General features: G+C 45.6%; 4 protein-coding genes across 4 annotated transcripts; 2 read left to right on the top strand and 2 right to left on the bottom strand.

The window, feature by feature from the left end:
- Positions 1 to 6125: 6125 nt before the first annotated feature.
- Positions 6126 to 9645, bottom strand: LOC122921001 (protein kinase C theta type-like). The gene is made up of 6 exons (XM_044270866.1): positions 8970 to 9645; positions 8589 to 8842; positions 8015 to 8077; positions 7327 to 7881; positions 7197 to 7240; positions 6126 to 7039 (listed from the first exon to the last, which is right to left on the bottom strand). Exons 1-5 carry the CDS (start codon positions 9216 to 9218, stop codon positions 7216 to 7218), a joined length of 1146 nt encoding a protein of 381 aa, XP_044126801.1. The 5' UTR covers positions 9219 to 9645; the 3' UTR covers positions 6126 to 7039; positions 7197 to 7215.
- Positions 9646 to 36467: 26822 nt separating this feature from the next.
- TALDO1 (transaldolase 1) lies at positions 36468 to 63358 on the top strand. Its single transcript, XM_044270413.1, has 8 exons — positions 36468 to 36646; positions 44786 to 44909; positions 50014 to 50121; positions 52279 to 52410; positions 52495 to 52670; positions 57840 to 58037; positions 61188 to 61333; positions 63175 to 63358. Exons 1-8 carry the CDS (start codon positions 36547 to 36549, stop codon positions 63190 to 63192), a joined length of 1002 nt encoding a protein of 333 aa, XP_044126348.1. The 5' UTR covers positions 36468 to 36546; the 3' UTR covers positions 63193 to 63358.
- Positions 63359 to 74575: 11217 nt separating this feature from the next.
- Positions 74576 to 85356, top strand: LOC122920503. The gene is made up of 5 exons (XM_044270042.1): positions 74576 to 74972; positions 76217 to 76566; positions 80851 to 80953; positions 82906 to 83077; positions 85229 to 85356. Exons 1-5 carry the CDS (start codon positions 74883 to 74885, stop codon positions 85354 to 85356), a joined length of 843 nt encoding a protein of 280 aa, XP_044125977.1. The 5' UTR covers positions 74576 to 74882.
- A 51-nt stretch (positions 85357 to 85407) lies between these two features.
- Positions 85408 to 105532, bottom strand: GATD1 (glutamine amidotransferase class 1 domain containing 1). Its single transcript, XM_044270043.1, has 8 exons — positions 105333 to 105532; positions 100749 to 100825; positions 99092 to 99197; positions 94319 to 94426; positions 91955 to 92049; positions 90110 to 90203; positions 88273 to 88384; positions 85408 to 85833 (listed from the first exon to the last, which is right to left on the bottom strand). The coding sequence occupies exons 1-8, from the start codon at positions 105421 to 105423 to the stop codon at positions 85827 to 85829; spliced, it is 690 nt and encodes a 229-aa protein (XP_044125978.1). The 5' UTR covers positions 105424 to 105532; the 3' UTR covers positions 85408 to 85826.
- Positions 105533 to 105797: the final 265 nt, after the last annotated feature.

Below are 105797 nucleotides of genomic sequence, written 5' to 3'. Positions count from 1 at the left end.
GGAGGACAGACAATACAGACTCAACATATAATCCCAGGTGGGCGACAACAGGAGACAACAAAAAGCCCAACAGGGATCCGGAGGGTAGCACTCTGGAACTACAACCAGGATTCACAGCTCCAGTGGGTCAGTATAGAAGTCCAGGCAGGAAGCTCTATAACTGGCAACTAGAGAAGTGTGAGAGGAGAATATAAGGAGGTTGGGAGTGGCAGACAAGAAACAGCTGAGGAGGAGAAGCTACGGATCCCTGAGTGAGACAAAAAGGATTGCAAGGCAAACACAGAAAACAATCACTAAGAAACAACGTGATCTTTAGACATAGAGCGCGCAGCCACCCACTGCAACTTCCTGACCCCGGGTATAACGGAGTCAGACGTGGCTCTTGACACCCTCGTGACAGGAGTACACTGTGATTAAGTTGTTTCACAGAACCATTAGAACTGGCCGTTTTAAGGCTGTGAACTTTCACCAGTGTCATATAATGCCCTCCTTTTGCCAAAGTTCCATCTCCCTTGACATCTAGAGTCTTTATCCCAAATTCCAGGTCTGCAGATTTGAAGTTGGGCAACTCCACAAAGTGAATCCTCTCCAGGAATCCGCTGATTGCCATGGGTCTAGCTGCTGAAACTCATGGCGATTAGTTGATATTTTGGCTGAAATTGTGTGCGCTGCAGAGAATTGTGTCGCCGCTCAGAGTCTTTTCCGCAGCTCTTGATCCTGGCTATGGTTTTCTGGGTCATTGATATTGATGTCCTGTGCTTAGGACTAACCATGGATATTACTTTGGTCTGCATCTGACTCCCAGATCCCTACGCATCGCCGTCCTGCCCCATTTACTATAATGGGGACCGGTGGCGATTCTGACGCAACTTTGCGGTCAAGCGGTCGACAGATACCTTTATGTGCAGCGGTATTTATACGGACACTTCTTGGCATGTTTGCCTGTTTGTGGGCAGATCGCCACTGGTCGCCATTATAGTGAATGGGGTCGACGGGTGTCCAGTAGCTTCTGGCTGTGCTGGAACAGCTTGCCGGAAATGATAAATGTGAAAGAATCCTTAAGTGTCAGATTCAGGTTCTACCTCAGGAACCCAATCCTATCTCTAGAACTGAGCCCCTGACGTGAAGTGAGAGAAGTCACATGTGCACAGCCATCTTCCATTCAACGCTACTGGAATTCTGAAAATAGGCGACTGCTCTCTATATAGCCGCTATCTCTGGCAATTCCATAGTGGTGAATGGAGAGATGGACGAATTTACGTAGATCCTCTAGGACCCCTTATCTCTCATGTATGGCACATATTAGCAATATTTCAAAAATGGCGAGATTTAATCGATACCTTTCTCACCATTTACATCTGTATTTTTGTCCTGTGAAGGGTAAGGGCACACGGGAAATATTCTCCATAGTGTTATTTGCTAAATGAGAATTTGCTGAGGATTTCACCCTATGAATTGCAGAGTAAAATCCCTGGTGGGAATCTGCAGCATATATTGACATGATCTGGTTCAAAAGGGTTGGCCCATCTTGGCGTCAGGCGCCCTGTGTCACCCATAGCCAGTCTCCTGCCCCCCTTAATCATACCCTGTCACCTTTACCGAGTCCCCTGCCCTTCTTAATCATACTCAGTGTCACCCTTACCCAGTCCCCTGCCCCCTCAATTAGACCCTGCCCCCCTTAAATTAAGGGTGACAGACACTGGGTATGATTAAGGGGGCAGGGGACTGGATAAGGGTGACACTGGGTATGATTACGGGGCAGGGGACTGGCTCTGGTTGACACTGGGTATGATTAAGGGGGGCAGGGTATGGGTTGGGTAAAGGTGACAGGGCTGGGTAAAGGTGACAGGGTATGATTAAGGGGGGCAGGGGACTGGCTCTGGGTGACACTGAGTATGATAAAGGGGGGCAGGGGACTGGCTATGGGTGACACTGGGTATGATTAAGGGCCTTTTAATGTGCCAGTAAAAAGGGACCCCCATAATGCCCCCAATAATGTGCCAGCAAGTGTCCCCATAGATGCCCCCCCATCATGTGCCAGTATCAACTGCCTCTGTCCTCCCCCCACATGTCCCAGTATCATAGTGCCATCTTGCCCCAAAGTGCCAGTATCATAGTGCTATCTCTCCCGCAAATGTGCCAGTATCATAGTGCCTCTTTCCTTCCCGCCCCCATGTGCCAGTATCATAGTGCTATCTCTCCCCCCAATGTGCCAGTATCATAGTGCCTCTTTCCTTCCCGCCCCCATGTGCCAGTATCATAGTGCCGCCAAACCCCCCCATGTGCCAGTATCAACTGCCTCTCTCACCCCTCATGTCCCAGTATCATAGTGCCATCTCGCCCCCCCCAAAAGTGCCAGTATCAAGTTCTTCTCTCCTTCCCACTCTCCATGTGCCAGTATCATAGTGCCAACCCCCCATGTGCCAGTATCAAGTGCCAAACCCCCCATGTGCCAGTATCAAGTGCCTCTCTCCTCCCCCTCATGTCGCAGTATCATAGTGCCACCCCCCCCCCCCGCCCCAAAAATAGTGCCAGTATCAAGTGCCTCTCTCTCCCCACGTCCCAGTATCAAGTGCCACCCATGTGCCAGTATCATAGTGCCATCTCCCCCCCAATGTGCCGGTATCAAGTGCCTCTTTCCTTCCCACCTATCCCCCCATGTGCCAGTATAATAGTGCCATCTCCCCCCAATGTGCCAGTATTAAGTTCCTCTCTCCTTCCCACCCACCCCCATATGTGCCAGTATCATAGTGCCATCTCCCCCCTCCCAATGTGCCAGCATCAAGTGCCTCTCTCCTTCCCACCCATCCCCATGTGCCAATATCATAGTGCCAACCCCCCCCCATGTGCCAGTATCAGGTGCCAACCCCCCTCCCCCATGTGCCAGTATCAAGTGCCTCCCGCTCCCCCATGTGGCAGTATTAGTCGAGTATTTAAAAAAAAAAAAAAACACTTATACTTACCTCCATGTCAGCGATGCGATGCAGGCCTCTTCCGGCCTGTATGTCCATATATGGAGTCAGTGCTTGTGTATTCAAATTTAGCCTGTATTTCAGAAAAGTTTCTGCTGGGACTCAAATCTTGACCATGACCTTCTGTATCAGAGGCAAGGCGCTTAACCACACAGCTATAAGAGCTGCATAGCCACTGACTGAAAAAATATGAGACTTCTACTGTAGACTCGTTTATAGCTTTGATAGCTAGTATACATCCATACACATGACAGCTGCTCCAGCGCACTCAGCTCTGCTATATCTCTATATATGATTGCTGCCCCATCCATACACATGACAGATGCTCCAGCGCACTCAGCTCTGCTATATCTCTATATATGATAGGTGCCCCAGCACACCCAGCTCTGCTACATCTATACACATGACAGCTGCCCCAGCACACTCAGCTCTACTATATCTCTATATATCTATCTACTGTATAGTAATACTTAGAGATAAATAGATATAGCAGAGCTGAGTGTGCAGGGGCAGTTGTCATGTGTATAGATGTAGTAGAGCTGGGTGTGCTGGGGTAGCTGTCATAAATAGAGATATAGTAGAGCTGAGTGTGCAGGGGCAGCTGTCATCTGTATTAGATGTAGCAGAGCTGGGTGTGCTGGGGCAGCTATCATATATAGAGATATAGCAGAGCTGATTGTGCTGGGAAAGCTGTCATATAGAGATATAGCAGTGCTGGGTGTGTTGGGGCAGCTGTCATGTGTATAGATGTACACTGGCTATAACAGCTATAACAGAGTCTACAGTAGAAGTCTCATATTTTTTCAGTCAGTGGCTATGCAGCTCTTATAGCTGTGTGGGTATTTGCTTTGCCTCTGATACAGAAGGTTGTGGGTTTGAATCCCAGCAGACACATCTATTCCTCTCCTGAGGATGGCAATACAGATGACTATGCCTATGAATCTTGTAAATGAGAAGCAAGCAAGTTGTGACACAGGCAGGGTGTCTATAAAGTAGTAAGGGGGCTGCCAGGAGGTGAGAGAAGGCTGCTGCCGTTCTGCATGTTGTTACAGTGTGTGATGTTCTGAGGTGCCCTGTACAGCTCACACACCCCAAAGGCCAGCCCTGCTTGGATATGCCTCCAGACAGAGATCAACATCCGAAGTCAATTTGCATAAAACTTTGTTTGAATGCTGTACAGTATTAGAATGTATTGACTCCTATGAGCTGAAGTCTTGCGAGACTTCAGATAATAACTTAATAAATTGATTTCTACTGTAAAAAAAACATTTGCCGAACTCAGGTTCGCTGCATAAAAAAAAATCTACATTGGAAATTGACCTATGGTGCAGACTTTATATCTGCGGCATGTTAGGTTATGCTGTGGATTTCACCCTTTTTAATACACAATCCGCCCCATCTAGCTGTACCATTAAAATCCGTACAACAGGTGAATTTCCACTGCTGATTTTCTCCTGTAACATATGGATGTGATTTGGTAAAATCTCATCCACTTTGCTAGTACAGTAATATACTGTGGATTTTCCACCTAGGAACTGCATGCAGAAAATCTACAGCATATTACAGAACTAGCAAAGTGGATGGGATTTTAGCCGGTCTCATCCACGTGTTACAGAAGAAAATCTGCAGTGTAAATTCACCTGCGGTGCGGATGTCGATGTTATCCACCACAGATGAATATACGTTCACACATTGGGTGACATTTATTAAGCCTCCGGAGCCGAATTGTGCAACCCTTTACCCTTCTCTGCCATGTTCACCTCTTTTGCTAAAGGTGGGTGGGGGCATGGGCAGGAGGGTTGAGGCTTAGCGATCCGATACATCCCAACACATACGGCGCTTTTCTGGTGCAAAGAATGTCCGAAACCTATGCCGGGTCCCAGCTGGTGTCGCTTTCAGATTCTAGAAAACATAGCGGCCAAGATGCACCAAAATTTTTAAGAGCCATGAGCCTCTTAAATATTTTAGGGGCATCTCAACCATCACAAACTCCACTCTCTATGAATCTCCTCCGAGTTTTTTTTTTTTGTGTGGTGTTTAAAAAAATATAAATTATTTTTTACAAGCCAAAATAAGAAATTTAAAAGCATTTACTACATGGATATCTAATAGGAATAAAGACAAGTACAACGGTATAGGGGGTAAGAAGCCAATTTTATTTAGGTAAATGGGGGCTCATTCTAGTATTGGGAAATGTATTAAAACAGCGTTGAAGGGCTTCTGTCATCAGACACATGCTTAGTAACCTGGCTGACGTTAGACACGTGCTGATCTCAGCTGAAGATAACAGTGTTAGGCCCCATGCACACGGCCGTGTTTCACAGCAGTGTGTGGGCCGTGGAACTGCGGCCTGGATCCCTCCTGAGAGCAGGAGCGCATGGCGTCACTGGTTGCTATGACACCGTGCGCTCCCTGCTGCCGCCGCCGCAATACAGTAATACACTGGTATGATCTATACCAGTGTATTACTGTACTGTGCCGGCAGCAGGGAGCGCACGGCGTCATAGCAACCAGTGACACCATGCGCTCCTGCTCTCAGGAGGGATCCAGGCCGCAGTTCCACGGCCCACACACTGCTGTGAAACACGGCCGTGTGCATGGGGCCTAACACTGTTATCTTCAGCTGAGATCAGCACGTGTCTAACGTCAGCCAGGTTACTAAGCATGTGTCTGATGACAGAAGCCTCTAAGACTATTACTGGGTATGTGCCAATTGTTTATTTGTCGTATTAAATCCTATTTATGGGCCATGTTGATCCAGAAGGAAGGAGAAACCTCCCCTGAGGAATGGAGAATCCACCTAACAGGGGGGAATATTCCTTCCTGACCACAAATATGGCGATCAGAATAAGGGTGCATGGACACGACCGTGCTATGTTTTGCGGTCCGCAAATTGCAGATCCGCAAAACACTTATACCGGCTGTGTGCATGCTTCAGAACGCACAGGGCCGGCACTATATAGAAGATGGTGGACATGAATAGGACATGCTCTATATTTGTTGTGGGGCCACTGAACAGAACAGCAGACAGTGTGCTGTCCTCATCTTTTGCAGCCCCATTGAAATGAACGGGTCCGCACACGTTCCGCAAAATTGCGGAATGGATGCGGACCCATTCATTTGGTCGTGTGAATGAGCCAGAAATCACAGGATCAAACGTTGATTCCTGACCTGCGGGATATGGGGATAAATGTAAGAAGTGTATTATACTCAATTCAGAGACTTCTGCTAATTTTATGTTTAGTTTATTAAATATTAAGTGTTTTTTAAACAATTTTTTCTACATTTATGTTTTGTACATTTATATTACTATACTAATGTGTGGACTAATGTTCATACTAAACCTATTTAAGGCCGTGTAGATCCCGAGGAAGGCGAAAACCCCTGTGAGGAATAGGTCAATTGTCCTCAACTAGGGGGAAAATTCCTTCCCGACCCCAAATATGGCGATCAGAATAAATCCCAGGATCAAAGCCGATATCTCTGTCTGCTATGTGTGGGTGTCTATGCCTGTCCTGTAGTGTTCCTATACCTGTCCTGTAGTGTTCCTATACCTGTCCTGTAGTGTTCCTATACCTGTCCTGTAGTGTTCCTATACCTGTCCTGTAGTGTTCCTATACCTGTCCTGTAGTGTTCCTATACCTGTCCTGTAGTGTTCCTATACCTGTCCTGTAGTGTTCCTATACCTATCATGTAGTGTTAGTGATGTGCGGTGTATGTATTACTTACCCGGCCTGTGCTGCGGGGAGTTCAGGGGTAATAGCCGCTTAGCAGCCCCAGGACTACAACATGCGGCTATTGTCCCTGAACTCACCAGATGGAAACTAAGCACAGGCCGCTCCTGGGGTCCTAGAGCATCTTCAGGCTGGAGTGATGTCAGATGCCAGCCCGGGGATCGGAGGATGTCAGGTCAAGGACAGGGGCAGCCACACGATGACAGTGATGAGGCATCAGGATGGTATGGAGAGAGATGAGATTTCATGGCAGCCGAGGTGACAGAACAGCAAACACATGAGGCATTGGTCAGGAGGAGGCACAAAGTTCTGGGAAGTTGGCAGGATTTCATCCTGGAAGACATTACAGGAAGACATCTCAAACAAATCTATCTACTGTAGATTCTGTTATCTTAAGGAATGGTCATATAATAAAGCATTTAGCCATGTAACATCAAATATAATGTTGTGATTTAATGTTAGGTGTCCTGTTTATATAGTGATCTCTCACCAGATGGTCGTGGACTCCTTCACAGCCCAGATCTTCTCATCCACCTAAGAAGAAGCAGAGACATAGTCATTGGCATAGGGAGAAGGACAGTGATGACCACAACTGATGAGTTATTCTCAGAGGATCTTACCGGGCCCAGCTAGGTGACATGTAGCTAAATTCGGCCACGGGGTGATGGGCTTTCTTATCCTTCGGCCAACACAGATGTTGCTTCTCCAGAACCCGCTGAAATGGTGTGAATGGCGGCCGTGCCCTCCTCTCCTCCAGTTCCTTCCAGCCGATGGTGGAAAACAGTGGATGCATCCGTATATTGCCACGCACACCGAGACGCTTCTTAGGTTTCTTGCACAGCAGTTTTGCAACAAGATGTTGCACATCAGCATGAAGCCAAGATGGAATGTTTGGCTCATGGGTGGTAATGGCTGTGCGAGCCGTCTTTCGGAAGGGGCCATAGTGAAATGGGTGGTGTCCTGATGCCATCCTGGACACCACAATCCCCAGACTCCACCAGTCAACTGCTGTGCAGTAACTTTTCCTAAGAAGTATCTCGGGGGCCATGTAATAAAGGCTTCCCGTCACTCCACGGATCTTATTGGAGGTGGTGACACCATCTTGGGCCAGCCCGAGGTCGATTATACGGATGTGTCCATCTGCATCCAACATGATGTTAAGCGGCTTCAGATCTCTGTAGTGAAATAATACAAGAAAATTACAAATCTGCAAGACCGTGCAAATAGAAATTCAGGACTCTAGTAAAGCTGGATGCATGATCTCCAGCCTGTAAAGGGGACAGAGAGAAGGGGGAAAGTTCTGCTCACCGGTGGACGATGTTGTGTCCATGGAGGAACTGGAGGCCACATACCAGCTCTGCTGTGTAGAATCTGATGGGGAGAACAGAGAATAGTCTAATGCAGGGGTCAGCAACCTCTGGCACTCCAGGTGTTGTGAAACTACATCTCCCATCATGCAAACTTGCTTGGCTGTTTTCTGAACTCCCATAGAAGTGAAAGGAGCATGCTGGGAGTTGTAGTTTCACAACAGCTGGAGTGCCGAAGGTTTGTGATCCCTGGTCTTATATAATCAAATCCTTCCCTAGAATTTCCCTAATATCATGTTATGAAGGATCCTGGGAGGTCACTAGCAGAGAAGAAGTGCTGTTTTATGGCAGCCTGTATTCTTTCTATTCACTAGTTTGTTTATCCACCTGACCGACCACTACAGAGTAGTAGATACTACTACCACTACATTCAGTTTGGTGCCATAGATCTGCATGTAAATACCCTGAACAAGAAGTTACCAAGAATTACACCGCCACCTTGCACCTTGGGACAAGCCCTCCATCCCTCTCCTAACTGTACCTCTGACCTCATTTTTTACTCCCCATTCTCTTACCTTACGCTGTCTGTATTCAGGTAGCCGCACATATTGATCAAAGCCTCCAGGCTGCCACCGGACAGATACTCCGTGATGAAATATGCCCGCTCCTGAGACTGATGTGCGGCATACAGGTGGCATAGGAACGGGCAGGCTCTGGTGGCCAGGAGTATCCGCCGCTCTCTCGTGATGGTATCTGCATTGTCCCACTTTTTGTCGATAATTTTGACGGCCGTGTAGATGTTTCGGCCAGGGACTGATGCCAGGACCACCTGAGGAAAAGAAATGGAGAATACTCATCTACCCAGACATAAAATGGCTGATAACAGAAAGCAATAGATGGGGATAAAATGGAAATATTGTATTAAAAATGAATAAAAAATAAATACTAAAACTTACTTTGCCAAAGCTGCCCCTGCCCAAGACCTGGTGGATGGTGAAGCGGCTGATGGTAAGCCTGGCATAGGGGCTGGACGTGTCAGAGTCTTGGCTGCTGTCTGATGTCAGCCCCTCATCCTCCGATCCGCTCTCCTCGGTTGCTCTCCTCTTCCTTGAGGCGCTGGATCCAGTGATGCTCTCCTCTTCCCTCTTCCTCTTATCTTCCCTCTTCTCCTCCTCGCTGTCTTCTGTCTGTCCAGTGGACGCCATTGTCGAAAAAATCTTCCAATCTGTAGACCGCCTCTGCTCGCTGCCGTCGACAGTTGAATCTGAACGGCAGTTGGTCGTGTGCAGGGGTCAGAGTTCACGATGGAATCCTCAGGTGGCATCTCCTGGCAGTGGACCATGGACATGCTCTGCCATGTTTGCTGTGAGGTGGGCATCTTGAGTGGCAGTCCAGTGTCCAGAGGAATGAGAGAGAACTACATGGCGGCATCTTCTGGTGCCATGTTATTAGTGGATGGGGGCAGGTGATGTGACTGGTGTATGAGGGGTGGCAGTGGTGCCCATAGTTCATCACCCATCATACTGGCATGTTGTAATAAGATCAGTTGTGTGGAAATTCATTATATGTAATGCACAAAGCAGCACTTCCAGGAAAAATAGTATACAGGGCTACAGCGAGCAGGGCCTGGATCCACAGCCCTCAGATGTACACCAGTGAAGAAGTCGCAGCGCTCCCAAAAAGTCCAATCAAAGAGGATTTATTCTTCCACGTACAGACAGCGACATTTCTGTCCTGTCCGAGAAAAGTCCTGTGATAGGACAGAAATGTCGCTGTACAGGGAAGAATAAATCGCCTTTTTTTATTGGACTTATTTGGGAGTTCTGTAAATTGATTTATTGGCGTGTATATATATATTCATATATACTGTATTTGGCTTTGTAAGACTTGAAGTGGGGGAAAATGTCAGTGCGTCTTATAAAGCGAGTACTAATGAGCGCCTCCATTATGAAAGCGCTCAGTAGTGTGCAGGAGGCGCCATGGGCGGTGACTGTGCTGTGTCCTGACTGCGTAACGTCCGGATGTGGAGCACGTACTGTAGGTGCGCACTATGACCCGACGCTGTGCGATGTCTGGTCACAGTGCGGCGCAGGCAGAAGACCAGGAAGCAGTGAGTGCAGGCAGAGCGCTCCGTCCAGAGCAGGAGAGGTACTTCTGTCATTTATTTTAATGTCTCATTTAGGGTTGGACAATTTAAAAAATATTCCCATGGTAAATAATCTGATATTAAGAAATGTATCGCAATAACGATGGATATTGTAATAAATACCCATTTATCCCATAGTATGGGGGCTACAAGGAGACATTAGTGTGTGGGGGCAACAAGGAGACATTATACAGTATGGAGGCTACAGCATTGTCTCCTTGTTGCACCCATGGTAATTTTACGGTGGGCACTAGAGAACACACTGTCGATGTACAATATATCACAGTGGCCTCTATAACACTTCCTGGTAATGTGCAGTGTATCAGTGTCCTCTGTAACACTCCCTGGTAATATTACAGTGGGCATCAGAGCACATGCAGGTGATGTCCAGCTTCTAAACACATGCCCCGATCACCTGGCACCCCAGTCTCCACCACCACCCCGAGTCCACACATTTGACCTCCTGCAGCGAGTCCTGACCTGCACCCCAGTGTAGTGCTGGAAGAAGAAGAGCACCATGCTCTGGTAGATGTTGTAGAACTGCTGATCGCATCCCCCGATGGTATAAGTTTTCAGGCAGCACAGTGCCTTCCAGCAGCCCCATGCCAGCAGGTAGGTTGGCGCAGTGCCCAGCAGGACTGTGGCGGGAACCATGTAGCGCAGGGAGTAGGTTAGCAGCACAGAGGAGAGCAGCATGGTTTTGGTTCTACTTCAAGAAGGTTACACCAGCATTATTATTTTCTAACCAGTCATTCGTCAGATGTCCAATTACACACACAGATCTTTAGTTATACACACCTGCTATTGGATTGGACAGATATTGGTCAGATAATCTGCTGGTGTAAATGCCCCTTATATCCCACACTGTATCTTCTGACACCCAGCAACACGTGAGGGAGAGAAGCTGGGGTGGAGACCTTGTGCTGCTGACTGACTAAAGAGGAACTGCATTTCCCAGACAGACGGAGGCGTACGTGTGTCCTGGACCCATCAGTACGCGCCGGGCATGTTTTGGAAGCAGCCAAAGCTGTCAATATACATCTATATACATATCTATGTCGCCATATCACCATTTCTGCGGTATACCATACATACTGATATATCGCCCAAGCTTAGTCTGATGGGAGGTGTGATGAAGATTGGGGCTCCAGTCTGAGGTCTGATGAAAAATACTTTAATATTTGTATTATATATATTTTATAATATCATAGTATTTGAATATGGAGGCAGCACTCCAGATAAGTGATAAGTGTGGTGGACCCGCTTTATTCACCCGTGCCACGTTTCAGCACAATGAGGCATTTGTCGAGCTTGTTTTGCACGTCTTTCTCCTGAGATTCCAGAGGGATTGCACCGCCTCTTACTGTGACGGTGCTGCTGTTTTAGGCTACTTTCAGATCTGCGTTGCGCTGTCCAGTTTTGAGATGTGGAACAGGCTCTCAAAACTGAACAAACCGGAATGAAGTGCACCAGAATGCATTCCGTTCTGGTTTGTTGGGTTCCCATGCAAGCAGCTGTTATTGTGTGTGGCAAAGGGAAACTGAAATGAACAAGTGGGATCTGGCCCCAAAAACAATGTCCATGGTGCCGGATTCGGTTTCTTCATTTTCAATTATAATGGAATTGGATCCGTTCTGAACGGATGCAGCCGGTTGTATTATTACAACGGAAGGGTTTTGCTGTTGTTTTGAGATCCCATGCCAGATTTCAAAACCATACAGCAGTATCTCTGATGTGAACATAGCCTTATCTATCTATCTCATTATAAATAGTGGAGTTCTTCTGATAATGTGAATGGAAATATTTAGGTAATACATGTTCCTGGGTTTTGACATGTCTGTAAATTATGTCTACTCGGCACATGCAGATGTCAGAATGCACTGATGTTTGTAGACCCCAAACAGTGTCTATTCATCGCCGCTAATCTCTGAATATATAGGAGCAGATTGGATTATAAAGTGGCCCCTGAAAACACATCTACAAGTGGTCATATGTGGTAGGCGGGGTAAGCAAGTAGCCACGTTGGTGGTAGGTGGGACCAATAATGCTGTGGTAGGCAGAGCTTCTACAGTAGGTAGGTACAGTAGGTACCAGTCTGTGCACAAGCAAGAGAGGCACGTCACTGGTAGATGAGACCAACGCTGCTAAACAGTAAAGCCTGTATTACACCTGCTAATGTTTCGGCAGATGATTGCTAACGAGTGTTCGTATGACCACTCATTAGCGATCATCATGCTGTGTAATACTGACGCCGATTGTCCGATGAACAAGCAAACGCTCATTCATCGGGCAATTCAAATCTTTTGCCTCCTGCAAACCACTACACAGCATGGGGTAGAGCGGTGGTATAGCGATGTAATAGCAGTGGCCTCCACCGCTAGTGAGCAGGCCATTGCCAGGAGGACTGTGTAATACAGCCTTAACACTTTCATGCAAATATCTCAAAATTCTTACCAACGGGTCTGACTTTTAACACAATTAGCATTGTCTTTCGCATTAGAAGCTGCTCGAAAAGTTACCATTCACTTCCTCATGTGTCTAGGAACAGTGGTATTAAATAAACATCCAGTGCCCTCCGAGCAGACCCGTCATGTTTACTCTGCCCTCTCTTGGTAGACCCGGTGGCTGGATCCAAATGGCTGTTCCTCCCTACACTCTGCAGCCTGCCTCTTGCCAGCAAAGTCTCTCTTCTTTAGCCGTAGGGCATGTGCTCCTTCCAGTTCTTGGAAGAGCCAGTGCATGCACCCTAATTCACACTAGCCAATGGCTGGTCATCTTGGGTTGCCTAATGTAACTTCTCCGGTGCCCAAGCAATCGTTGTCTAGTTGCAAATTCACTGCAAAGGTGCCATAGATTTGTTTCTCGCCTGTTACCAACCTCTGTCTGTTTTCTGTATTTTACCCTTCTCTTTCCGATCTCCATATTGACCCTGAGCTGCCCATCCTGACCTCAGTCTGTTTTATCGGATTACACACCCTGTGCCTGCCTTGACCTTGGCCTGTCTCTATATACAGTCTTGCCTGATCCCTCTGTGCATTGCCTTGGTGTCTCTTGACACCCGTGGGTCAGCAGTTATCCAAACAGAGATTACTCTAGGAGGTAGCGGCCTGGTGATTCCCCTGCAGAGAAGTTTAGATATATGTATAGGATTTAAAGGGTGAAAACCAGGGGACTGCTAGGATAACACCCTTAGGATTAGCCCCAAGTCAAATCTGTACGATTGACACAGTGGTTCCTCACCCACTGCTGTAACAAGTAGGCAGGACGGCAGCAGTTGACAGCACACAGGGCATTACTAGGACCTGAGCTCTGTGGCTCGTGACTTAGTTGTGGGTATAATCAGAGAACATCTTAGAGAATTTGTGCTCCCCGTTCTCTTCCATTTGCATACACACTGGGATAAGTGTCCCATATGCAGCCCACTATTATTTAGCCTGGGAAAGTTGTTGCTGCTTGTCCCTCTTGCTGCCCATACCTGTTGATATATCCCTCCAGTCACAGGTCTGGAAGACATGCCTCCTCCTCTTTGGTCCTGGAGATGTCACTGTTCCTGCTGCTTCTTTTTGTTACTTCAACAGCAGCTGCCATAATGCAGGCCTGGACATCTGGAGCTTTCCCATTGTTGGATGTGGAGCAGGCTTTGGCCACTAATTGGCTTGGATCTCCCCCTCCAACATAAAGGTATATGCTATTTCTACTGCAGTCTCCCTGCGGATGTTGAGCAATCTATTTAAAATTTAGCTCAACACCAATATAGACATCAACACGTCAGTATGTATGGAAAAATAACATGAACTCCTATAAACAGTCAGGTCAATAAATATTGGGACATCAACACAAATTTTTGGCTCTATACACCACCACAATGGATTTGAAATGAAACAAACAAGACGTGCTTTACCTGCAGTCAGTCAGCTTTTATTTGAGGGTATTTACATCCAAATCAGGTGAACGGTGCAGGAATTACAACAGTTTGCATATGTACCTCCCACTTGTTAAGGGACCAAAAGTAATGGGGCAGTTGGCTTCTCAGCTGTTCCATGGCCAGGTGTGTGTTATTCCCTCAATATCCCAATTACAATGAGCAGATAAAACGTCCAGAGTTCACTTCAAGTGTGCTATTTGCATTTAGGAATCTGTTGCTGTTATTTCTCAAGATGAGATCCAAAGAGCTGTCACTATCAGTGAAGCAAGCCATCATTAGGCTGAAAAAACTGTTTGGGACATTCTTAAAAAGAAGGAACGAAACGGTGAGCTCAGCAATACCAAAAGACCCGGAAGACCACAGAAAAAAAAGCTGTGGTGGATCAGCAATACCAAAAGACCCGGAAGACCACAGAAAAAAAAGCTGTGGTGGATGACCAAAGAATTATTTCCCTGGTGAAGAAAACACCCTTCACAATAGTTGGCCCGATCAAGAACACTCTCCAGGAGGTAAATGTATGTGTGTCAAAGTCAACAATCAAGAGAAGACTTCACCAGAGAGAATACAGAGAGTTCACTACAAGATGTAAACCATTGGTGAGCCTCAAAATCAGGAAGGCCAGATTAGAGTTTGCAAAATGACATCTAAAAAAGCCTTCACAGTTCTGGAACAACATCCTATGGTCAGATGGAGTGATGGGAAGAGAAGAGTATGAAGAAGGAAAGGAACTGCTCATGATTAGAGTTGAGCGGACTCCTGAATGTTCGGGGTCGACGGGTTCGGCCGAACTTCACAAAAATTTTCGAGTTCAGTACCCGAACTTAAACACCGAACCCGAACTCCATTGAAGTCAATGGGGACCCGAATTTTTTTAGCACTAAAATGGCTGTAAAAATGTAATGGAAAGGGCTAGAGGGCTGCAAATGGCATTAAAATGTGGTTAAGAGCATGACAAGTGCTCTGCAAACAAATGTGGATAGGGAAATGACTTTAAATAACATAAAATACGTAAAAAATTAAAAAAATAATCTTGATCTAGGAGGACAAGGTCCATATTGAGTAAGAGGTTGAGGAGGCGGTGGATGTGGCGGTGTAGGTGGAAGCGGCGGTGGAGGAGGTAGCCTACACTGCTTTTTGGTTTTAAATTTATTAGATTTTTTTTTAAATTAGGGTACACCCCAAAACATTGGGAAATATAACCTGTGATAACCCCCTCCAGTCGTGCTAAACATACGTTCAGACAATACATTAGCTGCAGGGCAGACCAGCACCTCCAAGGCGTAAAGGGCAAGATCAGGCCATGTGCCCAATTTGGAGACCCATCAGTCAGTTCGTGTAGGCGTGTGCACACATACTGCTCCACCATGTCGCACGTCAGCGTGACGTCCACGATCCAATTGGATATCTTCTCTATCAACTTTCAATGTTCTTTTCTGAGCCTACTAAGTTGATCACAGTTATCGGCGAATCAGGGTTCCACTCCGAAGAGGGAGCGTGAGAAAGAGAGACCACACCCAAGGGAGATCAATGGATGAAATTGAACTGTGATCGAGCGGAAATATGGGAAAAGTTATTATAGCAGAAGAATCGAAGGAAAGGAGGGGGCGCGCGGCAATTACCCAATCCCGACTTGGGGAGGTAGTGACGATAAATAACAATACAGGACTCTTAAAATGCCCTGTTATTGGAATGATTAATAAAAAATTATAGGGAATGTCACTGGGGTATTTAGGATTGGAAACGTTAGACAGGAGAGACCCTGCTGCCGCTTTGTTGACTCTAGATAACTTCTGCCTGATCGCACGTCACAGTCCACAATCCATTCGGATATCTTCTCTATCAACTTTCGATGTTCTTTTCTAAGCCTATCAAGTTGATCACGGTTATCGGCGAATCAGGGTTCCACGCCGGAGATGGAGCGGGAGAAAGAGAGACCTCATCCAAGGGAGGTTACTTTTTAAAAATTAAATATGATCGAGTGGAAAAGTGGGACAAATTATTGAAGCGCAAATGTGGGACAAGTTATTAAAGTTTAAGCATTGAATAAAAGGAGGGGGCACATATCAATTAAAGAAGAATTTTTGAAATTTAATTCCCTGTCACCTATGCAGAGCAGGGGTTATGTATACGGCAAAATTGGTAAAATGTCACCTTGTAACAGATGATTTTTAGAAATTTAGGTCCTTATCACCTATGCAGAGCAGGGGTTTAATCACGGCAAAAATTGTCAAATGTCACCCAAGAATGTAACAGACAAATTAGTGATTATTTTTTTTTACCTGTCTACTAGGTATAGCAGTGGTATATCACACCCAAAAATTGGTGAATTTCACCCGAATATGTAACAGACAAATTAGTAAAATGTTACCTGTCTACTATGTAGAGCAGGGGTATATCACACCCAAAAATTAGTGAATTTCAACCGAATATGTAACAGACAAATTAATGACATTTTTTTACCTGTCTACTAGGTATAGCAGTGGTATATCACACCCAAAAATTGGTGAATTTCACCCGAAAATGTAACAGACAAATTATTAGATTTTTTTTTACCTGTCTACTAGGTAGAGCAGTGGTATATCACACCCAAAAATTGGTGAATTTCACCCAAAAATGTAACAGACAAATTAGTGAAAGGACATAAAATAAAATACGTACAAAAAACAAAACAAAAAAACTTGATTTATGAGGTTGAGGTCCATATGGAGTAGGAGTTTGAGGAGGCGGTGGATGTAGCGGTGTAGATGGAAGCGGCGGTGGAGGAGGACGAGGTAGCCAACACTAGTTTTTGGTTTTAATTATATATGTATTTTTTTATTAGGGTACACTCCATAAGAGTGTGAAATCTCCAAAATACAAGAATGAGCATATGCGCTGCAGTATAACAATGGCTGGTTAGTGCCGGTATACATGTCTATTCTGCACAAGGTACGGACAAGTCCTGCGGGATCCATTCCTGGTTCATTTTAATGAATGTGAGCTTGTCCAGATTGGCTGTGGACAGGCGGCTGCGCTTGTCTGTGATGACGCCCCCTGCCGTGCTAAACACACATTCAGATAATACACTGGCTGCAGGGCAGGCCAGCACCTCCAAGGCGTTAAAGGGCAAGCTCAGGCTATGTGCCCAATTTGGAGACCCAGAAGTTGAAGGGAGCAGACCCGTCATTCAGTACGTGTAAGTGTGTGCACACATACTGCTCCACCATGTTGCTGACTCCTGCTAAGACGTTCCATATAAGCTGGTGGTGCTGGTTATTGTGGCGTGTTGACAAAGCTTTTCCACATTTCGGCCATGCTAACACTGCCTTCCGAGGTGCTGGCGGTGCCCCAGCTGCGTTGGTGACCTCTTCCTCCTCCTCTGCCTTCGCCTTGTGCTTCCACTGTGCCCCCGCTGTCAGATGGGAATGCGCGTCTACCAGCGTGCGCTTGTACTCGCGCATCTTACGATCACGCTCCATTGAGGGAATTAAGGATGGTACGTTGTCCTTATAACAGGGATCCAGCAGCGTGGCCACCCAGTAATCAGCACAAGTTAGAATGTGGGCAACTCTGCGGTCATTGCGGAGACACTGCAGCATGTAATCGCTCATGTGTGCCAGGCTGCCCAGAGGCAACGTAAAACTGTCCTCTGTGGGAGGTGTATCGTCTGTGTCCTCTGTATCCCCCCAGTCACGCACCATTGATGGCCATGAGCTGGTCTGGGTGCCACCCTGCTGTGAACATGGTTGCTCCTCCTTCATCTCCTCCTCCTAATCCTCTACCTCGTCATCCTCCAGAACTGTGCCCTGGCTGGACAATTGTGTACCTGGCGTTCATGAGTGCAGGAACCCACCCTCTGAGACACTTGTGAATGACTGGCTGGAAACCCTATGAAATGATCCCTCTTCCTCCTGTGCCACATCCTCTTCCATCAGCGTTTTTTCAAGGAGGCATAGAAGTGGCATAGTAACGATGAGAACGGCGTTATCGGCACTGGCCACGTGGGTGGAGTACTCGAAACAGCGCAACAAGGAACACAGGTCTCGCATGGAGGCCCAGTCATTGGTGGTGAAGTGGTGCTGTTCCACAGAGCGACTTACCCGTACGTGCTGCAGCTGAAACTCCACTATCGCCTGCTGCTGCTCGCACAGTCTGGCCAGCATGTGCAAGGTGGAGTTCCAACTTGTGGGCACGTCGCATATGAGGTGGTGAGCGGGAAGGCCAAAATTACGCTGCAGCGCTGACAGGCGAGCAGTAGCAGGATAAGAACCCTGAAAGTGCCCACAGACGGCCCGCAGTTTATGCAGCAGCTCTGACATATCAGGGTAATTTTTAAGGAATCTCTACACCACCAAATTCAGCACATGCGCCAGGCAAAGGATGTGCGTCAAACCGGCTAGTCCCAGTGCTGCTACGAGATTTCACCCATTATCGCACACCACCAGGCCGGGCTTGAGGCTCACTGGCACCAACCACTCATCAGTCTGTTGTTCAAGGCCCGTCCACAGCTCCTGCGTGGTGTGGGGTTTGTCCTCCAAACAGATACATTTTAAAAATGCCTGCTGTCGTTTACCCCTGGCTGTGCTGAAGTTGGTGGTGAAGGTGTTACACTGACCGGATGAGGAGCCAGTCGAGGTTGAGGAAGCGGAGTTGGAGGAGGAGGCAACAGGAGGCAAACTGAAGCGCCCTGCAATCCTCGGTGGTGGAAGGACATGCGCCAAGCTGCTATCCGCCTCAGTTAACTCAGTTAGCACTTAAAAAATTACTAGCAGACCCCAATTATTTTCCCACAGGGGGTTAAAGGGGAAAATGCACCCCAGTATGTGTTCCCCATATTCTCCCCATTCAGGAAACACCCCATATGTGCTTGTAGCCTGCTTTATGGGCGAATAGCAGGCAAACAGCTAAATGTGAATTCGGCAGACATGGATTTTAGGTGCCATGTCGCATTAAAAAATTTGATGAGGTCCCCAGAAATTAAAGACCCCGAGAATTGACCCCATTTTGGAAGAGAACCCCCGTACGAACATTTTAAGTAGTAGAAAGGGTACTTTTTTTGCAAACAGGTGTCTCACAAAAGGCAGAAACGCTTCTTAAAGGATTTCAAAGCACACATTTGTAGGGGGGGGGGGATAGCAAACCCCAATTTTTCACTTTCACAAGGGGTCAAAGGAGAAAATGCATCCCAGTACGTGTTCCCCATTTTATCCCCATTCAAGAAACACCCCATATGTGCTTGTAGCCTGCTGTATGAGCGCACAGCAGGGCTCTAATGGCAAAGTGCAAAATATGTTTTTTGCAGGCTTGAATAAACAGACATGGATTTTAGGTTCCATGACTCATAAAAAAAAATCCTGAGGTCCCCAGTAATTAAAAACCCCAAGAAGTGACCCCATTTTGGAAAGAGCACCCCTATACGAACATTTTAAGTGGTAGAAAGAGTACTTTCCAGCACACATTTGCAGGGGGAAAAAATAGCAGACCCCAATGTTTCACTTTCACAAGGGGTCAAAGGAGAAAATGCACCCCAGTATGTGTTCCCCATTTTCTCCCCATTCAAGAAACACTCGATATGTGCTTGTAGCCTGCTGTATGAGCGCACAGCAGGGCTCTAGAAGCAAAGTGCAAAATATGTTTTTTGCATGCCTGAATTGGCAGACATGGATTTTAGGTGCCATGTCTCATTAAAACATTTCCTGATGACCCCAGATATTAAAAACCCCAAGAAGTGACCCCATTTTGGGAAGAGCACCCCGTACAAACATTTTACGTGGTAGAGGGGGTACTTTTCAGCGAACAGGTGTTTCATAGAAGGCAGAAACACTTGTTAAAAGATTTCATAGCACACATTTCAGAAAATAATAAATTATTATCAGACCCCAATTTTTCACTTTCACAAGAGGTTGAAGGAGAAAATGCACCCCAGTATGTGTTCCCCATTTTATCCCTATTCAGGAAACACCCCATATGCGCTTGTAGCCTGCTGTATGGGAGCAGAGCAGGCAAACAGCTAACTATGAATTTAGCTGGCCTGAATTTGCAGACAGGGATTTCAGGTGCCATGTTGCATTAAAACATTTGCTGAGGTCCCCAGAAATTAAAAACCCAAGAAGTGACCCAATTTTGGAAAGAGAACCCCCATACAAACATTTTAAGTGGTAGAAAGTGTACTTTTCAGCAAACAGGTGTCTGACATAAGGCAGAAACACTTGTTAAAGGATTTCAAAGGACACAATTGTGAAAAAAAAAATATTCCAAGCAGCCCCCAATTTTTTTTTCCACAAAGGGTTAAAGGAGAAAATGCATCCCAGTATGTGTTCCCCATTTTCTCCCCATTCAAGAAACACTCTATATGTGCTTGTAGCCTGCTGTATGGGCGCACAGCAGGTCTCTAGAGGCAAAGTGCAAAATATGTTTTTTGCAGACTTGAATAAACAGACATGGATTTTAGGTGCCATGTTACATTAAACCATTCCTGAGGTCCCAAGAAATTAAAAAACTCCAAGAAGTGACCCTATTCTGGAAAGAGCACGCCTGTACGAACATTTAAAGTGGTAGAAAGGGTACTTTTCACCAAACAGGTTTCTCACAGAAGGCAGAAACACTTGTTAAAGGATTTTATAGCACACGTTTCTGAAATTAAAAAAAACTAGCAGACCCCAATTTTTCACTTTCACAAGGGGTTAAAGGAGAAAATTCACCCCAGTATGTATTTCCTATTTTATCCCCATTCAGGAAACACCCTATATGTGCTTGTAGCCTGCTGTATGGGCGCACAGCAGGGCTCTAGAGGCAAAGTGCAAAATATGTTTTTTGCATGCCTGAATTGGCAGACATGGATTTTAGGTTCTATGTCTCATTAAAAAAATTCCTGAGGTCCCCAGAAATTGAAACCCCCCAAGAAGTGACCCCATTTTGGAAAGAGCAGCCCCGTACAAACATTTTAAGTGGCAGAAAGGGTACCTTAAGCAAACAGGTGTCTCACAGAAGGCAGAGACACTTGTTAAAAGATTTCAAAACACACATTTCTAAAAATTAAAAAAAATTACTAGCAGACCCCAATTTTTCACTTTCACAAGGGGTTAACGGAGAAAATGCACCCCAGTATATGCTCCCAATTTTCTCCCCATTCAGGAAACACCCCATATGTGCTTGTAGCCTGCTGTATGGGCGCACAGCAGGACTCTAGAGGCAAAGTGCAAAATATGTTTTTTGCAGGCCTGAATTGGCAGACATGGATTTTAGGTTCCATGTCCTCATTTAAAAAAATTGCTGAGGTCCCCAAAAATTTTAAACCCCAAGAAGTGACCACATTTTGGAAAGAGCACCCCTGTGCGACCATTTTAAGGGGTGGAAAGGGCACTTTTGGACTAACAGTTGTCTCACATTAAAGAATATGTAGTGATTGTTGGAAAGTGGATCTGTAAGCTATGCAGACTAAATCAGAGATAAAAAGTGGAAATATTACAGGGAGCATAAAGGATGAAATTAAATTAATACTCTATGGATGTGTGGAAGATTTTAAAACACTCCTGCATGCACAGGGCAGGTTTTTCAGGGCATGTTTCGAAATGGTAAATGGTGTCTTTCCTTATCCCCTTTTGGAACACACCCTGCATCTTTTTGGGTCCTTCCCTTCCTTGCTGTCTGGGGGACTTGACATGGAAAATGTTGCCCTGTTACGACACAGGCACCATGACTTCGAGAAGTACTGGGACCCTCTCCGGCCTGGGTTTGAAAAATTAGGGCCTTGATAACCACATCGTGGAACTGAAGGAAAGTTCCTGTGTGGCCTGCAGACTGAAATAGCACGTACGCATTGCACATTGCCATCTGTACAATGTGTACGGCCAGCTTTTTGAACCACACTTGAGTTTTTCATGTGGCACTGTAGGGCTTCAGAAGTTGATCTGAAAGATCCACCCCTCCCACGTGCCTGTTGTAGTCCAGGATACAAACTGGTTTGGGGGTAGTGGTTGTGGTACCACGTACGGGGGCAGGGGAGCTGTCGTTAGTGTAAATCGTGGTCAGTGCAAGGACGTCCCTCTTGTCCTTGTACTTAACCACCAGCATGTTCTCACGGAGGAGAGTCCTGCTTTCACCTATTCTCAGTGGTTGCCCTACCAGGGATCTAGGGAGGCCTCTCTGATTTCTGCGCACTGTGCCACAAGCCACAGTACCTCTGTCAGTTAGGAACGTGAATAGTGGTATGCCGGTATAATAGTTATCCACATAGAAGTTGGGGGGCATTCTGTGGATTCTATCCGGGATCCTTTCCCTTTCGTAAATGCAGAACTTGTGGGTGTACCCGGAGCTACTCTCACAAAGTTTGTAAGTCTTTATGCCATACCTGGCAAGCGCCCGACTTCTAGGGAGGGTGCTTAGGGACTGGTGGTCCCCCCCTTCCCCTTCCTAGCCGTGGGTCATATGTAGCACCTTGCCGGTTTCTTTTAGGTGCCTGAGGGGTTAATGGAGTTATGGTGGCACGTCACTAGGGGACGAGCAGGAGATGTCTCCTCCCTCTAGCAGGGTATATAACCCCCTCCCCTGCTGCTGCACTTCCTCTTTGCAGCGGAAGCCGAGTTGCCCACCCTCCCGCCCTTGAATGGGTATTTCAGTGGGGAGTTTTCTTTGGTCTCTGTTTTAAAAAAATAAAATAAAAAATGGATAAAATAAAGGAAAGTTAAAGGCATGACGATGATATAAGAAATGGTTAAAAGAAGGTGTTGGACCTTTTACCGTTGTTTTAAGTTATTTACATTGTCTTCTTCTTTTAAGAAGGGCGGTATGGTTTGAGATACGAAGTCACAGCTGGCGGCAATTGATACAGCGGAGTGTCGGAGATGGCTGATGGCGTACTTGCCCGCCGGGAGTCCGGCGGTTGGCATACCGCTCCAAGATGTTCTTTGGTTTTGCCGTATAAAATAAATAAGCTGTGGCTGATCATCACCCAGCTAAAAGGTTACCTGTTTGTTATATGGATCAGTTTTAAGTAAGGGGAGCTACAGGTAGGCAGAGGTGCCGGCCCGGTTCTTAGCTCTCCTTTGCCCTATCCTAAATACCAGCAGTCTTGCCCGTTTGCTAGGAGGCAGGTACTGGCGGAATCTAATCCTCCCTTTGAAGAGTAATAGGGACTCATCTACACTGACATTTTTATCTGGGTTGTACACCAGTGGTGTTAAAGTGGTCAATGACAGGCCTAACTTTGAACAGACGGTCAAATGTTGGGTCGTATTGGGGTGGGCACTGTGAATTGTCGTTGTAGTGTATGAATTTCCTAATTGACTCAAATCTGTTCCGGGTCATGATGTTACTGTAAATTGGAGTCTGATAGAAAATATCCGAACTCCAATATTGCCTAACGTTTAGTTTTTTTTACTACGCCCATATGCAGCACGAGTCCCCCAAACTTCATCATCTCTGCTGCACTTACTGAGGTACAACCTAGGGGTCTAGCGTATGGCGATGTAGGGTTCTGAGCAATGAATTGTTCGGCGTATAAATTGGTTTGAGCCACCAATACATTTACAAAATCTTCAAAGAAGACTTTGAAAAAATCAGTTTCTGTGAAGCCCTCACAATCTATCTGAATTCCTGAGTTGCCCATAAACTCAAAAATTTGGGGCTGATAATCGTCAGGGGGTGGGGTCCATAAGGGTTCACTCTGGGGGGGCTGCCTCCACTGCTGGGGCGCCTTCTAGAGGGTCCCTCATCAGCGGATGATGATGATGATGGGGTAGAGGAGTAGAGGAAAGTGGCATCCTCTTCTCCCTCACTGGCAGACTCAGTATCTGAGGCAAGCATGGCGTATGTCTCTTCAGCTGAGTATACTCGTTGGGATGAATTGGACAATTTTTTTTTTATTGGGGTGTGATACGTGTAAACCTTTATTTAGTGTGAGGGGTGTGTATGTTGTGTTTTCACACGTGAAGGGGCTTGCAATAAATGTGAAATTAAATTTTGAAGAAAAAAAAAAAGTATTCTGCACAAAGAAGTCTTTTCTGCACAAAAAAAAAACTTGCAGTGCAAACTGAGCAAACGCAATCAGTAATGGACACTACTGGTCGGTGCTCAGTGGAAATGCACGTACACAGATGGTGCATTGGTGCAAAATTCTAAACTGACACTAACTGAAATGTATATCTATATATCTAACTACCACTAACGGCAGGTCTTTTTTCACAAAGAAAAAATGCAAAAAAAAAAATCTAAAATGTGCAAATGCAAATGAGCGCACTACTGATCGGTGCTCTGCAGCACGTACGCACACAGATTGTGCGTGCTAAAACTGTAGTATAAAAATTCACTACAGTGCTCTGCAAAATGCAGATGGTGCGTTCGTGCAAAAATCAAAACTGACACTAACTGAAATTTTTTATAACTACCACTAAATACAGTTCTTTTTTCAGACAAAGGAAAAAAAAAAAAAAATCAAATGTGCAGATGTAAATGAGCACACTACTGATCGGTGCTCTGCAGATTGTGCGTGCAAAAACTGTAGTATAAAAATTCACTACAGTGTTAAAATAGTGAACACTGGCTAAAAATGTACTTAAATCTACATAAATATAGATCCCTGACGAAGATTAGCGAACTAATCGAAACGCGTTGGAGAAAACTTTGGTCCTCCTGGTCCACCGTAGCCACTGTCGTGACGTCACGCAGCGCTCCAAGCGAGCGCGAACAAGCGGCTCCTTTTAAATCACGAGCTGTGCCACCGGCCGGGGCAAGCTCAAGAAACAGTTTCACTAAAAACAGACGTTACTATTAGGGCTCAGCTCCCCAAACCCTTCCTCATCCCGAACGGCACCAAAAATAAAAGAAAAAAGAAAAAATAAGAAAAGAAGAGAACTGGAAAGACGCAGAAGAACAGCGCTCACAGAGGAACATCTAGGACTAAGACATCACAACCAAACCGTAAGTCCCTGTTATAACCACTGCGTATCTTCATGGTGCCATTCTGACTGAGAAAGTAATAGGGAGTACAAGTCGCGCAGTACCTACATATATATTGCACACATCATTTATTTGATATCCAACGGTGGCGATACCGTTGCGGTACCGCTGCGTCAGTTAAACTCAGTGCTAGCGCCGGTGTATCACTACTGTTTTACATAAATATAGAACTCTACATATATTTATTTAATGCCCTAACTACAATTTCTTCTTTTTGAACCAAAAAAAAGGAAAAATTTACAAAAATAAATCAACACAGAAGTGAAAAAAAAAAAAGCAAAAAGAATAATCCCCAGGTGCTGATCAGGCAGGTACGCACTGAACAGCACTTGGCGGTCACAGCTCACACTGAGAAAAAAAGGATGGGGGTGACGGGGGAGGGAAGGGACAGGGACGGAGGTTTAGGGACCTGGAACAGCTGCAAATGAAAAAAATAAAGTCAGTGCAGCTATTCCAGGTGTTCTTTTTTTTTCTTCTTTCAGTAGCAAAGGGTTAAAAGCGCACCACAAGTCCCAGCAAGCCACAACCTCTCTGCATGCAGTCACCAGCTAGAATGGCTGCCTGCAGACAGGTTCAGCCCTTTCCCAGTCCTGCGATAGCACTGCCATTGGCTAGAGCGTTGTTCTATCCAATCGCAGCGCTGGTAGGGGACCCCAAACACCGGTGTCCCCTGCCTCACCTTGGAGGAGACCAGTGCTCACCAGTTCAGCGCCGGTCACCTCCCCCCGAAGCTTCTTCCAGCGCTGCAATGTGCCGTTGTAGTGTCCCACTAGGTAGGAGTGGGCACTGCACAAGGGTCAATTGGGTAACGTGTTACTTCTGCTTACAAGGGACAGTGATGTTATATTTATCCATGCATTGTAATGTATTTTCTATGTGTTTTTACATTTGTTGGTTTCCCTGTTATATGCTCAGCAGACCTATTGGGATGTAGTTAGACATCCCAGACACTAGAGGGAGATAGGGAGCCCCTAGTATAAATGTCCAGGTCCAGACAGGGAGGGGTGAGGTCATAGTCAGGAGTCTGTGGAGACAGAAGTGAGAAGGCACCAGCCAGAGATATGCTGAGAGCCTCCTCCTGACATGCAGCTAGATAGTCCAGGTTTCTAGCTGCACCAGGAGGCTAGAAGGAGTACAGCCTGCCTGGAGACCAGTAATCCAGCCAACAAATACAGATGAGATACCCCAGTAGTAGGACAGCACCTCCTGGGAGGAGTAATTAAAAACCCCAAGAAGTGACCCTATTTTGGAAAGAGCACCCCTATACAAACATTTTAAGTGGTAGAAAGAGTACTTTTCAGCAAACAGGTGTCTGACATAAGGCAGAAACACTTGTTAAAGGATTTCAAAGGACACAATTGTGAGAAAAAAATTATTCCAAGCAGCCCCCAATTTTTTTTTTCACAAGGGGTTAAAGGAGAAAACGCACCCAGGTATGTGTTCCCCATTTTCTCCCCATTCAAGAAACACTCTATATGTGCTTGTAGCCTGCTGTATGGGCGCACAGCAGGGCTCTAGAGGCAAAGTGCAAAATATGTTTTTTGCAGACTTGAATAAACAGACATGGATTTTAGGTGCCATGTCACATTAAAATATTTCCTGATGACCCCAGATATTATAAACCCCAAGAAGTGACCCCATTTTGGAAAGAGCATCCCGTACAAACATTTTACGTGGTAGAGGGGGTACTTTTCAGCGAACAGGTGTCTCATAGAAGGCAGAAACACTTGTTAAAAGATTTCATAGCACACATTTCTGAAAATGGAAAATTACGAGCAGACCACAATTTTTCACTTTCACAAGGAGTTAAAGGAGAAAATGCACCCCAGTATGTGTTCCCTATTTTATCCCCATTCAGGAAACACCCCATATGTGCTTGTAGCTTGCTGTATGGGCGCACAGCAGGGCTCTAGAGGCAAAGTGCAAAATATGTTTTTTGCATGCCTGAATTGGCAGACATGGATTTTAGGTGCCATGTCACATTTAAAAAAATCCCTGAGGTCCCAAGGAATTAAAAACCCCAAGAAGTGACCCAATTTTGGAAAGAGCACCCCTGTGCGACTATTGCAAGTGGTAGAGAGGGTACTTTTCAGCAAACAGGTTTCTCACAGAAGGCAGAAACACTTGCTAAAGGATTTCATAGCACACATTTCAGAAAATAATAAATTACTAGCAGACCTTAATTTTTCACTTTCACAAGGGGTTGAAGGAGAAAATGCACCCCAGTATGTGTTCCCCATTTTATCCCTATTCAGGAAACACCCCATATGTGCTTGTAGCCTGCTGTATGGGAGCAAAGCAGGCAAACAGCTAACTATGAATTTAGCTGGCCTGAATTTGCAGACAGGGATTTTAGGTGTCATGTCGCATTAAAACATTCGCTGAGGTCCCCAGAAATTAAAAACCCAAGTAGTGACCCAATTTTGGAAAGAGAACCCCCATACGAACATTTTAAGTGGTAGAAAGTGTACTTTTCAGCAAGCAGGTGTCTGACATAAGGCAGAAACACTTGTTAAAGGATTTCAAAGGACACAATTGTGAGAAAAAAAATATTCCAAGCAGCCTCCAATTTTTTTTTCACAAGGGGTTAAAGGAGAAAATGCACCCCAGTATGTGTTCCCTATTTTCTCCCCATTCAAGAAACACCCCATATGTGCTTGTAGCCTGCTGTATGGGCGCACAGCAGGGCTCTAGAGGCAAAGTGCAAAATATGTTTTTTGCAGGCCTGAATTGGCAGACATGGATTTTAGGTTCCATGTCTCATTTAACCTCTTCAGGACACATGACGTACCGGTACGTCATGATGCCCTGGTACTTAAGGACACATGACGTACCGGTACGTCATGTGTTGTTTCGATCACTGCCGCCCGGCTGGCAGTGATCGGAACAAGGTGCCTGCACAAATCATTGAGCAGGCACCTAGGCTAAATGCGCGGGGGGGTCCCGTGACCCCCCCATGTCGGCGATCGCAACAAACCGCAGGTCAATTCAGACCTGCGGTTTGATGCGCTTTTTGCCGTTTCTGATCCCCGCGGTCCCTGACCGCGGGGATCAGAAACTTTACAATGCCCAGAATATATATGTTATTCCTCCCCCTGCACCCCTGAATGATATTATGTGGGCGGGTGGTGCAGGGGGAGGGTTGCGGGCGGTGCGGGAGGCGGGCGGTGCGGCAGGCGGGATCGCGATCCCCCGCCCGCCTCCCATTGCGTAATCGTTGGTTTCTAGTGGGTATACCAGGGTGCCAGCACATTGCTGGCACCCTGGTATAAACGGCTGACATCGTTGATGCGATGTCAGCCGTTTAACCCTTTCCATACAGCGGTCCGTACGGACCGCTGTATGGAAAAGGTTAACAGCACAGGGAGCTCCCTCCCTCTCCGATCGGGGGGCTGCTGTGCCTTTGCAGCCCCCCGATGGGAGAGGGAGAGAGCCCCCAGACAGCCCCCCGACACCCCAGTCCTTACCCTTCCCCGTCTGCGAAGTTGTGGCAGACGGGGAAGGTTCCCATGGCAACAGGACGCCTGCTCAGGCGTCCTGCTGTCCATGGTGCTGAACAGATCTGTGCTGAAAGCATAGATCTGTTCAGTGTAAGTAAAATACAGTGCAGTACCCTATATAGAGTACAGTACTGTATTATATAGACATCAGACCCACTGGATCTTCAAGAACCAAGTGGGTCTGGGTAAAAAAAAAAGTTTAAAAAAGTGAAAAAAAAGTAAAAATCAAAAAACACATTTATCACTGATTAAAAATGAAAAAAATTAAATTCCCTACACATGTTTGGTATCGCCGCGTCCGTAACGACCTGATCTATAAAACGGTAATGTTACTTTACCCGAATGGTGAACGCCATAAAAATAAAAAATTAAAAACTATGATAAAATAGAAATTTTGCCCACCTTACTTCCCAAAAAAAGGTAATAAAAGTGATCAAAAAAGTCGCATGTACGCCAAAATTGTAACAATCAAACCGTCATCTCATCCCGCAAAAAATGAGACCCTACTTAAGATAATCGCCCAAAAACTGAAAAAACTATGGCTCTTAGACTATGAAAACACTAAAACATCATTTTTTTTGTTTCAAAAATGAAATCATTGTGTAAAACTTACATAAATAAAAAAAAGTATACATATTGGGTATTGCCGCGTCCGTATGGACCAGCTCTATAAAAATATCACATGACCTAACCCCTCAGGTGACCACCGTAAAAAAATAAAAATAAAAACGGTGTAAAAAAAGCAATTTTTTGTCATCTTACATCACAAAAAGTGCAATAGCAAGCGATCAAAAAATCATATGCACCCCCAAAATAGTGCCAATCAAACCGTCATCTCATCCCGCAAAAAATGAGACCCTACTCAAGATAATCGCCCAAAAACTGAAACAACTATGGCTCTTAGACTATGTAGACACTAAAACTTTTTTTGTTTTAAAAATGAAATCATTGTGTAAAACTTACATAAATAAAAAAAATTGTATACATATTATGTATCGCCGCGTCCGTGACAACCTGCTCTATAAAATTACCACATGATCTACCCTGTCAGATGAATGTTGTAAATAACAAAAAAAAAAACTGTGCCAAAAAGGTATTTCTTGTTACCTTGCCGCACAAAAAGTGTAATATAGAGCAACCAAAAATCATATGTACCCTAAACTAGTACCAACAAAACTGCCACCCTATCCCGTAGTTTCTAAAATGGGGTCACTTTTTTGAGTTTCTACTCTAGGGGTGCATCAGGGGGGCTTCAAATGGGACATGGTGTCAAAAAACCAGTCCAGCAAAATCTGCCTTCCAAAAACCGTATGGCATTCCTTTCCTTCTGCGCCCTGCCGTGTGCCCGTACAGTGGTTTACGACCACATATGGGGTGTTTCTGTAAACTACAGAATTAGGGCCATGAATAATGAGTTTTGTTTGGCTGTTAACCCTTTCTTTGTAACTGGAAAAAAAATATTAAAATGGAAAATCTGCCAAAAAAGTGAAATTTGGAAATTGTATCTCTATTTTCCATTAAATCTTGTGCAACACCTAAAGGGTTAAAAATGTATGTAAAATCAGTTTTGAATACCTTGAGGGGTGTAGTTTCTTAGATGGGGTCACTTTTATGGAGTTTCTACTCTAGGGGTGCATCAGGGGGCTTCAAATGGGACATGGTGTCAAAAAACCAGTCCAGCAAAATCTGACTTCCAAAAACCAAACGGCGCACCTTTCACTCTACTCCCCGCTGTGTGGCCGTACAGTAGTTTACGGCCACATATGGGGTGTTTATGTAAACGGCAGAGTCAGGGCAATAAAGATACAGTCTTGTTTGGCTGTTAACCCTTGCTTTGTTAGTGGAAAAAATGGGTTAAAATGGAAAATAAGGCAAAAAAATGAAATTTTCATATTTCATCCCCATTTGCCAATAACTCTTGTGCAACACCTAAAGGGTTAACGACGTATGTAAAATCAGTTTTTAATACCTTGAGGGGTGTAGTTTCTTAGATGGGGTCACTTTTATGGAGTTTCTACTCTAGGGGTGCATCAGGGGGCTTCAAATGGGACATGGTGTAAATAAACCAGTCCATAAAAATCAGCCTTTCAAAAACCAAACGGCGCACCTTTCACTGTACGCCCCGCTGTGTGGCCATACAGTAGTTTACGGCCACATATTGGGTGTTTCTGTAAACGGCAGAGTCAGGGCAATAAAGATACAGTCTTGTTTGGCTGTTAACCCTTGCTTTGTTAGTGGAAAAAATGGGTGAAAATGGAAAAATAGACAAAAAAATGAAATTCTCAAATTTCATCCCCATTTGCCAATAACTCTTGTGCAACACCTAAAGGGTTAACGACGTATGTAAAATCAGTTTTGAATACCTTGAGGGGTGTAGTTTCTTAGATGGGGTGATTTTTGGGAGTTTTCTATTATCTAAGCCTCACAATATGACTTCAAACCTGAACTGGTCCATAAAAAGTGGGATTTTGACGATTTCTGAAAATTTTCAAAATTTGCTTCTAAACTTCTAAGCCTTGTAACATCCCCAAAAAATAAAATATCATTCCCAAAATGCTACAAACATGAAGTAGACATATGGGGAATGTAAAATCATCACAATTTTTGGGGGTATTACTATGTATTACAGAACTAGAGAAACTGAAACTTTGAAATTTGCAAATTTTTGAGATTTTTGGGTAAATTTGGTATTATTTTGTGCAAAAAAAATAATTTTTTTGACTTCATTTTACCAGTGTCATGAAGTACAATATGTGACGAAAAAACAATCTCAGAACGGCCTGGATAAGTCAAAGCGTTTTAAAGTTATCAGCACTTAAAGTGACACCGGTCAGATTTGCAAAAAATGGCCTGGTCCTAAGGTGTAAAAAGGCTGTGTCCCTAAGGGGTTAAAAAATTGCTGAGGTCCCCAAAAATTTTAAACCCCAAGAAGTGACCACATTTTGGAAAGAGCACCCCTGTGCGACCATTTTAAGGGGTGGAAAGGGCACTTTTGAACTAACAGTTGTCTCACGTTAAAGAATATGTAGTGATTGTTGGAAAGTGGATCTGTAAGCTATGCAAAGTGGATCTGTAAGTGTGAATGGTGGTCAGTACAAGGACGTCCCTCTTGTCCTTGTACTTAACCACCAGCATGTTCTCACGGAGGAGAGTCCTGCTTTCACCTATTCTCAGAGGTTGCCCTACCAGGGATCTAGGGAGGCCTCTTATTGCGCACTGTGCCACAAGCCACAGTACCTCTGGCAGTTAGGAACGTGAATAGTGGTATGCCGGTATAATAGTTATCCACATAGCAGTTGGGGGCCATTCTGTGGATTCTATCCGGGAATCTTTCCCTTTGTAAATGCAGAACTTGTGGGTGTACCCGGAGCTACTCTCACAAAGTTTGTAAGTCTTTATGCCATACCTTGCCTGTTTGCTAGGAGGCAGGTACTGGCGGAATCTAATCCTCACTTTGAAGAGTAATAGGGACTCATCTACACTGACATTTTTATCTGGGTTGTACACCAGTGATGTTAAAGTGGTCAATGACAGGCCTAACTGAACAGACGGTCAAATGTTGGGTCGTTTTGGGGTGGGCACTGTGAATTGTCGTTGTAGTGTAGGAATTTTCTTAATTGACTCAAATCTGTTCCCGGGTCATGATGTTACTGTAAATTGGAGTGTGATAGAAAATGTCCGAACTACAATATTGCCTAATGTTTTTAGTTTTTTTTACAACGCCCATATGCAGCACGAGTCCCCAAAACTTCATCATCTCTGCTGCATCTACTGGGGTCCAACCTAGGGGTCTAGCGTATGGCGATGTAGGGTTCTGAGCAATGAATTGTTCGACGTATAAATTGAGGCACCAATACATTTACAAAATCTTCAGAAAAGAGTTTGAAAAAATCAGTTTCTGTGAAGCCCTCACAATCTATCTAAATTCCTGAGTTACCCACAAACTCAAAAATTTGGGGCTGATAATCGTCAGGGGGTGGGGTCCATAAGGGTTCACTCTAGGGGGCTGCCTCCACTGCTGGGGCACCTTCTAGAGGGTCCCTCATCAGCGGATGATGATGATGAGGGGGTAGAGGAGTAGAGGAAAGTGGCATCCTCTTCTCCCTCACTGGCAGACTCCGCATCTGAGGCAAGCATGGCGTATGCCTCTTCAGCTGAGTATACTCGTTGGGATGAATTGGACATTTTTTTTTTATTGGGGTGTAATGTGTGAAACGTGTAAACCTTTATTTAGTGTGAGGGGTGTGTATGTTGTGTTTTCACACGTGAAGGGGTTTGCAATAAATTTAAAATTAAATTTAGAAGAAAAAAAAAAGTATTCTGCACAAAGAAGTCTTTTCTGCACCAAAAAAAATCATGCAGTGCAAACTGAGCAGACGCAATCAGTAATGGACACTACTGGTCGGTGCTCAGTGGAAATGCACGTACACAGATGGTGCATTGGTGCAAAATTCTAAACTGACACTAACTGACATGTATATCTATATATCTAACTACCGACTAACGGCAGGTCTTTTTTCACACAAAAAAAAGTTTAAAAAACAAACTAAAAAATGTGCAAATGCAAATGAGCGCACTACTGATCGGTGCTCTGCAGCACGTACGCACACAGATTGTGCATGCAAAAACTGTAGTATAAAAATTCACTACAGTGTTAAAATAGTGAACACTGGCTAAAAATTTACTTATATCTACATATATATAGAAATATAGAACTCTACATATATTTTTTAACGTCCTAACTACAATTTCTTCTTTTTGAACCAAAAAAAGAAAAAATTGGCCCAAAAAAATTAACACAGATGTGAAAAAAAAAAAGTGAAAAGAATAATCCCCAGGTGCTGATCAGGCAGGTACGCACTGAACAGCACTTGGCGGTCACAGCTCACACTGAGAAAAAGTGGTGCAGAGTGGGAAAATTGTAAAAACAAATAAAAAAAAAGCACACGGACCAAATGGCATCCGTAAAAAAAGGATGGGGTGACTGTGGGAGGGAAGGGACAGGGACGGAGGTTTAGGCATCTGGAACAGCTGCAAATAAAAAAAAATAATCAGTGCAGCTATTCCAGGTGTTCTTTTTTACTTCCTTCAGTAGCAAAGGGTTAAAAGTGCACCACAAGTCCCAGCAAGCCACAACCTCTCTGCATGCAGTCAGCAGCTAGAATGGCTGCCTGCAGACAGGTTCAGCCCTTTCCAGTGCTGCTATAGCACTGCCATTGGCTGCAGTGTTGTTCCATCCAATTGCAGCGCTGGTAGGGGACCCCAAACACCGGTGTCCCCTGCTTCACCTCGGAGGAGACCAGTGCTGACCAGTTCAGCGCCGGTCACCTCCCCCCGAAGCTTCTTACAGCTTCCGGCGCTGCAATGTGCCGGTCTTCATTGACCGGCCAATCGCAGCGCTTGGAGCAGGGAGCCAGACGGTAAGAGCAGTCATGGTGCCACAATTCCCCCTGATTGTTCCCCAGAGCCATGTATGCCGCTGGACTTTAAGTTACGCCCAGTGGGGCCTTAAAGTCCTCAAGGGGTTAAAGATAATACAACTGGATCCGTTCATAACGAATACAGATGGTTGCATTATCAGTAACAGAAGCGTTTTTGCTGATCCCTGCCGGATCCAGTAAAAGCGCTAGTGTGAAAGTAGCCTTATACATTTTCCCTGCTGCATGGTTGCACTATACTTGAACCTCTTATACAGTATGCAGCAGTGAATTTCCAATCTATGACTTCTACCTCTGGATACACCCTGGCATAGCAAATACATCGCTGCACAAAGCATGTAGAAACAGGTTATCTGGAGGATCTGTGTTGGCAAGCTGTGAGACTGGCTGCCTTCTCCTCAGCACTCCTTCTGCCTGGCATTCAGGACGCTGTCAGTCATCCATGGTAAACAAATGGTATGCCGTGTCATGCTGAGACCTTATAATAAACTGTAATTATTCCATTAGACATATACCACGTATACAATGTAAAGTGCAACAGTAAACATATAAAATGGCACATTTGCACAGGGCATGGATATTGTTCAGTAGACAATATTTTATAAATTGCCGCCCGATAGAAACCAATTAAACAGCTCCAGGGCATCTAGGAGCAGCCTGGCGGTTGTGCAGCCCCTGTCAGAGTCTCGTGCTGGCGACCCTGATAATAGAAGCAGCTAGCAGCTGTATCGGGAGCGCGCCTGTACAGGTAAGCAATGTGATGACATCAACGGTACGCCGCTTGCCTGTGCTATCAGTCAAATTGTTGGTAACCCCCCCCCCCAACCCCGAAGATTCAGGAAGCAGGGTGCTGTGGCGGAGACAGGTTAGTGAACAGCGCAGATGGGACAACCTCTTTAAGGCCTCATGCACACGACCGTTGTTTCATTCCGTGCCCGTTGTTCCGTTTTTCGTGATTTTCTGCGGACCCTTTGACTTTCAATGGGTCAGTTGAAAACTCGGCTAATGCACCGTTTGTCATCCGCATCTGTGATCCGTGGTTCCAGTCCATCAAAAAAATAGAGAACCTGTTCTATTTTTTTCACGGAAAACGGTTCGCGGACCCATTTAATTCAATGGGTCCGTAAAAAAAACGCAGAGGCACACAAGATTGTCATCCGTGTCTGCACGTCCGTTTGTTTCCTATCATTTGCATGGCAAACTTGACTTAGATTTTTTTTTACTTTCCTTCATGTCTGGAGATCCTCCAAAAATAAAGGAGGACACACGGAAACAAAAACGGACACGGATCACGGAACCCCTTTTTGCGGACTGCAAAAAAATACTGTTGTGTGCATGAGGCCTAAGTCTGACCGCTAGTGGTCATTTTCTTGTAAGGGGTTGTTCACACGACCGTTGCCCCTCTGTTGCCGTATTGCGGCCCGCATACGGCGGGTCCACAATACGCGGGGCACCAGCCGTGTGCATTCCGCATCATGGATGCGGACCCATTCACTTGAATGGATCTGCAAATCTGGAGGTGCGGAAAGGAATCCCATGGAAGCGCTACGGAGTGCTTCCTGGGGTTCTGTTCCCTGCCTCCGCACCGTAAAAGGATACAACTTGCTCTATCTTTTTGCGGAACAGGACGGATCGCGGACCCATTCAAGTGAATGGGTCCACGATCCGCACGCGGCTGGCCCACGGCAATTTGAGGTCCACAGCACGGGCACGGAGGGGCAACGGTCATGTGAACGAGCCCTTAGACGGATTCATATTCACTAAGACTGGTCTAATTAGTACGTCCATGAAAATATGGCGCAAATGAGCTGACTTTTGGCGCACATCTCCATTAAAGTAGGCAAAACGTGGCGCAACGCACCACTCAAAACAGAAACAGAAAAGTACGACAGCCCTGGAGTGGAGTAAAAATTAAGCAAATTTTTGGAACTTCAGAATTTGTCTTAAAACTCAAAATAGGAAAACCAGGCACAAAAAAAAATGGTAAATGAGCCTTAAAAATAATACTTTCATAAACAGGCTTTTTACTCTTAAAACTAGGAGCCGACACTATAGTAAATAAGCCCTGAGAAGGTCCTTTCTACCTCTCCTATCTCCACTCTTATACCAGGCTAAAAAACGTGTCAAAAACCGCATGTATGAACCTGTAGGCATAGCTATAAACCGCCACATTATCGCACATGCTCCATTTTGTCACAAGTAGCCCTTCAATTTTACTTTTATATATATTTTTTGCCCCTTCTATATGACTTTTTGATCTATAAGACGCGCACGCCTTTCAGACTGCTCTGACTGACTGCGAGTAGAAGAACGTGCAGACGTCACGTCACGCTGCCGTCTGTCCTCTCATTGGTCCACCAGCCTGTCACTCTCGCCATCCTTACGACCCACCCCCGCCTCGGCAGGTGAGGGGGCGGGCCCGGAGCACGTGGTCCTCAGCGCGCTCTGTCATTGGTGGGCGGTGCCCCTGTCGCTCGCTCCAGTGGTGGCTCCTCCTTCGCCCCTCCGCTCCCATTGGCTGAGTCCCTCGTGCCCATTCCCCGGACGCAGCTATATATACATCCCCTCCGTGCTGTTTGAGCCCCTGTGATGTCCAACTGCACAGTGAAGAAGCAGAAGATGGAGGTGTCAGCGCTGGAACAACTGAAGAAGTACACGGTGGTCGTGGCCGACACTGGGGACTTCAATGGTGAGCTCTGCTTGTAGGGATGGTGGGCCCTATCCTCCAGTGCGGGGGCTGCTGGAGGACCACCAATCCATGCGGCTGTCACCTGGTTACCTGCCCTAGTGCACGTGCTGCCCCTGCCAGGCATATCTACAGCGCACTCCCCAGTGCTGACTAGTTGGAGATGTGTCCTTTGGAGGAAGTGCAGTCTTTCTTGGAGGGTACAGTCCCATACCGAGCCCAGACATTGTACCAGTGTGGTGGCACTTGATAGCCCCATATGCCTCCAGGTTACCTTCCAGTTGGTGCCAGTCTCCAGGGATCAAGAAGGTGGGGCAGGTGCCCCCGAAATACGCCCTATAGGCCTCTAAGACCAGGTGCAGTGTAGGTGACAGGTCAGTGTTATGGCTGTGTGAGCGACGGCTAATAAACACTTTATAACATTTATGCCAATAATTTATTTAATGATCTGTTTGCTGTCAGTGAATAAGAACCTTCTTGTCCAGAGGCTCCAGCCTCTGACATCTGACAGGTAGATGGAGTGAGATCTGTAGGCGCTGCTGTCAGGATAGTCTGGAGCTGCTGGCCGATGTGCTCTGTAGGTAGATGCCATTAGGTTTTATACGATCAGATAATTAAAGGGGTCCTCTTACTTCAGCGAATGGCACTTATCACGTAGAGAAAGGTACTACAAGGCACTTACTAATGTATTGTGATTGTCCATATTGCCTCCTTTGCTGATTCATTTTTCCATCACATTATACACTGCTCATTTCCATGGTTACGACCACCAGCAGCCGGGGCCCTGCTTGCACACTTTGGGGAAACAGTGGCGGTGCTGCCCTCTGGTGGCTGAGACCATGGGAATGCCTGTAGGCATGCGGCTCCTGTCCCGGCCACCTCGTATCTGGGCCGTAAACCCAGCAAACAAGCAGTGTATATTATGATGGAAAAACGAATCCAGCCAGCAAAGGAGGTAATATGGACAATCACAATACATTAGTAAGTGCCTTGTATTAACTTTCTCTACACGATAAATGCCATTCTCTGTGGTGCTGGTCTAGTCGTCGTCCTGCTGGTTTACAAACTGCATCAGACACTGGTGTACAGCACATGACTTCCTAACAAGTATGCGCTGTATGGCCATTTCAGAACTTATCCGCTGAAGTGGACAACCCCTCTAAAATCTGCAGCACAAGTCTCGTAGCGCTACTGTACAGGGCTGAGGATGCGCTGCAGTGTGTGCCACGTGGGAACATATACCCTGAGGGACTCGGAGTGGATTACAGCCTAATTAAACGGTTAAAGCTAATTTTATTTATGAAGGACAGACGCCGGGAGCTGCTAAAATTACAGCTGTTGGGCTCACCTCCTCGGCACTGCCATTCCATCTTCTTCCCCAGGCTTCAGCCAGTGACCTATCGCTTTGGCTGCAGCAGTGATGTCCAGTATACCACTGCAGCCAGTCGCTGGCCTCAGTGGTGTATGTTGGTGGCTGCAGCCAGAGAAGGTGGGGGCAGCAGCGCTGGATTTTAGAAACCCCTTTAAGCTTAGTTACCATGAAACCTTTTTAAAGGGGACCTGTCACTTGGTTTGGGGCCACTGTATAACCAGCAAGTAGGGTATGGACCAGGGGGGTTTACCATTCCAAACCTGCCCATATCAAAATCGTGGATAAAGTTAACATAATTTTGTGGGCTCCCCTTCTGGGGGAATTGTGCAGAGGACATTGCACCCCACTTCACGGTGTCCCCACTTTATCCAGTGATTTTTGCCACAATGAAGGCTGTGTGGCCCCAGCATTGGTAATGTGGCATTACATGGTACCCAATTCAGATGGGCACTCCAGAGCAGAAGCTGCTGTTTGCTGTGACTCCGCTCTAATACAGCAGGGTCCCAAGTGCCCCCCACGGTGTGCCAGTGAACAGTACAGACCTTTGGACAGGGCTGATTTAGGGGACACCTACTGCTGCAGGTGGTGGGCTATTCGTGGTTAGACATTCTACGAAGATCCAGAGTTTACCATAGTCTTCATCCTGGTGGATGCAATGCTGGAACATGGCAGAAATACTGAACATGTTGCAGGAAGTGATGCCTCATCTGTACCTGCCACTGGGGGAGCATTTTATGTATATGACCGTAATCCAGCATCTTATCCTAAAGTGCCAAACCTTTCACATTAGGACAAGTGGGGACTTAAATATGGCGTCCAGACTGAAGATTGGTGGAGCAGATGGCAGAATCCTGATGCATTACTCAAAATGCTGGTTATGTTCTTCTTGCCTTTTTAATCTAAGGTGCCTATTGGGGCAGCGGTGCGGTGGAGGATGGGAGGCGCTGTGCCCAGCTCACCAGACGTGCCCTGGTAAGAAAGGAGCGGTACCACTCCTAGAAAATAAGTGCTGACCCTGCCCAGGCTTATAATGCTAAACTATGTGAAAGCTGTGCTGGCATGACCTCGGCAAATGCCATGCCCAAGAAGAGTTTTCAGTACATGCTACCTGCAGAGTCATGGAGTATATTCCTGGACATGCCAATCTGCATATAGGCGTGAATTTGGCTGCACCATTACCATGATGTGGCCAAAATGCAACAGCCCAGCCTTATGCATCATCTGAAATGATGAGTAAGTTTAGTATTAAAGGTGTTACCCCTCATTATTGATGACCTGTCACGATAGGTCATCTGGATCAGATCAGCGGGGGTCCCACTCCTGGCAACAGAGCCCATCAGCCGTCTGAGCCATGACGGAGCACTGCAGCCTCTTCTGTCACCTCCGTTGGTCACACAGCCTCTCTGCAGCCATCAGATTGCGCAGTAGTAGCATGCACAGCCGCCATACAATGTACGGATCTCTGCTTGACGTTCTATAAAGGGAATGGGAGTCTGATCCCTACTGATCTAATGATCATGACCTATACTGAGGGTTCTTTATCAGTATTTAACTCTAGGAAAAGGCCTTTAATACCTGGCTATATGCTGCATTCTCCAACAAATGGCTCCCAGCTATTGCCGAACCACAACTCCCAGCATGCCCTGGCAGCACTAGATTATGGAGTTGTATGGAGTGAACAAGGGCAGTAGTCTTGGTGTGGTCTTCAGTCCTGGGAGGGGGCACAATGAGCCATACTGCACATGTATGTGTAAATATGTTCTCATTTATACTAATTTCTGGCATAAGTGGTGCAGATGAGACTTGTGGTACATACGGTATATACCATGAGCCAGTTTGTATTGTAATCTACCTTGTACCCCATTGCAGACTGTGTTCAGCTTAGCACTGCTAGGGTCCGTATACGCACAGCGGGTACATTATAGATATAGCCAGCATCTCCATGTTCTATGCATGTTGTTCCCATACCACGCTGCTGAGGGCACTTGCGGCCACTTACACCTCCGTGTCCAGCTTGGCTGGTGCCCCCCTTCTATACTGGTTTTCAGCGTTACATTACTGGAGAAGAATAACCTCAAATTCTTGGTCACTTTTTCATCACAGTTGCTCAAGTTCCCTGTTATATGGAAAGCGTAATATCCAGTTACCAAACTGGTTTGCAGCACCGCCTTATGGCGCAATGTCTTGCATGGGCCATTTGGAAACACTTGTATGTAAATCGGGTGTCTTTTCTGCAGGTCTCTTCCGGGCCAGGATGGGATTTTTGGGGAATTAGTGTCAAACATTAGCGCTGGTCAGTGCATGCCAGTGTCTAAAACAGCAGACTGGGCCGCTGTATTCTGCCAGTAATGAATGTGCCAGCTCAGCAGTTCAGTCCTAGGGGGCACAGTCGCCCACAGCTGCAGCCGCCCCACATCACTGACCATTGTAGACTTAGATAGGGTATGTAAAAAAACATGCGTGAGACAAGTGACATACGTGTGGTGCATGTACGCGATAGTGATCGGCTAATAACCAGCAGACGGCGGCTGCCTCATGTTCAGTGTGGTAAGTGGGCCATTCAGATAGTCAGATGATCCCTATGAAATGCATCAGTCTTACAATAAGATCATCCCCAGTAGTCACTGACTTGCAACCCCCTAAGGGTACGTTCACACAGGGAATTTTGAAATCCACTTTTCTTCGTTTGGGTTTTCAACACTAACTATTTTACTTCCGTACAAGACTGCATTTTCGCTTTGTTTTTTTTTGGCGCAGAAAGCCCGCAGCCACGTATGGCTTTTTTTTTTTCGCTTCGCATTAAAGGGGTTGTATAGCGCCACCTGCTGTTTGTTCTATTTCTCAGTTCTTTGTCCTGCTCACTGTGATGGCCGCACATGCTCAGTTTCATCCTTCAACTGCCTCCTGAGCTGTGATAGGGAGAGCTGAGACACGCCCCCTTAGCTGCAGCAGAAAAGACGCTCCTCCTCAGCTCTGATAGGGAGAGCATGGACATGCCCCTGAGCTGCAGCAGAAGGGACACTCCCCTTGAGCTGTCAGCTTGATATAAATCTAGCAGAGCAATGAATGGGGAGATCTCTGGATCCATGTGAGGTGCAGGGCTGGTTCTAGCTTTGTGAGACTGTCATTTTCTATATGATTTTAATTTTTTACATTACTCATGGGATAACCCCTTTAATTTCCTGAGAAGTGGTGCAGATTTCGTGCCAAGATAGACCATGCTTTGTTTTTTCCACATGAAAAAAATAGCGACTGCTGCCCACCATCGAAATGAGGCTGCTTAGGGCTCTTTCACACCTGCGTTCTTTTCTTCCGGCATAGAGTTCCGTCGTCGGGGCTCTATGCCGGAAGAATCCTGATCAGTTTTATCCTAATGCATTCTGAATGGAGTGAAATCCGTTCAGGATGCATCAGGATGTCTTCAGTTCAGGACCGGAATGTTTTTTGGCCGGAGAAAATACCGCAGCATGCTGCGCTTTTTGCTCCGGCCAAAAATCCTGAACACTTGCCGCAAGGCTGGATCCGGAATTAATGCTAAACGTCGTTTCGGCGCATTGCCGGATCCGACGTTTAGCTTTTTCTGAATGGTTACCATGGCTGCCGGGACGCTAAAGTCCTGTTCGCCATGGTAAAGTGTAGCGGGGAGCGGGGGGAGCAGTATACTTAACGTCCGCGCGGCTCCCGGAGCGCTCCAGAGTGACGTCAGGGCCAGGCGCATGGATGATGTGATCGCATGGCACGTCATCCATGCGCATGGGGCGCTCTGATGTCATTCTGGAGCGCCCCGGGAGCCGCAGACCTATCGTGTCTTATGGTACTACATCAAGATTAGAGGGCTTAATTTACCTGAATTATGTTGGGCTAAGTGCCACCCTGTTTGCAAAAAGTGGTGGCACTATTGTAACTGTAGGCATTGCCTCTGAGAGCAAATAGTTCCTCAGACACGGCACAGGGGTTGTACCTTCAGGTCCATAGAATCTATGGCTGCCATGGAGGTGCTGCCCACATGCCACGATTCTTCTGTCGGATTCATACGATGTGACACGGGGAAGCAGCCCTGTATGAAATCTGAACTATATGGCGGCACAGTGTAGCCGGGGTTAGTAATGGATCAGTGTCACATAATTGAAGCAGAGCATTGCAGAGTAGAAGCAGGTTTATGAAATCATCGTGGTTTCCTACATTTCTTAATTGAGAGAACTCCTTCCTCCTTTGGCAGCCGTGCCCGCTCTTATTGCCTAGTCACTGTGAGTAAGACTTCATATTGTCTGAACACACCTGTTCTCTATTCTACATCAAGCGATCTAGCCGGATAAACTCCACCATTAGAAATTCATCAGGAATACAAGTCATTAGTCCAATATTGTCGCACCCAAATTTTTTTAATCTTGCATAAGATTAGAATCTACCTCTGAATTTCCAGACCTTTGCACCGATGAGTCCATGTAATTCACTTAATTCATGCGGTTTTGTTGCCTCCTACATGTAGAGGAGAAAGTGTTTGGCTCCGTCCATCCATGTGGTCGTATTCATCGCTGTGGGCAGAGTTCAGTGTCCACCTCCTTTAAGGAAATCTCCCCCCTCCCCTCCCATGGACACATCGCTGTGGTTTACCTGATTAAAACGCTGCTTTTGTTTTGTTGATCCGCAGCTCTGTTCCAAAGTTATACTTTTTACCAAGTGCAAATTATGCCTTTGGTGCAATGAGGGTGTAACCATTGCTCTTGTTGCACACAAGTTCCACTCTTTTGTGGTCAGCCCTTTCATGGCTGCTTTACCACGGCCTGGCCTTGTCAATCAAAGCAGACAGGGATGGACAGGCCACAGGAATAAGCGGAGATTGGGTGCAACAAGAGCATCAGCTACGCCCTCATTGCACCAAAGACCCAATGTTCGTATTAAGAAAGTATCATAACTCTGAAATGGAGTTTCACACCAACAAAAAAAAATAGCATTTAAAGAGGACTTTTCACTAGAATAAAACTTCTAAACTAACTATACAGACATGTAGAGCGGCGCCCAGGGATCCCCCTGCACTTACTGTTATACCTGGGCGCCGCTCCGTTCTCCCGGTATAGCCTCTGGTATCTTCATAGTTAGGCTCCACCCAGGGGAACCTGCCGGCGTCTCCTTCTCCCATGCTCTAGCGCTGGCCAATCGCAGTGCTCAGCTCATAGCCTGAGAGGCTTTTTTCTCTCTCAGGCTATGAGCTGAGCGCTGCAATTGGCCAGCACTACAGCCTGGGAGAATGAGACGCCAGCAGGTTCCCCTGGGTGCAGCCTAACTATGAAGATACCGGAGGCTATACCGGGAGAACGGAGCGGCGCCCAGGTATAACAGTAAGTGCAGGGGGGTCCCTGGGCGCCGCTCTACATGTCTGTATAGTTTAGAAGTTTTATTCTAGTGAAAGGTCCTCTTTAAATCAGGTGGACCCTACCTATGTGTCTGAGGGAGGTCGCAGACCACATTCCTTTTAATGGCTTAGATAGTGGCCGTTGTCTGTGCACTGATGTGGATACGACTTTAGGTGAACACAGTGGGCCAGTTTCTAAAATGCTTTGAAAAATCTGGTGTTTGACAGAAAAGAGCTTTTCTAAGGCTACTTTCACATCAGCGTTATTGCTGTACAGTTTAGAGATCCGGCGGGCATCTCAATATTACAGCAAAACTCTTCTGTCCTAATACAACCGGCTGCATCCGTTCAGAATGGATCCGGTTGTATTATATTGAAAATTAAGGAACCGGATTCAAGACTGAAGCGTTGTGCTGCTGTTTTGACAGCCTGTCCCAGATCTCTAAACCGGACAGCGCAACGCTGATGCGAAAGTAGCCTATTTGCATGTGCTAGGAAAACTGGGTGTCTGAAAGGGGTAGTGCCACAATCAAATATTTTAATACTAATTACTTTTTTAATTTACTTTCTTTAAAAGTTCCAGTTGTGAGATATTCCCTATACTTCATTATAATACCCCTAGTGTTTAATCTGTATACTAATGTGCAAGTCCACCTACTGAGGGGGACGCACATGCTCAGATCCATCCTTCAACTGCTACCAGCCAACAATCTACTGTTAGAAGCTGTGACAGTAAAGCAAGGGCTACATGGCGATACTGGTTGTGCGATACCAGGATCGCAGCCAGGATCTGAGTAGTGGTGATTCTATAGAAATGAATGGGATTACTGTAGCAGTGGCAAGAAATCAAACACGGCTAGATTTCTTGCGACTGCCTTGGCGATTCCATTAATTTCCATGGGATCACCGATACTCTGAGATCCTAGCCGCGACTAGTGTAGCCTGTGCCTTACAGGAAGAGAGCTGCAGCAGAAAGGGCGCGCCCCTGAGCTGCAGCAGAGCGCAATTTGTTAATTTCCACTCAGAAATGGTGGGAAGCAATGGTGCAAATGCCAGAACGCTCTGCCGTGTTGTATGGCACATGCTGCACAAAGGACAGATGCTGCACTACAGGTGCCCGCACAGCGGTGGACTTTACCACCATGTGAATCAAGCATGTCGCCTATCTGTGGACTGGATATGTGGTAAATGACAATCGAGTGACTGTCCCTTTAAGGGTCACTGTCAGTAGGATTTTCTTACTTAGAAATGCTGAGTGTGGATTCCTGGTGCTGTAGCGTAGAAATCACAGCTGCCTGCTGTGCTTTTAGGATAAAGGATTAAATCCTGATTTCATGGATTCCTGAACCTTTTAATCACTGGATGTTCAGTTTGGTTTTGCTTTTTCGGTTGTCACTAATCTGTTGATCTCCCACAGCTATTGATGAATACAAGCCACAAGATGCCACCACTAACCCATCACTCATCTTGGCGGCAGCACAGATGCCAGAATACCAGCAGCTAGTCAGTGATGCCATCCAGTATGGCAAAAAGCTTGGCGGGTGAGTACATGTTGCATGACAGTTTGGTATCCGAGGATGATGGGGTTGATAGAAATAGTCCTGCAAAGCGTGAGCTTTCCACTGCACATTGTATTAGGCTTGGGAAGGCCCCTAGTCCAGCGTAGGTGGAGGCTGCCCCTAGTCCAGCACAATCCATTCCAGTGCGTCAGTAGACCCAGGTAAATGGGCAAGTCCATCTTTTAGTGATTTTAGGTGTTTCCAGCTCCTGGCCTTCAGTGAAGACCACATCTCCACAGGTTCCATCTGGAGCATAGTTGGGGCTGCAGGAGAGCAGGAGCTGTAAGGTCCTAACTTCAGGGCTGCAGCAGAAGGTGACGAGGCAGAAGCGGAGCTGATGAGAGGCCTCCTCAGCAATGGGCAGTGAACCACTGTAGAACAAGGTGAGCCACCTACTATGAAACACCAGCATACTCGGGGCACAGCTGAGGGTTTTTGAATGTGTAGGGCAAGACTGTATTAGCAGTCGGCCCAAATTCCACTTTTTAGGATCTGTTTTCAGAATCAGAATTGGCTTTATTCGCCAAACACGACAGTCGATCGTGCTCGGAATTGGGTTAGGCACAGGTACAGGCATAGTATTAGGGGGTGGAAGGGGGGGGGGTTATGCAATGGGCACATTAGGGGCGGGAGATGGGGCGTGATAAATTCAGCAGTCTGACGGCCGTTAGGAAGAAAGTGTTCAGCCTCCTCGATGTCCTTGCAGGGATGGCCTGATACCTGCGGCTGGACTTTAGACGTCTGAAGAGATGATGGCCCGGATGGGAGTGGTCATTGAATATTTTCAGAGCCCTGGAGCGCAGTCTGTTGGAGAAGATAGTCAAAGGGTGGTAGTGGCAGTCGAGTAGTTCTCTCCGCCGAGCTGATGACCCTTTGTAGTTTGCGCTTGTCACTGGCTGATGAGCCGGCATACCACACCAGAAGGGACAAGCACAATACCGACTCGATGGTACAGGAGTAGAAGGACTTCAGTAGGTCCTGAGCCATGCTGAACTTCCTCAGTTGTCGAAGGAAATAAAGCCGCTGGTGAGCCTTCTTTATGATGGACGAGATGTTGGGACGCCAGGATAGGTCCTCAGATTGTTGTGCCTAGGAGGCAGGCACTGGGTACCCTTGCGACTTCAGATCCGTCAATATACAGACGTGGACAAAATTGTTGGTACCCTTTGGTCAATGAAAGAAAAAGTCACAATGGTCACAGAAATAACTTTAATCTGACAAAAGTAATAATAAATTAAAATTCTATAAATGTTAACCAATGAAAGTCAGACATTGTTTTTCAACCATGCTTCAACAGAATTATGTAAAAAAATAAACTCATGAAACAGGCATGGACAAAAATGATGGTACCCCTAGAAAACACAGAACATAATGTGACCAAAGGGACATGTTAATTCAAGGTGTGTCCACTAATTAGCATCACAGGTGTCTACAACCTTGTAATCAGCCATTGGGCCTATATATATGGCTCCAGGTAATCACTGTGTTGTTTGGTGATATGGTGTGTACCACACTCGACATGGACCAGAGGAAGCAAAGGAAAGAGCTGTCTCAAGAGATCAGAAAGAAAATTATAGACAAGCATGTTAAAGGTAAAGGCTATAAGACCATCTCCAAGCAACTAGATGTTCCTGTGAGTACAGTTGCACATATTATTCATAAGTTTAAGATCCATGGGACTGTAGCCAACCTCCCTGGACGTGGCCGCAGGAGGAAAATTGATGACAAATCTAAGAGACGGATAATCCGAATGGTAACAAAAGAGCCTAGAAAGACTTCTAAAGAGATTCAAGGTGAACTTCATGCTCAAGGAACATCAGTGTCAGATCGCACCATCCGTCGTTGTTTGAGCCAAAGTGGACTACATGGGAGACGACCAAGGAGGACACCATTGTTGAAAACGAATCATAAAAAAGCAAGACTGGAATATGCCAAACTACATGTTGACAAGCCACAAAGCTTCTGGGAGAATGTCCTGTGGACAGATGAGACAAAAATCGAAGTTTTTGCCAAGGCACATCAGCTGTATGTTCACAGACGAAAAAATGAAGCATATCAAGAAAAGAACACTGTCCCTACTGTGAAACATGGAGGAGGCTCTGTTATGTTCTGGGGCTGCTTTGCTGCGTCTGGCACAGGGTGTCTTGAATCTGTGCAGGGTACAATGAAATCTCAAGACTATCAAGGAATTCTAGAGAGAAATGTACTAGCCAGTGTCAGAAAGCTTGGTCTCAGTCGCAGGTCATGGGTCTTGCAACAGGACAATGACCCAAAACACACCGCTAAAAACACCCAAGAATGGCTAAGAGGAAAAAATTGGACTATTCTAAAGTGGCCTTCTATGAGCCCTGACCTCAATCCTATTGAGCATCTTTGGAAGGAGCTGAAACATGCAGTCTGGAAAAGGCACCCTTCAAACCGGACACAACTGGAGCAGTTTGCTCATGAGGAGTGGGCCAAAATACCTGCTGAGAGGTGCAGATGTCTCATTGACAGTTACAGGAAGCGTTTGATTGCAGTGATTGCCTCAAAAGGTTGCGCAACAAAATATTAAGTTAGGGGTACCATCATTTTTGTCCATGCCTGTTTCATGAGTTTATTTTTTTACATAATTCTGTTGAAGCATGGTTGAAAAACAATGTCTGACTTTCATTGGTTAACATTTATAGAATTTTAATTTATTATTACTTTTGTCAGATTAAAGTTATTTCTGTGACCATTGTGACTTTTTCTTTCATTGACCAAAGGGTACCAACAATTTTGTCCACGTCTGTAGGTCGGGGGGGGGGGGATGGGACGCATGCGGAACACCAAAACGGACGTGTGAATGGACCCTTAAACTGAGGCCTCCTCCGATCTGCACTCGTTCGTGTACTGAGAGAACAGGAACGGCGATAGTACACATCCCTGAGGGGCGCCAGTGTTGGTGACCCTCGGTTTGGAGGTCAGATTGCCTAATCTGACGACCTGGGACCTGTTAGTGAGAAAGAATTATGAAGAATTTTTAAGGCAAATTAAGTATCTAATAAATGAGGTCCGTTCATAGTGTGTGGGCTTCATTGATTTTGGGTCGGATCCTAATACTAAGAGTGTATTCAGTCGAGGAAACGCTCAAGAAGCCATATTACAGATGTCTTAAGGACTCAACAGAAAGTTCATATTAACTGAAGATGGAACTGAACACATACCTGGTGCTATTCACCTTTCTAGCTACAGCTCTGCTGAATGTCAGTCTTTCTGTCCTCCACACTGCATTTAGCAGACCAATATACTTCAAAACGCACACGTCGTCACTTCAGGAAAGTTAACATTGGCGACCACTGGTGTCGGCAATGGAGCGGTGGCTATTTAAAGAGGTCTAGCCAAGTTTTTGAAGTTTTCCTCTATCCAAAGGATAGGGGATAACTAACTGATCGGTGTAGTCTGACCTCTGGGGCCCCACCAATTCCAAGAATAGGGGTCCAGTTTACATGATCTGATCAAGTGGCAGGTTGAGCTGCCGCTTCAGTCATTCTCTATGGGACTCCCAAAGAGGGCAAAGTGCAGCTCTTCACTTCCTGTGGCTCCATAGAGAATGAATGGGGAGCCACTCAACCGGCCACACCATCAGATCTGGGGAACAGGGCTCCCATTCTCGGGCATGGTGGAGGCTCCAGTCGCCAGACTTCCACTGATCGGTTAACCCTTTAATGGCGAAGTAATATTTCCTGCAGATTCTGTAATTCTTTCAGCTTCCAGATAACCCCTTTAATTTAGCACCAGAGTCTTTGACCAATAAGCTTTGCTGTAATGGACATTTATTTCAAGAGGTTATCTAACCCTGTATAATGCCCCCAAAATGCCCAGGCACCTCACTGGTTATATTTACTACGCTCCCTGGCACCCACATGGCTCCTGATACCCGCACAGCCGCTGCTGCATATCCCTGTCACATGGATCAAAACATCCAATGGAGCAGCCTCCTAAAGCAGACCAAGACGGGGACGAGCCTTCCTAGCATCGTGTGACGCTGGCAAGGTTTGACCCCGTCACGCCTTGCTATTGGCTAACCCCATACCCGCCCCCCTTCCTTTGCCAGATTTTTTTGATCCGCAACAGGGAGATGCAGCGGTGGCCGTGTGGGCATCAGGAGCGACGCTGATGCCAGGGAGCGTGGCCAGTATAACCAGTATGAGGTGCCCGGGCATTATAGGGGTTGGATAACCCCTTTAATGTTGAATCTGCCTTAGAGAGGAATAAATTGATTGTAGAAAGTCAATTTCTCATCAGCAGGAGCTCCTTACCTCTGGGGATGTCCCACCTGCAATTTGACAAGGTTGGACAACTAGCCCGACTTGTCGCCCTGTGGCGCAAGTGTAGTGGCGCTTGTTTTGAGTCACTATTTATGTCCAGCAGCACTGCCTCTCTGGAGAGAAGCTGGATAAGCAGTGCACATCAGGAAGCTGAACCCTCTGCTCCTACATGGCAATGATTCTCCCCCCTCAGGGCAGGATCCACATTTTCCCTTGTGGCAGTGGCCTGCTGCATCGGTGGGAAGGGAGGGACACTCCTTTCTACTCCATATGTGGCCTGTGGGGGAAGCTCTGGTAGGCAGGTGGTAGGGATGCAATGAGACAGGACACAAGTCCAAAAATAAAACCTAACCAGCCTTAACGAAGGGGGGAGGGGGGGGGCGGGCAGGGCACCCCCTCACAAGTAAAGATCTCCTGCCAGTGAGATGAATGGTTTCACTCGTCTTTAATCTGCATAATTATATAAAACTAGCAAACTCCTCTTCTCCACAAACTGTACACTACCGATCACAAGGATTTGGAGGAGTCTGAAAATACACTGGCAGCTCCATCAGTGGTGTATTGTGCAGCCGTGAAGCGGCTCTGATTGCCTCTATTGATTTTGGACTAGCGGGGAGACTGCGCTCCTTTGTAGGGCGGAGAAGTGAAATCTAATTTTGGAAATCTTTTATTGGGACAGGATCTGAATGTAATGTCAATTATCAGCTATTGACTAAAGTTGGGAAGTAGATTTCATTTGTAAAGTCGGAGTCAGTCTTTATATATTCATTGTGTTAATGGACTTTATTTTTTAGGTCTGAGGAACAGCAGATGAATAATATCATGGACAAACTGTTCGTCTTGTTTGGATTTGAAATCCTCAAGAAAATTCCAGGACGTGTTTCCACAGAAGTGGACGCCAGGTGAATGTCTTTCTATTTAGGTTCCCCAGATTCTGTCCTTAGATGGTTGATAACTTTGCCATATAGGTTATGAAGCCAGTGGTATTGGATGTTTCTCATAATCCATTCAGCACGGAGATCTGCAGCAACATTTCTATAGAAGAAAGGTTTAAATCATTGCCTTTTTGCCCTTTCCTGAAAGAAGCACTATGTTGGCTTTGGTGTCTTTTAGTGCGGTTTATACCTCTTGTCTCCCTAATACTAACATCATGCAGCTTTTACATAGGCCACTGGGCCTAAAATTTGAAGGCTTCCTGTTTTGGTTTTTGAGCACCTACCTGGGCCATAGACAGTGGACAGGAGGGGGGACCTCATTGACTTTGTGAGATTTTCCTAGGTGTGACCTGTGCAGAGATCAGGAGGGATTAGATGAGCTGCGAAGTCACCTATTGTGAATAGTAGATCCTGTTATCTATACATAGGTGATAGTTGTCATTGTAAACCTGCCTATGATAATAAACGGATAACTGCAGTAAATTACTGTTCACACCAAGAAGTGGCGCTCACACATCGAATAGCTGTCAACCAACAATCATTTAGCCAACTCTCCCAACTTCACTACAACTACATGTGTATTCAATGGAGAGAGCTGCTGCCGGACACTTCCAGCTGTGGCTCATCTCCGGGAGAATAAAAAAATTAGGTGAAAATATTAATTTGACCCGACTTCTTTTCCCCCCAACATCAGTCTGCAGCTCCCCATACATGTTGGAGTGTCAGCCGAAACCACAGTTCTCGGTGGGTTCAGCTGCCAAAAGACTGTATGGGGCTTTATTTAGGCTTAGTGGCCGGTGCAAAAACTTCTTGATTCTTTTTTTTTTTTTTTATATATTGAGATAAAAAATTAAATATTAAGTTATTTACAAATGTTTAACAAAAACACGACCTAAAGGCCATGTACACCTTTGGGGACAATTTTTATTGTTGCGTTGTACTCATTTTGAGCTAAAAATATTTTCTCAGTTGGTTTTTATTAAACATGGAGCCCTTTTTTCTGTACAGAGGTGAGGTCCCCTAGTAGCAGCCTATGGATTTTGTCACTTGGGGAGCTGATGGGCTCCTTATCTCTGCTGACATTATAAACACTCATTATAGCTCTGGTATCTTACTGATAAGAATGTGGCTTAAATAAGTGATTATGACCTCTTAGTGGCACAAAGTGAAAGTACCAGTCACCCAGCTAGAAACAGTTAACCCTTTTTGACAGAACGGCTCAATATTTATAATAAAGGCCAATTAGAAAAAAAATTGCCAAAAATAAGTAAACCATGCAATCATGAACAAAAATTGCATCTGAAGGTGTACATAACCCTTAATAGGTAATTACCTGATACTTTCCCCTTAGGTTATTTTCCTGTTTAATGCTGTGCTCCCTTTAACCCTACTAAGGGAGGGTTTGGATTTTAAACGTGTACCCCATATTAAAGGGGTTCTCCAGGAATTAAAAAAAATGAAAATGCTTAAAAAAATTTAAAAAATATATTCTCAAATACATTCCCTAGTTATAATGGCTCGTTTTGTCTGGGAAGCAGTCATTAGGAGAAATAAAATAACCACTGTCCTATCAATGCATACAAAACCTGTCCTAATCACACAGGAGGACAAGTTACTTCACCACAATGAGCCATAGAGCTGCCTCATCCTCCACTCTGCTTGTCAGGGATTATGATCCTGAATACAGGTGAATCTCTGTGGGAATGGAGATGAGGAGACATGACAGGAGGGTGTGGTGTGGATAATGAGCAGCAGCTCTTGTATACAGTCTCCATTACCACAGTCTGTCCTGTCCGTCCTCTCTGTACTTCACGTCTCCTCATGAACTAAATTCCCCAGAGATTCAGCTAAAGATCTTCTTTGTATTCAGGATCATAATCCCTGACAAAGAGAATGAGGCCGCTCTTTACCTCAGTGCTGTAAAGTAACTTGTCCTCCTGTGTGATCAGGACAGGTTTTGTGTGAACTAATGGGACAGCAGCCATTTTGTTTCCCCTGATTACCCCCCAGACAAAACAAGCCATTACAACTAATGAAAGGTATTTGAGAATATATAATAAAGTTCCCGGAGAACCCCATAACATTTTTGTCTTCTGATATGTCGTGTAATATCTTCTTCCTCAGACTGTCCTATGATAAGGATGGGATGATAGAACGTGCACGGCGTCTTATTGCCCTTTACAAGGAGGCTGGTATAGACAAGGAGAGGATCTTGATCAAGCTGTCATCGACTTGGGAGGGAATACAAGCTGGAAAGTAAGGATCTACTTTGTGGTATGTTCTGACTGCAACAATCAGGTGACCTGGGTACTAAAAAATGTCTGCTTGATCTCTATACAGGGTACTGGAAGAGAAGTATGGCATACACTGCAATATGACTCTGCTGTTCTCCTTTGCCCAAGCCGTGGCCTGTGCTGAGGCTGGTGTGACACTCATCTCCCCATTTGTTGGGAGAATATTGGACTGGCATGTTGCAAACTCGGGCAAGAAGAGTTTTGAACCATCCGAGGATCCAGGTAAGACCCAAAGACATGAGCTTACGAGGCAACCGAAGTGCTGATCAGTGTGAACGCCCCATTACAGAGCACTTTTAGCCGGTTCGTGCTGTAGTTGCTGCACTGAAGATTGTGCCACACAATATACTAAAGTAAAGCTTAGAGTAACTAAACTTTCAAATAACCTTTTGGAAAAATGTCCCTAATGCCATAACTTTGTAATTTATTTTAATGCATTTAGAATTTTTAATGTAGATATCTTCCCCCTTCCCCTGCCAAAGCACACACCGCTGTACACTTTATGAACGGGGCTACAGTACGGGCTGGAGCACACGCTGCTGCTACCTGTGACCCCCCCCTAGAGGTTTACTAAATGCTGGCATAGCAGATGGGTACCCTGCAACCTTGTGTTATGCCAGGATTAGCGGAGCGGGCTCCTGCTTCGCTAAGAGTCCTGCATCTAAGGTCTTAGCTTAGTGAAGCAGGCTCAGGCAGAAGCCACTCAGCTAATCGTGGCATAGCACAAGGTTACAGGGTACCCATGTGCTATGCCAGCATTTGGTAAACCTCTGGGGGGGACACGGGTAGGAGCAGAAATGTACAATCCTGCCCATACTCCATGCACTGCAGCCCCATTGAGAAACTGTAAACTCCATACTCCGTACACCGTAAGAAGTCAGCGATGTACAGAGAAGTGAATTTAAAACGTGCACAGGCAAAGGTGTGCTTTTTTGAGGGGGGGTGAGATCTTAATGTATTTCAAATTTTTAATAAATGCATTACAAAAAATATGGCATTAGGGACATTTTTCCCAAAAGTTCATTAAGTTTAGTAATTCTTTAATGGGGCAGTCAAAGACTAGAAAAGGGGTCTTTTGGCAGCAATATTGCCACTTCGTCCCAGAGTAAAGGGCCACGTATGGACTGAGCTGGGGCTGCAAATGGGAGAGGGTTAAAATTGAAAGTAGCAACAAAACACTTTTAAAATAAAGTTCAATAGGTAATGATTGTACTTCCACAAAAATGCCCCAATATGACAAAGAAAATGTAGGCAACGATATTTGTTTGCTGACAAAAGCAGAAATCTTGAAAGATGAGAAATAGAAACCATGTTTGAAAGTTGCATCAAATACATTCGCTCCTAATTTGTGTGGATGCTTATTCCCAGGTATACATACATTTGGGTTGCATTGCCCTTTAACCACCTCCCGACCGCTGTACGCGTATATGCGTCCGGGAGGTGGTTGCTTTATTCCTCCTGGACGCATATAAGCGTCTTCTCGCGAGACGCGAGATTTCCTGTGAATGCGCGCACACAGGCGCGTGCGCTCACAGGAACGGAAGGTAAGCGAGTGGATCTCCAGCATGCCAGCGGCGATCGTTCGCTGGCAGGCTGGAGATCCGAATTTTTTAACCCCTAACAGGTATATTAGACGCTGTTTTCATAACAGCGTCTAATATACCTCCTACCTGGTCCTCTGGTGGTCCCTTTTGTTAGGATCGACCACCAGAGGACTCAGGTAGGTCAGTACAGTCCCACCAAACACTACACTACACTACACACACCCCCCCCCCCCCCCCCCCCCCCCGTCACTTATTAACCCCTTATAAACCCCTGATCACCCATGATCACCCCATATAAACTCCCTGATCACCCCCGTGTCATTGATCACCGCCCTGTCATTGATCACCCCCCTGTCAGGCTCCGTTCAGACGTCCGTATGATTTTTACGGATCCACGGATACATGGATCGGATCCGCAAAAAGCATACGGATGTCTGAATGGAGCCTTACAGGGGGGGTGATCAGTGACAGGGGGGTGATCACCCTGATTACCCTGATCACCCCCTGTCATTGATAACCCCCCTGTAAGGCTCCATTCAGACGTCCGCATGCGTTCTGTGGATCCGATCCATGGATCCGTAAAAAATCATGCGTTTGTCTGAATGGAGCCTTACAGGGGGGGTGATCAGTGACAGGGGGGTGATCACCCTGATTACTCTGATCACCCCCTGTCATTGATAACCCCTTTGTAAGGCTCCATTCAGACGTCCGCATGCGTTTTGTGGATCCGATCCATGGATCCGTAAAAAATCATGCGGATGTCTGAATGGAGCCTTACAGGGGGGGTGATCAGTGACAGGGGGGTGATCACCCTGATCATCCCCTGTCATTGATAACCCCCCTGTAAGGCTCCATTCAGACGTCCGCATGCGTTCTGTGGATCCGATCCATGTATCCATGGATCCGTAAAAAATCATGCGGACGTCTGAATGGAGCCGTACAGGGGGGGTGATCAATGACAGGGGGGTGATCAGGGAGTCTATATGGGTGATCACCCCACTGTCATTGATCACCCCCCGGTAAGGCTCCATTCAGACATTTTTTTTTGGCACAAGTTAGCGGAAATTTTTTGTTTTTTGTTTGTTTTTTCTTACTAAGTCTCATATTCCACTAACTTGTGTCAAAAAATAAAATCTCACATGGACGCACCATACCCCCTCACGGAATCCAAATGCGTAAACATTTTTAGACATTTATATTCCAGACTTCTTCTCACGCTTTAGGGCCCCTAAAAAGCCAGGGCAGTATAAATACCCCACATGTGACCCCATTTCGGAAAGAAGACACCCCAAGGTATTCCGTGAGGGGCATATTGAGTCCATGAAAGATTGAAATTTTTGTCCTAAGTTAGCGGAAAGTGAGACTTTGTGAGAAAAAAACAAAAAAAAATCAATATCCGCTAACTTATGCAAAAAAAAAAAAAATTCTAGGAACTCGCCATGCCCCTCATTGAATACCTTGGGGTGTCTTCTTTCCAAAGTGGGGTCACATGTGGGGTATTTATACTGCCCTGGCTTTTTAGGGGCCCGAAAGTGTGAGAAGAAGTCTGGGATCCAAATGTCTAAAAATGCCCTCCTAAAAGGAATTTGGGCCCCTTTGCGCATCTAGGCTGCAAAAAAGTGTGACACATCTGGTATCGCCGTACTCAGGAGAAGTTGGGGAATGTGTTTTGGGGTGTCATTTTACATATACCCATGCTGGGTGAGAAAAATATCTTGGTCAAATGCCAACTTTGTATAAAAAATGGGAAAAGTTGTCTTTTGCCAAGATATTTCTCTCACCCAGCATGGGTATATGTAAAATGACACCCTAAAGCACATTCCCCAACTTCTCCTGAGTACGGCGATACCAGATGTGTGACACTTTTTTGATGCCAAGGTGGGCAAAGGGGCACATATTCCAAAGTGCACCTTTCGGATTTTGCAGGGCATTTTTTACACATTTTGATTGCAAAGTTCTTCTCACACATTTGGGCCCCTAAATTGCCAGGGCAGTATAACTACGCCACAAGTGACCCCATTTTGGAAAGAAGACACCCCAAGGTATTCCGTGAGGGGCACGGCGAGTTCCTAGAATTTATTTTTTGTCGCAAGTTAGTGGAATATGAGACTTTGTAAGGAAAAAAGAGAAAAAAAAACCACCATTTTCCGCTAACTTGTGACATAAAATAAAAAATTCTAGGAACTCGCAGTGCCCCTCACGGAATACCTTGGGGTGTCTTCTTTCCAAAATGGGGTCACTTGTGGCGTAGTTATACTGCCCTGGCAATTTAGGGGCCCAAATGTGTGAGAAGTACCTTGCAATCAAAATGTGTAAAAAATGGCCTGCAAAATCTGAAAGGTGCACTTTGGAATATGTGCCCCTTTGCCCACCTTGGCTGCAAAAAAGTGTGACACATCTGGTATCGCCGTACTCAGGAGAAGTTGGGGAATGTGTTTTGGGGTGTCATTTTACATATACCCATGCTGGATGAGAGAAATATCTTGGCAAAAGACAACTTTTCCCATTTTTTTATACAAAGTTGGCATTTGACCAAGATATTTTTCTCACCCAGCATGGGTATATGTAAAATGACACCCCAAAACACATTCCCCAACTTCTCCTGAGTACGGCGATACCAGATGTGTCACACTTTTTTGCTGCCAAGGTGGGCAAAGGGGCGCATATTCCAAAGTGCACCTTTTGGATTTCACCGGTCATTTTTTACACATTTTGATTGCAAAGTTCTTCTCACACATTTGGGCCCCTAAATTGCCAGGGCAGTATAACTACGCCACAAGTGACCCCATTTTGGAAAGAAGACACCCCAAGGTATTCTGTGAGGGGCATGGCGAGTTCCTAGAATTTTTTATTTTTTGTCGCAAGTTAGTGGAATATGAGACTTTGTAAGAAAAAATAAAAAAAATAAAATCATCATCATTTTCCGCTAACTTGTGACAAAAAATAAAAAGTTCTATGAACTCACTATGCCCATCAGCGAATACCTTAGGGTGTCTACTTTCCGAAATGGGGTCATTTGTGGGGGTTTTCTACTGTTTGGGCATTGTAGAACCTCAGGAAACATGACAGGTGCTCAGAAAGTCAGAGCTGTTTCAAAAAGCGGAAATTCACATTTTTGTACCATAGTTTGTAAATGCTATAACTTTTACCCAAACCATTTTTTTTTTGCCCAAACATTTTTTTTTTATCAAAGACATGTAGAACAATAAATTTGGCGAAAAATTTATATATGGATGTCGTTTTTTTTGCAAAATTTTACAGCTGAAAGTGAAAAATGTCATTTTTTTGCAAAAAAATCGTTACATTTCGATTAATAACAAAAAAAGTAAAAATGTCAGCAGCAATGAAATACCACCAAATGAAAGCTCTATTAGTGAGAAGAAAAGGAGGTAAAATTCATTTGGGTGGTAAGTTGCATGACCGAGCGATAAACGGTGAAAGTAGTGTAGTGCCGAAGTGTAAAGTGCTCTGGTCATGAAGGGGGTTTCACCTAGCGGGGCTGAAGTGGTTAAAGGGAACTAGTCACCATGAAAATGGAGTCCATTCTGTCAGCAGCGTGTTGTAGAGCAGAAGGAGCTGATTTATGGAGAAGACTAATTTATATTCCTGCTCTTTGTATGCGTAGGAGTCCGGTGGGCGGTCTTATTGGTGATTGTCAGCTCTGTGTGCACAGGCGTAGAATGAAGGCTCAGTCACGGACTGACTGCCCAATGGGCTCCTAAGCACAGGGAGAGCAGATTTAATTCTCCTCGTCGTTACTCCCTTACCTCGATATTGGTGCGTAGCTTTTTTCTATTGTCCTGCACATTAACGTCAAGCCTTTTATTTATTTTTTTCTCTCCTGTAGGTGTGAAGAGTGTTACCCAGATTTACAACTACTACAAGAAGTTTGGCTACTCCACCATAGTCATGGGGGCATCATTCCGGAACACAGGGGAGATCAAGGCGCTCGCTGGCTGCGATTATCTGACCATTTCTCCCAAGCTGCTTGGAGAGCTCAGCAAGGACTTCTGTAAGCTCAGCCCAGCGCTGAATGTGAAAGCAGGTAAAGTGGCCTGAACCCCTGTTCCTTCATGTCCAGCATTCTTAGTGTGGGGTGAAGATGACGTACAAGGCTTTCCCATGGGAATCATCATAGTAAGCAGTCCTTTAGTGAGGATTATGGCAGTGGGAGTAACATGGTGCAGCCATCTGAGACTTCAAGGTGTATAGGACTTGAACGGACTGGGAATATTACTCCTGGATCTACTTCATATTAATCTGGAGTCTTAAAGTGGTTGTTTGGTTTTGGAATGAAACCATACAACCCTCTGGTTCAAGCTTCAATGAAGACCAGGTAAGTACTTGCCAGCTCCTGCACCAGTTCTTCTGACTAGGCTGTATTTACTTGGCTGCAGCTGTGATGTCACACCCACCACACGACTTCTGCAGCCAATCACTGCTGAGGCCAGTGATTGGCTATAGCGGTTGTGTATTGACATGGCATCACCGCGGCAGCTGGGTAAATAGAGCCTAGTCAGGAGAACTGGATTGGCAGTGTGGGATCTGGCAGGTAATTACTTGCCATACTTCATTGCACTTTCATCCTGAAACAGGCAACCTCATTAAAGAAATTTTTCCATCTTATAAAGTGGTGCTATCACTGATTGTGGAGGTCAAACGCAGGTGTGGTGCCCACTCTTAATGCTGCTTATACCTTCGGCCGAGCTGTTGCGAGCGCGCATTGCTACCTGGAGATGCGCCCTAGCTCCTGGCCACAAAGCAAGTGAAATGAAGGAGGGAGAGCGGTGCACTCGGCTATTTCCGTCGGCTCTATATAAAATAGGGAGTGCACTCCCCATTCTTATGGATCACCAGCGCTCCCTCAGTCATCCTTCTATAGTTCTTCAGCTTGGATGCAGTGCCGGCAGCCGATGCTGTAATGACGCCTGCAGCGCTGGTCACAGCCGTGAAGGGCAGAGCTTCACACTGTGCAGGGCTATCAGTCTAGCGCTGCAGGTGTGACTACAGCATCGTGTCTTCCCTGCCAGGGCTGAATTAAGCTCTTTAACAACCCCTTTAAATGCCACTGAAAGATCCTTAAAGGGGCTGTCTCACTTCAGCAAATGGCATTGATCAGGTTGACAAAGTTAATACATTAATGTGTTATCCATATTGCTTTGCTGGCTTGATTCATTTTTCCATCTCATTATACACTGTTCCTATCGAGGGGTTACGACCTCCCTGCAATCAATCAGTGGTGGCCGTGCTTGCTCACTATAGGAGAAGGCACTGGCCAAGGTGCACTCCCATGGTCCTGACTACTAGCACCTTGTTGGATTTCAGGGTGGTCGTAACCCCTGGGTGTGAACCATGTATGTGATGGAAAAGAAGCAATCTGGACAATTGCAATACATTAGTAAGTGCCTTGTATCAACGTTCTCTACATGATGAATGCCAATTGCTGTAGTGAGAGGACCCCTTTAATTGTACATTCAGACTGAGTATATATGAGTCACGTTGCACCTCCTGCCAGTTGTTTGCAGAGCAGATGGACAAACACTTGCAGGCAGTGACTTGCATCACTACACTGACAATGTTGTTGCTGTAGTAGACTCTCGTTTTTCCCTGGGTAACCCCTTTAGTGTGTATTATCTGTACAGACACCAGAGCAGGGCTATATGGATCTGAGCCCCTCTGACCCCAGACCTTTCAGTATAATTGCGCCGTTAGGGTCTGCCTTCTACTTTCTAAATAAAGCTGTAATCTGACTTTGCTCTTCATAAAATGGTCACTATGCAATAGATTTCAAAGTAATCCACCTTGGCCGGTCACTAGATCTAGAAATTAAGGAGAAAAGTGGGCACTAAAGGGAGTCTGGGATTTGCCATTGCTTGGCTAAAGTGGCTGATTGGTGTAGCCTTGGCTTTGGTTTTTACCTGTTTCGGACAGGGTTGCGAACCAGATTCTTTTCTATACAATTTATCCCAAAACAATAAAAAGCCAACATAGGTTAAAAAACCTTAATGAAAGATAATTAATATCGGTATAGAGCTATAGATGTGTAAGGACTCATTACCAGCATTTACCGTGAGCTGTAAAATTACCGCCAAAATACAGTAATCTAGTAAAATGCAACCAGCCTAAAAAAAATCAGACCTATTTTTTCAGAGGGAAAAAAGTTTTCTATTTTTATGGACTGTCTAGAAATTTTGGGATGGTTGACAATCCTGGTTTTGGACAGCAGCAGTTTCACTAGGAGATGGCAACCTGTATAGGTCTAGAAAATGGTCCAATAATGTGCTGGCGCAGCGCCATCTTGTGGCCATTTACCTCCTGGATGTTGCCCAGACTGGAAGTTTGATTTGTGTCTTTTTTAAATAAGCGGGGGTCGTTTACCAACCGTTTTATGCTTTTGTGGTTTAAAATTGTCCAATGTCCCTTTTTGCGACTTTTTCACTCCTCGTGACACTTGTTTTTATACCACGTTCGACACAAAGGAGTGTGAAGGGAGCCAGGACTCTGTCCCAAGGAAATGTACCAATTTTACACCAGGAAAAAGGTGTAAAGGTTTCTTAAACTATGCCATTCAGGGGCCAGTATAGATTTTCCAGCAGGTGCCAGGACTAATTTATGACTAGGTGCATGCAGCATCCTAAACTAAGCGCATCTTCCTGCAGCAACACAGACGCAAAATGTACAGACTGCTAAACAATGATGGCCTTAATAAATGACCCCCAAATAGTTATAGAAATGTAGGTGCACAAATGCAAAAAGAGGCACCCAAAACTGTTCTGCACATCTCCAGACGAGCAAGAGATCAATATGTAAAATGATAGTGACGTGAAATGTAGTGCAAGGCTCCCTGCACACGTCCAGGATTCATGTGCGGAGAGTCCGCCCCGAAATCCGCAGGTGTTCACAGGTGAATCTGTGCGGTCAATCCGCATCAATTGGTGTGGATTTTCCGCATGCGGATTTTACTAAGCGAATGAAGAAAATCCGGTCAGGAAAAATAAAATAAATTGACATGATGCGTATTTTAAAATCCGCATAGTGTGCATTAACAATTTCAAATTCACGTAGAATACAATGTACATGACCTACGGTGCGGATTTTCCACACGCAATCCTGATCGTGTGCATTTAGCCTAAAAGGGAGGACGGTAGAAATGGCAACGTTCTTTTCAGTGATTTGCTAATGTTTTGTCACACAGCCCAGGCCAGCGATCTAGAGAAGGTCCACATGGATGAGAAAACTTTCCGCTGGGAACACAATGAAGACCAGATGGCGGTGGAGAAACTATCTGACGGGATCAGGAAGTTTGCTGCCGATGCAATCAAGCTAGAAGACATGTTAAAGGTAATGTCTGCAAGCATTGATCTGGTTTACGACCTTCCCAGTAGAGAAGTGGCTAGCAGAGATTACCACGGTTTTAGGTGATTTTCAGACATTCATCATTTTGGTCAAGTCCCATTTTGTGACCAGAAAACTGTCATAAAGGAGCATATGGGTATAGTCTAAGGTAGAAGTGTTGCTGAATTTCCTGCATCTGGCCCATACATCTAAATGGGGCATGGAGAAAAGAGGTGTAAACAGCCCCACTCGGGTTCATGACACTTATTTGCAGTCTTGTGTGACTGTACCTGATCTGTAGCTCATTGATGTCTATGCCCGAGTCTCAGGAATTTGCAGGTGCCAGGGTGGTTATAAATGGGCTTTAAAGGCTGTGGACACCTTCAGGGCAATTTTTTATTGCATGTTACACATTTGGACAAAATATTTTTCAATTGGTCTTTAATAGAAATGCTCAACTGTTTTTAGGATGCTCTGCAAACAGACTTTTTAACCCCATTATCACTTTAGTCTTGACCTCACAAAACTAATTTAAAGGTGTTATCTGAAAGTATAAAATTCCCCCTATATGCCCTGGCCCCCCACACTAAATATATACTGGTCCCTGCACCACAACTGCTGCTTCTCCCTGTGCAGATGAAAACATCCAGTGTTGGGGAGAGTCAGCCAATGGCAGACGGGGATGAGCCTCCCTAGCGTCACCTGAGATGCTAGGGAGGCTTGCCCCTGCCTGCCATTGGCAGCTCACCACCACCCCCCAAAAAAAGAGATGTTTTCATCCACACACAGGGAGAAGCGATGGCGTGGGGTAACTACGGGATATTCAGTGTGGGGGTCCCGGGCATATAGGGGGAATTTTATACTCGGACAACCCCTGTAAGGGCTGTATTACACTGGCCGACAGTCAGCCAGATCATCGAGGAACGCTAGTTAGCAATGATCTGTCAGTGTAATACTGCCACCAATTACTTGATGAATGCGCAAACACTTGTTCATCGGGCAGTAAAAAATTTTTTAAGCAGCCTTAAGTCATTTTACCAGCAACCTATCGTGCTGTCTAATCATGATCTGCTGCCGCCAAACAATGATTCTGTATGGGGACGAGCGATGGCATTAGAGACCACTCATCCCCATACTGTGGAGATGATCGCTGAATGTAATAGCAGCGGTTTCCTCCTCCTAGAGAGATGGCAATTGCTGGGAAGGAACACTTCCCTCCTGACAGTCGCCTGGCTGATCGCCCTAAACTGTATTTATCACTTTGGTAAGAGCTATAATGAGTGTTTGAGGTCAGGAGATCGGAGAAGGCTTCCCATTAGCAGATGGGACTGAGACGTGATGCTCTGCAAACAGACTGGTTTTTAACTCGTGTATCTCAAAAACAGTTAAACATTTTTAATAAAGATCAACTGTAGCCCAAAATGATGAAAATGCAATCATAAAACATTGCCCTGGAGGTGTCCATGGCCTTTAAAGGTGGTGTCAGTATTTTTATTTGTGCAAATGGCAGGAAACCTGTTAAAATAAGTTATTCTCACTATTCTGAGCCCTCTCCATTCCAGTGCCAGCACTGTGACCCCCCCCCCCCCCCCCATATATACACACACCACTGTAGCCATGATGTATACTGCACATGAACACTGCAGCTCATTGCCTGCCCCAGCGGTATATGGGAACCTAACAACCTGTTTAAGTCTGGCTTTAGAATTCATCTTGAATAACCCTTTGGAGGTCACTGGACTTTGCTTTGAACCTTTATGTGCTCCCATGCTAGGACTTGCTGGTTGGTGTATGAATGTGTATGGATATTGCTGCATATGACTTCTGTTTTGTTTTTCTGCCCACAGGAGCGCCTCAAGAAATGATAATGGTTCCTTTTTCCAGCCTGTGATGTCGAGATCATTCCTCGCCTATAATCGGCCCCGGCAATCCTCCTCCTGTTTTTATGAGCATTGTAACATTACCATTTTACATTTTCAGTTTTGTACAAGATTCTTCTAATGCACTGATTAAACCCATTACTTATCCCAAGTCTTCTCTCGTATTTAATTGCATCGAACGTTTCTGCACTTAGTAAATGAGGTCCTCTAGATATTATTCTGTGTTGCAAGTGAAGTCATTTTCCAATAGACCAAGAGCTCTGCTTGCTGTCACTTAATGCTATCCTTCAAGCTTGATTTGTAGCAAATACAAATCTGTCCTGGTCATGGACATATAAAGGCATTTTTTAAATGGGCCAATGCCCCGGTAATTGGGAACAAAATGAATGTTCCCATTAATTGCCTGACCATGAGCAGAGGTGATGGCTACCATGCAGCAATCGGCTCTACTGAATGGGACTTTTGGATCCCTGCTGCAATCGCTTGTCCCCCTACAGATTAACAAGACAATGCTGCAAGCAAAAGATGACTATGTACCAAGTTTGCTAGTTCATCGGGTGATCAGTGGCACATTTACACGTGGCAATTATTGGGTACATTCATTTAAGTGCTCATCCTATATAGCTTCCCCCTAATCCTTGGCCTTCAGACAGCATGGTGATAACTGTACTGTGATCAGTCCTGCATCCGGGTCAATCACACAACCAGGGCAAATTTAGATCCCTGGGAGTAAAAGGTGAAGGTTGCTATTAAATGACAGCAGAGATCTCCATGGTTACTGAAGTGTATTGGAACATGGTTTCATTTATTTTACAGCTAGTTATATTATATATAATCCATCTTCAGCCTGAAAGCCATTAGGGGGACAGCCACAGCAATTGGGTTTTGCTGGGAAATGGCCTTCACAATGAGGGGACTTGCTGTACTCCGCTTTAACTTGTGGAAGGGTGTTTTCTGATGAAATGTGAAATGGACTCTGGGCCAACCTTAAAGTGGTTGTCAAAGTTATATTTATTGATGACCTATCCTCAGGATAGGTAATCAGTATCAGATGGCAGGGGTCCAACACCCCCGCTGATCAGCTGTTTGAAGAGGAGGCGCGTGCTGTGCCAGCGCTGCCTCTTCACTGTTTACCTTCTCGCTGTTGCATCTGCAGTGGTGAGCAGGTGTAATTACACCTGCTCACCACTGCAGATGCAACGGCCAGAAGGTAAGTGGTGAAGAGGAGGCAGTGCTGGCACATGCTGCCTCTTAAAACAGCTGATCGGTGGGGGTGCTTGGTGTCGGACCCTCGCCTATCTGTTATGGATTACCTATCCTAAGAATAAGTCATCAATAAATATAACTCGAACAACCCCTTTAAAGGGTAACGGTCATATTTTTATTTGCTAGTTTATTACAGCTAGGCATGTATACCTGAGTTAGTCTGTCGATGGTTGCCAAAAGATCTGTAATTACCTTATAATAGCTTTCAATAATGTCATCTGTCTTTCGACTGCTCCCTTAAAAGACTGTTGCTGGGGCTCATCTGTCTTCCTTCTAGTATAAACAGAAGACAGAGGGGCGGTCCTTTACACTGCATGCCTGCATTAGGTGCCAGAGTGAGGAGGCGTCTCTCAGTAATCCAATCTGATTGGCTGACAGGGAGCTGCTGGCTACAGCAAGTGTGTATGGGCATGCAGTGTTTTCCTTTTGAGACTTTTTTCAGTCTAAATAAAACTGCTGCCAAATGTGCATAACTGATGCACAGGATCCGTTTTTATTTTTCTGTTCTGATGGATCAGAAGAATGAGAGGTCATGTGAACTCTCCCTTACATGGTTAACCATTCTTATTTCCACCTACTTGTCAACCATAAGTGGGATAAAAAGGCAAGATACATAAAATATTTACAAGTGACCTCCAAAAGTGGCAAAAGCCCTATTTTTACTCTTTTTGAAGATAATTCTGTAGTGCAGGGTGTGATATTCTTCCCATTGCCACCTTCAAACATGAAGACATCAGGTGGCACAGCGCCTTGTAATGGTGTCTAACTAGGTCAGTAGAGAATTGAAGTTGGTGCTCTGCAGGTCAGAGTATCAGTAAGGCTGAATGCACACGGCCGAGAGCAGTCCGTGGTATCCTGGGCTGGATTCCTGTTCAGAGCAGGAGTGCACGGCGTCATTGGTTGCTATGACGCTGTGCACTACAGTAATACTCATAGTGTATTACTGTAGTGCAGCGGCAGCATGAAGCGCATGGCGTCATAGCAACCAATGACGCCGTGCGCTCCTGCTCTGAACAGGAATCCAGGCCGTGTTACCATGGACCGCTCTTGGCCGCGGAACATGGCCGTGTGCATTCGGCCTAACTTTGACAAACAATATAGCAGCAATTTCCACAGACTGTCAACATACCCACTGATTGTAATGGGTGTATTCACATGTTAGTGGAAAAATCAGACATGCGCTTCTGTGGTCTGTGATTTGGACCAACCACAACCATTAAAGTCTATGGGTCCATGAAAAACCACTGATGCAACACGGATGGCACCTGTGTTTGCTCTGCTTTTCGCAGACCAAAGGTAGGAGATGCTCTGGGAATTTTCAGCTGCGCAGGGTCTGTGGAATATGGATGACAGGTGGACCAAATGTGGATTCTTCACGGATGGATTTTCCACAGATGTTAAACATAAAAATATAAACCAGGCCTATTTGTCCAGTGGTTAGCACTGGTGCCTTGCAGCGCGTGGGTCCTAGGTTCAAATACAGCCAAGGACAACATCTGCATGGAGTTTGTGTGTTCTCCCTGTGTTTGGGTGGGTGTTCTCCCTGTGTTTGGGTGGGTGTTCTCCCTGTGTTTGGGTGGGTGTTCTCCCTGTGTTTGGGTGGGTGTTCTCCCTGTGTTTGGGTGGGTGTTCTCCCTGTGTTTGGGTGGGTGTTCTCCCAGTGTTTGGGTGGGTGTTCTCCCAGAAATAATAGTACAGAATATACAGTGAGCAATACAGTTTGTGAAGTGCTGCCGAATGTTGGCGCTATAAGTAAAATAAAAAAAACCTGTCCATTACAGCGAAGCGGCAGGTGCTAGCAGATGGTGACAGCCGTTTCACATGACCATCTCTTTGAGCGAAATTGTGGCATGTGCCAAAATGTGCTACTTTTTTCTCACAAGGTTTCTGGCACGAAGGTAATGATAAACTTCCCCCACCCCAATGAGCACCAAGAATATGACCTCAGCCTTTCTGCATGTCCTGGGAACATGAATGTCCTTGGACTGTTGTCTTTCACCATCGAAGAGTGGTCTCATGACCCCTTTAAATAGTATAGACATTTGGAAAGGAGACAGGTGATATTTAAAAATAAAATAAATGGGTTTCTATGTTCTGGTTTGTTAATGTAGCATTTCAAGTCAAAACTGCATCATAAGTGGGGTATGTATAAATATATCTGTACCTCCCAACTGTGGCACATTTTTCAACACTAGGTGCCCAGCTTCACTTTGTGCCCCCAAACATAGTAAGAATGTTCCCTAAGTGCCCCTCAGACTATAATGATGTCTCTTTAGAGCTCACCATGCAGTATGATGCCCCTATGGCTTACATACTCCCCTATCCCACGACAGATGTGCTGTTCTCCCGCCTGCGCTGAGCCTCTGGCATCAGTGGAATGGTGGAGCAGGGAGCTGACTGCTTCTACTTTACAATTGTATTCAGCTGTGTTTGCGTCCTGAGGGCACACATACCGTTAAAGTCGGAATAAGTGGCAGCCGTCCTGGTGCTGCAGGACAGAGGCCGAAACTTGGGATTGTTCCGCTGGATCGGAGACGTCTGGGAGGCATGGGAAGACAGAGTTGTCTTTCTATTACACAACTTGCTTTGGCTTCACAAACTGCATAAAAAAAAACTTAAATGTGTAAAGTCTGCCTAAGGGCCCTTTCACACTTGAGTTGTCCGGATTCGGCGTGTACTCCACTTGCCGGAATTACACGCCGGATCCGGAAAAACGCAAGTGTACTGAAAGCATTTGAAGACTGGATCAGTCTTCAAAATGCGTTCAGTGTTACTATGGCAGCCAGGACGCTATTAAAGTCCTGGTTGCCATAGTAGGAACGGTATACTTACAGTCCGTGCGGCTCTCGGGGCGCTCCAGAATGATGTCAGAGCGCCCCATGCGCATGGATGATGTGTTCCATGTGATCACATGATCCATGCGCTTGGGGCGCCCTGACGTCACTCTGGAGCGCCCGGGGAGCCGCACGGACGGTAAGTATTCTGCTCCCCACTACACTTTACCATGGCTGCCAGGACTTTAGCGTCCCGGCAGCCATGGTAACCACTCTAAAAAAGCTAAACGTCGGATCTGGCAATGCGCCAAAACGACGTTTAGCGTAAGGCCTTTTCTCGGGCCAAAAAATGCTCCGTTCCGGAACTGAAGACATCCTGAATGGATTTCTCTCCATTCAGAATGCATTAGGATAAAACTGATCAGGATTCTTCCGGCATAGAGCCCCAACGACGGAACTCTATGCCGGATCCGGACAACGCAAGTGTGAAAGGGCCCTTAGGCTAGCGCCACACGGCAACATGTGTTGTGCAACATTTTTCATAATGAGAGCTAGTCTATGGTGTCGCATTGCGACATACTGTGACACGACAGTCGTGAATCCAAGATGGATTTTTATGTGACTGTCGTGTTGCAGTGTGACACTATAGATGGTGATGAGTGAATTGAAGTCTACATAGTGGACTTTGATCTGAATTTCAGGATGAATTCGATATTGCTGCAGAGCTGAATGTCCTCATACTTAACCTGAAATAGTGTAAAAAAAATATATACAGGTTCTTCTCAAAAAAATAGCATATTGTGATAAAGTTCATTGTTTTCTGTAATGTACTGATAAACAGTAGACTTTCATATATTTTAGATTCATTACACACCAACTGAAGTAGTTCAAGCCTTTTATTGTTTTAATATTGATGATTTTGGCATACAGCTCATGAAAACCCAAAATTCCTATCTAAAAAAATTTGCATATCATGAAAAGGTTCTCTAAACAAGCTATTAACCTAATCATCTGAATCAACTAATTAACTCTAAACACCTGCAAAAAATTCCTGAGGCTTTTAAAAACTCCCAGCCTGGTTCATTACTCAAAACCGCAATCATGGGTAAGACTGCCGACCTGACTGCTGTCCAGAAGGCCATCATTGACACCCTCAAGCAAGAGGGTAAGACACAAAGAAATTTCTGAACGAATAGGCTGTTCCCAGAGTGCTGTATCAAGGCACCTCTGTGGGAAGGAAAAAGTGTGGCAGAAAACACTGCACAACGAGAAGAGGTGACCGGACCCTGAGGAAGATTGTGGAGAAGGACCGATTCCAGACCTTGGGGGACCTGCGGAAGCAGTGGACTGAGCCACCGTGTACAGGCGTGTGCAGGAAATGGGCTACAGGTGCCGCATTCCCCAGGTCAAGCCACTTTTGAACCAGAAACAGCGGCAGAAGCGCCTGACCTGGGCTACAGAGAAGCAGCACTGGACTGTTGCTCAGTGGTCCAAAGTACTTTTTTCGGATGAAAGCAAATTTTGCATGTCATTCGGAAATCAAGGTGCCAGAGTCTGGAGGAAGACTGGAGAGGGAAATGCCAAAATGCCTGAAGCCCAGTGTCAAGTACCCACAGTCAGTGATGGTCTGGGGTGCCATGTCAGCTGCTGGTGTTGGTCCACTGTGTTTTATCAAGGGCAGGGTCAATGCAGCTAGCTATCAGGAGATTTTGGAGCACTTCATGCTTCCATCTGCTGAAAAGCTTTATGGAGATGAAGATGTCATTTTTCAGCACGACCTGGCACCTGCTCACAGCGCCAAAACCACTGGTAAATGGTTTACTGACCATGGTATTACTGTGCTCCATTGGGCTGCCAACTCTCCTGACCTGAACCCCATAGAGAATCTGTGGGATATTGGGAAGGGAAAGTTGAGAGACTCAAGACCCAACACTCTGGATGAGCTTAAGGCCGCTATCGAAGCATCCTGGGCCTCCATAACACCTCAGCAGTGCCACAGGCTGATTGCCTCCATGCCACGCCGCATTGAAGCAGTCATTTCTGCAAAAGGATTCCCGACCAAGTATTGAGTGCAGAACTGAACATCATTATTTGAAGGTTGACTTTTTTTTGTATTAAAAACACTTTTCTTTTATTGGTCAGATGAAATATGCTAATTTTTTTAGATAGCAATTTTAGGTTTTCATGAGCTGTATGCCAAAATCATCAATATTAAAACAATAAAAGGCTTGAACTACTTCAGTTGTGTGTAATGAATCTAAAATATATGAAAGTCTAATGTTTATCAGTACATTACAGAAAATAATGAACTTTATCACAATATGCTAATTTTTGAAGGACCTGTACCTGATCCATTTGCTCGTGTTGGGCATCTTTTTTTTATTGGGAAGATCTCTACTGAAATTCTATGAGTGGTGATGTATGACTTCACCATGCTGTGTGAGATTTCATGCCATATCTTCAGGAAAGATGGTGGTGCCTGTCATGAGCAAATGAATCAGGTAATTTATTAATTTTTTTATATATTTTTTTAAATTTAACACCGGATTATTGCTATCAGATACTGCGATCATGTATGAACAAAGTATCTGAGGGGTACGAAGACGGGTACTCTGTCATTGCACCCACTACTTACTTAGTCACGAAGAGCATTTCTTTGTAAAATTCGTTCGATGCAGCCAAATCAATTTTTACCGAAGTTCGCTCATCTGTAACCTTAGACCATCATTGTAAAAAATAAATAAAAAAAAAAATGTTGCATGACACTTGTTGCAATGTAGCTGTACCCTACATGTCACGTAGCCCTAGCCTAAAGGGATTGTCCTACTGCCATGTGAGTCTATAGAGGTCACCCGCTCAGGAACCTTCTATTAACCAGTTTGAGTGGCCACATCTTACATGGTTGCCTTTTGATTTGGTCACCAAGTGATGCCACACTTCTGCGGCCTGCAGGTTTGTCACCAACCCATGGAAATTGTCATTAATATCCCCTTCAATTTTTCACATTACTGATGTTGAGGTTTAATCTCGCCTTTACCAATGAAGTGATGTGGAGCTGGTCACATCATCCCTCTGACCGATCAGTCAAGATGGATGCACTGCGTACAGTAGACATTACCCCTGGATTGTGATTTCGGGGGGAACCATTCACCAGGTTGTGATATACACCCAGCTTGGTATGACCACGGTCTCGGATATTTGCGTCGTCTCTGACATAGTCCCTCAGAAGAGTGCCCTGGATGTAAAGCTCCATCTATACAGCGAAACGTGTACAAATACAATACACAGAATGGGAACATGGCAGCTTTATAAACACAGCCGCAGACAGAGTCATAAAAGGTGATCGAAATCCAAGTGGATAAAGGCCTGCTCCGAAAATAGCCCTGAGTCTTAACCCCTATTTGTCCATATGATACTTGTGTCTGGAAAAAACAGGTTCACTGAAACGAAGAAATATTGCAGAATTTATATAATGACCATAGAAAGTTCCGTGCGGCCTCCGGCCTACACAGCGTATTTGGTGTTTGACTCTCCAACCCAATTCATTCTTTGCGTTGCTATATAATCTACCGAGCCGCTGTTTAACATTTGCTGTAGAACGTGTTACATGACAGGACGCCGGCTTTGATTGTATGCCATATGAAGTGGTTATATATTAACGCACCTGGGTTTTGTCTGAGGACGAGGGCCTGTTTATGATGCTTGCTATGAGCCTGGATAATGTCTACTTGCTGCTAATGAAGCTTCTCATCGTTAACCTGTAGCACAGAAAATCAGACAGTTCCCACATTTTGAAAATGATGGCCCAAAAGAAATCAGGATTTGACACCTGCTTGTCATAAGCAGGAGGCGGCAGACTGGACAAAACGTCCCATTTCATGGATGAATTAATCTAGGACATAAGGCAACTCTTGAAAACAATGTAGGTCACCTTCCGGGAAGACTTTGGAACGACTATTAGGACTGCCGTTACAGTTCCCGTCAGAGCAGTGGACATATTACCTCATAAGGCCTCATTCAGATGACCGTAACACCCAAACTTCCCACAGTACCATCGGGTCTATGATGATCTAAGGTTCAGCCGAGGGTGGTCCAGTTGTTGCGTCCATATTTCAGCTGTCTGAGTGAGGACTAATGGCCATCTAGGTGCCCGGGAATTGCTTGTCACACTGCAAATTATTGTGTACATACATATGATAAATGGAAAATAATGTAAAATACATTGGGGCATATTCACACTGCAAATATTTTTGTACATAGAAAGATCTGCTTCTTGTACGTAACCTTCTCTAAATTATCTCACTTAAAGGGGTTTTGCCACTTCAGCAAATAGCATTTATTATGCAGAGAAAGTTTCCATGGTTACGACCACCCTGCAATCCAGCAGCGGTGGTCATGCTTGTACACTATAGGAAAAAGCACCGTCATACGTGAGCTCCCACGGTCTCGGCCACCAGAGAGGCTGACATTTTTTATGATGGATTGCAGGGTGGTTGTAACTAAGTGCCTTGTATTAACTTTCTCTACATGATAAATGGATGTGGACAGCACACATATAACATTCGTGTGCTTTCCACCTTTTTTTTTTTTTTTGCGGCCCTATAGAAATGAATGGGTCCGCGTTTGATTCGTAAAAAATGCAAACCGAAAATACGTCCGTGTGCATACATATGTACATGGCTCTCAGTCACTGATAGTTAATGGGGTTGTCACTTCAGCAAGTGGCATTTATCATGTAGAGAAAGTTAATACAAGTCACTGATGTATTGTGATTGTCTATATTGCTTCCTTTGCTGGCTGGATTCATTTTTCCATCACATTATACGCTGCTCGTTTCCATGGTTACAACAACCCTGCAATCCTTCAGTGGTGCTGGTACTTGCACACTATAAGAAAAAGTGCTGGTGTCCGGGACCGTGGGAGAGCACGAAAGCTGGTACTTTTTTCTATAGTGTACAAGCACGGCCATGCTGCAGGGTGGTCGTAACCATGGAAACTTTCTCTGCATAATAAATGCTATTTGCTGAAGTGGCAAAACCCCTTTAACGGTCAGATTTCTCCAGCTGGCAGAACAAAGGATAGGGCATATTAAGGTCCAGCATGCCACAGTTTTGTCGCTTAGCACACCCCCAAAAACTATATGCCAGACCAGAATATACGAGAGTGTGCAATACACAGACCCGGGCTGGCCAAATAACCAGTTATAATCTACAGGTCAACCAACAGATCACAATGACAAACCTTTAATTCAAGGACTTCCTTAAAGGGGTTGTCCCAACATTAAATATGATATTCAAGTACAAATCATATAACATAGCATTTGTCATGTACATGCTGTTAAAGGGGTTCAGTACCGTTATCTTACAGATGATCTATCCTTTGGATAGATCATCAGCATCTGATCAGCGGGCGTCAAAGACCCGGGACCCCCACGATCAGTTGTTTGAGAAGGCAGTAACACCTGACCTTCTCGCTGTCTCCCACAGGCCAGTGCCATCATGACTATGGACATGGCCTGGGTGCGGCTCAGCCCTATTGAAGTGAATGGCCAGGTGTGAGACCCCCGCCGATCAGATGCTGATGATCTATCCAAAGGATCTGTAAGATAAGGGTATTGAACCCCTTTAGCAGCATGTACATGACAAATGCTATTTTGTGTAGAACCCCTTTAAAAAAACGAATACAGTGCTTTACCTACATAGCATGGCACCACCTAATGACATTAGGGTGCTGCTGGTCAGGCATGTTTGGTCACCCTCCTCACAGCCGGTTATCTGCATAGTGATCAACTCTCTACTGCAGAGCGGCAAATAGAAATAGTTTTCTGTCCTACAGGAGAGGTGAAAAGGGTTTATATTGTCAGCTGCCAGAGGGGAAAGGAGACTGAATTTGTTCAGAACAGCACCACCAAGGACACATGGAAGCAAAAGTGATGGAAAGAGTATTTTATAGTAGAAAAAAATGAATTTTTTTTAATACAGCTATTATGCACACAATCGTATTTTAGTTCCGCGTCCGATACGCATTTTTGCAGGTCGCACATGGACCCATTCATTTCTATTGGTCCGCAAAAAAAGGGGCAGCACACAGATTTCATCCGTGTACTGTTTGCATCCGTATGTCCGTCCCGCAAAATACAGAACATGTCTTCAAAACGGACAAGAATAGCCATTTCTATAAATGGGACTGAGAATAATCCAGATTGCACATGGAAGGTATCTGTATTTTGCGGATCCGTTGTTTGTGGACCGCAAAACGGATACAGTTGCGCACAGGAGGCCTAATCTTTCAGACTTTATGAAAGTGATTCAAGGGATAACCCTGTTAATAATGGTTACATAAAAGTCAGGGTGCATGGGGCTGCATCAATAAGTTAGAATGTCATAGGCCTGGCATCTATAGGGCACTCCACCAACAATTGTGGGTCCTCATGTGTGACAGGCATCTATGGCACCTTTGTGGATAAAGCGCTCCTTAGAGGCAGAAATATTTTTTAGATGGATATGCTGACAATATGTACAACGGTATCATTATCCCATCTAGGGATGAGCGAATTTCATATTTTGAAGTTTGTGTTGTGGAATTTACTGAATTGCGTTATGGATTCCGTTACCACGGACCATAACGCAATTCCATGACGGAATGCCTTTAGAAGCATTCCGTTATTAATTCCGTCATAATAGAAGTCTATGGCCTGCATAACTGATCCGTCCCGTTTACGTTATGTTGGAGTCCTCTCCTGCATAACTTAAACCGGACGGATCCGTTATGCAGGCCATAGACTTCTATTATGACGGAATAAATAACGGAATGCTTCTAAAGGCATTCCATCATGGAATTGCGTTATGCTCCGTGGTAACGGAATCCATAACGCAATTGAGTATATACCACAACACGAACCCGCACACGAACTTCAAAATATGAAATTCGCTCATCCCTAATCCTATCCATAGATGATGAGTATTGACATGGACAATCCTTGGGTCATCTGGAAATTCTGTGCATCTCTAGCAGGTGGTTTCCCCACTCTAACAAATCCGCAGCATAAAAAACTGCAATTTAAAAAAATGGAGTAAAAAAAATGTACAAATTTTCACGACTGTTTAATATCAACATTCACTAATGCCCTTAGAACAAGCAGTTCCCTGAACCTGCATATCCCACCACACACAAATGAGAGAAAAAAACATCTCCTGGCTGCACAGGATGAGCCGGAAGCCTGGAAGATATCTTCTGTTATAATTATCTGACATCTGCTTACACATTGCCCTGTTCTTATTCCTCTCAACCACTAACTCCATTCTGAAGACCAGAAAACAACACTTGTTTGTGGTTGTGAAAGCATTTTCCATCATGTGCGGATGTCCAGACCTTACCTAGAGGAGATGAGATCTAAAAAAAAAAACGTATCTACACTTTAATGAGTAAACATTCAGATTCCTTACTTGGCAGCTAAAAGGTTAAGAGTCTCCACCCTCTGTTCCGCAGACAGTCCATTACTAGACACATTTCATCCTAAGCAGCACTAAAGGTATAGCCATAACCTCCATAAAGAGCTTGGAAAAGCATTAGAAGCTTCTGCACTACTGCCCAGGGAGCCCTTTTACCAGGCGTCTATGGACCGTTGTCTTTGAAATGGGGCTACAGAACTTCATCGTACCATGGATTTTCTATTTAACATGTGAAGTGACCAGCGCTGGTACAGAAAACCTTAGTCGTATGCAGGTAAGGTCCACATTTTCTATAATGTTACAGTCCAGCCTTCAAGAAGCCAATAACTACATCTGAAAAGGGACTGAGAAAAATGTGCTGAATTTTTGAGGAAATATCTGACATGACTTTGCATTTTTGGTTGTTAATAATAGCCGTATAATAATGGTTGTTGTATAATAATTTGGTTGTTAATAATGCACGTGCATTGAGCAGTATGATGATTTGTGGATGAAACGTTTTGGTCCACAATGATGGAGGAAATATTGGATCACTACTTGACCGACTATGATGACATTTACGATTCAGCCCACCCACACAGTGTTGGATCCATGTTTCATAGATGATATTGGAGCACTTCACACATCATTTAGGAGGTCCAGTCTCAACAGCTGGATGTTCATACATTTTCATATTGACCTTCAGGGTCTTCCGGTGGTACACCCTCCAGAAATTGTAGACTTTACAGAAGTAGAAGCTGATGTCTTGGTAGCACAAACCTCACACATATAACTTTGCTGTGATGAGCATTCCTCTCAAGTGGTTGAAGCTGTCAGCCTGGCCCGGAGAGCGAGACCGGTGGCATCTGGCCCATTATACAATGATAAATGTATACATTAGCACTCTATTATAGGAAGGTATGCAGTGTCTATGTTCCCTTCCGGAGAGGACTATTTTCTATCCCTGTGATGAAATATACTTTATGACCAGTTGTATCAGTGAGTGAAGCTCTGTATATCGTTACACGGCCATGCCCAAGAATTGCAGCAATACTGGGCTCCGAACTATAGGACAGTAGCTAAAACTATGGCTGATGAGGAGAAAATAGGATGCAAACATGAAATACGCATACGGCGGCTCCGCAATACATGGGCACCGGCCGTGTGCATCCCGCATCACGGACCCATTCACTTCAATATGTCCGTAATCCGGGAGATACGGAACGGAAGCACTACGGAGTGCTTCCGTGGCCTTTCTGTCCGTGCCTCCGCACCGCAAAAAAGTAGTGCATACACGGACAGATCTGTCTGCGGCCGTCGCACGGATGTTGCCGTGCATGCGGTCCCTAATGCACGGAATGGCCAGCACACGGTCATGTGCATGAGCCCTTAGAAAGAGGTTGTCATGTACTATATGATGACTGATTTCATTTTTTACATTAGTCATGGGAGATCCCCTTTAAAATGCTTCTGCTAACGTGGTTGTGGACACTATGGGGTATCATAACTTTTTGAGTTTTTTGTTTTTTTTCATTAAAGGAGCATAACCTGGAATATACCATGAGCACCACCATAAGTAATGCCACTGATCCTTCCGATGCACTGGTTGTCAAAACACATATTCCGAATTTCCAGGACAGCAACCTTGTATGGACGGATTTCATGACAGACGGACAGTTTGGTCAGTTCCGTTTTGGCATTGGACTAAGCCCAGACCTCAGCTCAAACGTGACTGAGGCTACATCATCTCTCCTGCATATCAGGGCTTCCGAGAAGCTTTTTGTGACTGTGACCGCAGAGACCAACAGGAGTGATGTCCGGCTGGTCATTACATCATGCAAGCTTGTGAGCAAGAAGAACAAGACAAAGTCCTACTTCATCCAGGACGGGTAAGAAACTGACTTTCCTTCTCCGTCCCAAGAGGTATCCGCATCTGTATGTCCATTCAACGGCCCTGCAAAAAAGATAGAATATGTCCTATTTTCTTGTCCATTTTGCGGACAACGGTTGGACATTTCTACAGTAGACTGAAAAAATGGTGGCATGCACACGGCGGGGATCCGTGTTTAGCGGATAGCAAAACGCATAGGGTCATTTGCACGAGGCCTCAAATGGATCGTCCATTTTTTATAATCCCCTTTTGTTAGACGAGGCTCTCAAAATAAGTTAAAGGGGTCTTCCCATAAATAATATTTTACACTTTTCAAACCAGCACCTGGATCTGAATACTTTGGTAATGGCATGTAATTTAACATTTTTAAGATTCAATAAACTCTATCTGTATAGCGCCACCTGCTGTTTGCTCCATCTTTCAACTGCCACCAGCTGCAGCAGAAAGGACACACTCCTAAGAAGATACATGCTCCCTGAGCTGCCAGCATAAATCTAGCAGACCAATGAATGGGGAGATATCTGGATCCACGTGAGGTACAGGGCTGGTTGTAGCTTTTTTTATTTTTTATTTAGGTTTTTTTAATTTTCCATTTATCTAAATCATAACAAGCCATGAGGCAAATATCGGACATAGCCCAATAAATGAAGCAAAGATGTAATAAATGACATTTGGCTAGGTAATTAAGCACAGCGCCCAAAGGGGGCACCCAACAATTATATGTAGAGCAATTAAAAAAACTGAACTCCAAATAGATATCGTAGAGAGATGAAAGAGAGGAGAGGGATAAAAAAAAAAAAAAAAAAGGAGGCGGGGAGAGAGGGAGGTTTTTTTTTTTTTTTTGTATATAGTCCTCATTGGATAACCCCTTTAAACACAGTCTGTCCCACAACTAGGACTCCAAACAGTCACCTGTAATTTGCAGGGGATCCTGTGCCTAAAATCTCCGCCGAAAACGCATTCCCTATTGACTTCAATGGGGAATCCGCATGTTAAAGGGCATCTATCAGCAGGTTTGTCCCTATGACACTGGCTGACCTGTTACATGTGCACTTGGCAGCTGAAGACATCTGTGTTGGTCCCATGTTCATATGAGAAAAATGAAGTTTTAAGATATGCAAATGAGCCTCTAGGAGCAACAGGGGCGTTACTATTAAACACCTGGAGGCTCTGCTCTCTCTGCAACTGACGCACCCTCTGCACTTTGATTGGCAGGACCAGGCAGTGTAAATGTGATCATGCCTGGTCTTGTCAATCCAAAGTGCAGAGAGTGCGGAAGTTGCAGAGAGAGCAGAGCCTCTAGGTGTAATGACAACGCCCCCGTAGCTCCTAGAGACCCATTTGCATATATTAAACATCATTTTTCTCCGCAATGCAGACACATATGAACAGGGCCTTTTCTGGCGAGAATCTCACCTCAGGCGGCAGTTTTCAGTATGTTTTAGGGGGTGGCATCCACACGGCAGTTAACCACTGCTGGATGCCGCCAGTGTTCCCTTTAAGCTGTGCAACAGGTGCCCACTCTCAGGGGGGTGCCAGAAGCAATGAGTGCTTCCATCAATACAGATGAAAGCGGTCATTGCTTGAGCGTTGGGAGCTGTAGTCCTGTCACTCACTGCTCAGCTCCCCGCGCTCCTCACCTCCTTTAGGCCAGAGGTGCACAGAATGGTGAAGTAGGAAGACTTCTCCCTGCTCCACCATTCAGCCTTCAGGCACAGATCGCGCTGCCAGCCTGTGTGGGAGGAGCTTTCATTCTGAGAATCTGCCTAAGCTCCTCCCACACAGGACTGCAGAGCGACCTGTGTCTGCAGGGGAGAGAGGGATGTGAGCATCAGGAACGGGACAAGGTGAATAGGTACTGTGTTTTTTTTTTTAAAAAGACACAGAGGGCATTACTACTACTACTGTGTTTTAAATAAGACACAGAGAGGGCATTACTACTACAAAGGGGGCACAGTGGACACTACTACTACAAAGGGGGCACAGTGGACATTACTACTACAAAGGGTGCACAGTGGGCATTACTACTACAAAGGGTGCACAGTGGGTATTAATACTACAAAGGGGGCACAGAGGGCATTGCTACTATAAAGGGGGCACAGAGGACATTGCTACTATAAAGGGGACACAGAGGGCATTGCTACTATAAAGGGGGCACAGAGGGCTTTACTACAATGAAGGAGGCACAATAGGCATTATTACTATGAAGGGGGCACAAAGGGCATTACTACTGTGAAGGGGGCCCAGAGTGCATTACTGATGTGAAGGGGGCACAAAGAGCATAACTACTGTGATGGGGCATATCTATTATGGGGGCACAGAGTGGGCATTACTACTGTGAAGAGGGCACAATGGGCATTACTACTTTGAAGGGGGCACAGATGTGTCTGTCCCTCTGTGTGTGTGTTCCCATCACCATGCCCACAGTGTTCCTATGTCTTGACGCAGCTGCATCAAGACGTTCTGTGTGGGGCATGAAGAAGAGGAGGAGGCAGCGCCACCAGCATGGAGTCCCGTGGGCGAGGCACTGGGAGGCATATTAAGAACGTAGGTAACACTACCACATGATCTACACTAGTGTTATCTGTGATTTTACATAGGACTGCAGGTAACACTAGCACATATCCAGCACTAGTGTTTTCTGTGGTCTTACATAGGACTGCAGGTAACATTACCACATTATCAGCTCCAGTGCTATCTGTACTTTTACATAGGACTGGAGGTAACATTACCACATTATCAGGACCAGTGCTATCTGTGCTTTTACATAGGACTGGAGGTAACTTCTACTATAGTATCTTTACTCAGAGATTTATCACTGTGTTACATAGGACTGCAGGTGATATCAACAACATTATCTGTGCTTGTACCGCCCCAGATCTGGCAGGACAGTCTCGGAGTTCGGTGGCTACTTGGCTTTCATACTATTTTTTTAATTGGGGGGGCATTTAAATTTTTGCCTCAGGCAACAGAACATGGGATCAACACGGATGTGTTCAGCTGCCAAGTGCACATTAACAGGTCAGCCTGTGTCATAGGGACAAAACTGCTGACAGATGCCCTTTAAACCATACATTGCTTTTTTTCTCCACTTGAGGCCTTAAAAACTGCACTGAGGGAAAAAGAAGAGTCCTGACCATTCTTGACGCAGATTCTGCATGGAGTCCCCATCCACAATTTCCATGAAAAAGAGCAGGAATGAAAATCCTCGCTGAAAGTGTACCAAAAATCGTGGTTAAAAAAATGTGTTAGGGGAAAAAAACGCAAGCAAAAAAAATCTCATGCGGATTCTGCATCAGTTTTTTTTCAGCGCTGTGTCAACATACCCTAATATTCTGGAGAGACATTAAGGTCTTGTCTGTGTAAGGCCTCCTGTGTGCTCCCCATGGCCGTGCTTCGGCCTGCAAAATGCACAAACACCAACCGTGGGGCATCAGCAGTAGATCGCGGACCCATTCACTTTAATGGGTCCGCAATCCGCCTGTTCCTCAAAAAGATAAGACATGTTCTAACTCCGTAGTACTTCCGTAGGGTTCCGTTCCGCATCTCTGGATTTGCAGAACAATTCAAGTGAATGGGTCCGCATCCGTGATGCGGAATGCCCACGGAATGTCGCCCGTGTATGTGCAAGGCGGAGTTCACACATCAGTTGTTTGATCAGTTATTTCCATCAGTTATTGAAAGCAAAAACCATTAGTGAAGCCTTCAGAGATAAGGTATAACAGAAAAATCGGCTCCCGTTCTGTGTTTCTGACCCGCACCTGGTTTTGGCTGACAACCACTGATGGAAATAACTGAGCACATAACTGAAGTGTGAACTCAGCCTAACATGTCATGGGATTTGTAAGTGAGGTAGTGGAATCAGTGCTGCTATCTCCTCTGCTGGAATTCAACCATTTGTTAAACGATTGCATCCGAAACACTTATTTTGCGTAGATTTCTCAATAAGAAGAAAGAATATAAAGAAAATCCGTCATATCTCAAACATGTCTATTACAGGAAATTCTTGCATTCCTCATAAAACAACAATTCTGGAGAATGTTTTCTTATAACTGTGTTTTGTACTGTTCCTTTTTTATTCCACCTGGAAATGTATATCTAGATTATAGAGTGGGTGTTTTAATACCGCTTGTCAATGGGGAGTGTCCCTAACCGTGACAACACTGCCAGAGAGGACACACCCATGCAATTCATTCATACATTTCCAGGAGGCCAGGATAGCTAATAGGTCATTTTTGCAAAAAAAAAAAAAAAAATCTAAATCCTTTCAATCTAATTCCAGGTGTTTAGATAACAAAATGGTCGAGAATATCTCAAGGGAAGACACGAAGATGGTCTTCACACTGCATCTCTCAGGAGTAGCTCAGCTTTCTGGTCCCTCCATGGTAGGTGTGACTCTGGTACTTTCCAGGTTATAGGACTGAGGAAATCTCTTGGGCCATAGTACAAAACTACCGGTATGTAGCCAACTACAGGGACACAGGTCTCAGAGGGCCCCATAGAAAACTTGATATGGGCCCCCCACCCAGATTCACTGAACACGTGCGTCAAGCACTCGTAGCCAAGGTGAAAAGCAAAATGCAACACCCCAGATTTCTGATAAATTTACCCTTTTTTTTTTTTTTTTTTTAAATAATAAAAGGGTCATCCCATGAAAAATATTCTACAGTTTTCAAACCAGCACCTGAATCTAAATACTTTTGTAATTGCATGTAATGAAAAATGTAGTATAGCCGTGAGCTACTCAAGAAAATCTATCTGTATAGCGCCACCTGCTGTTTGTTCTTTTTTTTATTTCTCTATCTCACTGAGGAGGACGCACATGCTCAGTTCCATCCTTCAAATGCCTCCTGAGCTGTGATAGGGAGAGCTGAGACCCCCTCCCCCCCCCTTAGCTGCAGCAGAAAGGACACACCCTGGGGCTGACAGCTTGATCCAGAAGAGCATTTACATGACACAACTCTCAAAAATACATTGATAAATATCATACAGCCCTATGGAAGCTGCAAAAATCTATTTGCACTGAGCTCCACCAAGTGGCGGCTGCATGTAAATGCAGTGTTTTCATGTCAGGAACATCAGGAGCCCCATAGGAATCACGTAGTCTGCCTTCATGAAAGGAACGCCACTGGCCAAACTTTGCGACATTTTGGTCTCTTTCACACGGACGTCATGTTTTTGGCCCGGATAAGATGTGGGTGTGTTGTGGGAAGTGCAAAACATTTTAATGCGTTTTGCACGCGCGTGAGAAAAATCGGCATGTTTGGTACCCAAACCCAGACTTCTTCACAGAAGTTCGCGTTTGGGTTAGGTGTTGTGTAGATCGTATTATTTTCCCTTATAACATGGTTATAAAGGGAAAATAATAGCATTCTGAATACAGAATGCATAGTAAAATAGGGCTGGACGGGGTTAAAAAAAAAAAAAAAAAATTAAACTCACCTTAATCTACTTGTTCGTGCAGCCCGGCTTCTCTTCTTTCTTCAGGACCTGTGTAAAGGACCTTTGATGACATCACTGCGCTCATCACATGATCCATCACCTTGGTGATGAATTATGTGACGGACCATGTGATGAGCGCAGTGACGTCACCACAGGTCCTTTTCCTCCTGCACAGCAAAGAAGAAGAAAGAAGAGAAGCCGGGCTGCGCGAACAAGTGGATTAAGGCGAGTTAAATTATTTATTTATTTTAACCCCTCCAGTGCTATTGTACTATGCATTCTGTATTAAGAATGCTATTATTTTCCCTTATAACCATGTTATAAGGGAAAATAATAATGGTCGGGTCCCCATCCCGATCATCTCCTAGCAACCATGGGTGAAAACCACACCGCATCCGCACTTCCTTGCGGATGCGGTGTGCGATTTTCACGCAGCCCCATTCACTTCTATGGGGCCTGCGTTGCGTAAAAAATCCACACAAAATAGAGCATGCTGCGATTTTCACGCGACGCACAAGTAATGCGTGAAAATCACCGCTCATGTGCACAGCCCCATACAAATGAATAGGTCCGGACTCAGTGCGGGTGCAATGCGTTCACCTCACGCATTGCACCCGTGCGGAAAACTCGCCCATGTGAAGGGGGCCTTATAGTTCTGGTATGTGGTTTTTGCATGATGTGACATAACAGTGCAGAGTTATCAAACGGTCTGAAAGTAAAACGGTGTGTTGCCCATGGCAACCAATCACAGCGCAGCTTTCATTTCACATTCTGCTCTTGAACAATGAAAGCTGCGCTGCAATTGCTTGCTATGGCCAACAGGCAGTTTTCATACATCTGCCCCCAGGCCTCTGTCATGTTTTCAGCATCCATAGTGTCTTCTTTCCTCCATTAGGTGTTTATAAGCTGTGAAGTAAAGCTCTGCCTGGATTCTAACCACTCAGGGGCCTGCGCTTCTTACTGTCCTGTACAGTTCTCTGAACAACCCATAGGATCCCTGCTGGAAACGAGAACCTACCATATCTTCGCCAAACCAGTCTATGTGACTCAGAAGACAAGGAAAAAAGGCAAGTATCACCTACACTAGGTTAGCTTGGAGCCAGGTCATCTGAGACAGACTGGTTGCTAAGGACTTTGCTACTGGACTGAGGGTGGTTGCCGGGCATTGTAACCATAGTAACCAAAGTGTTTGAAATAACACTAAGATGGATTGGCACGGTCCTGACAACAGAAAAGCAGTTCGAAAGATCAGTGTCAATTAGAGGACATCTGTCAGCAGATTTGTACCTCTGAAACTGGCCGACCTGTTACAGCTGAAGGCATCTGTGTTTGTCCCATGTTCATGTGTGCCCGCATTGCTGGGAAACATGACATTTTAATATATGCAAATGAGCCTCTAGGAGCAACGGGGGCGTTGCCGTTACACCTAGATGCACTCTGACAGGGCCAGCAGTTGCAGAGAGAGCAGAGCCTCTAGGTGTAACTGCAACGCCCCCGTTGCTCCTAGAGGCTCATTTGCATATATATTAAAATGTCATGTTTCCCAGCAATGCAGGCACATATGAACATTGGACCAACACAGATGTCTTCAGCTGCCAAGTGCACATGTAACAGGTCAGCCAGTGTCATAGGTACAAGTCTGCTGACAGATGCACTTTAAGGGTCCATTCACACGTCTGCAAGTGTCTTGCAGTCCGCAAATTGCGGATCCGCAAAACACGGACACCGGCCATGTGCGTTTCCACATTTTCTGCTGTATAGAAATGTCTTATCTTGTCTGTGTCTACGAGGAGGAGCCAGCGACCACTGTCCCAGCCATTACCCTGGTATGATAGGCTTTACTAGAAATACCAATACTTTTGTTATATATATAAATAATTCGATCCATGCAGGTGTAGATTTATTGGTGAGGATGTATTTCCCTAGGTATTACGGTACTTTAGCGTTCATTGGTCTTATCCCGTACATAGTGCTTTTTTTTGCTCTTAGACAATCAATAGACAATTGTGGTTTTGGTGGCTCCGTTTATTAGATCTCTCTACAGGTGCCGGTAACTATTATATACATTGTAGAAAAATGTCTTGTAATTTTATTAGTGTTATTTGAATAAACATTATATTTTAATGGGAATTTAGTTTACTAGTTTTTTGTGGTGTACAGATATTAGTAATAGAGAGTCCCGGTTATTGTATATAGTAGATTTAGACCCAATGGTGAGATATGTTCTATTTTTTGTGGAACGGAAGTGCGGATGCGGACAGCACACTGTGTGCTGTCTGCATCTTTTCCGGCACCATTAAAAAAAATTATGAGTCCGTTTCCGCAACGTTGCGGAACGGATCCATTTTGCGGACGTGTGAATGGAGCCTTAAAGTGAACCTGTCACCTCCCAAAACCATCCCAAGCCGCCATCAGTACCTGCGTGTAGCCAGCAGCAAAAGTACTGAAAGCGTTGTTTTATTCCCTGCCCGGCACGCTTCTCCACACATGCTAGAAGTCAAGGGAGCAGCGGCCTCCTTGCTTCAAGTCACGGTAACCACGTCCCCTTCCCGGCCCCTTCGCTGTGACCGACAGCGCTTATGCACGACAGTTCGGCTGCCTTTGCCGAACAGCCGGCTGTCAGTCACAGTCAAGGGGCCGGGAAGGGGATGTGGTTACCGTGACTTGAAGCAAGGAGGCCGCTGCTCCCTTGACTTCAAGCATGTGCGGAGAAGCACACCGGGCAGGGGATAAAACAACATTTTCAGTGCTTTTGCTGCATCTGCCTTCAGGAAGAAAGGCATCATCAGAAACACGCTGCTGGCTACTCGCAGGTACTGCTGGCGGCTTGGGATCGTTTTGGGAGGTGACAGGTTCCCTTTAAGGGGTATTCCAGCCTGACCTGTTCCATTCATTTCCAGGGGAGTAAACTGCGTCATACGTGGCCCATGTTCTCATGATCAGTGGGGATCCCAGTGGTAGGACGCCCACTGATCCAATAGTTATCCACTATCCTGTGGTTAAGGGATAACGTAAAATAACTGTAATACCCGTTTAAATGGAGCTGAGCTACAATGCTGCAATACTTGATTACTGAGGGATGTTTTAGAAGCCGCCATGTTTCCTCATCTCCTACAACCCTCATACATTAGTAACTAGGTAGAGGAATACTGTATTTGTACATCATGTTATAACTAAGATATGGAATGTCTCACCATATCCCTTTTTCTGTCCATCAGCCACCACAAACTATGCGGCAGTGGTGATCGGCATGGTTCTCGGTGGCACCGTTTTGGCTGTGGTGCTTTTGCTTGTGAGAAAATCGTTTTCTGGTTTGCGCCGGAGGAACATCCTAATGGATCTGTGACCAAGATGGTGGTCTTCTCAGCAACTTGATGCGTAAAGAAAAAAAGCAGACTGGAGGAATGGGGTATTTTATTGAAAATGATAATGGGTCCAGATACAATACAAAACCACAGAAAATGATCTGCCGACAACCACTGTGACACGGAAAGTTCATCAATGGGATCGGACAGAAATTAACGTCATACATGGTCAACCCTCAGCACACGAGGAGAAAGCAGGATCTCAGACATTTCCATATCGGTCAGCTAGAGCCAACTTGCCCAACCCGAATCAACCCTGGTTGTATCTGCTCTCTCCATGCAGTGGCACAATTAATAAATATGGCAAGGCTGGCGCAGATGTGGAGCCTCGAGTGCCCCTGCTCTTCAGAGAAATTCACTCTGCACATCTTTAAGGGCCTCTAGATCTTCTGTAGAAAAACACGTATGAGTGGAATATAGATTCTCCTACGATCATCATCAGAGAGCACATTCATTTCCTAAACAGAAGAAACAAGATCCAATAGATTATCGTTGACAACCTTTAAAGTGTAACTGTGATATTTTTTTATTTGCTAGTTTATTAGAGCTAGGCATGTATACCGGAGTTAGTCTGTCAATGATTGCCAAAAGATCTGTAATTACCTTATAATAACAGCTTTCATTAATGTCCTCTGTCCCTTCCCACTGCTCCCTTAAAAAACAGTTGCTAGGGCTTGTCTGTCTCTGGATAATTGTAAACAGAAGACAGAGGGGCGGTCCTCCACACTGCATGTCTGCATTAGGCTTCAGAGTGAGGAGGCGTGTCTCTCAGTAATCCAATCTGATTGGCTGGGAGGAAGCTGCTGGCTACAGCAAGTGTGTGTGTGTGTGTGTGTGTGAAGTGAGGGAAGGCAGTTTTGGCCTCAGAGAACTGGCAGAGGAGCCATCTTGAGAAGATCCTCATATTGTAGGGGTTAAAACAGCCATAACTAAAAAGGAAAAACTCAAGGAAAACAGTGGTATGTGAAGAAACCAAAGACGGCTTTATGCATAGTGCTGGAGCAGCAGCCGTAACATATGCTAAAATTGATTTTTTTTATGAAAAACATGACAGTTACACTTTAACTATTGCATTTACCAATGTAACAGTAGAACATGGTGGTCCTTAAAATAAATCTTCTACCTTTTATCACTCTGTAGTTTTTTTTAGGTCTAAAGCTTTGAGCTAATTAATTTCTTATATTTTTATAGCAGTGCTCAGGACACAGGTACATAGTTCCAAATCCTCTGCACAGACAGATTCATAAGATAGCAGGGTGACTACCTGAAGCTGACACTAGAGGGAGCTGTTCAATGGCTAACAGCATAAAGTAAGCTCTAGAGGGGGCTGCAGGCGGCCAGCATGTTATCAGATACATCTACCATATATCTATGATGATGCTGGTAATTTGGAGATTTTGTATCAGAAAAAGAAAACTCTGACCGCTATAAAAATAAATGAGTGCAGAATTTAAGCCATTTAGATTTTAAAAAAATGGGATACAAGGATGGACATACTCTTAAGGCCTCATGCACACAACCATATCCGTTTTGCTGTCTGTAAATCACGAATAACGACCGTGTGCATCCCAAATTTTCCCCTTCCGCCGGCCTTGCACTGTTACAAAATGCCTCTTCTTGTCTGCAGTTGAATGAACATACGGATCAGGACAGCGCACTGACTGAAAATATGGTCATGTGCACGAGGCCGTAAAGTGAAGCTTTACTCTGGATCTAAACTCTCCATCAATCACTGGTGATTTGATGCAATAGCCATTCCTTACTATGGCCAGTTATTAGGCCTCATGCACATGACCGTATTTTTGGTCCTCATCTGATCCATACTTTTTGCAGATCAGATGCCGACTTATTCATTTCAATGAGGTTCCAAAAATGCAGATAACATACTGTGTGCTATCTGCATCCATATATGCGTGCCATAGTCCTGCAAAAAAATAAAAATAAAAAAATAGAATGTGTCCTATACTTGCCCATTTTGGGAACAAGGCTGGGACCTTTCTATTGAACGGAAAAGGAAAATGGCGGCATGCACACAGCCGGTATCTGTGTTTTGCGTGCATGAGGCTTTAGACTGAATGCTAGGAACCAGCTTCCCTATTATACTGTAAGGAGAGGAGTCCTAAAGATTTTACCTCGTTTGCCATCCAGTGCCCCCCTTGTGCCATCCAGTTTGCCATCCAGTGCCCCCTTGTGCCATTCATTGACCCTTTTGTGCCATCCAGTGCCTCCGTGGGCCATCTAGTGCCCCATTGTGTCATCCAGTGCCCCCCATGCCATCAATTGACCCCTTGGGCCATCCAGTTCCCCTATTGTGCCATCAATTGACCCCTTGTGCCATCCATTACTCCATGGGGCTATCCAGTGCCCCTTGTTTGCCATCCTGTACCCCCTAGCGCCATCCAAAATGCCCCCTGTGACATGCACAGTATAGCAATCAGCATCTGTGGCTGATCGCCATGCTGTCACTCCTGCACAGCGCTTACATCGCGCTGTGCAGGAGTCAGTACAGGCTTCACATAGAAAGCCTGTACGATACAGAGACTGACGGTTGGCGGTCCTTCACATGCGCAGTAGTGTTCAGCCTAGTGCACTGTGAAGACTGTCGGAGGCGGTGACGTCAGTCGTGATGATCCGTCTTCTACTGGAGAAAGAAAGAGAAGAAGACGGACTTTGGCCGGAAGATAGAACTGGATGCACTGTGGAAGGTAAGTATAAGGCCACTAACCTTCCCTTCACAGGTTAGATTTAGCCAGCAATTAATAGGTTTGGACCGGAGAACCCCTTTAATATATTCAGCTCTACATGCCATGTGGAGGGTGCTCTTTACTTTGGTACCAGCATACCTGTGGGCACAACCCTTCTGCCTTTACAGTAGGTAATGGACAGCCGGCACTAACCTTCCATTGCAGAGCAGGATCAGATTCTGTACTGCAGCCATTGTGGAGTTTTCATTCTGTCCTGTAATCAAATGTCTGTCCAAGACCAAGTGAACGGCGTCCGGCTCGCTGGCTAAATACAGAGATGTCAATGAGACCTTCAGTGTCATTAATGTTCAAATAATCAAACTATTCTGTGCGTTTGATTCATTGCTTGACATTATTAGCTTGTCTCTATGATCAGCTGCTAACAACCCCTCAAGAAAATGACTACTTTCATTACAGACATATTAGAAGAGACTCCTAAAAGGATGATCCCCTAAACCTCACCACCATTTAAAAAAATGGTCCCGGCGACATGGTTTCCCTTGTAGGCATCGAGCTGCAGGATAAGGCCTCATGCACACAACCGTTTTTCGGGTCCGCATCCGAGCCGCAGTTTTTGCGGCTCTGGTGCGGACCCATTCACTTCAATGGGGCCGCAAGAGATGTGGACAGCACTCAGTGAGCTGTCCGCATCCTTTGCTCCATTCCGTGGCTCCACAAAAAAAATATAGCATGTCCTATTCTTGTCCGTTTTGCAGACAAGATTAGGCATTTCTACAATGGGCCGCCCGTTCCGTAAATTGTGGTTTGAGGACCGCAAAAAACGGAACGGTCGTGTGCATGAGGCCTAACTCACCCCGCTGCCACTCACAGAATCCAGCCTAACTGTCTCCAGAAGAGACTGCCATGGTCCGGGAGAAGACAGCACACAGCGGCTGTCACGTAACATACACTAAATCAGGAATCAGCCACCTGCGATACTCTAGCTGTTCTGAGACTACAACTCCCTGTATGCTAGGAGTTGTGGTGTCACAGCAGCTGGAGTGATGAAGGAACTGGACGCAACGTGCAAGACCCGGGAATAGGTTGGTCCCTACAGCAGAGGACATCTTGCAGAATTGTGTGGAGGTGACTACTGGATAACTGTGGGGTTTGGGGGAGAGAAGAGCGTCCAATCTTCTGCTGTGACCACTGTAAGTGATGGAGGACACTGTCGTTACCAATGTGGATGTAGGGGGTACTGCTGGAACCACTTTAGGGAGTTGGCAAGTGTGCGGGCACTCGTGGGACAAGGGGTGATCAAGGCCCTGCTGTACCTTATACCGGGGAAGTAGTTGAGAGCTCTGGTTGTTCAACACTACGTGAAAAAAATAAAAAAAATCCATAGTTTCCCTTTGTTCAGACATTAACTTCCCTGACACCCAAGTCTGAAATTAGGGGCTAATGTGATGCACTGATGACCCTTACATATAAAAAAAAACTACTGCAGACAAACAGTGGAGAAGGTGTCCACAGCAATCAGGTTCTAGCTTTTAAACATTCTGCTCTTTAAATATCCCACAATTACAAGGGCCATTCTCAAGCCCAGATGACTGAGCGTGTCCAGGAAACATCCCACACAGATCCTTCTTTCAGAAGTAAGAGACATTGGCTTTGTTATATTCCATCATGTACCGGGGTATGGGAAATATCTGAAAGGCTGGGCGATTGAGCAAGCGATTGTCGGGAGGAAAGCGTTCCCTCCCGGCAATCGCCTGCTAGCTAGCGGAGGAGACCACTGCTATTACATGCAGCGATTTCCTCCGCAGCCTGGGGACGAGCGATCGCTAGGCCATCGCTTGTCCCCATGCTGTCTTAGTGGTTTGCCCACAGCAAATCCTAACTAGACAGCACGATCTGCCATCGACAAGCCGCTGCAAGATGATCGCTAACAAGTGTTCATACGGACGCCCGTTAGCAATCATCTGCCAGTGTAATACAGCTTTAAGTCCACTAGGCAACTAAAGGAGAAAAAAAGGTTACCACTACTTACCACTAAACGTGGCTCCAGAGTCCTTAGCAAAGTCTTCTAGGATGAGCGGCAAGTTGGCGAAGTCTGGCTGACGGACCAGTTCATACACAGAAGGCTTGAGTCAACCCATGATGTATAGGAGAAAGTAACATAACTGTCAGTGTCACAATGCTGTACACCAGGCATGCTCAACCTGCGGCCCTCCAGCTGTTGCAAAACTACAACTCCCAGCATGCCCGAACAGCCTACAGCTATCAGCCTACAGCAGGGCATTATGGGAGTTGTAGTTTTACTACAGCTGGAGGGCCGCAGGTTGAGCATCCCTGCTGTACACTAAATGGAGGCAGAAGATGGACAGAAGATAAAATGCTGATGAATCCCAACCCTGGTGATGTAAGACGCAGGACTTCAGACAGACACTACAGAAAGGATCCAACGCTGCGCACTGGAAGAGGGTTTTAACAGCAAGAAACCCTCAGTTTATATTTGACAGTACCAGCGGGATGGGGCTTCCAAAATATGGATCTCATGCGCACGACCGTATGTATTTTGAGGTCCGCAAAAAATACGGATGACGTCCGTGTGCATTCTGTATTTTGCGGAACGGAACAGCTGTCCCTTAATGGAACAGTCCTAAGTAAGTCTGTAATGCGGACAATAGGACATGTTTTATTGTTTTGTGGAACGGACATACAGAAACGAAATGCACACAGAGAATTTTTTTTTTTTTTTGGGGGACCCATTGAAATGAATGGTCTGCAAAATAAAAACAGAACGGACACTATGCCCTAATACAGCACATAGATGGGATGGGTGCTACATGGTCCTCCTGCAGAGAACAGAAAGAAACTGACCATGTGATCTGAATCTCATTCATGACCACACAAAGCGGTCACCACTGTACACACAAGGGGGCGCCATCATTAGGATAAATGTTGAATACCTTTGTAAGGATTTATGATTTTAAATATATGTAATCCATATCTGATCTGTGGGGGTCTGATACCTTGCAGCCCCTCCAATCAGCAGATCCGCAGTGGCTCCAGCTCCGGAACTACAGCGCCGTCCATTGTGTGTAGTGGATGGAGCTGGTTACTGCAGCATTGCTCCCACTGAAGTTAATGGGAGCAGTGCTGCAGAAACCAGTCCATTACACAATGGACAGATGTGTAGCTAATGCAGATGCTATAGAACTGCAGAGCAGCTGATCGGCAAGGGTGTAGGACCCCCGCTGTTCAGATACTGATGGTCCATCCTGAGGATAGGCCATCAATATAAAAGGACTTTAAAATTAGAAAATCGTTTTTTGAAAGATGCAAAGTTTCTAATATTCTACATTTGGAAAATACTATTAGTAGTTCCTGCCTTATAATATATAAGTGAGCCCAGCGCTATTCTGGGAGATTGGAATAACTTATACTATTCACCGCGCTATACATGAGCCAATAAATAAATGGGAATAAAGTAAAATGTGTCCTCATGTCAAATATTCAGCCGTTTTAGTTATTTCTGGGAAACAACCAACGTGGCTCCTGTTACAGCTCCCACCAGGACTGTCACCCATCTGTGTAGTATCTGAATCTGCCTGGCTATGCAGTAGTAATTAGGCCTCATTCACACAACCGTATTTTTGGTTTGCATCTGATCCACATCCCATTCCTTTCTAAGGGGCCACAAAAAATGCAGATGGTACACGGATGTCATCCGCATGCTGTCCGCACCCGTGCCGCAAATTGCAGAACATGTTCTATTCTTGTCCATTTTGTGCACAACAATAGGCCCGTGGAAAGTGCAGCATGCACAAGGATCACATCCGCATTTTGCAGATACGGCGGTGTGAATGCGGCCTAAATGGCTTTTACTCACCCCGGTGAGGCTGTAGTCCTGGAAGGCCCAGGATTTATCCTCACTGGTTACACAGCATAGCGCGGTCACTCCATGCCCTATGGCACAAATGGGTTCTATAGGGAAAGAACATAAATGAGTAAAGTAACATAAAAATCACAATTATGACCTCTGACAACGACATTTATCCTAAAGTTAGAAATGCCTCAGTAATACCTTCCTCTAACTGCAGCGTCATGTGTGGCGTCCCCCTGTCAGTCACCTATGTTACTAATGGCGGCCGGCTATTGACGACTTTCTTGCTCATAAATATACAAGTGCAGATCGGCCGAGCGATTGATAGGGAGAAGGGCGAGCTTCTGCCAGGCACCTCTGGTAGCATTCAACTCCCAGGGAAACAAAGATCTGGCCATGATGAAAACCACTCTGCCTGATCCTAGATGGGGGCCAATCAAGCTGCGTCCATATACCATAGAGTGAAAATAGCATAACCGACTGACACGGGTTATCCCATCCGGACAAACACCTAGGTCTATTGCTGTTCCAAATGCCGGGGCCTACTGCTATCTGCTATCCAGACTTGTCACCATAGACTAAGGGCCCATACACACAAACGTATTTTTCTTCCGTTCATTTACAGGTCCATATGCGGAACCATTCATTTCAATTAGGCTTGAAAAAAAAAAACCTGAATGTGAATGTCTGTTCCGCAAAAAAATACACCAAATCCTATTCTTGTCCGTTGTTGAGGACAAGGGCAGGCATTGTTACAATGGATCCACACACAAAAAACGGATGCAACATGGATGTCATCCATTTTTATGTGGATCCGTGTTTTGCGGACCTCAAAATACATACGATTGTGTGCATGAGCCCTTACAAAGCTAGAGCGTTTTTCTTATAATTCTGCATTGTAATGTGTAACTGTCGTTCCTCCTGGAAATGAATGACTGACAGCGTCCAATTCGTGCCAAGTGTTAGATTGCGTAGACTTCTTATTGACTGGATGAACGGTAAACAGTGATGTCAGTTTCTGCATACATTTCCAGGAGGAATAACAAAAGGACAGCACAATGCAGACTTTTAAAGTGGTTATCCATCTTCAGGGGTCCTTTCGGGCACATACCACCGCTGGGTCTCGGCTCCTTTGGTCCACCTCCGGCGCGCTCTGGTCTCCGCTGGTAAACTTCTTGTTTGACGGGGATCACATGGCCACTGAAGCCAATGGCTTCCTGCAGCAGTGACAGATCCATCCAGCGACATGGAGCAATTCTAGCAAAACCATTGCCCCCCATCAGAAGTGGAAAACCCCTTTAAGTTGAAGACACTACAGCATCACCTTCTACAATACCCATAATAGCCCTGGACAGTAATCTTATTAAAGGGGTTGTCTGGGACTGAAATATTAATGACCTAACTTATTAGGTAATAATCTATCAGTATCTGATTGGGAGGGATTGGACTACTGGCATCACCGCCAATTAGCTGTTGGAAGGGGACGCGGTGCTCGGTGACAGCTGCAGCCTTTTCATCAGCCTGCGATATTACATCTGTCGTTCACACAGCCTGAATGGGACTGAGTCGCAATACCAAGCCCTGCCACTATGCTACGTATGGCGCTGTGCTTGGTATTCTACGATGAGGCTGTGATGGTCGTCAGAGGGCTGCAGCCTATTCAAACTGCTGATAGACTGGGGTGTTAGGAGTTGGACTCCCACCAATCAGATATTGATGACCTATCCTCACAATAGGTCATCAATATAAGATCGTTGGGAACTCCGCCAGTGCTGGTTGGAGCGCTGCAGCTTGTTCACAGCATACCAAGTACAGCGCCGCACACTGCATAGTGGCTGTGCTTGGTATTGCAGCATAAGCCGATTCAAGTGTGTGGAACTGCGCTGCCTTTCTAAGCACAGCCACTATAGAATGGACGGCACTGTGCTTGGTGTACTGCGAAGAAGCTGCAGCGCCACCGATACAGCACTGCTGTACTATAAAAACTGCCGATCAGGGGTGTGACAGGTGTCGGACGCCCGCGATCAGATTCCGGATACCTGTCCTGAAGATACTGTTGGTCATCCATCTTTCAGTCCCGGACAACCCTTTTAAAACTAGGATTTCTTTGTGCATTATACTTATAGAATATGTGGAAAAACCCTAAAGTGGTTGATTGACTTTATCATGAAGCTTCTCATGTTGTCACCCTGCCAATGCAGACAATTAGACGGCACTGGCATACTGCTTGGAAAGACAACAGGCACTTCTAGCTCCACAATGAAGCGGTGCCTACTCCGATTTCTCTCCTCCAAATCAATAAACACTAAAATCGCGCGTCCGCACTGCTCGGTGCTGGGCGTCAAGCTGCTGTTTTTTTTCCCATCTTACTTTTTTCTGTTTTAAAGTGCTGCAAGATTTTGGCCAGATAACCGCTGTTAGCCAAGTCCGTCATAGCTCCCGGGCAATGTGGGATTAAAAGTGCATGATAGCGAGAACCTGGAGGAACAGCAAGAAAAAATGTGCATTATAGGCAAGAGTACTGGATGTTGTGCGCTTCCTGCGCCGAACTAAATGCCATAAATTACACTGGATCTCACCTACAACCTGAGAATGAAAGGGGTTGTGTCATCTCAAGCACTGGTGGCATATCGCAATGTCCATAAGCTGTAGAAAAAAGGCGCTAAGTGAAGAACAGTGAACCGCGGTCCTTCATTCATTTCTATGGGACTGGCTCGGCTATTTCCGTAAGCCCCATAGAAGTGAATGGAGTGGTGGTCGAGCTTGCGCAGTGCGCTTTCCATTCATTTCTATGGGACCCCTGAAAATAGCCAAGTGCGCAGTTCAGCTACTTTCAGCACTCTCATAGAAATGAGGAGGACGGCTGTGCATGCATGGTCCGCTCTCCTTCACTTTGTGAGATGTGTTTTAGAGGTAGGACCCGCAGCTATCAGACAGTGGTGGCATGTCCTAGCAGTGTGACACCAATGCTTGAGATTACACAAACCCTTTAAATACTTATGACCTATCCTCAGGTTACGTCATTATTATCAGATAGGTAGAGGTCCGACTACCGAAATCTCTAAAGATCAACTGTTTGAAGAGGCCTGGAAGAGGGCTATAGCCTATAGGCCAATGGAGATGACAAGAGGCCACTGCGCTCGCCATCTGATCGTCAGGGGTGCTGAGAGTCGGGCCCCCTCCAATCTGATGGCCTATCCTGAGGAGAGGCAATCAGTATTTAAGCCCTGGAAAATCCCTTTAAGCAGCTTCATCATGGCTTCAGCGCAGTTCTTGACATCTACAAGTGACATAATATCTATAGCACTGTGGTGACCTATCCATGCATCCGTGGATCAAAGGAATATCAATGGTAACAGTGCAGACATCTGGGTCCACAACGTCCGTTCATGCCAGTACTACGAGAACAGTCTACTGAATTTGGCGGACTGCACAGCTTCCTGCATAGCAATTTTATGATAATGGGCATCTGTCAGCAGATCTGTACCTATGACGCTGGCTGACCTGTTACATGTGCACTTGGCAGCTGAAGACATCTGTGTTGGTCCCATGTTCATAGGTGTCCGCATTGCTGAGAAATACATAGATTACACTTACCGGTAATCCATTTTTCTATTACGCCCCATGACAGCACCTGTGAGAGATCCTTCCGCTTCCGGACAGAAAACAGGAACTTCCCAGATCTGTAAAAGGATCCCCCTCTCTCCACTCTTCAGTCTGTGACAAGATCCATAGGACTGAAATAATTCTATATACAGTGAAGCATTCCCTTCTATTACATACATATGTGCGCCTAAATCTACACGCCCCTATATTTATACATACAGTTGCAAGAAAAAGTATGTGAACCCTTTGGAATGATATGGATTTCTGCACAAATTGGTCGTACAGATACGAGCTCGGGTCTTTCAGATTTATTATTGTCCGTTTGGTTTGGGGACCAGAAAAGGTGTTGAATAAAATCCTTCCCCCATTTCTTCTGCCGGCACTGGGATTAAGACAGATTTGTCCGTTAGTTCTTTTATTTCCCTTAATAAAGCTGCCTGTTTCGGGGAACGCTGACGTAAAGCTGTCATTCTTACTCTCCTTGGTGGGGACTTTTTGAAGTCTACACAATAGCGTTCCTCTATTATACTTTTTACCCAAGCGCTTGCTGTAATATTTTGCCAAGCTTGGGAAAATAAAGCGAGGCGACCTCCCCCCACCCGAGGCCTGGCGTCATTGCCGAGATGTGTTTGAAGACTGAGGTTTGGACTTCAACAACAGACCTTTGATTTATTTCTTCTCCAATCCGAGCTTTTCCTTTGGTCCCTAGCCTCCTCCTTTTTCCTCTCTAAACCGAAATGGCTTCTTTTCTTTGGCTTTCCCCTTAGGCTAGTTTCACACTAGCGTTCGGCTGTCCGCTTGTGAGCTCCGTTTGAAGGGGCTCACGAGCGGACCCGAACGCTTCCGTCCAGCCCTGATGCAGTCTGAATGGATGCGGATCCGCTCAGACTGCTTCAGTCTGGCGGCGTTCAGCCTCCGCTCCGCTCAGCAGGCGGACACCTGAACGCTGCTTGCAGCGTTCGGGTGTCCGCCTGGCCGTGCGGAGGCGTGCGGATCCGTCCAGACTTACAATGTAAGTCAATGGGGACGGAGCCGTTTGAAGATGCCACAATATGGCTCAATCTTCAAACGGATCCGTCCCGCATTGACTTTCAATGTAAAAGTCTGGACGGATCCGCTCAGGCTAATTTCACACTTAGCCATTTTTGGCCAATATAATGCAGACGGATCCGTTCTGAACGGAGCCACCGTCTGCATTAATATGAGCGGATCCGTTCAGAACGGATCCGATCGAACGCTAGTGTGAAAGTAGCCTAATTCTTGTCAGAGGCTTTGTCCAATATATCATCCAGTGCGGGACCAAATAGAAAATTACCCTGACACGGTAGGGCGCATAATTTGGATTTTGATGCAATGTCCCCTTTAACCATAGGGATCTTCTGGCAGAATTGGACAAAGCCGCTGCGCTGGCTGACAATCCTAACGCGTCAGCCGATGCGTCTGAAATAAAATCAACTGCCTTCAGCATAGTAGGGATCAGCAGTCGTTCTCTCGGGGTTTTACTAACTATATGTGATTCTAACTTCCCAACCAAACCTTAAGTGACCTGGCCACGGATGTCGTAGCATTAGGTTTAAAGGAGGAAGTGGATGCCTCCCAATTTTTTCTAATATAGGTGTCAGCTCTTTTATCCATTGGGTCTTTAAGAAAACCCAAATCCTAAACGGGAGGGCCGATTTTTTAATGACTTTTGCCATAGGGGCATCCACCCGCGGTACATCTTGCCAGGCCGCTACTTCCTGATCATTAAACAGATACTACCTTTAAACTTTTTATCATCCTTGTTCCATTCTCTTTTTATCAATTCCTGTATGGGAAACACTCGCTTTCCTTGGTCTCAGACTTTCAAACATTAAATCCTGTCTTGACCTGGATTCTTTTTCCTCTTCCACTTCCATAGTAGACCTTACTGCTCCTAATAAAAAGTCTGTATCCTCTACTTTAAATAATGGCCTTTCCGGCAAGGTCCTCAGAGGAAGAATCTGAATTTTCTATTAAGCCTTTCTTTCTCCGATTCTATTCTACAACCTGAACTTTCCACTGCCTAGAGGAGCTAGAGAGGGATTTCTTAAGCTGTTCTACCGAAGAACGGTCTTCCATTTTGAGCAGGTTTTGAATGTTGTGGAAGAGAGATGGGGATTCTTCCGCTACCACTCTGTCCAAACATGCTGGACAACAGGCTTTGGGGTAAGATGGGCTTAACTTCTTTTTGCAAATCCCACACTCTCTGCCATTTGTCTTGTGGGTGAACTTCCTTGGGGGCTCCTTAACCTGCATTAACACATAGGCCACAGTGAATAACATAAGAAACAATAATCTCCTAGCCAGGAGATAGTGGGGTACAACCCCTCTTACCCCCCAGGAGTACCATGCCAGATTCGGAGTGCTGCTCCTGCTGTTCAGTGCGCTGTGGTCCATCCCCCCTTCCTGCATAATCATCAGTGGAATTACAGGGGGACACTGGAAGGGCACTGGTCACCGTACAGCAACCTGCCACACTGCTGCTGCTCCCTTCCATGATGGCCGGTGTCTCCTTTTGAGGCATGTACTAGCTGGCTCCTCCCCTTCCCTGCACCAGCGTGGAACGCACACGCCACATCCGACGCGCCAGCTCACCGGAAAATCGGGCCTGCTAGTACATGCCGCGCCGACGTGCAGGGAGAGGACAGATTGCCTACCCCCAGAACATCGCCCGGCTGCTGGCAGAAGGGACACGAGGAAGCCAACAGGAATCCCCCCCAAGGCACAGAAAAGGAGACAGCCCAGGCTTCACAGCAGCTCCTAGTGGAGTCTTACGCCATCAAGTACCCTCCACTAGAGGTCCTGCAGCCTGCATAATCGATCCGGGAAAGATCCATACTCCTGTCCTATGGACAGGAAACAGGAAGGAACTGAGGAGTAGAGAGGAGGATCCCTTTTAAAGATCTGGGAAGTTCCTGTTTCCTGTCCGGAAAGGGGGGGGATCTCTCACAGGTGTTGTCATAGGGCGTAATAGAAAAATGATGGTTTAATATATGCAAATGAGCCTCTAGGAGAAAAGGGGGCGTCGCCATTACACCTAGAGGCTCTGCTCACTCTGCAACTGCCATGTCCTTTGCATTTTGACAGGGCCAGACAGTGAAAACGTAATCATGCCTGGCCCTGACTTCTCCTAAAGTCTCGCAATGCGCCGTGCGCTTCAGTATCCGGAGCAGGCACAGTACAGGAAGTTCTCTCCCGTACTGCGAGCCTCTTTCCTGTACTGCGTAGGCGCTGTATTCTGAAACGCAGGTAAGGAATGTCTGCGGTAGTGATCATTCCTCCCACATTCACTTTGCATCGCGTGCAATAGGCCAGTGCAAACAAGTGCAGATGAATGTGTTTATCATCCATCAGTGCTCGTCCTGCCTGAACATTGGGTAGTGTAATAAGACCCTTACTGTCATTTCCAAATCCACACCATCAACATACTTTACCAAGGTACTACACCGCCGGATTGGAAATATATGGGTTATGGTAGTACTATTTAACCCACGGGGTTCAGTCACGTCGTCTTACCATCTATTGACTCTAGTCTTGCTGGATTGGCATACGGCTTAAGTTGGAAATCTTGGAACCATCTTGTGTCTACCTCGCTGATACCTACAAAATCTAGAGCTTTTCCCTGAGAGAGAGAAAAATAAAAAAAAAAGAGTGGTCATCCACCAGACTGCAGGCAAGTGGGAAGACTTCTGTATTCTGTAAAGTTTATAGTCATTCATATCACTTTCAGGGGGCAGGATCTATGAACGCCATCTTTATGACAACTGCAAAGTCTGTATACGGCTTGAGAAAGACCTGTGTGCAGAAATATTGTTTTTGGCTTGTCTGCTCCAAATAATGCAGCTTCTTCTACTTTATTTGGCGGTGCCGTGGACTATTCGTGGAAGTATTTCCTGGGTGGATATAGATAGGACCCACTCCTCAAGACAGCATGCCATGAATTAAAGGTGCTGTCCGACCTAAATGAAAAATTAACAACAAGCAGGAAACAGTGTAACAGAAAAAAATTCTTCTGTCACCATTTGAAAGTCCTGTCTTTCCAGCATTGTGTTTTTTTTGTTTTTTTTTACCTTTTTCTGCCTTTCATTAAAAGGATTTTTGTCAGCAGTTTTGACCATGCTAAACTGCTGACAGCACAAGTTATGGGCTACAGGGAGCAGGACAAGCATACATTTTGGGCAGTTTTTCTCATCAGGAGTAGTGTGAATATGAACTTTTATTCTGCCAGATTCTGCTCCTGCAAGTGCCCAGGAGAAGATGATTCCCTGTGAAGTGCTCCCTGTATTGACCTGCTTCACAGTCCCACTCTTCTGCTCTGAGTGACAGCATCCAACTAGGAAACCAGTACATCTGTCATTCAAAGGAGAAGGACTGTGAAGCAGCTCAATACAGAGAGCACTTCACAGTGAATCATCTTCTCCTGGGCACTTGCAGGAGCAGAATAAAAGTTCATACTCACACTAATCCGGTTGAGAAAAACTTCCCAAAAGGTATGTTTGTTCTGTTGAACCCAGTCGCAATCTAGTGCTGTCAGCAGTTTCGCATGGTCAAAGCCACTGACAGAATCACTTCAATTTTTCATTTAGATCAGACAACCCCTTTAAGGGGCATCTGTCAGTAGATTTGCACCTATGACACTGGCTGACCTGTTACATGTGCACTTGGCAGCTGAAGGCATCTGTGTTGGTCCCATGTTCATATGTGTCCGCATTACTGATAAAAATTATATTTTAATATCTGCAATTGGACATCTAGGAGCAATGGGGGCGTTACCATTACACCTAGAGGCTCAGCTCTCTCTGCAACAGCCACACCCTCTGCACTTTGATTGACAGGGTGAGGCATGATCACGTTTACACTGTCTGGCCCTAACAATCCAAGTGCTAAGGGTGCCACAGTTGCAGAGAGAGCAGACCCTCCAGGTGTAATGACAACGCCCCCGTTGCTCCTAGAGGCTCATTTGCATATATTAAAACATCATTTTTCTCAGTAATGCGGACACATATGAACATGGGACCAACACAGATGCCTTTAGCTGCCAAGTGCACATGTAACAGGTCAGCCAGTGTCATAGGTACAAATCTGCTGACAGATGCCCTTTAATCTAGTGCATGAGGAACAAAACATGTAAAATTTCAAGGAGCCAGCTATATTACACAATTACAACACATACCCCAGGAGAAGCCACTTGTAGGTTAAAGGCTGAACTTGCAAGGGTGAAGGTCTGCAGGAAGGATTGTGCCGAGACACCTGAAAGAGACAGACGACACCACCGTCTCATAATCAGAGATGAGCGACAGGCAGACATTTTACCGACAACGGGCACAGCAAGTCAGCGATCAATTTTTTCAGCTACGAGGGTGTCAAGTCAATTGGTCCATTGCATCCTAAGACACTGGAGGTATTCAGGAAATCAGGGGAAACTGCACGGGGGGGGGGGGGATATGTCAGGAGGGGAATACTTGAAGTCAGTTTTGCTTGGGTCTGCGTTGGCGTACTTTTATCAAATGTCACGTGTTGGTGATAAATTTATTTTATCCTTAAAGGGGTTCTCTGGGTTTTTACTATTGATGACCTATCCTTAGGATAGGACATCAATATCAAATCAGCGGGGGTCTCACACCCGACACCCCCGCCGATCAGCTGTATGAAGGGAAGGCGCGCGCAGTGAGCACGTGCTGTCTCCCCTCTCTCTTCCTGCTCTCCGCTGTAAGTCTATGGGACAGCAGACAGGAAGAGAGAAGGGAGATGGTACGCGCACACTGCGCGCGCCGTCTCCTCATACAGCTGAACGGCGGGGGTGCCGGGTGTCAGACCACCGCCGATCTGATATTGATGACCTATCCTGAGGATAGCTCATCAATAGTAAAAGCCCAGAGAACCCCTTTAAACCTAACACTTTTGTCTAGAAAAGCTACTCTAACCTCCTACTGGAGTGAGATTGCGACTTTGTCGTGACTTTAAAAAAATAAAATAAAAATCTGGCATAAAACTCATTAACACAGTTAACCATGCCCACTTTTCCACCTATATTTAAAAATAGAGTGAATAATGTAAAAATGCAAAAAGCCCAAAAAGTTGTAAAAGACCCATTTTGGAATTCTGGCGTGAAGGCGTGATAAATCAGGGCCCACGTGGGGTTTGTACTCTAATCTGCAGCTCTTTTAGTAGGACAAATCTATACAGGTGAAAAATTTAAAATTGTGCAAAAGTTCATTTATTTCAGTAATGCAACTTAAAATTTAAATATTGTGAAAAGGTTCAATATTCTAGGCTCAAAGTGTCACACTTAATCCATACCCCTTGAGCAAAGGGGACCTGAGATTGTGACTTTGGGGTTTTTATAAACTGTAAGCCATAATCATCCAAATTATAACAAATAATCTCATAGTCTATCTCATATATTAGTTTCACCTTTTAAGTTGCATTACTGAAATAAATGAACTTTGCACAATATTCTAATTTTTCGAGTACATTGTAGGGCGTTTCATAGCAATCTGTCCCTTTATATCACCTGGACAGTCTCATCTCTGCCCTGTCCTAATGCGGTGAAGTACTGGTATAGGGTTTAGGCTATAAATGGCCAATAATGGCCCTGATTCGTAGGCACCCCCTGAGGATGGCCGCGCTATCAGCACCAGTGATGGGCAGAAGTTTTTGTTACAGTAATAAAAGGGTTAGAATAGTACAATGAACCCCGTCCAATGCTCCAGAACATCAGGGATGTCCCCATCATGAACTGCATCAGTCTATAAGGGATCACCTCTTGGAGAGAAACCCTTTATGAAGTGAAGCTGGGATAATTGCTGTGGGTCCAGTGTCTCTCCCCACCAGTGATCACTAGGGAAAGCTGCGTCTAGCCACAGATCTGGTACAACATGGCAGCCATTCAAACAAAAAGTGCTCGGAAACGCCATTAAATACCTAGGTGTGAACCCACCCTTGAGCACTTTACTAACCTCGGCCATTAATGCCTTCTCTTCCCCAGACCACCCTGGAGGGCTCCATTAAACTTCCCTAGGGATGTTTCTACTAATCCCCATCCCACATCTAGACCACCAGGAACATTAGCAATAAATATTTTCCTAACATTAACCCATTTTCCCATGCAGAATAATTATTCATATCACGGAAATATTAGTCCACGTCCTGTCCTGACGCGTACAAATGAAAAAAAAAAAATAATCTGAACACTCATCAATAAGAATCGTTACGTATACGAGCAGCTTTATACTCCATCCACACTTGGTTGGGCCCCTAACCTGTCGGTAGTTTTGACAACCCCCCTTGAACTGCTATCACTGCGACATACAGAATTTTTGACTGTACCGGTGTGCACCTGCAACAATGAAGTGCACTTCTCTAAAAGATGTTTTAATGACTACTGCCCCATATGCAGGTTACTACAGAAGTGTCCGGTGTGCTTCTTCAGGAGGGGGGTGTCCTGCGATCTGGAGAGCACCACCTCCCATCTAGACTTGACTGACGTCTCTGCAGGGGACAATGGACGACGCATCAGAGTTGTCAATCAAGCTCACAGGACACGCCCCTTCTGAAAAACACGCACACCCAGCAGCAGTCACTAGAAGGGCTTCTTCTCAGCTGCACTTTATTATTGCGGACGCTCACAGTTCCGTTCAGGGAGGGGAATAAATGTCTGATCGCAGGGGGTTCCACTGATCATGAGAACAGGGGCCTTATGTCTTCAATTAGTTAAAGGGGATTTCCGAGATTTTACTACTGATGACCTATCCTTCTCTCTGACGACACTTGTATCACGCAGCTGAGCCCCAATGAAGTGAATGGGGCAGAATGCGACACCAAGCACAGACGCTATACAATGTACGGCGCCGTGCTAAGCTTCGAGAAGGCCGCAGCACTCACCTGAGCAGTATCGGACCCCCACCGATTATATACTGATGACCTATCCAGAGGATGGCTCATCAGTTATAAAATCATGGAAAACCCTTTAAGTATAGACCCTGCCGCTCCATTCAAAGTCTATGGGACTCACGAAGATAGCTGTGAGCTGCACTTGGGTATCAATGACTTGCGATGGAGCAACAGCTTTGATTCTGAGAAAAAAAAAACTTTAAAGGGAACCTGTCATGTTGAAGATGGTACCTGAGCTGGAAGCAGCATGTTCTAGAGCAGGAGGAGCTGAGATCGATATATAGTTTTATGGGAAAATATTCAGTATAACTTGTAATTTAGGCTGCTTTCACACTAGCGTTCGGGTGTCCGCTCGTGAGCTCCGTTTGAAGGGGCTCACGAGCGGACCCGAACGCAGCCGTCCAGCCCTGATGCAGTCTGAATGGAGCGGATCCGCTCAGACTGCATCAGTCTGGCGGCGTTCAGCCTCCGCTCCGCTCGCCTCCGCACGGACAGGCGGACAGCTGAACGCTGCTTGCAGCGTTCGGGTGTCCGCCTGGCCGTGCGGAGGCGTACGGATCCGTCCAGACTTACAATGTAAGTCAATGGGGACGGATCCGTTTGAAGATGCCACAATATGGCTCAATCTTCAAGCGGATCCGTCCCCCATTGACTTTACATTGAAAGTCTGGACGGATCCGTCCGAGGCTATTTTCACACTTAGCTTTTTTTTGCCATTTTAATGCAGACGGATCCGTACTGAACGGAGCCTCCGTCTGCATTAATATGATCGGATCCGTTCAGAACGGATCCGATCGAACGCTAGTGTGAAAGTAGCCTTATTCATTTAAATTCCTGCTTATTCTGAGGTCGCAATAACGCCTGTACAAGAGTATGACGCTTGTTCAGGCGATACACCCGGCCGGCACCCCCATACAACTGCCTATTCTTGTCCGCAATTGCAGACAAGAATAGGACATGCTCTATTTTTGCCCGGAGCCGCGCTCTGGAAATGCGGACAGCACACTGTGTGCTCTCCACATGCATTCCTGCCCCATAGAGAATGAACGGGTCCGCACCCGTTCCACAATTTGCGGTACGGGTGCGGACACATTCACGGACGTGTGAATGGACCCTAAGGCGTACCAATACGCCTTAGACTTTCCCCCCACATTCTTCAGCGCAGTGAGCAGCGCAGCGATGCTGCCTGTGCCTGAAATAACCAATATCACAGCTCCTTACAGGAGGATGGGCCGGCTCCAGAGGGTGGCTGTAGTAAGAAGAGCGGGGGGCGCTGCCCAAGGACCCTGGCAAACACGACAGGGCCACTGGAGAGCTATGGACTCGTGTGACTGATCTGACAGAAACGCTGCCCCCGGGACTGTGACGGCCCCGGCCGTGTTGTGGCAGTGAAGAGCCTGGCCTGTCAGTCTTCAAGGGATTCCCCCCCTCCCCCAATCATGGTTCCCTCCAGTCTCTCTGATCATAATAGAAGTCTATGGCCTGCATAACGGATCCGTCCGGTTTACGTGATGCAGGAGAGGACTCCAGTAAATACCACAACACGAACTTCAAAATATGAAATTCGCTCATCCCTAGTCCCCAGGAGTGAACAACCCCTTTAAAGTGGACAACACTGCTGACAGGGTCCCTTTAAATCCAATAGCTGCAGAGAATCTTGATAATAGCGGTTATGTTTTATCCTGGGGCCTATAAACTGCACCAACTACAACTCCCAGCGTCTCCCAAGAGCCACAGGCTCTGCTCACTCAGGAGCGCATCCATAAATGATGCATTCTGATCAGACACTGGTCCCATTGTACAGGGTACAGGTCACATGACCCGTTAGGCAGCGATGGTCACATGACCAGTCCTAGACTCTCACCTCCGGTAACGGCGCTGCAGACGATCAGACAACTGGGCTTGGTGAGGCGGTCGGTAGCCCCGCCCCCGCCGGTAGACCCTTGCTTTTTCATCAGTGATAAGATGCAGGTGAAACACCGGGTATAGCTGCACGCATGCGCCTCTGGAGTTGTCAACCGGGACTTTGTCAATAAAGATTGTTGGACTGACTAGCCCAGGCGTGTGACGTCACGTATGAGGCAGCTCCCAGCAATGTCATTTGGTGTGTGATGAGCTACGTGACCGGGTCACGTGGGTCTTTCCTGTCAGTGCGTGCTCACATTACTGCCTGTAGGGGGCGGTACATTGCAATAGTGAGGGCTGCAGATAATTATTGAACCATGAGATCATTATACAGGGTGGCCCATGAAAAAGTAACATAGCAACCAATCAAAGCTCAGCTTTCATATTTTCAGAGTCCCGTAGGACCTGAAAGCTAAACTCTGAT

Source organism: Bufo gargarizans, chromosome 10 (genome assembly GCF_014858855.1).
Source record: "Bufo gargarizans isolate SCDJY-AF-19 chromosome 10, ASM1485885v1, whole genome shotgun sequence".
Classification (NCBI taxonomy): Eukaryota; Metazoa; Chordata; class Amphibia; order Anura; family Bufonidae; genus Bufo; species Bufo gargarizans.
This window is presented reverse-complemented; position numbering and strand designations above follow the sequence as displayed.

Coding starts and splice junctions, on each gene's coding strand:
- TALDO1 (XM_044270413.1), top strand. CDS start 36,547: ATGTCCAACTGCACAGTGAAGAAGCAGAAGATGGAGGTGTCAGCGCTG. Junction 36,647..44,785: donor CGACACTGGGGACTTCAATG/GTGAGCTCTGCT, acceptor GATCTCCCACAG/CTATTGATGAATACAAGCCA. Junction 50,122..52,278: donor TCCACAGAAGTGGACGCCAG/GTGAATGTCTTT, acceptor CTTCTTCCTCAG/ACTGTCCTATGATAAGGATG.
- LOC122920503 (XM_044270042.1), top strand. CDS start 74,883: ATGGGGCTACAGAACTTCATCGTACCATGGATTTTCTATTTAACATGT. Junction 74,973..76,216: donor AAAACCTTAGTCGTATGCAG/GTAAGGTCCACA, acceptor TTTTCATTAAAG/GAGCATAACCTGGAATATAC. Junction 76,567..80,850: donor TCCTACTTCATCCAGGACGG/GTAAGAAACTGA, acceptor ATCTAATTCCAG/GTGTTTAGATAACAAAATGG.
- LOC122921001 (XM_044270866.1), bottom strand. CDS start 9,218: ATGGCGTCCACTGGACAGACAGAAGACAGCGAGGAGGAGAAGAGGGAA. Junction 7,882..8,014: donor GGACACAACATCGTCCACCG/GTGAGCAGAACT, acceptor ATTTCACTACAG/AGATCTGAAGCCGCTTAACA. Junction 7,241..7,326: donor ATGTCACCTAGCTGGGCCCG/GTAAGATCCTCT, acceptor GCTTCTTCTTAG/GTGGATGAGAAGATCTGGGC.
- GATD1 (XM_044270043.1), bottom strand. CDS start 105,423: ATGAAAAAGCAAGGGTCTACCGGCGGGGGCGGGGCTACCGACCGCCTC. Junction 100,826..105,332: donor CTGCAGCGCCGTTACCGGAG/GTGAGAGTCTAG, acceptor TGTCTCTTTCAG/GTGTCTCGGCACAATCCTTC. Junction 99,198..100,748: donor TACAAGTGGCTTCTCCTGGG/GTATGTGTTGTA, acceptor TCTCTCTCTCAG/GGAAAAGCTCTAGATTTTGT.